Source organism: Quercus robur, chromosome 2 (assembly GCF_932294415.1).
Source record: "Quercus robur chromosome 2, dhQueRobu3.1, whole genome shotgun sequence".
NCBI lineage: Eukaryota > Viridiplantae > Streptophyta > Magnoliopsida > Fagales > Fagaceae > Quercus > Quercus robur.
In genome coordinates this window covers 2,262,605-2,384,500 of record NC_065535.1, presented here as the reverse complement: position 1 = coordinate 2,384,500, position 121,896 = coordinate 2,262,605, and the positions used below count along the sequence as shown (strand labels likewise).

At 36.6% G+C, this 121,896-nt stretch overlaps 9 protein-coding genes across 17 annotated transcripts; 3 read left to right on the top strand and 6 right to left on the bottom strand.

Annotated features, from left to right (window-relative positions):
- The first annotated feature begins 472 nt into the window (after positions 1 to 472).
- On the top strand, positions 473 to 3,782 carry LOC126709196 (BTB/POZ domain-containing protein At5g17580). Its single transcript, XM_050409325.1, has 5 exons — positions 473 to 678; positions 782 to 853; positions 1,063 to 1,215; positions 1,763 to 1,835; positions 1,954 to 3,782. Exons 3-5 carry the CDS (start codon positions 1,181 to 1,183, stop codon positions 3,544 to 3,546), a joined length of 1,701 nt encoding a protein of 566 aa, XP_050265282.1. The 5' UTR covers positions 473 to 678; positions 782 to 853; positions 1,063 to 1,180; the 3' UTR covers positions 3,547 to 3,782.
- Positions 3,783 to 16,601: 12,819 nt separating this feature from the next.
- On the bottom strand, positions 16,602 to 18,464 carry LOC126709187 (uncharacterized). Its single transcript, XM_050409314.1, has 4 exons — positions 18,029 to 18,464; positions 17,774 to 17,944; positions 17,241 to 17,698; positions 16,602 to 17,162 (listed from the first exon to the last, which is right to left on the bottom strand). Exons 1-4 carry the CDS (start codon positions 18,309 to 18,311, stop codon positions 16,647 to 16,649), a joined length of 1,428 nt encoding a protein of 475 aa, XP_050265271.1. The 5' UTR covers positions 18,312 to 18,464; the 3' UTR covers positions 16,602 to 16,646.
- A 2,562-nt stretch (positions 18,465 to 21,026) lies between these two features.
- On the top strand, positions 21,027 to 21,467 carry LOC126716175 (classical arabinogalactan protein 4-like). Its single transcript, XM_050417206.1, has one exon. The coding sequence runs from the start codon at positions 21,027 to 21,029 to the stop codon at positions 21,465 to 21,467; it is 441 nt and encodes a 146-aa protein (XP_050273163.1).
- A 5,127-nt stretch (positions 21,468 to 26,594) lies between these two features.
- On the bottom strand, positions 26,595 to 28,048 carry LOC126709182 (blue copper protein). Its single transcript, XM_050409302.1, has 2 exons — positions 27,834 to 28,048; positions 26,595 to 27,166 (listed from the first exon to the last, which is right to left on the bottom strand). Exons 1-2 carry the CDS (start codon positions 27,997 to 27,999, stop codon positions 26,775 to 26,777), a joined length of 558 nt encoding a protein of 185 aa, XP_050265259.1. The 5' UTR covers positions 28,000 to 28,048; the 3' UTR covers positions 26,595 to 26,774.
- Positions 28,049 to 35,451: 7,403 nt separating this feature from the next.
- LOC126709169 (28 kDa ribonucleoprotein, chloroplastic) lies at positions 35,452 to 39,560 on the bottom strand. Of its 2 annotated transcripts, XR_007649329.1 has the most exons (5): positions 39,062 to 39,560; positions 38,832 to 38,930; positions 37,258 to 37,545; positions 36,867 to 37,102; positions 35,452 to 35,703 (listed from the first exon to the last, which is right to left on the bottom strand). XR_007649329.1 is itself a non-coding variant. In XM_050409285.1 (4 exons), exons 1-4 carry the CDS (start codon positions 39,446 to 39,448, stop codon positions 36,920 to 36,922), a joined length of 957 nt encoding a protein of 318 aa, XP_050265242.1. In that variant the 5' UTR covers positions 39,449 to 39,560; the 3' UTR covers positions 36,698 to 36,919. The 2 variants fall into 2 exon arrangements, 1 of the variants encoding a protein (XP_050265242.1); XM_050409285.1 differs by lacking the exon at positions 35,452 to 35,703 and having other exon boundaries at positions 36,698 to 37,102.
- A 1,047-nt stretch (positions 39,561 to 40,607) lies between these two features.
- Positions 40,608 to 45,029, bottom strand: LOC126709159 (uncharacterized). The gene is made up of 6 exons (XM_050409275.1): positions 44,537 to 45,029; positions 43,730 to 44,002; positions 41,766 to 41,923; positions 41,484 to 41,589; positions 41,227 to 41,352; positions 40,608 to 41,097 (listed from the first exon to the last, which is right to left on the bottom strand). The coding sequence occupies exons 1-6, from the start codon at positions 44,726 to 44,728 to the stop codon at positions 40,960 to 40,962; spliced, it is 993 nt and encodes a 330-aa protein (XP_050265232.1). The 5' UTR covers positions 44,729 to 45,029; the 3' UTR covers positions 40,608 to 40,959.
- Positions 45,030 to 46,712: 1,683 nt separating this feature from the next.
- LOC126709135 (uncharacterized) lies at positions 46,713 to 48,963 on the bottom strand. 2 transcript variants are annotated; one of them, XM_050409245.1, is made up of 5 exons: positions 48,560 to 48,963; positions 48,381 to 48,452; positions 48,199 to 48,284; positions 47,817 to 48,019; positions 46,713 to 46,898 (listed from the first exon to the last, which is right to left on the bottom strand). In XM_050409245.1, exons 1-5 carry the CDS (start codon positions 48,754 to 48,756, stop codon positions 46,806 to 46,808), a joined length of 651 nt encoding a protein of 216 aa, XP_050265202.1. In that variant the 5' UTR covers positions 48,757 to 48,963; the 3' UTR covers positions 46,713 to 46,805. The 2 variants fall into 2 exon arrangements, with proteins under 2 accessions (XP_050265202.1, XP_050265211.1); XM_050409254.1 differs by having other exon boundaries at positions 48,199 to 48,281; positions 48,560 to 48,962.
- Positions 48,964 to 53,370: 4,407 nt separating this feature from the next.
- Positions 53,371 to 64,721, bottom strand: LOC126709150 (uncharacterized). The gene is made up of 5 exons (XM_050409264.1): positions 64,358 to 64,721; positions 64,136 to 64,207; positions 63,945 to 64,033; positions 63,571 to 63,773; positions 53,371 to 53,510 (listed from the first exon to the last, which is right to left on the bottom strand). Exons 1-5 carry the CDS (start codon positions 64,546 to 64,548, stop codon positions 53,421 to 53,423), a joined length of 645 nt encoding a protein of 214 aa, XP_050265221.1. The 5' UTR covers positions 64,549 to 64,721; the 3' UTR covers positions 53,371 to 53,420.
- A 39,417-nt stretch (positions 64,722 to 104,138) lies between these two features.
- Positions 104,139 to 119,248, top strand: LOC126709097 (F-box protein GID2-like). Of its 7 annotated transcripts, none has more exons than XM_050409235.1 (5): positions 105,257 to 105,488; positions 105,602 to 106,091; positions 106,484 to 106,551; positions 107,222 to 107,282; positions 118,877 to 119,248. In XM_050409235.1, exons 1-3 carry the CDS (start codon positions 105,429 to 105,431, stop codon positions 106,492 to 106,494), a joined length of 561 nt encoding a protein of 186 aa, XP_050265192.1. In that variant the 5' UTR covers positions 105,257 to 105,428; the 3' UTR covers positions 106,495 to 106,551; positions 107,222 to 107,282; positions 118,877 to 119,248. The 7 variants fall into 7 exon arrangements, with proteins under 7 accessions (XP_050265145.1, XP_050265163.1, XP_050265154.1 ...); XM_050409219.1 differs by lacking the exon at positions 118,877 to 119,248 and adding an exon at positions 115,760 to 116,092; XM_050409227.1 differs by lacking the exon at positions 107,222 to 107,282.
- The last annotated feature ends 2,648 nt before the right edge of the window (positions 119,249 to 121,896 follow it).

Genomic DNA, 121,896 nt, shown 5'->3' with positions numbered 1-121,896 from the left:
TTTTCTTGTGTAACCTCACTAACAATTGATAAATTCAAATTGAAAAATTACATTAAACTCAAAATAAAAAAGAACCTCATTGCGTGTGATAAGGCTAGTTTATATATATAAATAAATAAATAAAACGACAACAACCATGTTTTCTATTTCTAAATTTTATATTAAAAAATTCCATCAAAAAAACCTTTTATAAAAAAAAATGAATAAAACCCGCATTTTCTAAATGTTCTAAAAAAATCTTTATTAAAAAAAAAATCCAACACCCATGTTTAACTAGAATTCTTAAAAAAAAAAAAAAAAAAAAAAAAAAATCAATGCTCTTTTTTTTATCCAGGACATTAAATAAGATAAGTACTAAAACCAATCCAAATTCAAATTTTTATTTTTATTTTTTCCAAACAGTAAACCAGTAACAAAATCCTATATTTTAGGTCATTTTTAACTTATTTTTCGGATTAATACTTCAAAAGTTTCAACCGTTGGCAAGTTTGCAACCTTACACTCTTCTCGGTAATCCATTAGCACACATCTCCATTCTTGTACTTGTACAAATCACTCAAAAAATTTAAGATTATCATAGATTCATAGTCATTCACATACTCGAATGCATTACCTTTGAAGCTTCATCGTGATCATCGCTATGATTCCTGCTCTCACTCAACCTTCTACTTTTACTTGGTGGGTCTTTTGGGTTCTCAAAGTTTTCAACTTCTGTATGTGGTTTTCTGCTTTCTGATTTAGTTTCTCTTATTGAGATTATCATTGTTTGATTTTGAAACAGAGGTTATAATTCAGAATCATACACATCCTCCATCTCTCTCTATCTCTCAAGTCTCAACAGTACTAATAGTAGGTAATGCATACCTACTATGACACTCATATAACCTTGAAAACATTAAATATTAAATATTTGCAAGACATACAATTGCGTTGTAGTTGCTATAAATTTAGAAGATATTAACTCTGCACGGTGCATGGTTTGATGTCCCATGGCTTTCTGGATATGAATATATATACTAATAAACCAGAACTGCTCAAGTTTAGTGTTTTTTTTTTTTGAAGGGTTGGAGATATAGGTCAATTGTGAAGGAAACACAGCTTATTTCATTGCCAGCAGTGCTTACTAAGAAATCTCACAGGGATCGGCTTTGTTAATTGTAGTATTCAGTGGTATCACAAGATGTTCAACAAACAAAACACAACTGAATCATCTCGGTAAGGATTCCCTCTCCCTTAGAGCATTCCCATTAGCTTCTTTAAAAATATATGTATTTTGCACTACCAAAACACATTTTATTTATTTTAAGTTACCACTTTAAAAACACACCCCACATCCTGTTCTTTATTTTACAACCCATCACGCGAAAATGATATATTTTCTCTCTCTCACACATACATTTTTACTATTATTTTCTTCTTTTTGGAAGAGAGAGAGTGTATAAAATAATTTAAAAAATCAAATACATTATTGTTACAGTATTCTTTATCTTTAGATATTACTGTTGCTACAGTAATATCAAAAGATGAGCTGATGTATGAGTTTTAAGTGATTTGTTTGCATTACCCAATGAGAATGCTCTTATAATCAATATTTCATTCAATAGTATGATGACACAAGTTTCATATTTTTTTTTCACAACTATTGAGGTGATAGATTGTGATCGGTGTATAACAAAAGTGAGCGTTATTGCTCCGTCTTTTTATTTGCTAAACTCGTTTGTAATATTCTCTGTTTTGTCCCCCCGGCCCTTCTTATTCTCAGGTTGTCCAAGTCTACATCTTCAAAAGGTGTCCAGCTTCTTCATGTCCATGGTGTGCCTTGTACTTTGGACATAGTGAGAAAAATATCTCTCTTTTTTTTCCCTTCATTTCTCTACACTTATTTTATTTCATGTTATCTTTTTGTTTTGATCATGATAAAATCCGTAGTGCTCATAATTAATATTTGTGTAGGAACTTCTTGCTGCAAGATCAGGCAAAATAGCTGCATTTATTAAAGAGAACTCCCATGAAGATCTTTGTCATTTCCTCGAAGACATTCCAGCTGACCCAAATACTTTTGAGCTTATTGCCAGATTCTGTCATGGGTTTGAACTGCAGATTTCAACCGAGAATGTTGTACCCCTCACTTGCCTTGCTTACTACTTGGGGATGAATGAAAGTCACAGCAAAAATAATCTCTTAATCAAGACTCTTACCTTCCTTGAGCAAAGAATCCTACCCAGCTGGAATGAAACCATTAAGGCTCTCCTTGCTACAGAAAATATTTTGCAACAAGCAGTGCATTTTGGCATAGTTGATGCCTGTTTAAAGTCTATTATTGAAAAGGCACTTGTTGACCCTTGCCTTCTTGGTGAACCTATCAAGAATTTGACCCATGCTGATAACAATGAGGACACTGATGATGTGAATAGGCCAAATGCAAGGAGAAGGCTATTTGGATTTGAAGGGAAATCAGAGGATTTGACAATGCTGCCTCTCCAGCTATATGAGCCCATCATTGTTGCAGTGAAAAGGCATGGAGTCCCATCAAAGTATGTGGCTGCATCCCTTTGTAAATATGCAAAGAAATGGGTTTTACACAAATCCACAGGATGTGAAGAAATGACAATTCACAGGGAAGTCATTGAAACCATGGAGAGGCTTCTGCCTCATGAGAGAGGACTCATTCCATGCACGCTATTGTTTGACATGCTTCAGTCTGCAATTGTTTTGGAAGCTAGTGCTGATTGTAGAAATTGTTTTGAGACTAGGATTGGAAAACAACTAGATGAGGCAACAGTCAAGGACCTCTTAATACCTTCTCAAGGCTATGCTAAGGAAGTACAATATGATATTGAGTGTGTGAGGAGGATACTGAAAATTTTCTATACAAATTACACTTGTTCAGACGTGTCAGGGCTAATCACAGTGGCGGAACTCATTGAAGAATTCTTAGCTGAGGTTGCAAGTGACATAGATTTGAAGCCAGACACATTTATTTCATTAGCAGAAATGTCAATTGCAGCTTCATTGGGAACTCAACGAGGCGCTGATGGAATATACAAGGCTATTGACATCTACTTGGTCAAGCATAGATACCTAACAGAGGCAGAGAGGGAGGAAGTGTGTCGGGTTTTGGATTGCCAAAAGATGTCCCCTGAAGCTTGTGAACATGCAGCCAAAAATGAAAAGTTGCCGCTAAGGGTTGTGGTACAGGTTTTGTTTATAGGGCAATTGAAGCTACGTGACACGATCACACAGGAGATGCAGGCTTCTTATGACAAGTTGAGAAAGGAAGAGGAGGATCTAGCAAGGCTAGATTGTGGTGAAGAACAAGCAAGGACAGGAATGGAGAAAATGAGCAACAAGGTGATGGAGCTAGAGAAGGAATGCAATATGATAAGGAAAGAGATTGCGAGTGTATGCAACCATAATGTGAAGAAAGAGAAGGGTAGCATGTGGAGAGAAATGAAGAGGAAGTTTGGATGTGTCACTACCATGCATCATCCCAACTGCCAAAAGAAGATGAAGAAGATGAATCCAAATATGGAGTATGACCTTTAGATGGTTGTTCCATTTCTTATTTCCTTTCCAAGTAGTTAGGCTTTCTTTCCCTCCCTCATTTTAGCTTCCATGGTTCCTTGAATAACATGACCACAGTCCTTTGTTTAGTGCCAATAATTTCTGCAGTTTTTGAGTTCCTAGTACTCTTTTAGATTTTTCAGTAAGATCATCAAATTTTATATTCAAAATTTCAAACTAGTGCGACTAATATTTCACTAGTGATGATTATGGGAAAAGCTATGGAAGCTTGGAATGAAAGTTTTAAGAACATGTTTACGAGAACGAATTCTTTGAATTAAGCATGAAGATAAACATACAAACTTTTCCCAATTCAAAAATCATTATAACGTTAAACTTTTTCCCCTTTTTAAATAAGACATTAAAAAGCATTATAATGTCAAATTAGTAATCCGCATTCACACAATATTTACTAGTCGCATACCTTTTTTTTTTTTTTTAATTTTTTATACAAAAATTTCTACTCTAACCTAATCTAAGTGTATATGTGTGTGTGAAGCTTTTTCCTAGAAATTTGAACCCTAACCCTTGGCCCTCACACTCCACAAACACTTATACTTGTGGAGTGACCATTGCATCAAGGGTGTATGGTGATACTAGTCACATACTTGAGTGTAATATAATTTATTTTATAAAAATATAATGTAAAATTTCTTGGGTATGTAATGCATGTGTTATTTAAAATTATTTTCTTTATTTTATAAGTTTTAGGTAATGAAACATATAATATATTTTGCATTCAACAACGTAAATGAAAAAGTTAATTTAATAAAAATATTTAAATTACAGAATTATAATATTATTTTATATAAATTGAGAAAATGTTATTAAAATGACTTTCTTAAAATATACCATAATCCGTTGACTAATTTGAACACATCCAAGAATATAAATATATATATATATATATATATATATATTTATATATATTTTAAATGTACAACCTCATTCCATTGAACACATGCTACAAGTTACATTAAGTTTAAATTATTATACAAGTATAATGTCTATATTATTGAAATTTGAATTTTAAGGTAATCTTGTGAATATTTATCATTTTTTAGGGTCCATATCTCTAATTTCTAATGTGTGTGTGTGTATTGTATTTTTTAGCCCAAAACTAAATAGTTTGACCCAAATATATTAAAATTTTCATACTTTTCAACTCAAAAATTAAGGAAGAAAAAATTGAGTTCAAAACTGAAAAAGCAACTTATAAAAAGAATTAATTTAATGCACAATTAGTCCAAAATGGACCAAATAGGCTGAAATGGACTGAACTAGATCAAATTGGATCAAATAAACTGAGGTAGACTGAAATAGACCGAATACACCAAAATAGACTGATTGGACCAAAGTAGACTAAAATATTGTAGTAACAATAAATTCTACGCTCTAACTTTTACATATTTATATATATATATATATATATATTAATTTCCTAAATATAATTTTATTTAACAATAAATGGTTGCTAGTTATGTATAATTCATTTAAAAATTATATAATTAATAAATAAGTCACAATTGTCTATACATAGATGCTGATACAACTATTGATTACGTTATGGAGGATTTTTTCAAACAATAAGTACTTCAATCAATTATACAATCAACACGATATTGAGCATAATTTCCTATATATTCTTTTCTCTAAAAACAAGTAAATCAACCATTCAATCAAAACAATATTGAACAAATTAGCCATTTCTTCTCTTCTTGAGAAACAAGTGGCCTAATTTTATTTTTATTTTTATGTAAAATTATGTTCAATTTATGATTGGAAAATAACATATTATAATTAATTCGATTGTTGTGAATAACGGATCAAAGCTACCTCCTCAGATTTCTATTGAAGATTGAATTGGGTCAAAGCTACCTCGCCAGCTTTTCTATTGAAGATTGAATTAGTACGCAACACAATAGAAAATTTTCATTCAAATGGGAGTTATAAAATAAGCTTAGGCCTTTTGGTTTATAATATCTAACACTTCTAAAAGGAAAGAATGCCAATTGGTTGTGGCTGACTGGTAAAACAAGCAAAGACCAATTTGTCGTTGACGTGGTTGATATTTGCAATGGTAATGAGTGCTGTATAGCCTAGGCTATAGTGAAACATATCATCTTTTAATTTGTTGTTTACGTTTGTACCTGTTTGGTACAATTTATTTTTCAGCACTTATTTTTCTATCATTAAGAAAATGAGATTATTTGAAAAAGTGCTGCTTAAACCACTTTAGCAAATAGGCTCGTGGTTTTATATAAACAAACCACAAGATAAGCATCTATATGATTGGAGATAATTAAGTATGCTAGCCCATAATGATTGAGCTCAAACGAAAATTATCACCGAGAGTAGTGGTTCAATAGTCACTAGAGATGCTCCTAAAATGGTTTGGTGGGTATTAGATTTTGGGTTCAACTCTTGCAATAAGAAGCGCTTAGTTTTCATTGATGCTTTGGTAAAGTTAGGATAGTTATGACTCACTAAACCTAATGAGTATGATGTTACTATGATCATGCTTAGGTAAGAAAACCACCTTAGCTGCCCCTATAGGGTCTATACCCTTTATTTCCATTACCAAAAAAAAAAAAAAAAGGATTGGTCTCTCTCTCTCTCTCATAGAAGCTTTTTTTTACTTCTCATTAGGCCCATTTTGCGTGAATGTGAGTGGAAAGTTCATGGTTGGAACTTGGAAGATTGGTCTTTTCTTTTTTTGTGTGTGTGTGCGCTTCACGTTGGAAATATTTTTAGCAATGACAGGCGTGTAGATTAGTTGTGATGAATAAAAATCTCAAAAACATGAAGATGGAATGGACCCCAAGTCCAACCCTAACATCGTGACAACCAAGCACAGACAACAAAGATACTTCTCCCACAAGCAAACATTCTTTCTTTCTTTCTACCTTCATAGCCACAGCTTTAAACAGACGCGGAGTACTCTGTCTTTTTTTTTTGGTAAACACCCTCTTTGACCATACACTATTAGAACTTTTTTACTCTCTTTTATAGTGGAATCAAATATTTCTTTCCTCCCGTGATTACTTTTCTACATCCAACAAATTAGCTTCAAATGTCTTTATCATCTCTGCTTCAAATACACCACAATATAGACGTGTGGAATAATATTCAAAGTCAAAGGTCTCATAGGACTAAGAATAGAGAATTGTTGGTTGGAAATTGCATATGATCTTATGTTCATAGGAAGCATCACAAGGCACTTAGGCAAAACAACCGGTCAATTTCACAATCAATGACTCCAAAGATTATATATTTATTAGGGTAAAAGGTGTTACACATGTTTCCTACTCACATATTTTGACAAATAAGAATATTCAGATCTCTTTGAATATTTAACTATTTTTTTTGAGCATGTACAATTTTCCATTCCATGCACACGAGTGTATTGTACAGGCGTGTATATAATAAACACCTCCTTATTCATTAACCTCTCTCACCCCTCTCCCAAAAAAAAAAAAAAACCAAAAGAAATAATAGAAAAACACATTTGTATTCATGCTTGAGTAAGATCTCATTGTATTTCAATTATGGCTCCCCATTGAAAAGCTTTTGCCAGCAGTCTACAATGAGTTGTTTGTATGAACTATGAAGCAAGGAGGGGGGGGGGGGGTAAAAAAAAAGGTACAAAACTACCCACTTCGGTCATCCAAAAATTGGGAACAACAGGGTCCCAATGTCCCATATCTTATTCCAAATGTCATATATGCCTGTTCTGTTCTAACTTCTTCTAATGCTATTCTGTTTTATACTTTTTATTTTCCTTTTTTTTAACTTTGTTTGCCGTGACTTTAAGCTGTCAATATTTATTTGAAACCTTAAAAAAGCATCATGATTCATGACCCAAAAACCCCGTCAAATGCGTTTTGCTTCCATTTTGAAGAAATAATTCAAAATGTCTCCCAATAAACTGTAGTGAAAATTGAAAAGCCAAAAAAAGCCACCTCCCATTGACTAGTCTATAGCTCAAGTATCTTTCAATCCCAAATCTCAATTAAGATTAACAATTTTGTACGGGGGTGATTAACCTCAAGGTCCTCAACAACTGTGGATTTGAAAATCAAGTTTCTTTTTAATGGAGAGTTGGGCTCATAAAATTTGGAATAGAAAAGACTGATTGCAACTAGAAGTTGGTTCAGAGAAATCTCCTTTTAACTCTTTTAACTCAATACATGAGGATTTATAAGACTATTTAAGTATATCATTTAAAAACAAAGTTTGGCTACAAAATTAAGACTACAACTTAATTTTTTTTTATAAAATTAACATTACTATATATTTTGAAAATTTAACTGTTAGATTGCATGTTCTTTACACTTTTAACATACATGTCAAATTTTGTGCCAATAAGATATTATTTGCTATATGATCCATAAACGTATTTTTTATGCATAATTTTAGATTATAAAAATTTGTAATTTAAACAATTGATTGATAACATAGTTATTAACTTTTGATCTTTTAGAAATTTGTAAGCATGGAATATATAAAAAGAAAATGTAATTTAATGGTGAATTTGTTAAAATTCACATCCAATAAGAATATATTGAATGAAGTTATAGTTTTAAACTACAACCAATTTTGTAGTCAAAATTTGTCATTATTTAAACCAATCACATAACTCATTAAACATCATATGATGAAAAATACATATAAATAGTCATTTTTAATCATCATGTAATGGTTGGAGGAAATTTCATCTAAACTGGATTGGAGGTAAACAATTTTCATATGAAAATTGTAAACTCAAAATCATATCCAGTTCAGTTTCAAGATATTTTGGATAATCTTTTAAAAGAAATGCTATGTTTACAACATTTTTACAATAAATCTTAAGTAGTAGGTTGTTATTGGTTGTTATGGATGGACACAAAAGTAATTTTAAGTTATAGATTCAAATTACAAACCAATAACTACTTGCCACATATAATTTGTTGTGAGAATGTTGTGGATGTAACACTTCTCAATTTTTAATTATAAAGTCAAATTGCACCTAAACAATATGCCAACTCACCCACACAAAATTGGAAAGTTTAATTTATGATGTAACTGCGAAAGAGCAAGGGTCTTTTGAATCAATCTAAAATTAACCATTCTTATTTTGCATTATAATCTAATCGCATTCGAATCAAACAACTGCAGCAAATGAATTATTATTATTATTAAGAAATCATTAATTATAATTGAAGTGGGTAAGACTAAAACCCAGGATTAGCTGGATATAATCATATATCATTGCAGTATTCATCTGGGGTGGTTCCTATGTGGATCAAAAATAAATTATGTTGGGAGACTACAATTTGGCTCTTTATAATTATTTTAAAAATAGGTCTCCATAGTGTAATGTCAAATATTATAAAAGATTTGAGTATATCTTTCTCATCACCAATTAATTTTGAGGTGAAATGACATAACTCACGATCCTGACAAATTATTTAATGAATCATTGAATAATTCATTAAAAAATGAATTAAAACAATTTAATATTACCCTTAGCACAAGCTACAAGCTGTTTAATTTCTTTATTATACTTAAGGCTGAGAAGGACGGTGGTTAAATACGACAAGTAAATTGAAGACAAAGGTCAAGGTGTGATCTGTACGTCCCAGAATAAGTTGAAAAAGGTCGTCCATTACTGTTAATTAAAAATTGAAACAAGAAAGTGCACAATAATATAACAAAGCATAAAATTCCGGTTCATAATTTAAAATTTTAGTGGTAGGCATAGAATTCTCAATGCCCCAATAAAAACCCATCGCAATGTATCAGTCACCGTCCAATCTTATGACCTACTAATATATTTTCAAATTTAATTGAATTATTCAATAAACCATTTCTTACTCTTTCCTTAATCATTGTACATCTATCAATGTTGACCATAAAACGTGTTGGCTTGTTATTTTTCTAAGGTTTGAACAAAACAAATAGATAGGAGAAAATTCTTTCTAAGGTTAGGCGAGCATTCAATACATCATTTATGTATGCTTTTAATTATGTATATTTTATTCAGGGATTATAGACTTGGTAAATACTAGTTCATAATTACTTACCAACAAAAGAGTAAATAGTTCATCATTTAATTATCTATGGTCAGATTGATGATACGTGGAGGATTTCTACATGGTACTTACTTGAATCAACTATGACTGATCCCCTAATTAGATTTATCTAATTCCCCTCCATTGTTAGCTCGATGTGTGATACATAGCATTATTGAATTTTTAAATTTCATATGTGATGGTGTCACAGAATCCCCAAACCCATGACTCGTCCATATGTCTCGTCCAACGAAAGAAGCAACAATAGGCGGAGTATTGCAACCATACCAGCGACCCTCGTCCGTATATGGACGGGCTTAATACCTCAAGATCTACTCGTCATTTATGGACGACAAGCCTTCCAAGATGATCTCGTCCGTCTTTCACTAAAAGTGGACGAGATCATCCTGGAGGTCTCGTCCATCCTCATTATGGATGGACTAAAAGTGGACGAGATCATCCTGGAGGTCTCGTCCATCCTCATTATGGATGGACTAAACGTGGACGAGCTACTCATGAAGGTCTCGTCCATCTTCATTATGGATGGACGAGTTCATCGGCCGTCCGACCTAAGTAACTTCCACAGCGGTTACTCCCAATTCTCCGGACTCCTCGACACTGGGAACGGTTACCAAATAGATAACCGTTCCACACATTATATACGGCTTCTTCGATGAAGGAAAAGGGTATTCAGACACTTTCTTACTTTTAAGAGAACACTTCTTCGTTACAGAGAGTTCCAAATAACTAACTTGATCATCGGAGGATTTTTGGCCGGTCGACACCGGTCCCCTCTGATTCTGTGTCTTTGGTATTACAGGAGATAGCCCGAAGATCAACGTTCAAGTCTTATCAACCCACTGATAACCAAGGAATCATCAGTTGGCGCCGTCTGTGGGGACGATTGTTTCACAATTTGTTTCTTCGTGACAAAGGGTTGATGGTTCGGACTAGATCACGGGCTACTAGCCCAGGCCATCAGGGTAGCAGCAACCCGCATCGCGATCGCCAGTCTGCGCCGGTCATGCAGTCATCTGCCCAACAAGCACAATCTATGGCAGACGCTATGGCGGAGTTGACTCGCCAAAACCAAGAATTGCGAATGGAGATTAATATGAGGAGGCAAACACAAGAAGAACGTGAAGGAAGACAAACAGATAGTCACGGTGGAAGAGAGAACACCGAAGTTGGAAGTCAGTTCAGAGGCACCACTTCACGAACGGTACCATACTTGAAGGAAGAAATGGACCAAATGAAGAGAGTTATGGAGGAAATGAAGGAGAATATGAAAAAGGCGAATCCGATAGAAGACTTGGTTCACAGGACAGATTCTCCCTTTACGGCTTCCATCAACGGTCACCCACTACCATCAAAGTTCAAGTTGCCTTCTCTGGATTCATATGATGGAACACGTGACCCGTTTGATCATATAGCCACTTTCAAAACCACCATGCATCTTCAAGGAGTGCCTGATGAAATAATGTGTAGGGCCTTCCCAACCACCCTTAAGGGTTCGGCGCGAGTTTGGTTTAGCAAACTACCTCCGAATTCGGTGAGTTCTTTTGAAGAGTTGAGTAAGTTATTTGTTAACAATTTCATTGGAGGACAAAGGCACAAGCGTTCCTCGTCCAGTTTGTTGACAATAGAGCAGGGAGAGAACGAGAGCCTTCGGTCATTTATCACCCGTTTTAACAGAGAAGCTCTCAGTGTGGACGAAGCAGATGATAAGCTTCTACTGGCAGCCTTCCACAATGGGGTGAATTCAGATCTGTTTATACACAAGCTCTATGAAAAAGAGCCCCAGTCCATGGCCGAACTCGTCCATTCGGCTCAGAATTTTATGAATGCAGAAGATGCAATCATTGCTAAGAAGCGGAAGAGGTCCGAGAGAATGGACGCAAATCCCAGTCGTCAGCATGAGCAAGGTACTCGTCCAAAGAAGGGACGGATGGAGGAAAGGAGAGATCGAGAAAGTAAGAAGCCAGGCCCTCCAGTACGGAACCAGCAGTATACCCCTTTAAACGCCCCACTTGAGCAAGTCCTTATGCAAATCAAGGATGATCCTTCCCTGAAGTGGCCAGAGAAGATGAAGGGTGATCCCAACAAGCGCAACAGGAACAAGTATTGTCGCTTCCATAGGGATCATGGTCATGACACGGACGAGTGTTTTGACTTGAAGCAGCAAATTGAAAATCTCATAAGGCAAGGGAAGTTAAGGGGTTTCCTTGGACGAGACCAGAGGGACGAGAAACAGAAGGGAAAGATGGAAGATTCATCGCGACCACCACTCGGGGAGATAAGAGTCATCATTGGAGGAAGTACAACTGGCCAGTCGTCCAAGTCCAAGAAAGCATACTTGAAGGTAGTACAGAGCGTCCAACTTTCTGGACGATCACCAAGAGCAAGATCCACGGACGAGCGGGCAATCACTTTTACGGACGAGGACGCCGACAGAATTCATCACCCTCATGATGATGCCCTCGTCATCTCTTTACTAATTGCAAACTACACAACCAGAAGAGTGCTTGTGGACAATGGAAGCTCAGCAGACATTTTGTATTATCCAGCCTTTCAGCAGATGAGATTAGGACGAGACCAGCTCCGTCCAGTGAACTCCCCCCTAGTAGGCTTTGGGGGGATGAAGGTGCAACCATTGGGAACCATTTCCCTATCCGTGGTAGTGGGGGCATATCCACAACAGATTACCAAGGATGTGAACTTCCTTGTGGTAGATTGTCCATCCTCTTACAATGCCATCATTGGGAGGCCAACTTTGAATAGTTGGAAAGCTGTTACCTCTACTTACCACTTATCAGTCAAGTTTCCAACAGAACACGGGGTAGGACGGGTACAAGGTGACCAACTGGCAGCAAGAGAGTGTTACTTGGCCATGCTGGCCATGGATGAACAAGTTCAAGCAATGAACATTGAAGAAAAGAGGGTTGTAGCAGAACCTACTGAAGCATTGGAAGATATTTCCTTGGATGAAGATAACCCTGAGAGGTGTACCAGGGTGGGGGCAGATTTAGAAGAGAAGATTAAGACAGACCTCGTCCAGTTTTTGAAGAAAAACATCGACGTGTTTGCGTGGAGTCACGAGGATATGCCGGGTATAGACCCTAGTGTCATTACCCACCGTTTGAATGTATGTCCTTCCTCCAAGCCTGTGCGGCAAAAGAAGAGGGTGTTTGCCCCTGAGAGAGATAATGCAATCAAGGACGAGGTTCAAAAGCTGATGGTAGCAAAGTTCATTCGGGAGGTGTACTACCCGGATTGGTTGGCCAATGTAGTAATGGTCAAAAAAGCGAATGGCAAGTGGAGAATGTGCGTGGACTTCACTGATCTGAACAAGGCTTGCCCAAAGGACAGCTATCCGTTACCGCGCATTGACCAGTTAGTAGACTCAACTGCAGGCCACAAATTGCTTAGCTTCATGGATGCCTTTTCAGGATATAATCAGATAAGAATGGACGAGGCTGATCAAGAGAAGACATCTTTTGTCACCAGTCAAGGCTTATTCTGCTATAAAGTGATGCCGTTTGGTTTAAAGAATGCAGGGGCGACATACCAGAGGTTGGTCAACCACATGTTCCGTCCGCAGATTGGGCGGAATGTGGAAGTCTATGTAGATGACATGCTGGTGAAAAGCCAGGACGAAGGAAGACATCTAGATGACCTGCAGGAGACATTTGAGACGTTGAGGCAGTATCACATGAAGCTGAATCCTAGCAAATGTGCCTTTGGAGTATCGTCAGGGAAATTCCTTGGCTTTATGGTATCCCATAGGGGAATTGAAGCGAATCCAGATAAAATTCAAGCAATACTGGACATGAAGCCACCGCAAAATACCAAGGAAATTCAATCCCTCACTGGACGAGTCGCTGCGCTTAACAGGTTTGTCTCTAAGGCTACTGACAAATGTTTGCCATTTTTTAAGGTTCTCAAAAAAGCATTTGAATGGACCGACGACTGTCAGAGAGCTTTCGAAGATTTGAAGGTATACCTTACCATGGCACCGCTGCTGAGTCCATCAGTGGAAGGAGAGGAACTATATTTGTACCTAGCGGTAACCCCACATGCAGTGAGCTCAGCATTGATAAGAGAGGAAGATAAAGTACAAAGACCTGTGTATTATACAAGCAAGGCATTGAAAGGAGCGGAAGGATGATATCCACAAATGGAGAAGTTGGCCTTCGCACTAATCACAGCTTCAAGGAAGCTGAGGCATTATTTCCAAGCACATGTCATTAATGTTATGACAGATCATCCTCTCAAAAAGGCAATGAATAGACTGGATGCTGCAGGACGATTAATCCAGTGGGCTGTGGAGCTAAGTGAGTTTGATATCAGATATCAACCAAGGCATGCCATAAAAGCTCAAGCCCTAGCAGATTTTATTGCAGAGTTTACCCCAAGTCATAACGAGGCAGAGGACAGCAAGAGATGGATCGTCCACGTGGATGGTTCGTCTACACGGCATGCAGGAGGAATTGGTGTGGTCCTGCAGTCCCCAGAGGGAGACAAGCTGAAACATAAAGTCCGTCTACAATACCAAACGACAAACAATGAAGTCGAATATGAAGCCCTCCTCAAAGGGCTAGAATTGGCGAAGTCCGTGGAAGCCAAGTCCATACGTGTCATGGGAGACTCCCAACTGATCATGGGGCAAGTGAATGGGATGTATGAAGCGAAGGAAGGACGAATGAAGAAATACCTTGGTAGGGTGATGCGCCTTGTGAAAAGGTTTGAAAAAGCTGACTTCGTTCAAATCCCCAGGGAGGAGAACGTGGAAGCTGATACTATAGCAAAAGAGGCCTCAGCAGATGAATCATTAGAGAAGTCAGATGAAGTTCAATATATGCCAAGTATAGATGCCCAGGAAGTACAGCAGGTAGATAACAAAGAAGATTGGATGACTCCCATTATATCATATTTGAAAGATGGACGACTACCAGAAGAAAAGGACGAAGCCAGAAAGGTGAGGGTGAGATCAGCTAGATACGTCCTTATGAATGAAGTGTTATACAAGAGAGGTTTCTCTCAACCATACCTTAGGTGCCTAGCTCCGGACGAAGCAAACTACGTGCTGAGAGAAGTTCACGAAGGGGCCTGTGGCAATCACTCAGGAGCCAGATCACTTGTCCACAAGATCGTCCGTGCAGGATATTACTGGCCGAACATGCAAGCTGATGCAAAAGCATATGTTAAAGTCTGCGACCAATGCCAGCGATTTAGCAATGTCCCCAGGCAACCGTCGGAATACCTCACCCCAATGGTAGCACCGTGGCCCTTCGCACAATGGGGATTGGATATCTTGGGTCCCTTCCCTTTGGGAGTAAGGCAGATGAAGTTTTTAGTTGTGGGCATCGATTACTTCACCAAATGGGTGGAGGCAGAACCGTTGGCAAATATCACACAACAGAATGTTAAGAACTTCGTGTGGAAGAACATTGTTTGCAGATTTGGAGTGCCGAGGGTATTGGTGTCTGACAACGGACGGCAATTTGACAATGCACTCTTCAAGGACTTTTGCTTACACTTTGGAATTCAGAACCATTACTCCTCACCTGCACACCCCCAAGCCAACGGCCAAGCTGAAGTAGCAAACCGATCCTTGTTGAAAATCATCAAAACTCGGCTTGAGGGGGCAAAGGGAATATGGCCAGATGAATTACCAGGAGTTTTATGGGCATACAGGACCACTGTGAGGACCCCTACAGGGGAGACTCCTTTCAAGTTGGCCTATGGAAGCGATGCAGTCATACCTGCAGAAGTGCATATGGCTAATCACAGGGTGATGACGTATCAAGACAAGGATAATGAGGACCAGCTTCGTCTGAACCTCGATCTAATAGACGAGGTAAGGGCAAACGCAGAATACAGGGCAGCAAAGTATAAGAACCTCATGGCTAAGCAGTATGATGCGATGGTGAAGCCTAGGCGTTTCCATATAGGAGATCTCGTCCTGAGAAAGGTCTCTTTGTCAACCAAGAACCCAGCCCATGGGAAGTTGGGCCCAAACTGGGAAGGACCCTATAGAATAATCAACTGTAAAAGGCAAGGATCCTACTACCTGGAGGCCCTGGACGGGAGAAAATTGGAACATCCTTGGAATGTGGAGCACCTGAGGAGGTACTACCAGTAAGAGTGAACCTATGGACGAGACTTGGGTCTTATTTGTCTACTAGCGTACTATTATGAGTGATGCTGTTTGATACTACTATGTTTGGTATTGTTTGTGTGTGAAGTTTGAAACTATGATTTACTTTTTATAGTTGTGTTGTGGTTATGGACGAAGTCATGAAGTATGTATTTATTAAATAAAAAGGCATCAGTGTGCATATGCCTTGTCTGTAAACAATATTTATGTTATGTACAAAATGTTGTGTGAATTCTCCATGATATTATCGTCCAATTCAATCCTCAAGAGGTTTGAAAGATCCAAGACGAACAAAATCTCTGGACGCAGAGATGTAACGTCTAAATTTTCTTGAATAAAAGAAACCACATCCATACTCGTCCAACTCATGGACGAGGTAAAGCCAACTGAAACAATCCAAATTCTGGACGAGACAAAAAGCTGGCAAAATAAGTAGACGGTATGAAAAATTAGTTTGCAAGTCTTAAGACGAATCAAGCTAATTAAAAATACTACCTGCTAAGACGAGTTAGACTACAAGAAAAATATGTATTCTCGACATGGACGAGCTAAGAATAAAATAGCTTAGCAGCATCCGTCCATGCAAAGAAAATGAAATCACTCGTCCATTCAAAGAAAATGAAATCATTTATCCATGCAAAGAAAATAAAACTTCATTCAAAGGGTGGACATCCTACGTCCAAAAACCCTTGATTAGTTTGAAAAGTAGAAATAGTATACTTAAAAAACCCGTCCTAAAACCATGGACGAGTATAATGTATTCTTGTTACATAAAGAAGGTCCAAAAACAAGGGACCAAACACAAAAGTTACAAAAAAAAAGAGAGAAGAAAGAAAAAGCAAAGCTACAAAGTTTAAAATCCCGTCCTAAGAAGGGGGAGCATTCACTGTAGGCTCGTCCTGAGGAGGCTGAGTGCTGGCGTCGTCTTCCACGTTGACATCATCAGAGCCAGTCTGGAGGAGAGAGCTTGTGGCAGCAGCAAGGTTAAGCTTGATTGTGCTGAAGTCAACTTCAGGAAAGTTTTCAACAGCGTCCATTCTGAAATCTTCAAAACCAGCTGCATAATTGCGATCCAAAGTGTCTGTATACTCTTTGGACGACTTGAACTCAGCCACAGCGTCCTCTCTTGCCTTGGAAAGACGAGCATTCAACTCATTGTTCACCTGTTGTAAGTGATCAATGCGCGTCTCCTTCTCCAATGCATCCGTCCTTAGCTCCTCAATCAGCTTGTTATGCTCTTTGACCTCGTCCTTAGCTTTTTCAGCAAACCCAGCCCATTTCTTACAGTCAGCGTTCACCTCCTGAATCCTCGTCTCCAACAAGACTCTCGTCTTGTCCAGCTCCGTTGCCTGTCTAGACGCTGCTATAAACTTCGACATGGCCTGTGAACAGAGAACAACATAAAATGATTAAATGAGAAAAATTTAATAACTAAACAAGGACGAGGGATACTGGCATACCTTGAAAAGGTCATGGACGCCTGAATGCTCAAATTCCTTCAAGCCCATGTTATAGCACATGTTTATATCCTCGTCCTTGACGGCCATCTGGAACCGTTCCCAAGCCAGGTCTTCATTTGCAATAATATTCATAGAAGGCTGGGACGAGCCAGGCATGGTAGATCTGGCCACAGGAGTTCTGGGAGGAGTCTTGGACGGGGTGGACTCAACTGGAGTGGACGAGTCCACATCAACTATTTGGACGGCAGGCTGAGACGAGGGTGGTTTGGACTTGACCACCTTGGACGAGCTTTGTTTAACCCTTTTATCTCTTCGACTGGGGAGCCCATCCAGGTCAATGTTCTTAGGCAAGAACTTTCTTTTGTCCCCAGCCGTTGGACGATCCTGGGCTTGACCCTCAGGACGTTTCCCCTCTCCTGCGATCTCTTTTCCTCGGTTCTCTTTCATTGTTGACATTCCTAGGACGAGATGAACAAATGAGGAATGTATACATAAAAAAGAAAAAAGAAAGGAAGGTTAAGTTAAAAACTTACTTTTTCGCACAGTGACTTCGTGGGCTATAGCTTCGTCTGAAGGCTCGGGACCTAAACCCCACTTGGCCAGACGCCTAAGCGTGACAAGGGAATGGAAGCTCCTGTCTGCGTGTAGACGGGCCCTGTGGACGCGGTCACGGTGAAATTTGCTCAAGGACGGACGTTTGGCAGCTACAAAACAATGAACAAACAAAGGTTAGAAATTGTAAATGTACTAAATAGAAGAATAAAAGTAGACGAGGGGAAGGGACGTACCTTCTGGACGAAGGTTCCCCAGGTCCCCAGTGTAAGGAGGAAAGGGATCCCTGCCAACGTCCACAGGGTTCCCAGCCCAGAAGCCTGAAATAAAAATAAACTCCGTCTTCCACTTCCTATCAGACGAAGCTAGGGACTTGATCAACCTACAATCATTCCCTCTAGCAGTAAATTGGTAAAAACCTTCAGACTGGCTTATGGCAGAAGGTTTATAACAATAAAGGAACTCGTCCACTGTAAGAGGACGGTCCTTACCAAAAACTTCCCTCCACAAAATTTGCATGGAGATAATTAATCTCCATGCGTTGGGATTGAATTGACAAACACCTAGACCTAATTTGACTAGTAACTCCCTAGCAAAGGCATTTAAAGGAAACCTAAGGCCACCTAGGAAGTAAGATTCATAGACGCCTATTCCAAAACGGGGCTCACAACACCATTCTCCACGGACGGGTAGCCTAGGGTTAAGCTCGTCTGGGATTTGATACCAGGACCTAAGGTTACCTAACCTCTGTTCGTCCGTCTTAGAATGGACGCCTACAGCGCAACTGAAGACGGTTTCTACCTCGTCCGTTGGATTGGACGGAGAACCAGCTTGAGAGCCAGAAGCTCTCCTAAGCTGTTCTTGGACGACTTCAATAGGGAGCCCAGGGGCCCCAGAAGAGTAGTTCTCGTCCGTGCTTCCTCCACTCTCATCACTAGCACTGCTAGAGCTAGACCTATCACTAGTATCATCACAATACTCGTCTATAACCTTATCAAGGCTATCTGTGGACGAGGAAGCAACAGACATCCCTAAGAAGAAACTTAAACCTAAAGACGAGAAAAAGAAGAGTACCTGGCTCTAGACGGAAGAAGACTCTAGACGCAGAGAACTCTTAGACGAGGCTCTAGACGATGGATGTCAAGGAAGAAAATTTCTGGAATGAGGAGGGTCAAGGGAGGCATTCCACTATTTATAGGATGCTGACCTGGGTAATCGAAACGACCCAACCAATACAGAAGCAACACGTGGCATCAATCTTGGAAAAATAAATCGACAGAATCAGTCTCTAATAAGAAAAGGACACGTGGTACAATAATTGTTAACCAATTGTGCCCAAGAACGTTCAACCTTTTGGACGACCCACATGGACGAGGGGGCAACTGATGGTGTCACAGAATCCCCAAACCCATGACTCGTCCATATGTCTCGTCCAACGAAAGAAGCAACAATAGGCGGAGTATTGCAACCATACCAGCGACCCTCGTCCGTATATGGACGGGCTTAATACCTCAAGATCTACTCGTCATTTATGGACGACAAGCCTTCCAAGATGATCTCGTCCGTCTTTCACTAAAAGTGGACGAGATCATCCTGGAGGTCTCGTCCATCCTCATTATGGATGGACTAAAAGTGGACGAGATCATCCTGGAGGTCTCGTCCATCCTCATTATGGATGGACTAAACGTGGACGAGCTACTCATGAAGGTCTCGTCCATCTTCATTATGGATGGACGAGTTCATCGGCCGTCCGACCTAAGTAACTTCCACAGCGGTTACTCCCAATTCTCCGGACTCCTCGACACTGGGAACGGTTACCAAATAGATAACCGTTCCACACATTATATACGGCTTCTTCGATGAAGGAAAAGGGTATTCAGACACTTTCTTACTTTTAAGAGAACACTTCTTCGTTACAGAGAGTTCCAAATAACTAACTTGATCATCGGAGGATTTTTGGCCGGTCGACACCGGTCCCCTCTGATTCTGTGTCTTTGGTATTACAGGAGATAGCCCGAAGATCAACGTTCAAGTCTTATCAACCCACTGATAACCAAGGAATCATCAATATGAGTATTGTATTGAAATAAAAATTGAAAGAAAATGAATGATTCAATTAGAGAAAATCTTAACCCAAGTCGACAATTAAATCAAAATGATATTAAGTTTCCTATTTCTCATACTCTTTAAGTATAAAATAACAAATCAACTATTCAATCAAAACTTCGAGAGTCTTGTAACTTAATTAATATTTTATGATGTTTTTGATGGAGATGTTCAATGTTCAAATTCCTTCTCATTTAATTATCAAAATAATAATAATAATAATAATCAAACTATACCAAACAAATTGTCTATCACTTCTGTTTCCAAAAAACATCTAGACTATTTTTGGTTAAATTATGTTCAATTTATTATTGAAAAATAACATACTAATCCTTTTTTTTTTTAAATTTGGTAATTACAATTGGGGTGGAGAAATTTTAATTCTAAATATTATGGACACCAGGAAGTGCTAGCCAATTAAGGTATAAAACTATTGACAACACGTTAATCTTTTAAAGGAAGTGCCAACTGATTAAGTTATAAAACTATTGACAATATATTAATAATCTTTTAAAGATTGAACTACTGCACAACTTATTTCCAAATGGTTAGAAGAAAATTTTATTAGTCCAATAAAAATTGTCTTTTAGTTTACTTGTGTTAATTTAAAAAAGAAAAAAAGAAACTTAAATAGTTCAACTTCAATGAGATTGAGATTATCCCAAAAAGTTTGAGCTAAAATTTCCTTATCTCACGTATAATGAATTTTCATTATTATCAAAACATGTTGATACTTTTAATTTAAAATAGAAATTTATTATATTCTAGAAACAATCTTAAAAACTTTGTGTTGCAAAATATTGAAAAAAACAAAAAGAAAAAGTCCATGATAAGTTCTACGAACCCCACTCACATATCTTATTAGTTATTACCCACAACACTCTTTTGCTTTATAAGAAATAGTACACCCCATTATTTTTAACCGACTTAAATTAATATAAGAATTTTAAGAGACAAACACTTCTCTCTCTCTGAAGGAAGCTTCTCAGTACTCACCTCTCTCTCTCTCTCTCTCTATATATATATAAACCCCTTCACCACCTTCTCTCTCTCACAAACCCCAAACCCTAACTCACTCACTCTCTCTCTCTCTGTTCTCTGTAGAGGCTCCTCTGTTTTCTCACAACAATGGCTTCGTCTACTTCGAAGACTCTCATGATGGTTCTCATGCTTCTCACCTTGCTAGCCACCTCGGCTCTCGCTCAGGGTCCAGGATCCGCACCATCCTCATCACCAACCAAGTCTCCATCTCCGACTTCTTCTCCTCCACCAGCCTCATCTCCTCCACCGTCTCAGGCTCCCGCTCCCACCACCAAGACACCAACTCCCTCTTTGGCTCCAACTCCATCCGCCACCACTCCGCCGTCGCCTTCCTCCTCTCCGACATCCTCGCCTCCGGCTCCTCCCCTACCGGTCGCCCCAGCCTCCTCCAAATCGCCGGCCGGTACTCCCTCCTCGATCAGCCAGCCTCCGGCTTCGGCTCCCGCCGGTAACGGTGCCGGTTTGAACAGAGTCGCCTCCGCCGGATCTGTCGCCTCAGTCGTCTTCGCGGCGGCTCTTTTGCTTTAGATCACAACATCGCCGGAGTTCGTTTAGGGTTTGATTCTATTTAGTACTAGTTTCTATTTTTAAATATTTAGGGTTGATGGGTTTCCTTTTTTATTTATTTGTTTTGGTTTAATTTAATTATCATCATCATTATTATTATTATTAGGTCGGTGACAGTGGTGGATATATGTTCATGAATATCACTCGGGGGTCTATGGTGCTTGATTGGATTGCTTTCTATTATTGTTGTTATTATATTATCATTTTTATTATTATGGATTCTTTTTTTATAATTTTTTTCCTGCTTTATATTTGTTTGTGATTAGTGTGATATATTTTGTTTAAAGTGGATGCCAAGTCTGAGAAGAGTTACATTATATTAACGATCAGCGTAAAATTTAATTACGGGTTGAAAATTCGTAATTAATCCCAAAATTTTGGGACTAAGATACCGAACATTGGCAAATAACCTTAAAATTTTGGGATTTTGAGACTAGGATTTTGTGGAAAATAACCTTAAAATTTTGGGACTATAATTTTGTGGATGTGTATGTTGTATCAGATTTTGTTTTATACATGGGATCTTTGTAAATTATGACTGTGTTATTTAGTGTGTTACAACCTATGAGAGTGATAGTGATTACTGATTTGAGTGACAAACAAAGTGAGACTAGTGATTTTTGGTTAGAGAGAGAGAGAGAGAGAAGGGAAGGTGTGAAGTGGTGGAGGTGTTTTTGTCTTTTTATGATTGGAAGATAGTGTGGGTTCTCAGAGGGGGACAGCTGGAGAAGAAGTGAGAAAGTCATATGAGTGTGCTTTTCCTGTTATAGTTTTTTTCTTAAATTAAGTAATGGGTTGTTTGGTTTGGTTGGAAAAAAGTAGAAGACTTCTTTACCTGAGTCACATGCTCTCACAGCTGTCTTTAGAAGCCCCATGTGCTTTTGCCACAGACACGAGAGAGAGAGAGAGAGAGAGGCAGTAGAATACTAGTCTTTCTTTTAGAAAGAAGAAAAAGTTCAAATAATTCTTTTTATTTCTTTTAGATTATAAATTATAGTATATCTTTTCATAAAATTGTGGTAATTTGGTCTCTATAATTTTTCAAATGAGTTATTAAAAAAAAGACTTTTAGAAAAAGAAAAGTTCAAACAATTCTAATTTTTTTTGGATTATACATTTTATTTTTCTCATTAATCTAAATTTCGGTATTGTTTTAATAAAATAGTGTTAATTTGGTCTCTTATGTTTTCTAAATGTACACTTATCCTTTAAAGCACTGGCTGGCTTTCTCAAAAAGATAAAATAAAGCACTGGCTGGCCTTTTTTCACAATCATAATGATGTAAATGACAGACTTAAAAGAAAACACGTTTGAATTGTTGAAAATATTGTAATAAAATAATTTTTAAATATGTAAATAGTATAATGAGACTAAAAAATCATTAGTATGCGCGATTTTGTGTTTTTAGTTGGATTGTAAACAGTATTATAAGACTCAGCCAAAAATATAAACGCTGAATTGCACAACGTGCAATCCAAACGCACACCTAACAATTTAAGTGGGGGATTAATTACTCATACGACTACTAGCCTTAACATTAGAATTGTTGTTGACTCATTACTAGTCTTAGTCTCTCTTTTCTTTTCAGTAAGTCTGGGTCTTCAATTAAATGGTCAAAAGTCTACCCATGTGAGGGGGAGGACTCATGTTACAAAAACATAATGTATTTTATGATGTATTTTATCGTTAAGAGGAGGGAGAAGGATATTGAAATATATATTAATTACATTTTTTTATTGGTGGAGAAATCTTGGTGAAGAAAGTAGGATACTGTTAACCGTTGTTCACCCTTATTAAAGACCGCTTGATACATGTTCTTCCTCACAAAATGTGCGAGTCCTATAGCTGTGTGGGCTGTAGAAGGCATGATACATAAATCTATTTAATTTATCTAATACATGATGTACCGAAGCTTATGTTTAAAAGGTATAGATATTGTCTACGAAACACTCAATTTTAACAATACGGTCCTGCATCATTAATTCAACCATCTTTCAGCACTCTCGTATATGGTCAAAAAATATAGGAAAATGTTGAATCTATTACTTAAGTCCGTAACCTCTAATAACAATAACTGGTTTAATCGTGTGACTTTCAGAGAATGCTTTGCTACAGTAAAGCCATGCCTTGAAAATACAGATGCATGTTATTGGTTAACCTATTGTGGTTTTCTCAATCTGGTTAAACAACAGCAATCGCCACTAAGTTAAGGTCTCAGCAAAAACAAAAACAAAATGCCACTAAATCTTAAAAGGAATTAGACCATTCTTCCAATTAAGGAGAATAATTGAGTCCATCACGGCTTTAGCACATCTGAATTGCTGAAGCTGGCCCATGGGCCAAGGAATTCACGTTAGCAGCCCACTCTTACATAACGCTGGTTTGCAAGTCCAGCAAGCTTGCTCCTTGAGTACTTGACTATTACATATGGTAGGCAAGAGAGAAACCTTAAAGCTTGATCTTGTCATGAATTATGATACAATCTATTGAATCAAAAAATTGTAAGCAACGATGTAATAGGGGTTTGAATGATAGCTTAGTGTAAGTAACAGCACCCTCTATGATATTCAGTTTCTATGGTTCAAACCTTATCTCTTTCCTTCCCCACTATACTTACCTAGCAAATTTTTTTACAAGCAACGCTGATTAGTCATTCCTAAATGGTGGTACATAATTTGTGGTTATGCTACCATGTGTTCAAGCCTTCAAGGATTCACGCAAGTCTCATTGATACTAGAGATGATAGAAGCGTAAATTGCTTCTTCTAAGTAACAGTTGCGATGCACTAGCCACTTCTTTGCCAAGAAAAGAAATAGCTTCCTTTTTTTTGGGAGGGGGGGTTGAACTTGATTGTGTTAATAGTTCATTCACAAATAAAGCTAAAGAATGATATATAGTACATGATATTGATGAACCGAAAATGACACAAGCGGCAATATTTCCACTGCAAAACACATGGGCTGTAGCCTGTAGCTACCAAAAACTAAAAAAGACAAAGCTGCATTGCTGTCGCAGAACACAGCCATAAACAGCAAGATGTCCTCTACCTGCTACAAATCAATTCCAGCTCTAATAATATAAACCAATGGCCCATATGACCTAATACTATTCTCTGATCTGTCCCTTTATGTGGGTTAGGTCCAAGGTCGATTCCCATCGCTTACATTATTCAATCAAACCAATTCAGCTGAGCCTATTAAGCACAAACTTAATACTTGCTACCATCTATCAGGGTGAGGAAAAAAAATTGCTGCCACTCTTGATGCAGGAGCATCTTCTAAGCTGTTTTAAGATGTTTTTGTTTGAGTTCTAGCTAGCAGCCTTAGCTATTGAGAACAGTTAGTTACAACTATTTTTGTGTCCAAACAGGAGCCTTAAGGCAGTTAGCTTATATGGCAGTTAATTCTTATTTGAATTAGTTAGTCTTGTTAATGAGTTAGTTACTTGTATTAGATGTAACCAGTGTTAGTTTGACACTTGACAAGATACTAATGGTTGTTAGTTGTAGAACATATTGTATAAGTACTCTTGTACTCTCATTTTGTAACTAATTCTTGAGAATTAGTGATTTTAAGCCTTTGTGTGCTTTTCTTTGAAACTTAGTGTTCTTGTAAAGGTGTCTAACCACCTACTAAACGTTCTAAGCAACTCTCATTGCTAAACAAACCCAAAACAGTTCAGTCTACACACATTCCCTGCATCAACTCTCCTGATGAAAGACTATTCATAAAACATATGAGCCTGCACTCCAAACGGTTTCTTTATAATAAAGGATTACCATTATAATTCCATTTAGCAATAATTATGTGCATTTAAATCTGCTTATTTTTATAATATTATTTTGTTTATTGCGTAAAAGTATAGTTGTACCTTGGAAAAAGTGATATCTTTAAAAAGTTATATATTATTTTTTAGGATGAAAATAAGTTCAACTAAATAGACCCATACATAGAGGGATGTTGGTAGCTAGAAGTTATTGAGACTGTTAGTAATTTTGATCTTTGATTTATCCTATTAGTTCCCCATGCTGTTGATTTTATAATGGATCTTCATCTGAGCTTACAAAAGTTCATAAAGAGTTGCTCGTTGAATGTCAAAAGCGAGCTGATTGCGACACTGAAACATATGTTCTATTAAGGTGAGGAAAATGAGTGGAAGTACAGTGTTGGTGGAAAGCCTTCATGTTAGAGTAGAAATTGAGATTAATTAAAGTTGCTCTTTGAAGATGATGTTAAAGCAACCATTGAAAGTCCAAAAGGGAAGGGAGTGGTTGAAAAAGCGATAAAGTGAGATGCAAATTTGTTTTATTCATGTTAGGAGTCTTTCTCATGGATGTAACTTCTCATCAATTAGTTAGGTAAGCTCTTCATATCAGGAGTTAATGCTCTAGTTAGAATTATCATCAAGGAAAATATATAGGCTTTCATTGGTAATTTTTCGTGTTGTTTTCTAAGAAAATTTCTTAATCTGTAAGAAAAATGAAAAGAAGAAATATAACAGCAGAAACTGACACATGGCGTAAACATTATTAATCCACTTTTGCTAGGTAATCAGTCCAAAAAATCAATTAAGTAAATATGATAGGGAGATAATTTTTTTTTCTTTTTTGGGTAAGTAACACACAACTAACCGGTCTTGATTCTTGAACCCACAATTTAACCCTCAACCTAGAATGTATAAGGGGGGGAGATGCAATTGAGCTAGAGCTCATTTGGAAAGCAGATTTGAATTTAGGTTTTTCTTATGAGAAGAATCAGACAATTCAATTGAATTTCGAAACTTTTGATAGAATTATATATGAAGGTGCGGCATTAATACGGAAAACTCCTTAATAATCTGTAGTTTGTCACTTATTTAAATTATTCCTACTCTCTTGACCTGGAAATATAACAAAGCTGCCTTGCATGAGTGTACCAACTTAGCTTCCCATTCATTTCAAGTCTAATTACCTCCTTTGGTAACTAATTTTTTCTAGTGTTCTCATCAATTAATCGTACATTAACAATCAAGTGTATGGATTCGCATCTAAAAGTACCGTGTTGCTTATTGTGAGTGTGCTGTGATTCCAAGAAATTAATATAGACTCAGTAAACATGAATGAACCTCAATGATCCATCACGGTATAACATACCCAAATACTCTACCGTAATCTCTGAATTTTACATAACCTATTCATTCATAAAAAGTAAAGAAAAAATCTCAATACAAACATGACTGACACCAAAAGAAAGAAAGAGCACTGCCTCCAACCTGGCTAGAAGCCTAGACTCAAGAGAGAACCAACAAAGAAAAAGCAAACCAAGTCATAGCCAACACAGCCACAATTGGAGAAAGAATGGTCCCTGAAGATGAATTAGTTGAGGTAGTAGCAGTAGTAGTAGTAGAAGGAGTAGTAGTGGTTGTGGGTGTGGTACTTGTATTAGTACTTGGTGTTCCAGCTGCTGGTGTTGTGGTTGATGCTTTAGCAACTGTTACAGCAACCTTCATGCCACTTCCACAATGGCCAACAATACCACAAATGAAGTAGCGAGTCCCAGCAGTTTTTAGAGGGATGGTGGTGGCTCCACTGCTATCTGAGCTAAGAGAATTGCCCACAGTGCAAGTGCTGTAGTCACTAGAGCTCACTTCATCAACAGTGTGCCCACTCGCATAGTTGAACACTACAAGAACAACAAAATCAACCAAACTTTATATAATCTCAAAATTCGAAGTTGTTTATGGATCTCAACAAACCAGTCAAAATTGAACGGTATCACAGTAAGATTTTGGAAAAATGTAAGTTTAATCTTGGTTCAAAAACTGTTTTTATCTTAAATAAATTTGTCTTTTTGATTTGTTCTTTGCCTGTCTTATATGTCAAAAATACTAACTACAACTTCAATTTTGGGATTATTGCATTTGAGGTATATAAGGCATAATTAATTATTAGTACTTGTACAAAAATATGTTTCTTCTTCCTCTCACATAATAGTCAGTCTTACTAATTAAATTCATAATGGAATTTATCATTTATATGAGGATAGGAAAAAACACATTGTTATATTCTTAAAATATCTAATAAATTTTTATAAGACACTTTGATTTCTTTAATATGTGTCATCTATTTCCATAATTGAATACTATACTATCACATAAAAATTTGGAAAGGCAACTATTGAACTTTATAGGGCAATATTTCACGTGAAATATTGTGCCTAACCCAATTAAAAGTGTCACATGAAACAGTTCCTTTTGAAGCAGTCAGACAAGGAAATTCCCATTAAAAAAAAAAAAAAAAGTTAGACAAGGAAATTTTGTGTGTTATGGGGCTGAAAAATAAAAACTTACCAAGGCTATCGCCAGCAGCAAAGGTCTTGCCACTAGTCCAGGTGGTATAATCATAATTAGTGACCCAACCATTGGTGTCTCCAACAGTGTAAACAGTGGCCAAGCTTGGCACGACCATACACAAGGCTAAGAGTGCACACACAATTCCAGCATTGTAGCTAACCATTTTTGTGGAAGAGAAGAAGATAATGAGGCTTTTTGGATAGTAGTTGAGGAATGGGGTTCCTTATATAGTGCTATTAAGGGGTCGGAGTCAGTAAAGTTTGGCCTGCTTTTCATGAGTAAATTTCATGATAGGTAATTCTGTTCTATGGGGTTACTTGAATCATACCTTATACCTAATGCTTAAGTTAGAGGGCCCTCCTCTTCTTTTCTTTTTTTTTTTTTTTTTTTTTTTTTTTTCCTTCTAGAAATAAGGGTGTCAAATAAAGTTATTCTTATTCCATTGTTTTTATGTTTTTGTCATAAACGGCTCCATATTATGATTGTTGTATAATAAAAGTGAGGTTAATAGTAAATTCATATAAATATAACGTTGTTCTAATAATAACTTATCGCCTAAACAAATTGTAAAAAAATAGTTATATTGATAACATTCAAGTGGTTTTTTTTTTTTTTTTTTGGAGAAACAATTATTCAATGTGGTTAACTCTTCATTGCAATGTCAAATTCATATTTCACAATTAAAAAATATATATTTTTTGTTAGTTTAATACTATAATTTTTTTCTTAAAAATATATTTACACATCCTGACTTAAATTTTACACACCCTTATTACAGGTATTTTTAACTCTAAGAATAAAAAGTAAGTGTTTGTGAATTGTAAGTGTCAATATTTTTTATAAATTTATATTATGTGTGTGAGTGTGTTTAATATTGATTGTGTGCATTACTTTTTGTTATAATATTATTTGTGTGAATTATGATGTGTGTGGATGTTTGTGTGTACATTATAATATAAATATATATAATTTAATAATTAGGAAATAGATATGGTTTGTTACATGTGTGTATATTGTTATCATATTAATATTATAATAACTTTTTGTTATAAAGTTAGTAAAATTCAAGAAAAAAAAAACGTAAAGTTAGTGATTATCCAAGCATTTGATTGGTTAAGTAGACACTAGTGTATAATTTTATATATGAACGAGTGTGGTTGTATGCGTCAATAATTAATACAAAGCCAATGAGTTTAGTTTAGTCATTTAGTTTAAAATATTTTTATAAAAACAATAACAAATAGATAATAAAAACTGTATAAAAATAAAAATGTTAGACAAACTTAACAAAATAAAATAATTATAGGCTCATAGCTACCCACATTGGCAATAAATATTTATAATGAACTATCATATAACAATTCAAAATTTGAATACTTGTGGAAAGAAATTGTAAAACTTCATGTATTATTATTATTATTTTTTTTTTTTTTTTGTTGTTGTCGGTAACTCAATATATTCAAGTTCTTTTTTTATTAAAATTTTTTAATGATCACCCTAAACAAAATTCTTGGAGCCGCCATTGTTAACTCTTCATTGCAATGTCAAATTCATATTTCACAAATAAATAATATCAATTATCAAGGCTACAAGTTTCCTCTGGCCCAAAAAATTGGTTGTCTTTTTTACTTTTTCCATAACCAAAACATACATTATCCTTTTATGAGCAACCCTTTGGTTCATGAAAGGAGAAATTAAGCAATTGCTTATTTCTTTCTTGGCATTCTTGCCCATTAATATGTATAACTAAAATTTGTTGCATTCGATGTTGCTGTTATGGTCGTAAAACTGTAGAGAGTTGATGATAGACGCCTCACAATTGGTTGGAAGAGTCAAGAGATTCTTAAACATCATAATGAAATCGACATTATTAAGCTCATGAAATAGATAAGATTATAATATGTGCTTGGAATCTACTCAATGTAGTGAATAAGTTAATGAAAATGTGAGCTGTGAAAGCATAAGGACATCGACTTCTTTGATAAAATAAAGCCTTCCATGACCAGCCAGGGTTGTTAGGTGGAGACATTGTATACATGTAAATGGGAACTATAATTCTTTTTTTGGCAAAAAAAAGGGAAGATCTTAATTGAATGATATCTCTCTCTGTTTTTATAATTAGGGCAGTCAAGCTCACCTCTTTGGAAGGTGTCTAAGAAGCTACTAGATCAAGAGGCCTTTGACAATTGTGATGATAAAATCTCTGACTTCAACTAAACAGCATGGAAAATAGTTTATTTTAAGCTATCAACAGCCATAGGGGGACTGCCTCTAGTGTTGTTTACCAAGTTGCCAAAGAAGATAGATTTACTTTTAAATACAAGATAAAAAAGATATTAAGAAATTAATTCATCATATTATTTATATGGCATCAGACACATTTGTCAATTCATTATTGCTTTATTTTGTAAATTTTTTATAGTAAAATTAGCCGCTATAAATTTTGATTCACCATATTAGAGATGATATTAAGTTATAGTAGGTCTACATGTCAGAGGCATTACATCAATTTCCATTATGCACCTAGTTTTCTCATTAGTATAAAGTGGTCTAGAAAATATAATAGTCATCAATGACATCATGAGGTGAACTGTGAAAGATCTCATGGATCTCAAAGCAAATATAAGTTGAACTACTTGGGTTAAAATTGAGAACAATTAGAAATTAAATTTGGTGGAATGCCAAAAGCAGCCGATAAAAGTTGGCGAGGCACTTAAATTAAACAACAATAGTTATAGTGGGTCTAGAAACAATTACGATGGGTCACTGCCAAAGAGTTTTACCTCACTTCCCTAATAATGATATTTCATCTCTAATCCTTTCAATGGGATTTGGCGGATGTCGGCAACAAGTAGTAGAAGGCATAAAATTCATATATCTGAACTGTGATAATTTTTCTTCCATGTTGTAACTTCAAAAGAGAGAAAAATATTGGGCTCTAGTTTGTTAAGTTTGTCGGATGTGAGACTTTGAGATCAAATATCACCAGCATATAAAATGAAACCCCTGATGGAAAAAGGTAATCATCTTAAAGTGAAATATAATAAGTTTAAATCCTATCGTATGTTAAAAAAAGAAAAGAAAAAAGTGTTTGATTTATATATTTTTTAATTTTTCCTTTTTGTGACTAATTTTGAAAAAGGTCTCTACACTTTCGGCTCAGACCAAATAAATAATAAGTGGCAGCCCTAAAGGGACTTTTGAGGAAATAGATAAATCCTCAAAGGGCCACTTCTTGATGGACAATGCTGGAGAGCAATTCTTTCAATATCAGGGTCAGGGCCAGGGGGTTAAGCATTTTTTTTTTTTTTTAAATAAATATAAAAATTGGAGTGTTGAGGATCCTTGACACGAATGTAAAATAAATCGGGTTAGAATTTTGTTCGGTTTTTTTTCCATATCCTTCAATTTTCTAAATTATATATATATATATATTATGGGTCAAGTGGCACAAATAAATTGTAGGTCCATGTACTTGTAAAATACTAATATTAATCTTAGGTTAGTCTATGATTAACCTAGGTTAATTGAGTATTTTTAGTATATTGATCTTACATTAGGTTCATTGTAATATAAGTGCTTAAAATAATATGTAGCCACCAGGGCTTTATCACTATGGACACTAGACATAGGCCGTTAAATTGAACCACGTAAACCTTTGTGTATACTCTTTCTTTTGTGCTTCCACTCATCATTAAATTATCATACACAATCATGCAACAACTTTCCAACTAAAAATATTAAAAAGAGATCAAACATATTCAAGGCATTCACAATTCGCAACATGTGTGTGCTCTTTCTTTCATACTTCCGCTCATCATCAAATTATCACACACAATCATACAACAATTTTCCCACTAAAAAAACTAAAAATATTAAAAAGAGATCAAAGATATTCAAGGGCATTCAAAATTCGCAACATATTAGAATCAATCAGCCCATAAAAAGCACGTACAACATATGGCATAAATTGGTAACATGAGAATTGAGATTTGATTAATCCCTTTAATTTGAAGCCAAAAGGAAAACAAAGGCAATGAAATTGGTTAGTGCTAAATTTTATTATTTATTAGTGGAATATATAGATTGAAAGGTGGGATGTCCCAATTCTGATATAGCCCCTACACCTAACCAGTGATGAAAAGTCGTAAAGTACATCATGTTCTGAAAGTGATAAAGGTAAAACCATTGCATAATTACTCAACCCAACCCGAACTAATAAGTGGGTCTCCACCACATTCCAAAGCCAAAAACCAACGAAAGCAAAGCATACAAAAACATCTCCTAAGTCCCAATTGAAAAGGTGGATATGTTATGGGTTCGACAACTTTAGAATTTGGTTGGACCCTTTGGGGTCCGTCATATTCTGACCAGCTACTCTGTTGGGTTAGTCCATTTTACCCGCACCAACCACTTCCCTTCATAGGATTCCCCCAAGGAAAGGGGGGAAAAATATAAAATACACAAAAATACACAAATAAAATAAAGATGGCAACGGGATGGGATGAGACAGGAATAGGTCAAAGGTTTGATGATGGGTGTCCCATCTTCGTCCCGTTCTCTCGAGCTAGGAATGGGATAAGTTAAAATAAAAATATTTTACGATCTTTAATGAGGCAGTTCTAACAGCATTGAGAGAAATGAGAGGAACATGATAGTCCCGGTTGTGACATTTTCTTGCCATCCCTTAAATGATGCAGCATACCTTCTTCTTCATGTGAGTTATCTTCGATCATGTCGTATTCCTGCAATGAAGTTTAAGGCAACGTTGTTTTGTAGTTTCGTGTTGAACAAAATTGAAAGCTAACAGCGTAATTCAATTTTTTAATTTAGCCAAAATATAATTACTAGACTACTTAGACATTGGCCATCAAGCTTGTTAATATCTCACAGATCTCAGCTGGTTCTGACGTGGTCGAGACAATCATACAGTTCACGCGTAGACCACACATACGTATTATTGTTCTGTCAGTGGGTCAATGTCTGTTTGTAGATTAAAAAACAAATAAAGTGAGCAAAAGCTTACGCACCTAACACGTCAATAAAGGGTTATGTGGCAACTTGAATTGTATCCACTGCAACTATTAATAATCTTTCAATGGAAAAAGGGACTTGGGGGTTGTTGAAGATATAAAGTATACAACAAAATAATGATGATAATAACATAAAATGATAGAGAGAGAGTGTGAAACAAAGAGAACTAGCATGATTTAACATGATAGCCAATGTTTGACCATAGAAAAGTCTTTTAAGTAACTGTATCTTTCTTATTTGAATTGTGTGTTACAATAAACACAATGCATAATATATTACAAAACCATAGTCTACACATGTAGGAATATATAGAAAATCATTATTTACCTATTCTATGATAGTGTCTTTAATATATTCTAGCAGAGATAATAGGGCTTTACGGAGAGGATGTATTATCAAGTTGGATTTTTTCAAATCAAATAGGACTTGCATTCATATTTGGATTTGGTGATCTGCATAAATCTCTCTTTGTTTTTCAGGGACTTAAACCGTTTGTAACTTATAAAAGAGACCAATAAAGAGGTAAAGGATAAAAAATAAAAGAAATTGGAGATTGACAAGAGACCAAAACTTCCAAATGGGTTTTTCCTCATATGCAAGTCACCCTTTTACTTATCCACATCATAGATGAAAACTATAGGTATGGCTTAGTAGCATTGCAAAACGCGTATTCCTAATTACGCAACAGCCTGACAGAACAAGTAAACTAACTAAACACGTGAGTAGCATGAACCTGTACTTACTACGAATAATTTGATCAGAAAAGGCGTACAAAAGAATATGGTATGCATGAATATGATGTCTTCAAAGCTATATGCCAATATCTAATCCTTAGGTAGAATTTCAACATCAAGAGGATCTTCTCTTCTAGTTTTCTTTTCTTTTATTACTTTTTAATTATTTTGTATTCCAAGAATAATGTTTCCTACTCTCATATTAAAGTTAATCCCTCTAATTAAATTCACGGTAGAATACTCCATTTATGTAATAGAAGGAAGCTTTGCTCTAGAAGTAATGAAATTTTTTCCAAAGACATAGGTCAAAAGATTTAGCGTACAATGTCATAATAGTGAAACTGATAAAATAGAATAAATTCAACAATCAATTAAACTAAGAAGCCAACCCAAACAAAGCATTCTCCCAGTCCCAGCTATCTAGAATCAGCTATGGAAATCTCATTTTGTCATTCTATTCTCAGGTTTTAGCAGTACAGCACAAAGTTGCCTATAAACTATTGCTGCACCTCTTAGTTTTAAAAGGCAGTGGGACAATATCATGTATTATTCAATGTGCTACCTATGTTTCTTGAATAGACATACAACTTTTGTCATGAAAGATGAAATTAAATAGAGAAAAAAATGCTTAAGCAATTAGGAACATCCAGAAAAATCAAACAACTATAACACTCGAATGAAGGGATAGGGTTCATAGATCTGACAAGTTCATTATGCAGTTATACAATAACAACTTATACTTAAAAAAAATAATTAATAATTTTTTATCCACCAAGATTTTTTAATGTCACTAAGTGATAAAACTCAAACTCTTTATACTTAAAAGATTGATAATGGTATGAATATTCTCTCTTTTTACAGCAACTACTCTAAAACACTTCTAGCTATGCTCTCATGGAACACAGGCATCTACATATTGCCCCCTGTGTGCAAATGATTTGTGGCCAACATATCTTCAAAACAGAAGTTGATACGAGTTCGTTTGCAAATGGGTAATTAACATCCAGTGTATATGACATTATCAATAGCAAAGGCTGGATTTAGAAACTAGAATTTTATTTGTTTAACTCCACCCTTGTATTTGAAGGACTAATTTTCACATAGCTGATCTCAAACTCCAAAAAGAAGAGGAAAAGGACATTTGCTGTGGACGTGTTAAAATTCAATAGCATAAAAGTAAAAAGAGGGTTAAAAAAGACTAATGCAGCCAATGCCAAATAGTTGAGAACAATGATTCTTTGGTAGTTGAGCAATTCAAACATCACATTAGAAGTAGCTTATGTTATCTCAAAGCTGAGGAAAAAAAAGGGGAAAGGAAACAAGAGCTTAATTTGTAAATATAATTTGGCGTAGGAAAGATCAGATTTTTTTTTCCTCCCAACCACCGCATTACCATAGCCACAACAAACATCATGATGGATTCTGACATAATATTTTCAAGGCTTAGAAAAAAAATTTTAGAAGAGGAGATTTGATAAATGATAAATTTTTGGCCAGGTGTTTGACTACAGAAGAGAAGCTATTGGAAAATTTTAGGTTTTCCAATGTATAAAATATGGAGTGGACATCTGAGTTTTAAATTGCTTCTGCTTTGAGTAACATTTTGCCATCAGAGGATAGTTTCTATCAGCTGCATCAGAAGGATCTATAGATTAAAAGGTCTCTCTCCCTCTCTCTCTCTCTCTCTCTCTCTCTCTCTCTCTCTCTCTCTCTCTCTCTCTCTCTCTGTGATCAGATTCAAAGAAGTTTCACTGTGACTGTGGTCAACTTTGTTATCAAACAAATTTCATAAGCAACATTGAGGACACACAAATTCAGCAGGAAAAACAAAAACAAAAAACAAATAATTGAGGACACAGAATCAACTATCAAGATAGAGAAATGTACACATGAAACCAGCAATGATCTACAACAAATAAGCATAGGTAAGCCAACATCAAAGAACATGGAAGAAGTATCAACATAAAATAAAATACAGATCTAAAATGTGTATAAGAACATCCAGGAAATGAATGGCCCTAATACACTGGTTTCTGCATCGCCATATGAGAAATGCACTGATTTAAGCATGAAATCCAAGCATTTGTGCACACACATCCCTGCAAGCAAGGGAGAGGGAGAGAGATAGTATATACTCTAAAAATCAAACAGAAATATCTGTTTGAAAAAGTTCAGCTGCCAAATTTCCCCCCTCCCACACGCACAATTTTCTTTAGGTTTGGGCATAACACTTAACAGTTGAATGAATCTATCGGATTTCAAAAACTTTTGTTCACCTTGCCTCTCTTACCCACCATGAGCAATACAGATCATATACCCTGAACATGAATTATTTTATAGGAAGGAAAAAGGGAGAGACAAGCAGAAGAGCCAAATATTGCCAGGCAAAACCATCTGAATGTCACACCAGTATGTTCAACAGGCTAAACTATCAACAAATGTTCATGTCATTATTACACAGAGGGGAGATGAGTGAAAATGGTATTCCAGTCCAAAGGAAACTTGAACGGGGTCTTTAAATTTACGACCATAGCATGCTACCTAGCATCTTTTAGTTAAGGAATGTTGACCTCTTCAATATGGATCTTGTAGAATTCAAAATTATGAATATATATTTATGATAAGTAATTTAATATATAAAAAGAAAGGCACAAAGTGGGCACAAACAACATACATTGGACATATACAAGAATTACAACAACAAAGCCCTGGACCCAAAACTATGGTTTTGCAATAAATCCTCAATAAACTAATTGTGTTCACATGTATTCCTTTCTACCATTCCATCATATCCAAAATCAAACTCTCTATTACCTTCTTAATCACCATATCCTTTTTTGCTACTTTTACTAATGTTATTTAGGTCTTCCTCTACATCTTTTTGTTTCCTCGACTTGAATCAAATCACTCTTCCTTACTAATGCAATAACTGTAGAATAATTTTTAAAAGCTATAAGTAGAACAGTTGTGGAAAAGATGAGAGAGGATCCTTCTAAAATGGCCTGCTGAAGCATGAAAATCAATATTCAAAAACAGAGGAGAGCTTCAATTCAACTTGAAGGCACCACAAGCACAACAAAGGACACAAATGAATTTGAATCAAGGTATTAAGGTGATGAGCTCTTGTTAAATAGTGGATAGGATCCAAGATAGAGCTTGACTAGAATACAAATCCAAGTAATAGTCCCCAAGTTTTTGATGGCATCCACATCAGTATCTATATTTGTTTCTTATCTGCAGCATTGAATTTAAGAAGTTTTACCTACTGAATCACAAAAATGAAGAAAATGAAGCGAATTCACTGTCTCCGAAAATTCACTTTCCATTCTCATCAGCAGTATCTGCTTGCTCCACACTAGAGTTCAACTCAGTTGATGTATCTCCAGACTCTGCACTCTCTTCTGTAGTTGATGTATCTCCAGACTCTGCATTCTCTTCTGCTCGTAGTTTAACAAATTGTCGACTACGTGCTATTCGAATTGGTCTTCCCATAAATATCTGCAGTACAGAAACTTCTCAAATGAAATACAATCATATTCACTAGGAATAGTCTTAGAAAATTCAAGCAGAGAATGCAATCAAGCATTATAAACACATCCACAGTCATCGTCACAAATCATAATGATTCAGCACAGTTATCAAGACCAAATTACCTTCCCTTGGAAAGAAGAAAGAGCTTCGTCAGCATCTTTCTTGTATTTGAAGGCCACAAATCCATACCCAGAGGACTTTCTAGGATTCTCATGAAATATAACTTGTGCAGAAACAAGACTACTGTTCTCTGAACCAAAGAATTCTCTGAGATCTTTAGACCTTGCTTCAAATGGCAAATTTGCTACAAACAAATTGAATGTTAATGGCTTTGGTTGCACAGGGGGAGGGGAAGGTTTCTTCTTTCGTGCCCTGGCATAATTGACCTTTAAAGTGCGGCCCTCGAACTCCTAGAAAGCAAAATAGAAAATAAAACCAGCAACTCCACAAGATGGCAAGTTAAAGACACAAATCTTGTCCCTTATGTGCTGCAGATATAATGGAAGAAAAAAAAAATATCTTTGCCAAATAGTGGAAAAACCAGCAGAAATGAACCTAACAACAAAACAAACACACACAGTGATACTAACTAATGTAACAGATCGAGTAGTGGATTAATTTTCTAAAATATTCTTTAATTACTTTTCTCTAATTTGGTCAAGAGAAATAAAAAGACTGAGGTTTGCTTCAAGGGAACCCTAGAGCTCCAAGTTAGACTAGCTAACATTTTGTAATTTGGGAAACAATGACTCTATATTCATTGTCTCCATCTAAATTTATCCATGAGCTTTCAATTAGATATAGATAAACTTCAAATTTCTAGAATTTATCAACAAATAACTCAATTTATCATAATATAGACTAATATAAATCATCCTACAGACTCCAAACTAATTTCTTTGAATCCATACAACAATTGCAGATCATTATTTACTCAATACTGATCAAAATAAGCTAGACACATGACAAATTGGCACATTGACAAATAGCCACAAATGACTGAATGTGCCAATTTGTCATATACACTTAACTTGAGGAAACCTCTGAGTTTTCTAAGGTAGCCAACAATGACAACCACCAAGCTAGTCTTAAGATTTTGGGGTCGGTTATCAACTTTTCAACAGACTATTCATGGTTGACCATATGTATTCTTTTCTCACATTCTATTCTATTTGAAGTCATACTCTCTGTTACTTCCTTAATTGAAATGTCATTTTTTACTACTATTAATGTTATTTTTGGTCTTTCTCTACCCTTTTTATCCCCTATCTTTCTTTTGATAAGTCTATCTTACTGGTGCATTGCTCTCCTCTAAACATGACAAAACAATGTCAAGTGACTCTCATACCTTTTTATCAAATAGGGGTCACCTCTATTTTTAAAGGAATTTCCGCAAATCCTATATTTCTTTGTATTTCCACTTATTCATGTTAACATTCTTAATTCAATACTAATCAAATAAGCTAAACACATAAAACACAGCCACAAATGAGACAAATAGTCATATACACTTATTAAGGAAGTCTGCTAATTTTTTTTCAGGTAGCCAAATGATGTAAAATATGAAACTCAAGATACCAATTTCTTTCTTTTCCCGATATTCTTTTCATCTCAGCAACACAACACTATTGCAAAATTACAGGCATACAAAAAATTAATTATTAAAAAAAAAAAAAAAAAAAACCAAAATGCTTACATACGAGTCGAGATTATTGAGAGCCGTGAGGGCCTCCTCAGGCGAACCCATTGTGACAAAGGCCAAACCTCTGTTTCTGACCTTGTTATGCATAGAGAGCTTAACCGCCACACCCAAAAAAAAAAAAAAAAAAAACCACAAACCCATATCAGAAAAACCAACAAAAAACAAAACCCACAAAATAAAATTGCTCAAAACAAATTAAAAAAAGAAAAGAAAAGAATAAAAACCTCAACGTCTAGGACCGTCCCATGTTTCTCAAAGAGAGTACGAACATCTTCGGCGGTACAAGACCAAGGGACGTTCTGGGCAATCAGTCTGTCTCGTGAAAACTCCTCAGTTTCTGGTTCCAATACTTGGGCTTCGGTTGAAACATTGGGTGAAGAAGAAGATGAAGGAGCTTGAGCTTGTTCTTGGGTGGTGGAAGAAGAGAAGCGCAAAACGAAGTTGCTATTACTAAGTCGTCTTTTGGTTTTAATGGAAACGGAGTGAGAGAGATTGTGTTTGTAGTTGTAGGTACTAAGATTGGACAAAGGCGTGCGTGTGAGTTGTTGTTGTTCAGTGGGGAAGTTGTGAGTTAGAGATGGAGAGTGTAGAAAGCGTAGAAGAACTGCCATTAACGTTTGTTTGTACAAAGTTGAGAGTGTTGCTTTGAGATTTTGAGAAGAGAGTGTCTCTCTTTCGGAATTTGGATAAGAGTGGGGAACTACTCGGAGCTGAGTTTATCTGTTTATGAGACTGGCAAATTTGCACGTTTAATTGGGCCGGAACGTAGTCGTTTAGCTCATTGATTTTTTTTTTTTTTTTTTTTTTTAATATTAAAATTTGGAATCGTTTTCATTTTAGTCTGTACTTTTCAAAATTTTTATTTTGACTTTCCATGTTTGATTCTGTTTTCATATTGACCATTAACGTTTCAAAATTTTATTGTGGTCTTTCATGTTTGATTCGGTTTTCTGTTTGATCTTAAAAATTTCAAAATTTTCATTTCTATAAGTGCAAAATGAAAAATTGAATCAAACATAAATAACTAAAATGAAAAACACAGGTAAAATAAATGTAAAATAAAAAGGTGTGGGTACTTTTTCAAGAATTATCTCTAAGATCTATATAGCATCTCCTCTCACAAAATATAGATTTGTGGCAAGTTTATTCAATTAGAATTAGCTCAATTGTCTACCCCTTTTTCGTTTTGGTGCAAACAAGGTGAAAGTCAAGTTTTCCCTAACTTCTATAATATCTCTTATAATGGTTGTATAGAGCATCCTTCTTAGAGAGTGTAACCACAAAATCTATAAGGCCCACATTATGTGACAAGGGCGCACCATGCAACTGTTGCAGAAGTTACCCCATCCCCATGTTGCATGGTATGGTACATTGATTAAAATTCTAGGCAATCTTTGTCCATAAAACGTAACCACAATTCTTTAAGTGTATGCAACTCCTGTAACTTAGTGCATGTGAGTCACTTTCCCAAACCATAAAAATAAAAGAGTGTGCCCATTTGCAAGTGATAAAACTACCCCTTCTCACTAAAACTTAAGTTTAAAAGTTTAAATTATTAGGAAATGATGAATTTAATCATTTAACCATCATGTATGAGTCCAAAATCTCATTTAATAAGTGAGAACTTAGCATGTGAGATTTTTAAATTTAAAATAAAAGGTAGAATACATATTTGAACTCAAGACAAGGAGGGGGGGATCACATATGAATATGAAAATGTGCAGCACATGGAGCATGCAACAAGAATACAGATTACATGACACCGCAAGATCATTTTCCAACACTAAGAATTCATGGGAAGAAAGATACATCATGTCCTAAAATTCTCCATTAGGAGCTAATAGGAAGCAAACAATTTCCCTGTAGTATTATCTTGAAAATATATTGACAAGATTTCCAATCTTTCTCAGCAACATATTACTCAAAGTACTCTTTTAAATTTCGTTAGATTGGTGTTGTCTAGAGTCTAGACAATCCGACTAAGAAGAAAGCCCTTCCTTTCCTTGAAATCTTAGCGGCAGAGAATAACAAGAAAAATTAGTTCCAAATGGTAAAAATTGTAAATACCATCCTGTTTACAAAGGGGGAAAGAAGAAAACATCAACCTACTCATGAAAGTTTGTTAGAATTTATGCATTTTAGAGTCAGGGGAGTTATTTCGCAAGGGAGAAAGGGGATGTCTTGCTAAATCCACATCATTAAAATCAAGCTTCTTCTCAACTGGGCTGCTTATCTTGGGGCTTGATTTTCGCTTGTTTGACTGCAAGGAAGTCATATAGAACATTAAAGCAGAGACCAGAAACATTACCAGAAGTGATTCAAAACACCACACAAGCTTTTTCTTTTTTAAGTAAAAAAAAATTGTGCAAGTTATTCTTCTCTTTCTCACCTTCGCAGAAGCAGTGCCAGTGTGTTTCCCACTAGAACCATGATGGCTTCTTTCTTTCTGATATTTCCTAAGCAACCTCTTATTCTCCTCATCCAATACATTGTTTTCTTCGAATAGCAATTTGACCTACATTTTATCATTAATAATTTAGACGAATACTTGGAGAACATACAATCCAATGCATGCAAATGAGAGAGAGAGAGAAGCGGGGGGTGGGGGCTCATCTGGCAAATGGGTTTTACTACTCTTCTTCTCACCTCCTCTTCTGCTCTAGCAAGGTTGATCCTTAAATGTTCCTTATCATTCTCTAGTGTCTTCGCTTCAGCAGCCAGTGATAGAATCTTCTGAGTTGATGGCCTCAAGCTACCACAATATCACAAAAAATGTTTTTAAGTAACAAAGTGGCAACTCAAATATGGGCAACAAATTATGATGGAAAAATTACCTAAAGGCATATTGTAATTGTACAAACACAAAGTCACCACTAAATAAATCAGCCAAGGAGGAATTATGTCAAAGTAAAAGAAAAAAATACTCACCAATTCCACATTTTAAGCAATCTTTGACATGATTCATGACTGCTATTGGCCTCCAAGAATGCATGTGCAGATGAAACATCATCTTTACTGATCAATGTTGTTAACACTGACTCAAGTAAACTGTTCTCTATAATTGTGTCCTCAGCAGAAGAATCAACCTTCAGGTTAACAGAAAATTTAGGTTTGTCAGCCCTAATTCTATTTAAGATAGAATCAAGCTCTCTAAATTGCTCTCCTATTACAAACTCATTATCAAAACAGAAGATGAGAAATATCAAAAGACAAAGACAATTTAATAGCAAATTGTTTCGACTAAAGTCAAGTTCTTTTATCATAAAAATATAACACCGATATTAGTCTCCTTTGCACAGTACATTAAGAAACTTGTCATTGTAAACTGTAACTATGAATTGTTCCGCTGTTGTGCATGTGCAGACACTGTTACTGGGTTTGGCAAAACCAAAACTCAGTTGTCAAAGAACTGTTCAGACATTATTACACCATAAGGGATTATGTGGATTTGAAAAAGAACTGTTATTATCATTTAGCTTTATAAACACCATGAATGGAGCATGATTGCTGGATTAGTAAATTTCATATGTTAAGATATTTTGAAACTGCAATTCCCGCATACCACAAATAACTCATCAAATTCACCTTCCAAGCATTTTTAGATGAAAATTACATTGAAAACCTTAATATTCATGAAAAACAATGTAAAATTCACCTTAGAATAAGTTTAAGTAAAAACAATGTATTCAGGGAACCTTCTTATAGTCAACAGGATACATGCAGCAGCACTCAACCTTAAACAAAATTGCATGGATAATTAAATATGCTAGGACACAAAATAATACACCACTCTTTTTCATCCAAATTTCCTCCAACCAGCTTCACACAAAAATGCTTCCCTACTTTTATCAAATAAAAAATATTGATTCAATTTGAGAACAGATTTGCGCCCTGCTATCTACATCTTATCTGTTCTGCACATCTTTTCATTACTGAAAGCACATCATACCAAAAAGACTACTACTAATTCATGACTACCGCATCATATTATGGGTATGACCAGCTGCTAAATAATTTTCACTTGAAAGACATGATGGCTTCATCGAAAACCACTATATTCTATTGAGTTTGAACAGGATTTATTGTTAATTTATATTTTTACTGTGTTTGTCAACACATTCATTTCCAAATATTTCTGTTCTTTGAAGTGCCTGAAAGGGATTGCCCGAGATAATCAGTGAAAAATGTGAGAGAGAGAGAGTGTGAGTAGAACAATCTTTTTTTTTTTTTAATAAAAAAAAATTGAAATCATTATCTAATTTTGGAGATTCAGATAACAAAAGTTGATACTTCAATGTAAAGAATACAACGGAACGAAAAATGGGTTCAGTTTAATTCGGTTTAAACTTTAAACTGTGGAAAGAACACCAAGCTTCTCAAGATTGAAACTCTCGCATGCAGAAACATCAGAACAACAAACAATTTTATTTATTTACTTGAGAAATAAAGGACCTTCCTATCGATTAAGGTCTCAAGGAAAAGACAACACATACACACCCACACCCACCATACACACAAAACCATTGCATATAAAGCAACCTATTTTGAATGCAAATATCATATAAAATCATAGAAATGCACACAGAAACTATAGTATCTAAATGTTCAACTTGACAGAATTTAAGTCACCCAAAATATCCTTACTGCAGATATCACAAAATTGACAAGCATCACACCGAATTCTCTACTGGCTCAATTCATTGAATAAAAGAAAAATAATTCCACTTTATAAACCAATCTTCCCTGATTCACACTATAAAAAAATTAAAATACCCACAAATCCACTAAATACAAAATTAATCAATTACCCAAGTACCTTTCTCTTTCAATTTATCATATTTAACACCCAAAAAAAGCATATAAACAGATCAAGTAAAAATAAAAATAATTACCGTGCGCATCTCACATTCACACTTGTAGAACTGCAATTCCTCCGACAACTTTCTGACCTCCTTCTCCAACTCATGGACTCGAATCTCAGCCTCCTTGGCACGCTCATCGGCCTCGTTCCCAAAATCCATCAAGGCTTCCCGGTCACGATCATAAAGCGAGCACTCCCTCTCCCACTTATTACACTGACTCAAAAGATTCGCACACTCCAAAGCCAATTTATGATTCTCCTCCACAAATTTCTTCAACGCTTGCGCATTCATGCTCGCCTCAGCCTATAACATTTCCCCCAACAAAAAAAAAAATCTTTAATTCACCAAATAAAACACACATGCAAATAAATATAACCACACATAGCAACATACATAAATACATATATGAATTATTATTCAGCCAATTACATTTTCAAATCAAATAAAAGACACACACATCAAATATATATATTAGATGACAAGGAACCACTTCAAGGCAGGGTCACTTCGTGTACCCACCCTTGTCGAGTAAACCCCAGATACACAACCCCGCCTCATACATAACTGTGTAACCGGTAATTAACATTGAGCTAACCCATGTGGGCATATATATATGTATGAATTAAAATTCAACCAGTTACATTTTCAAGAACACTACGAAAATCTAAAAATCAACAAACAGAACACACATACAGAAACATAAACATACATACATACATATGAATTAAAATTCAGCCAATCACATTTCCAAAAGCATTAAGAAAAAAAAAATCTTTAAATCAAGAAATAAAAAATATACATAGACAAATAAAACAGGTAAAATTGAAAGGTACGAACCCTAATGCGGTCGATGAGTTCGTCTTTCTCTCGAAGCTTATACTGTAAGGAAAGGCACCGGTTGCGAAGTCGGCGCTGTGCTTCTTGGGAGACACTAAGCTTCAATTCCAGAGTCTTAGTCGATAAAGGGAGCCCTAGTGAGTGATCAATGGAATCTTTGATGTAATCATCGATTTCTTGAGGAAGATCCATCTTTTCTTAGGAAAATTTTTTTTTTTTTTTTCTCGGGACCGATCAAAACCCTAGAATTTCACAATTGGGAATTGAAATTTTAGGGTTTTGGGAGCCAAAAACGAGAGCGTTTTGAAAGCCTAGAGAGAGAGAGAAGAGTTTGGGTTTGGTGTGAAGTCTGAAAGATCGAAACGACGGAGTTTTAGATTGTCTGAAAGTTTTCTTTGTTTTTCTCACTCTTTGGGGTGGGGTGTTTGTTAGTTTGTTTGTGAATTGTGAAATCTCAGTTGGGTTTTCAAATGTGAGGGGCAGGGGCTGGCTGGGTAGCCGTTAGGGCGAGATTTCAAATGAAACCAAAATTTAGCTGGGCCCCACGTGGTTGAGTAAGAACGGGACTTGGATGCCGCTCCAGTTTAAAAAGTGAAACGTAAAACATATTACGTGGCCCGTAATAAACCATTGGAGATTAGGAAAAAAAAAATTTGATAAAAGGTATTGCTAATGATCTGATTGGATAGCGACGGAGTACATGAGAATATTGAGAATAGAGTAGAGATTTTTTTTTTTTTTTTGGGAGAGGAAGACTATAATAGAATTGGGTTGGGACGGGACGGATCCAGGACTTGGAATTAGGAGGGTTAACTTGTTTCTATCATTTGGTTTTGTTGCTTTTTAGCTACTAAGTGTGTGTGTGTGTGTGTGTTTTTTTTTTTTTTTTGACTTTGATGGGTAAAATTAGTTGATTGGGCTTAATTTTTTTTTTTTTTTTTAGTTTTGTTATTGGTAATTTTTGTCGTTGGACTAATTTTTTTGAGCTTGTATATTTTGTTTTAGATTTTAGATGTATACATTTTTTTTATGGCCATTAAAAAGAGGAAAAATGTTATAATTACAATTTTTTTTACAAATTACTGTTATAATGAGTGATTATTGGTAAGTAAAAAGTGATGTAAATGGCGAGCCCAGATATGAACTAATAATAATTTGTACCTCAACAATTTGTATAAATGTTGTAGAAAAGTTTGTGCTTATAACATTACTCTTAAAAGAATCAACGATATTGTTTAGGGGGACAAAGTGTAATTTTATAGAACAAAATTACTAAAAGTAGTACCTATATTTATACTAGTAATTTGTAAAAAATAATATGGGAGGGGGGGGGGGGGGGTGGGGGGCATTACCCGCAAAGCCCAAGTGTGCCTCCATCCCTGAATTGGATGGCCAAATTGACTTGATAATAAATGTAAGCAAAATAATATTTATATATTAAAATATAATAAATAAGATTTATAATTAATTTTTTGTGTTATTTTAAAAATTTTATGCATTAGTCTATAAATCTATATGGAAAAATTTGTAAAATTTCTAACAGCACTACTTGAAAATGTGAGGATAAGTTCATCTTATTATAAGAGAATTCTCCTAGCATTGTGTGTGTATGATTAATAAATTTATTAACTAAAGAAGTGTTTATAACAATGGTCACATAGTGAACCTAAGCCAATGATGAGATGGAGGGTGATCATGGGTTGGTCAATCTCATGTTGGTTGATCTGATCACATCAGTTTGAAATTCTTCCAATCATTTTTTACCACAGACATGTGGGTCGTAGATCAATTTGGTAAAAGATTAAATCGACAATTGGATCAATTGATCTCGCAAGTCCCTCGTCAATGCTAGCAATTTGAGTGGTGTTACAATAGGTGAGTTGATGGAGATCTCAGTAGCTAGTGAATATGGTGAAAACCTAGGTATGCCTGCTAGGTTTTATAAAATAATTACAATTATTCATCCAATACATAGGGAAATATGATACTCCATTACCAAATGTTCACATTTATGTGTGTTCTATAAGTAGCAGGAAGTGTTTATTATGCCTCAGATTTTATGCATATTTATCTTTCACATCTTAATTATTCACAATTTTGATGCCTTAATTTCCAGAGTCGTATAATAGTTTAGTTTTCGAATTTCTAGTTTTTCAAATTGAATCGAAGTTACAAATAGAGAAAGAATAAATAATATTGTCTCATTTAATTTGAGTTTGTGTTCAACAAATTACAAGTCAAGGCCAACATGGCCTGTATTTCACCAAGTCTAACTTTGGCTATTTTGTTCTTTAGATGTCTTCTTGGCTTGATCAATGAGAGGGTCAATTAATGATTCCACATCCTTCTCCACTTCTTCAACCTGCAAATTGTATTTGATTAATTAACTTCCCATAAACAAATTGTAAAACAAACACCTTTTAGTTCTACTGATAAATGAAGGGAAATATAGACTTATAACTGTTAGGAAAAATTGACACTGTTACTTTTAGATTCAAATCATAAAATGGGAATATGGGTCTAGTTCAAATTACATCGTTCAATAACATTGTATTAAATTATTTCTTTGTCAATTTTTTGTTTAGATCACATAATCTCTTCATACTTATCATGAATACCAAATTTCCTATAATCTAATATTATTATTTTTATCTAATCTACATGCATTTAGTTTATTTTTATATAATCTATTTGATGATGTGATATTAACCAAAAGTTATACAATGTATAACCTAAATTAACATTGTTAAGAGACGTTTTGGTTCTACGAAACTGCGTGGCAACAACAAATGAAATTACCAGGCTTTTTCTACCAAAAAAAAGAAAAAAGGAAATTACCAGGCTTTGTCATGTGCACCGCACTAGAAAACAAAATTAGAAAAATAAACAAATAAACAAGTGGCAGGCTATATAATATTCTTCTTATTGATAACCATGTGACTAATAGTTAACCTAACCACAAGACTTAGTCAAATTACAGGATTGCAAATTGCAATAATGAATGAATTCTCCATAAACTACAATAATAAGAAGCTAGCATCTATGAGACCAGAAGCAAGCAAACTGGATCACGTGGACCCAGTTAATGCTGATCCTAACCCAATCTGTTTCAATTCAAATACTATAGCGGTCAATTTTTTGCGTAGCCTAGGAGAAGTGATTAATGAAACTTAGAGATAATGAAACAAAAATATAATAAAAGATTATGCAATTGATAGTTTGATACTATTGGTGCCTTATTCACTATGACTTTAAAAAAAGAAAGGGTATTAGGTATGACCTTGTCAATGACATCTTCTACTAGCTGGGCATCCTTGGCTGTTTTTTCTGCTACTTTTTCAATAATTTTTACAGCGACTCTAAGTTTTCCTCCTTCTGGAAGGTGCTCTGAAATTTCTTCTGCTACTTTATCTACTTCCTCCGCCACCTTTTCTACGACCTCCGCCACCTCTTCTGCAGTCTCCACCACAGTATCAACTTCCTCTGTATGTCAAATCCAAGCACCAAATTAAACCCCCCATTAACAATGATGATGTAAACCTTAGTCCCAAAAAATTTTGGGGTCAATTATGGATCCTCAACAGACTACTACAAGATGCATAAGTGATGCAGATATGCATTATAATTGACCAAATGGAGAAGAACAGGTTAAATTTCCTTACGTTTTAGCTTGAGTAGTGGCCCAAATTTGATCCCAAAGAGGGGTAGAATTGCTGACACTATCAGTCCAACAATCCAATGTTTCCTGCTAAGATATTGGCATAAACTTTTATTGTCTTACAAGGGAGAGGAAAAAAAAAAGACAGAATATTACAAATCAAAAAGATTATATGATTTTTCTTACCATGGACCAGGAGAAGCTGGATTAGATGGAATTGAAGGTACTGGTGGTATACTGCTATGGACAGTCACATCCCTGCACCAATACATTCATATAAAATTACTTAAGCTGAAAAACACTTGTATGAAAATAACCCTGAAATTGTTAGGCAAAACCAAAGAATAAAAAGTAAAAACTAGTACATCTTTCTTTTGTTGACAACTAGCTCTCTCGGCCCAGTTTTGAGAAACTGTAACCTCTGATCAGTACCAAGAAAAGACCTTTTCTCGTTGCGTTTTGAGATAAGCAGAAGCCGATAAGGATTTGCAATTAATTGGTCTCTGCGAGAGGCACCAATAAGAGTGCTGGTGCAAGAAAGAATTGATTTTGATGCAGACATATGGAACCTACTTTGTATAACTCTTTACAACAAGTGCTTGCTGCTGTGATAATCAATCTAATCTTACAAGTTTGTGTTAATAACTGAAAGGGTTTCAATCAAGAAGAAGACTTGAAAGAGGTTTGAACTTTGAACTTTGAAATACAGATTGGCAAGAACGTGCCTGTTAAATTAAGAATTGGAAAAATTAATTAATGTGACTTGGAGGAATGGTTAAGGCAAATATATACTAGTTTCCCAAACACGCTTTTATCATGGATTTGTGACGGAGTCAATATTATAACTTTTCCAAGGTCAAGTACTGTATAATCCTCGTTTTTTTTTTTTTGCTGAAAATACTGTAATTGTTTGCTTCACGTTACTTGTTGCTTTTAAATTATACATAGATTTAACACCGTTTAGAAATTTCTTGTTTTCCTCGGAGGTTGTATATTCTAATGGACATAGTCCATTTTGGTTCTAGATAGTAATAGACCATGCCCACCTATCCACCAATCTTCGCACAAGTTAATCAACTTGCACAATGTTAAAATTTAGCGTGTTTGACCAAGACTATTTGATGGAATCTTCTGGGTATAATTTTCTTACTTTTCACATGTGCATGAAGAAATATTCATGTGAAGAAAGAAATGGCCAATTCTAGATTCCATCGATCTCGTACTTGGGCAATGTACTGTAGTACAAGTATTTGCCCACGTTTAAGTCACATTGGGCATGCACAATACAGTAGTGAGATTATGACTGGGCTTTGTAATTATAGATTAACCTTTGTTAATGTTGGGCTAGTGACATACTTAAAATCTCTGCTAGTCCTAGGATTTTGTCTACATTTAGTAATGTCATCCTAAATCAATATTGAGCTTTGCTAAAATAAGTTTGGTATGAACCACATGCATTTATTATACATTTCTGTTCGGATATTCTCCTATAAAGATTTCCCAGCAAATATAAAATAAAAATCCTTTTTGGGCAGTCTCTTCAATCTATAGAAAGCTCAAAATTTGGTAGTGGAAATTGAAAATGGAGGAACTATTATTTTGCGCTTGCAATATGGATAACAGTGCTAAATTTCTAACTAATTCAAACTGATGGACTTGCTTCATATTTTTATCTTAAGAACTTTTTTTTTTTTGGAGACACTAGCTCTGCAAAACAAGGTGGAAAAATTGGATTAATTAAATAATCGCTTTTGAAACTTATTTGCCTTAATTATAATCTTATAATAATGCTATAAACATAATAAACTTCACAACTTGTTAAAATGACAAGTTGTAATTAGTGAAACATCATTTTCATTAAGACAACTACTAATCAGTAATCACTTTTATTATATATCAATTGCAATCTACTATTTTAAATATTATAATTTTTTTTAGATAAAATATAGAAAAAAAAAATTTATTGTGTCGCAGTACTTAATGACAATATTATACTTATATTAGACGCAATGATAGCCAAAATTAGGTATTGCACCTTTCTTTTCCTTGTCTCTTTCTGCCTTTTTGGTGTATATGGTCAATTATTTATGAGCTTTCTTACTCAATGGGCCAATGGCTTCCGAGGAAATACATGGTTACATTGCTAGAGGAGTCTTCCATCCTCTCACAGAGAGTATGGGTCCTTATCCTATGAAGCCAGAAAGCTGATTAAACTTGAGCATTCACGCTAAGTTTAATACGCTTCTACACAAATTTGGTCTTAAAAAATAAAAACACACTTTCAACGATTTTTATATTTTATCAACTAGACCACATGGGCCTACTAGATTTGGCTCTTTATTTCTTCAATTCTTCTATAACCACACTATTGAAATTGTCAACTTAAATGGTAGATAATCACTTTCACATAAACCTATAATTTTTTTTTTCCACTATTTACAGTCAACCACATTATAATTATGATGAAAGTTGTAACACAAAAGTTGTTTCCCTAAGCAAAGGGTTTGGCTCGTTATTGAACCTAAGAAGAAGGGAATCAAGGGATTGGCTCGTTGAGGGTTGCATGCCATGAGAAAGATATCTTCACAACCTTTTTTCTTAATTTACTAAGGTAATAAGTTGTGATTCAAGCAATATCATTTCTATATGAACCCTACCATTAACGACATCTTTATTATACTCTAATCACAAAAAGTCATACTAAAAAGAAAAAAAAAAGGTTGTGAAAAGTGTTAGTGTCCTTAAACTTACTGAAAATGCAAATATAGTGAGTCACGGATATTCAAGAGATTCCTGGTAACTTACCTAATAGTCATGCTCTTGAATGCGATTTCTGGTAAAAATTATAATTTTCATTGCTTCAAACTACCACTTCTGTGAAAATTAAGTGAACTTTATTTCACATTCAAGCCTTTTTTGTACCTGGTGCTGTTGAGATTTAAGAGTTCAGACAAATAAATGATGTTCTTTGCTACTTGTTATAAGGACAAAATTTAGCTTCAAAATTGGTTGAAGTCTAAGGCTACAACCTTATTTAATATCTTTTTATTGGAAGTATTTGATATATCCAACATTGGATTACATTTTCTTCTTATATTCTCCATGTTAGCAAAATTTCTAGAAAATTAAAGATCAATAGCTATATTATCAATAAATTATTTAAATTGCAAGTTTTTGTAGTTTAAAATTATACATAAAATATAAGTTTATAGATCATATAATAGATAATATTCGATTGACATAAAATTTGACATGTATATTAAGAGTGTAAAAAACATATAATTCAACGGTTAGATTTTCAAAATATGAAGTAATATTTATTTTATTAAGTAAGGTTATAGTCTAAACATACAACCAATTTTGTAACTAAACTTTATCCTTATTGTAAATTGTTTCACTAAAAACAAATCTAGCATAAAATATTTAGTTGTAGTATCCATGACTATGAGCATCCCATTCTCAATAACTACTATAGTAGAATTGACGGGATAATGAAAGTAAGAGATGAAAAAAAATGTATAGTAAAATATAATAAATAAGATTTTTATTTAATTTTTTTAGTTATTTTTAAAAGTTCATACATTAGTTTGTAAATCTATAAAGTAACATTTGTAAAATTTCTAACATCACTTGGAAAGGTGAGGATAAGCTCGTCTTGATATTCTATCGAAATTTAGAATTATGGGTCATTCTTTGTAACACACTTTTTAATGGTCTGTGACAATGTGTCATACCTACCTACTGGAGAATTCTCCTAGCATTATGTGTGTGATTAATAAATTTATAAACTAAAAAAGTGTTTACAACAATGGTCACATAGTGCACTCAAATTGCCAATGATGAAATAGAGGGTGGTCAAGCTCATGTTGATCACTTGATTGAGCTGATTACATCAGTTTGAAAATTTTCCAACTATTATCGATCGTGGGCATGTGGGTTGTTGATCAATTCTATAAGAGAGTTGAATCAATTGAACTCGCGAGCCTGTCGTCAATGTTGGCAATTTGGTTGATGTTACAATAGGTAAGTTGATGAAGATCTCAATAGCTAGAGAATATGGTGAAAATCTAGATATCCCTACTAGATCTTATTGAGACCACAAGAAATCTAATGAAGCTCATGTAAAAAATTAAGTCGTATAGGGGAAGCGAGGGACGATGACACGTGAAATAGAAACAAGGCACTTTCGATGGATCGAGTTTATTGAATTCCGATACTGATTGAGTTTCATTGATGCTAAAAATCGTGTGATTAGGATTTGAATTAATTTGGTCATGTGGTGTCATATTATAGATTGGATGTACTAAATAATTTCTCTCATGTTTCAGCTAGTAAAAAGAAAATAAAGTCATTGGTTTGATGAGATTAGATTCAAACAACTCATGTCTCATTGATTGGATTTTTTTTAATAGCTTATATTACAAGCACTGTTTCAAAAGCTGGACTGGACCGGTCTGTTCAATTGGGAACCGGGCACTAGTCTGGTCTAGTAAAATGCCTTAAAATCGATCAAAAATCGAGTTAAACTAAGAACCAGGGTTCAAACAGGTTCTTTAACCATATCGGTTTTTAAAATCATAATTAAAAGTTATATACAACATGATTACAAACTCCCAAAAAAATTTCTCATCCAACAAATAGAAAACTTTACATTAATTTCATGCGTCACATAAATATTTTCGAAAATATTATAGTTTTTTGATAATTTGATATTTATAAAGGAGAGAAAGGATTTAAACCCTAGATATAATGGACATACCAAGAAGTGTCAACTAATTAAGCTACAAGACTTTTTGCTAAAAAATATTATAATTAAATATCTTTTTTGACCAAAGATATTATAGTTAAATAAAATTACTTCATTTCATGCACTAAGATTATAAAAAAAAAGTTACAATTATTCATCCAATACATAGGAAAATATGATAATCCATTAATGTTCACATTTATGTGCTTTCTATAAGTCATTGAAACTTGAAAGTGTTTATTATGCCTCAGATTTTATGCCTATTTATCTTTCACATCTTAATCATTCACAATTTTGATGCCTCAAATTTCAAGGGTCGCATAATAGTTTGCTTTTCTAATTTCTAGTTTTTCAAATTGAATTGAAGTTACAAATAGAAAAAAGAACTAATAATATTGTCTCATTTAATTTTGGTCTCTGTTCAACAAATTACAAGTCAAGGCCCAAATGGCCTGCCCTAGAATTGTATTTCACCAAGTCTAATTTAGGTTATTTTCTTCTTTAGATGTCTTCTTGGCTTGATCAATGACAGTAATGAATGATTCCGCATCCTTCTCCATTGCTCGAAACTGCAAATTGTATTTGATTAATTAACTTTCCATAAACAAATTGTAAAACAAACAACTTAGGCTTTATTTGGGAGTTTGTAAGGGAATAGAATAGAATGATCATAAGGGAATGGAAATAAATATAATGGAATAGAACGTATTTAAGTAAGGGAAAGGAATGGAATGGAATGAAATTAAGTAACCTTGATTGGATGTTTTAAAATTAAGGAATGGAAAAGAATTAAAATGAATGAAATGTAAGTAATCTTGTTTATTAGCAACATAGAGGGAATAGAATGGAATCATTTTATGACCATATTACTATTAGACCCCTATTTTAAAATAAAGGGTTGAATATATAGGGGTATTTTGGGAGTTTTAGTTAAAAAATCATTAAATCTAATTTCATTCCCTCCAATTCCTCCTAATTTCGGGGAGAATGAAAATTTGAGGTTTTAAAAGAATAGAGAGGAATGAGTATTCCCTCCTATTCATTCTATTCCCTCCTACTTAAACTCCCAAACAAGGGAATGAACTTTCTATTTCCTCCATTAAAACTTCCAAACAAGGGAAGGAAAAAAAATATTCTAAAAGTATTCTTTTCATTCATTTCCTTTCCATTGCCCCCCCCTCCCCAAACTCCTTTTGTGGAGTTTTGGGGGGGGGGGGGGGGGGGCAATGGCCGGGGTTCAAGTTTCCAGAAGGGGTTTTGCATACATACACTTAGATTAAGCTAGAGTAGAATTTCTATCTTGTATAAAATAAATAAATTAAAAAAAAAAAAAAAACTTTGTATTAAGTTATTTCTTTGTCAATTTTATTGTTTAGATCACATAATCTCTTCATATTTATCATGTTAGGGAGATAAATACCTTGGAGAGTCTCCTTGAGTGATTAATATAACATATAGAGACACTTTAACCCAAAAAGCCTAAACTTAATGGGTATATGCTCAATTATATTATATTAACTACTCATTTTTCTCATCATTATTCAATGTGGGACTTCACTCACACATGTACACCCAACAATCTCCCCATCACGTGTGAGTCTCTACCTCTTTGTAAGTTTCAAGACCTCTCTATGGGCCGTTGACAATTCATACTCACTCTCCTTTGCCTTATGGGCTTTTTCCTTCACTAGTGCATCATCCATGGGCTTCCATGTGTCGACCTCGTACGTCTTGTATCCTACATGGGAACCTTGCACCTTACCATTGTCTAACACTATTGGCAATAATACTCCTTTGTTGGACCTTTTCCAAGATCGTTTGTGTGGACTTTATGGGACTCCAACTTCAAAAGGGACCCGTCATTGCTCCATTTGCAAAATGGCTCAAAGTATACACACCTCGTTCCCGCTCCAACTGGAAAAGGAATCTCAATAATCTTACCACTTTTGCCCCACACTACCATGGGCTCTGATATCACTTGCTGGGTGTGGGGGCCTTTTGCGTGTTTGGGTCATAGCCCTTCTACCGTACTAAGGCCTGTGAGTCTGGAGTAAAGGAGTTGGGACTAGCCTAGTTTAGGTTGCACTGCAGGCCAGCTTATGCACGAGTTGGGCTCACCTAATGTTGAGACAAGCTGTTGAGGGCATCGCAGACTAAATGCAAGGCGTAGTCATGGCTGGATAGTTATTACAACATAAATATAATAGCAGAAATATACTATGACAGAATGTTATAGTAAAACACGTTAAATGGAGTCACAATAGGCAACTAACACTGTAAGTAAAATAAATAGAGTTACAGCAGAACAACTGATACAGCAAATAGGAAAAGAAGATAAATACTATAGTAGGATATGTAATACTAAAACAAAACTAGTAACATTAGTATTGCTAACATAAACCAAAAGGGGACTATCATAAGACACCCAGTGATGCGATAAGGATAGCCTTATTTTCCCCTAATCTTGGGCTTGATTGCTTAGCAGGAACGGGTCCAAAAATGGAACCAATCCCCAACGCAGGTTTCTGTTATAGAAATTACTTGTGCTGGAAAAAGGGCCTAAATGGTTTTAAGTTCTAGATTACGGGTTACAGAGAGGGGCATAGACACCGAATTTTGTACCCCTTACGACTCGAGCTTCCGTTCCCCAATGATGCTGAATTCTAAGACCCTAAATTGGTTTAGGGCCCAATTAGAATGTTAAATTGACTTGAGAAATGTTAAAATGAAAAATATAATTTTTAATAAACAAATAAATCTATTTTTGGAAAAATAAGGCCAAAAGAAACTCTCACTATGCTCACGCAAAAATTGACCTGTGTACGCAGGCCTGATCTTTCGCACGCATAGCGAATTCCAGAAACCTAAACAAGGCAAGTTTCCTACATTTATGTTGAGGTTTAGAACAAATCCTACATCGTCTAAGAGTCATTCCAAACCCCTATTTTCACACTATAAGTAGCCATACATAGTATATTTTTAAAATACACAGAAATCCTATGGGGAAACACTAAAATTCACTAAAAATAGTGAATCAAAGAGGGAGTTTTTCACAAAACATTCTCAAGTCAATTTTCGTTTGATTAAGGCCTTTTCTGGCCTTGATCTTTGAGTTTAAGATTACTAATCACTCTTTTATTGAATTGTGAATAGATTTGACTAAGGAGAAGGGTCAAAAATCAATGTTGAAGAGTTTTTCTTTGAAATTTTATTTTCCTCTTTTTTTTTTTTTGTATGCTTTAATCTTTCTGATTGCTTTGTTTTCTTGTTATAATATGTTTATGTAGTCTAGGTTTACGCTTTTGTATGTTTAAAAAGAATGTTAGGATGTTAGATTTAACGTTTTAAAGCTTTATTGTGTTTCTAGGGTTTTTGGGCAGAAAACCACGTGTGCATAATCTTGCCTGTGCACGTAGGGTTGTTCACGCGTGTGCATGAACTTGCCTAGATACCCTAATTTTTATTTATTCGTTTTTACTTCTACTTTCACACGTATGCTTTTGTATAGTCTCTTTTCTATACTTTTATGCTTTCAAAGCTTCTGTTTCACATGTTTAATTATTAGTTTGCCTTCACATGTTAGAATTAGGGTTTGTTTTGTGTTTTTCTTGTTTAATGCCATGAACATGTACTCATATGCTCATGCATAATGCCATAGGTACTAAGTTGCTCAAGGTAAGTAAGGTAAGTCATGCATTAGTATGAACATGCATTTCTGTGCTGTTTGATGCTTGATTTCATGCTTAAGAGGTGGGAATACATGTTATGACCTAGGTGTGATTGCCATGCCCTTTTGCTACCTTGTCTTTGTTCCTGCCTTGTTTTGGATATGATGATAGTAACATGCTAGGGTTATGCCATGCCATGCTAGATGAGTGTTAAGTTGGTTGACATGTATGATAGATGAATGCTAAGATGATGTGAGATGCCATGTTAGATGAATGTTAGGGTTTGTGATGAGATATGTATGATTAGATGAATGGTTAAGGATGTTTAATGCCATGTTGTGTGTTTAGATGTATGTTAGTGTGTGTGTGAGTTAGATAACAATATTGAATATTGAGTATGCCTTTAATAGGGTTAAGACATAAGACACAATGATGGGAAGCCAACCTTAAGGTTGGGCGGTTTTGGGTGCCTAACACCTTTCGAAGACCGTACCTTAACTCCAAATTCATATCTCTAATAGTAAGATCAAAAGGTCATTTCTCAAGAAGACATTATATATATGGTTCTTAGGCCATTGCAAAAACTAGGTGGTGACTCCCCCCTTTGCGTCCATAAGTAGGAATGTCAGGGGGGAGAAAAGTCGATCTATTAATGCATGCCTCTATTTCTGCCATAACTCTCTCCGCCTTACCACTTGATTTTCTTATTCTCTTTTTTTGTTAAGTTTCTTTTCTCTCTTCTTTCTGTGTGTTTTTTCTTTCTCCCTCCTCCGTCCCCCTATTCATGGTTATCTCTATCCCTTTTATACTTGCTTAAATTCATGAGAATTCTTCCTTTTGTCCCTAAGGTTGTACCAACCTTTTTTGGTCTCTTATGGGCATCTCTTCACGACTGCCCACTAACCTGTTGGTTGCCCGGCCATTATCTCTACTCAGAGTGTGCTTGCAACACCACTCTCCATTTCTAAACAAAAGTTCTTTTTATTGTTTCCCTCCCACACACACTACTTGTCTTCCCTAAATGAATAAGGGTTGAGGGCTCTCCATTCCTACCCCTATGACATGCATTAAGTGGTCTCAGCTTGTATATATCTCTTTTGGGAGAAATGCCATCCTAGCAAGATCTTTTCCCGAAAGGAGCCTCTGCAGGAACCCAGAAGAGACATCTTTTATCCCCACCTCCAAACTACACCCCCTGAATCCCTTGACCGAGGACCCACCTCCCATGGGCTTACTGGCTGTCATAATTGTCACATTGGCCCATTGGGCTTGCTATCTCTTTCCTTGGGCTTCCTCAGCCCATTTACTTTGTCTTTACCTCTTATTCCTCCCATGGGCTTGCTGGCTATTGTAGACACCGCATTTTGTATCTCTTATTACTCGAGCCCCCGTTCCCCAATAATGCTGAATTCTAAGACAACTAATGTTAGTTTAGGGCCCAATCAGAAGTTAAATTGACTTGAGAAGTGTTAAAATGAAAAATATAACTTTTAATAAGCGAATAAATCAATTTTTGAAAAATAAAGCCAAAAGAAACCCTCGCTTACGCATGCATAGTGATTTCCCGAAGGTTATAGGAGGCAAGTTTTTTGCATTTATGTTGAGATTTGAAACGAATCCCACATTGTCTGGGGATTGTTCCATACCCTTTTTTTCACACTATAAAAAGCCTTACATGGTATATTTTCAAAATACACAGAAATCTCACAGGAAAACACTAAAATGCACTAAAAATAGTTAATCAAAAAGGGAGTTTTTCACAAAACACCCTCAAGTCAATTTTTCTTTTGATTATGACCTTTTCTAGCCTTGATCTTTGAGTTTAATATTACTAATCACTTTCTTATTAGTTTGTGAATATATGACTGAGGGGAACGGTCAAAAATCAAACTTAAAGAGCTTTTCTTTAAGGTATTAGTCTAAACTTATCTTTCTCTTTTCTTTTCTTTTTATGATTTAAATCTTTTTGTTTGCTTTGCTTTTTTTTTTTTGTAACATGCTTTAATATGTTTATCTAGATTATGTTTGCATTTTTGTATGATTAAAATACATGTTAGGATGTTAGATTTAGTATTTTAGGATTGGTTGTGTTTTTAGGGCTTTTTGGGCAAGACCTTGTGTATGCATAATCTTGCCTGCACACACAGACTTGTTCTTGCGTGCACAAGCCACTGCCCAGAAACCCTAATTTTTATGTTTTGTTTGTTTTGCTTCTGCTTTCACATGTTTGATTCGTTTAGCTTCTTTTCCATACTTTTATGCTTCCAAAGTCTCTACTTTACATGTTTATTTGCTTGTTTGCTATCATATGTTTGAATTAGAGTTTCTCTTGTGTTTTATTGTTTTGATGCTATGATCATTCATTCGCATGCTCATGCATAATGTCATAGGTGTTGAGTTGTTGCAAGGAAAGTAAAGGTAAGTCATACATTGGGAATGTTCATGCATTATGATATGATCTTGCTTAGGTTTCATGCTTATGTTGGTGAGCTTAATGCCTTGGATGATGACATGCTTTGCTTAGCTTTGTTTCTTCTTTTGATCTTTAATGCTTACATGTTTCTACCTTGGTTTGATATTATGTGTTGTTGCCTTGAGTATGATATGATGCCATGCTAGATGAATGCTAGAATGATGTGATGAGATGTATGTAAGGGTATGCCATATGATGAAGCATGTTTAGATATATGACATTAGGGTTTATGTTGATGCTTTGCTACTATGATTAGATGAATGCTAGGGTCTTGATGAAATGATATGCATAATTAGATGTATGGTAGACTTTGTTTGTGAGCATAATAGATGAATGGTTAGGGATATTTGATGCCATGTTGATTGCTAAATGTATGCTAGTGTGTGTGTGAGTTAAATACAAGTATTGAGTGTGCCTTTAATAGGGTTAAGACATAAGACACAATGATGTGAAGCCAACCTTAGGGTTGGGCAATTTTGGGTGCCTAACACATTCCCAAGACCGCATCTTAACTCCGAACTCATATCTCTAGTAGTAAAATCAAAAAGTCCTATCTTGAAAGGACGCTATATATATGGTTCCTAGATCATTGCAAAAACTAGGTGACAACTCCTTCTTAAATGACCCTTTGTGTCCACAACTGTCACTCCTACCATGTTGGCCCATTGGGCTTGCTATCTCTTTCCTTGGGCTATCTCGGCTCATTTACTCTGTCTTTATCTCTTATTCCTCCCATAGGCCTGCTGGCTATCATTCCTGCCTTGTTGGCCCATTGGGCTTGCTCATCTCTCTTTGGGCTTCTCCAGCCCCTTTACTTTGTCGTTACCTATTATTCCTCCCATGGACTAGCTGTCATTTCTGCCACATTGACCCATTTGGTTTACTAACTAGCTTTTTCCTTCCACTTCCCCTATTGTTGAACTTCTTCTGCTATTGGGCCTTTATCAAAAATGGCCATCAACACTGGGTCCCAAATAATATTACCACCAATATTAGTAATCCAAAATAACAATCACATACAAGAACACAAATATTTACGTGAAAAACCCTTTCTCTTTAAAGAGAAAAACCACGGGACAAACTCCAAATCAATTTACATCAAATCAATTACAATAATTCTCAAGTTTATGCCTAACTTGAGATTCACCAAATACAATAATAAATCTTCTAGTGTATATCTCACAACTAAAGAAAAACTTCTTGTTTTCTTTACTCTCACACACTCACACTAATTATTTCTTTCAAAGACGACAACACTTTGCTCTCTCTTCTCTATTTTTTTCTCCATGCAAGCTCTCTCTCTCTTCCCTCTCTTTCTCTCTATGTAGCTATCCTCTTTACGTTCTTCTCTTCTACAGCACACCTTGTTGCTGCTAGCTAGTGTAGAAAACTCAGTTTTTGAGTAATTGGAATTACCCATCTTCACAATACCAAAGTCTCCGCTTTGTACGTAGTGAACAACCCTTTCTTAGGAATAACATGGTAGGAGGCTATCGAATTAACAATGCATTCAATATCACTATTAGTAACATACTCACACTTTTTCTCTTCAACAGAAAGCACCACAACATCCTCAACAATCATAGCAACTGTAATATTTTTCTCACTATCATTCTTTTCATATTTGCTTTCAATTTATTCTTCATTTCAATGCCAACAATTTTTTCTTATGTGGCATTTTTTCCCACAATAGAAGCATTCTCTAGTTTCCTTAAATTAAAGATTTATCTCTTGATTATGACCTATTATTGATCTTAGACTGATCATTAGGTCTTTTGCTTCTACCTCTACTTTTGAGTGGAGTTTGTGGTGTGTTTTTGTGTTAGAACTCTATTCTCTCTCCCTTATGTATGTGTGTGTGAATTTCTAAAAAAAAAATGAGAGTAATAGTTAACAGTTAGCTATTTTTGGTCATTTTTTAGGTTTCAATGGTATTTTTTATTTTATTTTAAAGTTTAGGAGTATTTTTGTCATTTTTTAGGTTTAGGGGTATTTTGGTCATTTTATGGTTTGAGTGTATTTGGCAATTTTAGAGGATTTTAGGATTTTTTTTTTTTTTTTTTTTTTGTCATTTTCAAGTTTTAGAGGCAATTTGGTAATTTTGATTCTTGGGTAATTGGATGGGTTGGGATTTACTTATAATAATTAGGTTTGGGTTAGAAGTAATTGGTTAAATGGATAATAATGAATAAATAAGTTTTATGACCCTAACCCAATTATGCTCACCCAAACCCAAACCCACCCATTTGACACCCTAACTTTAACCTAACTATGAGACTTAGTCAAATTACAAGATTGTAAATTGCAATAATGAATACTATGAGATCAAAAGCAAGCAAATTGGATCTGGACCCAGTTAATGCTGAACCTAACCTTATCTGTTTCAAACACTTTAGTGGTTTACCACAACGTACCCTTGGTGCGGTGATCACTCCGTAAGTATAAATGCTTATGGGAAGTAGGGGAAAGGGTCGGGGTTCAAGTCCCCAGGAGAGAGTTTTACACATATATACACTTAGATTAGGCTAGAGTAAAAATTCTATCTTGTTTAAAAAAAAAAAAAAAAAAAAAAAACAACAACAACAACAACAACACTTTAGCGGTTTCAAACACTTTAGTGGTCCATTTTTTGCATAACTTAGGAGAAGTGATTAATGAAACCTAGAGATAATGAAATAGAATATAATAAAAGCCTAACTATGCAATTGATACTATTGATGACTTAGAGCATCAGAATCTGGAGTTGTAAAACTCCAGATATGCTAAATTTTAGCATCCAACCACTAAAAAAATGCATTATTAGGACTCTTTTTGTAAACCTAAAAAAATTCTTATTTTATTCTTTCTTTCCTTTGACTCAACACTCTTTCTTTCTTTTCTCTCATTTGGAATTTTTTTCCCAATAACCTTAAATATCAAATAATTTCGTTAATTGTCACGTTTCAAAATAATGTGGGAAACTAGCATCTCGAGTGTCTAAAACTCGAGTTCCAAAATAAAACTCGAGTTTCTAAGTTTTGATTTGTAAGTGGTGGCATCTGAGGTGGAAAAATATCCACATGGAACTCAAGTTTCACCATTTTATTTTTTCGTACGCGTTCTTCTTCCTCACGTTCTTCTTCCTTGCATTTTATTTCTTCCTTCTTCTTCTTCGTTCTTCGACGCTGCAGATCTGAAGACCAGATCGTCCAATCGCTCACCCAGCGTTCAATTGTCGAATCAACCAAATCGGCTCACCCAGCATTCAATCGTCCAATCGACCATATTGTCACTTCATTCTTCCTTTGTTCTTCGGAGCTTAAGATTGTGCCTCTTCAGATTTGTTCTTCCTCTATTCTTCTTCAGATTTGATGTTCTTCCAAGTACAAAAATCAAGTCTTAGAGACTCGGTTTTGCTTTTTGGAACTCAAGTCTCTAAGACTCGAGATCTATGTGGCATCATACTGCCAACTCACCAAATGGGAATCGAGTCTTTAACCCTCAAGTTTTAGATTGAAACTAAGTCTATAAAATTTGAGATGCTAGTTTGCTACATTCTTTCAAACGCATCTTAACTTATGATATTTTTTCTCCTCACTATGCTAGTCTGCACATTCCCTCCTCTCATTTGTGTCATCACTCTTTCTCTCATTCTCTCCCAAATCCTCGGGTTTCTTTTCACCGAGACTCCATGACTGATGCTAGCTTCTCCTTTAGTTTATTGATGGGAATTGTAGTGGTGGCTGAATTTTTTTGGTGTGGGTCATGAATCTGGTGTGTGGGTGGCGGCTAGGTTGCTGGCAGATCGGGGTGGTGGTAGCAGCGTGGTTCTAGTGTTTATATGTGTGTAAAAACGTGAAATTTCACAAAAATGGAAAATGGATGTGGTTTAGTTTTGTTTGTTTGTGTGAAATGGGAAAGTTGGATCTGAAAGAAGCGTGATCTTGATGAAATTGTAGGGAAAAATGGAACAGTGAAAAATTAGATTTGGGGTCCAGTTGGTTGCTAATTAAGCGGGAATGGGATTTGGGTGATGAAGGTAGATATTAGATAAGGAAAGATGGTTTCTTTCAAGGGAAAATTCGATCAAAGATCTCTCTCTCTCTCTCTCTGTGCTAAGTCTTTGTTTCTTAGTCTTTGTCTATGGCTTTCTTTTCTCTGATGTGCTTGTGCGTGGGAAGATGGGTAAACGTGGAGGCTATTCTAAAACGATGAGTGGCTTGCCACAATATGTGGCTCACAGTGGAGGCTTTCTCTCTCTCATGGTGGTTTTGGGTTTCATTTAGTTTTAGGTTATATTATTAATTTTATTACGTAGATATATTATTTTAATGTGTTCTATGGTAAAATAAAAATTTAAATATTTAGTGTATTATAAAGTGATATAATATAATTAATTAATTAATTTTTATGACGGTAAAATAAGATTTTTTTTTTTTTTTTGAAGAAGGCAGAAACTATTGGTGACTTATGCACTAAGGCTTAAAAAGGGTATTTATTAGGTATGACCTTGTCAATGGCATCTTCTACCAGCTGGGCATCCTTGGCTGTTGTTTCTGCTACATTTTCAATAAATGTTGCAACAACTTTAAGTTTTCCTCCTGCTGGAAGGTGCTCTGCAATTTCTTCAGCTACCATCTCCATTTCCTCCGCCACCTTTTCTACGACCTCCGCCACATCTTCTGCCGTGTCCACCACAGTATCAACTTCCTCTGTATATGTCAAATCCAAGCACCAAATTAAACACCCATTAACAATGACGATGTAAACTCTAGTCCCAAAAAATTTGGGGTTGGCTAGAACAGATTGCTATAAGATGCATAAGTGATGCAGATGTGCATTATAATTGACAAAATGGAGAAGAACAAGTTAAGTTTCCTTACGTTTTAGCTTGAGTAATGGCCCAAATTTGATCCCAAAGAAGGGTAGAATTGCTGATGCTATCAGTCCAACAATCCAAACTTTCCTGCTCCTGATATTGGCATAAACTTTTATTGTCTCATAAGATAGAGGAAAAAAAGAGAAGAAAGAATATTACAAATCAAAAAGATTATACACCTATGATTTTTCTTACTGTGGACCAGGAGAAGCTGGATTAGATGGAATTGGAGGTACTGGCTGGACACTGCAATGGACAGCCACATCCCTGCACCAATACATCCATATAAAATTACTTAAGCTGAAAAATACTTTTATGAAAATCACCCGGAAAATTTTCTCAAGAAAAAAAAAAAAAAAAAAAAATCACCCAGAAATTGTTTGGCAAAATCAAAGAATAAAAAGTAAAAACTAGTACATCTTTCTTTTGCTGACAACTAGCTCTCTCAGGCTCAGCCTAATTTTGAGAAAGTATAACCTCTGATCAGTACCAAGAAAAGACCTTTTTTCGTTGCGTTTTGAGATAAGCAGAAGACGACAAGGATTTGGGATTAAAGATTGGAACCTGTGAGAGGTACCAATAAGTGCTAGCTGCTTTGATGCAGACATAAAGAACCTGCTTTGTATAACTCTTCACAACAAGTGCTAGCTGCTTTGATAATCAATCTAATCTACAAGTTTGTGTTAATAACTGACAGGTTTTCAATCAAGACGAACACTTGAAAGAGGTAAGAGGTTTGATCTTTGAACTATGAAATACATATTGGCAAGAACGTGCCTGTTAAAATAAGAATTGGAAAAACTAATTAATCTGACTTGGAGGGATGGTTGAGACTAATTAATGTGATGAGGGATGGTTGAGGCTAATTAATGTGACTTGGAAGAATGATTGAGGCTGGTAGTAAACGATCCAAGCCGAGTATTAAATGTTCAAGTTTGTTCATTTAATTTAATTTTGAACATGAGCTGAGCTCGAGCTTAATATTAAATAAGATTTTATGTTCAAGCCTGATTCATTTTCTACTCGAGCAAGCTCGAGCTTGTTCACAACATGGACGGATTTAGATTTGGACATTATGGGGCAATGGCACCCCCTAATTTTTTTATAAAAAATATTAGTATATATATAGCTACTAATTTTAGTAATTTTGGTCTATAAAATTATACTTTCCCTCCTTAACAATATAATTAATTCTTTTAAAAGTAATGTTGTTGTAGGGGCGGTTTTTGGGGCCCAGGCCCAGCAAGTAAGTGATTCTGGCCCAAAAGACCCTAGAAAATGAATTTGTAGAGAACGGGTTACAGAACTAGGGCTGGACGAAGTGAACGTTAATTAGTTGTATGCCATGCAACAGTCTGAACGTAAGAATATTTCATTTATGTCTACCGGTCCGAGGAGACGTATGAGTGCACCTCTTGCTCTGATTCAAGACTACAGAATTCTTTAATCTCTCTCTCTCTCTTTTTTCCCTCTAAATTTTCCAATCCATTCTTCATGGGGATTTCCTTCTCTTATATAGCCTCCTTAAATTGATAAGAGTCTTACACTTGTTAACCATCTGGACCTTCACTTGAGTGCCTGTCCCATCGGACATCCACCTTATCTTTCTGTGAGTTGCATTGGCCAAGATAACACTGTTCGCCTGTCTTCTCCACATTAATGCGGCTGGAAAAGTAGCTTTCTTGCATTTAATGCGGCAGTTGTAGTTTCTTCCTAGACGTCTTACATTTTCCTCTTTTTTCCTGTTGTGTGAGGCTCATCCTACTACCCACGTTTGTTTGGGATGGTTCTTCACTGTAGATGGGGCGCACATTGGGCCCGTATTTGTGTGTCCGAGGAGACATTCCTCCTCGGACGTCTTTTTAAATAAGCTGGGCTCAACAGGATTGGGCTGGAAGTCTTTTGGTCCCCCTTTCCCCTTTTGGTCATGGTTGGGCTTTGTGCGGGGCTCAAGGCCCATTGTTGACTTTGGGAATTTTACCCCTACAGTTGTAATTACAAACTTTTTTACAATATTTTTACAAACTATTGAGGTAGTAAATTTTTATTGATTTGTATTTAGACCCACTACTTACATAACTTTTTTACTTACCAAAAACCACACATCACATCAGCAATTTGTAAAAAAAAATTATACCTCTAATATTTTCCTCTTTTTAAAAGCCATAAAAAATTTATAGGAATAAAATCTTTAAAAATATATATATACAAAAAAAAAAAAAAAAAAAAAAAAAAACCTCAACAACAAAAATTACCAATAGTAAAGCTAAAAACAATTAAGTTCAATCAACCAATTTTACCCAAAACAAATAACCCAATCCTTTAAAAAAAATTTAATAAAATAATTGTGGCCTTAGCCAGCATCAACAATGCACACATCAAAATCACAAAAAAATAATAAATAATAAATCATTTAATGGTTAAGCAACAGAGCTGGAGGCCGAAGCTGCCACACATTACCAATAGCAAAGCCGTCTCCCCTAACTTTAAGTCCCGACTTCGTCTCTAATTTACGAGCTACTTAATTATCTTATTATTTTCCTATATAGTATGAAACCATGACTAAAATTTAGCTTCTTTGACCAAGACTATTTAATGGAATCTTCTGGGTATAATTATCTTCCGTTTCACACATGCGCATGGAGAATTATTCATGAGAAGAAAGAAAAAGCCAATTCCAGATTCCATCGTCCTCATACTTGGGCATTGTACTGTAGAACAACTTGTACTGTACAAGTATTTGCCCACGTTTAAGTCAACGTTGGGCATGCACAATCCAGCAGTGAGATTATGACTGGGCTTTGTAATTATAGATTAACCTTTGTTAATGTTGGGCTAGTGGCATACTTAAAATCGCTGCTAGTCCTAAGATTTTGTCAACATTTAGTAATGTCATCCTAAATCAATAATAGATGCATGTGGTATGAACCACATGCATCTATTATACATTTCTGTTCGGATATTCTCCAATAGAAATTTCCCGGCAAATAAATAATAAAAATCCTTTTTGGGCCGTTGCTTTAATCTAGTGGCGAAGTCGGGAATTTAGGTCAGAGGGTAAGATTAGAAGACAAGATTGAAAGTAAAAAATTAATCTAAAAATTATTAATCAATATTAATAACAAAATGAATAAACAGCTATATGCTAATGTAATTGTCATACATAATCTAACATAAAATATAAACTTTAATTTATTTTTTCACACCTAGCTTAATTTACACCAATTATCCTCGACGATTTTTCATATTTTGAAACCACTGCATGATTTCTTTACACTCAATAGTCTTAAATATATATATATATATATATATATATATACACACACATTTATCAATATATGTGACTAAGCAATCATACATTCATTGATCTCTCATTCGATTTCGTAATCAACTTTTAATTATGTTCATTGCTGAAAAAACTCTTTCAACAGTAGCTGTTGCAACTGGTAAATTCAATGCCAATGTCACTAATGAGTAAACCAATGAATATAAAACATCATTTTTCATTTCTATCATCTTTTTAGCAAGCTATCCAATTCCTTTAAGAGTTGAAAACTCTTCAGTGGACCGCATGTCATGAATGTATGTCTCAAGTTGGGGGTAAGAAAAGCTAACGTGACCTGTGAGAATTGAAAAAAGGTATGACAAAAGTAGGATTTAATCTCAACCATTAAATACAAAAAATGAATAAAAGTAAAAAAAAAAAAAAAAGTTGAGAGGGAATTGGGGTGAATTGCACAATGCAATCGCATTTAGCAATTGCACTGAATCCCAATCCGATAAAAGTATGACAAGCTAGTACAATAAATAGAAAAATTACTTGTCCTTGATGTCAAGGGGGCAAAAAAGACATTTTTGTTCAATATAGTAGTATTATTACAAAGGTTTTCGAGAGTTTCACACCGGCCGGTAGGCGGGGGGGGGGGGGGGTGGGGTGGGGTGGGGGGACTTGTGCTATAGAAAACTCAAAATTTGGCAATGGAAATGGAGGAACTATTATTTTACACTAAGTAATGTGGGGGGGGGGGGGGGGGACTTGTGCTATAGAAAACTCAAAATTTGGCAATGGAAATGGAGGAACTATTATTTTACACTAAGTAATGCACAGACACAAAAAAATTTACAACATTTTTACAAGTTATTGATGTGGCAAATTGTTACTGGTTCTCAATTGGACTCATTACAAACATCAATTTTTTACATCTCAATAACCACTTGCCACATCAATAATTTGTAAAATAGTTTGTTTCCTCTTGTGCTTGCAACATTGATAACAATTCTAAATTTCTAACTAATTCAAACTAATGGACTTGCTTCATATGTTTGTTTAAAAAAACCCTTTTTTTTTTTAAAGACACTAGCTCTGCAAAACATGGTGGAAATATTGGACTAATGTAATAAGCACTCTTGAAACTTATTTGACTTAATTATAATCTTATAATAATGCTATAAACACAATAAATTTCACAACTTATTGAAATGACAGGTCGTAATTAGTTAAACATCATTTTCATTAAGACTACTACTAGTCAATAATCACTTTTATTATATATAAATTGCAATCTACCATCCTCTTAGTGAGAGTGTGGGTCCCTATGAAGCCAAAAAATTATTTAAACTCCAGCATTCACGCAAGTTTAATACACTTTTACACAAATTTGGTCTTAAAAACACACTTCTACTATTTTAATACTTTTATATTTTAGCAATGGTCCTACTACACCAGGCTCTTTATTTCTTCAATTCTTCTATGATCACATTATTGGTCACAATTTACTGAAATTGTCAACTTGAACAGTGGACAACTTTTGCATACATTCACTATTTTTTTTTTTTTCCACTACTTACAGTTAACCATATCATAGTTATGATGAAAATTGTAACAAAAAAATTGTCCTGATGCATAAAAATTGGCTTGTTGTAGTTAAGTTGAACCTTAGACAAAGGGATTGGCTCGTTGTGGGTTGCATGCCATGCCCGAGAGAGATTTCATTACAAACTTTTTTCTTAATTTACTAAGGTAATAAATTGTAATTTGATTAATATCATTTTTACATGGATCTACCATTAACAACATCTTTATTATACTCTAATCATTAACTACATCTTTATTATACTTGTGGGGCCCAACAGTCTATGAGCCCGACTCGCTCGCTTATGGGGAGTCCACAGGTCACCAAACTAAAGGAGGCCAGGGCCCAAGCCCAAAAATAGTGAGCCCGGTGTGGTTCAAAGGTACGTCCGAGGACCGCTCAGTCCTCGGAAAGCCCAGAACCCCATTGACAAGAATGGGATACAGGCAGACTTGAAAGATCAGAAAATATCTCATGGAAATAGTCTTTAAATATCCTACCCTGACATGACACTGCCCCTAACAGAGCCGGGATCTTAGGCTTTATGGATCATCTACAGCAATTTTTGGACTAGACTGATGGGACAGATATCTGCCCAGGAGAGATCGACCCTACACGTGGACGAAGGACAACGAACGTAGGCTAGTATAAAAGAGAATGTTATGTGACCAAAAAAAGGGGGAGGCCCCCAGGGAGCTCCTGAAAATGAACTTGATGAAAGAGAATGTCTGAAGAATATACGCCGGACATCACCTAAAAAACCCGCCGACGGGCAATCGGGGACAACACCACCGCTCCTCGGACAGTATCCGAGGAGCCAGTCCCTCCTCAATACAAGATCGAAGGGCCTGAATATCCAGCCCAAAGCTTTATCTCATGTTGGTTCATCTAAGGTCCGGCCCAAGATGCCATTCTGTGATCCAACGCTGGCTTTTTAACCCCACTCTCTACAAATATTATTGTGAGGGACTTTCCGTGTGCGAGCCCAACATCGTCGCTGGGCTGTTACAGATTTTGTGTCCCTACAATTGGCGCCGTCTGTGGGAATCGCTTGTGCGTTAGCACGGGTGGTGCATGAGTCAGCTCTCCAATAACCGGAGATTCACGAGTTTTTCCCATCTCCGGCGACGTACAGTTACTGCTCCGCCATAAGCCTCTGCTGGGGGCTACGCCTTACACTGCCAACGGAGCGGACAGCTCTAGGGGCTTGCGGCCTCGAACCTACTCCTCCCTCCCTGGCCTAGGGGCTGACCTTCGAAAGATAAATCAATATAGAGAACAGACGACAAAGAAGACATCTTAAAAGTAATGGACAGAACCAAGGCCTTGCATGGTCCTCGGACCCAAGCCTATGGGGAAACCAAGTACAAAGAAGACATCTTAAAAGTAATGGACAGAACCAAGGCCTTGCATGGTCCTCGGACCCAAGCCTATGGGGAAACCAAGTACAAAGAAGACATCTTAAAAGTAATGGACAGAACCAAGGCCTTGCATGGTCCTCGGACCCAAGCCTATGGGGAAACCAAGTACAAAGATGACATCTCAAAAGTAATGGACAGAACCAAGGCCTTGCATGGTCCTCGGACCCAAGCCTATGGGGAAACCAAGTACAAAGAAGACATCTTAAAAGTAATGGACAGAACCAAGGCCTTGCATGGTCCTCGGACCCAAGCCTATGGGGAAACCAAGTACAAAGATGAAATCTCAAAAGTAATGGACAGAACCAAGGCCTTGCATGGTCCTCGGACCCAAGCCTATGGGGAAACCAAGTACAAAGAAGACATCTTAAAAGTAATGGACAGAACCAAGGCCTTGCATGGTTCTCGGACCCAAGCCTATGGGGAAACCAAGTACAAAGATGACATCTCAAAAGTAATGGACAGAACCAAGGCCTTGCATGGTCCTCGGACCCAAGCCTATGGGGAAACCAAGTACAAAGAAGACATCTTAAAAGTAATGGACAGAACCAAGGCCTTGCATGGTCCTCGGACCCAAGCCTATGGGGAAACCAAGTACAAAGAAGACATCTTAAAAGTAATGGACAGAACCAAGGCCTTGCATGGTCCTCGGACCCAAGCCTATGGGGAAACCAAGTACAAAGATGACATCTCAAAAGCAATGGACAGAACCAAGGCCTTGCATGGTCCTCGGACCCAAGCCTATGGGGAAACCAAGTACAAAGATGACATCTCAAAAGCAATGGATAGAACCAAGGCCTTGCATGGTCCTCAGACCCAAGCCTATGGGGAAACCAAGTACAATGAAGACATCACTGGAACCCCCTATATCCCAGTCGATTGCTCAGATGGATTGCTTAGAAATCATCAGCCTTGGACGATATTCACGCGCTTATCACAGAATATCCAACTGATATCTCGGTTAGTTTTCTTAAGTTTCATTTATTATGAATTATCGATGTAATGCCTGGTATTGTCGATAAATTGGAGTTAGTTGAATTATGCTTCAAGCCATTCGGCTCTAAATACTCTTGAAGAAACGCACACATAGGGCACACCCATTCAAGAAACAGTGTTGTCAAAGAAACAGTGCTCAAAACAAGTAAAGAAATTTCCATTCTTATTATGAAGAAGAGATAGTACAGCGTACAATGAAAAGCTGGAATCGGCCTACGTCGAAGCCTACTATATAAGCAAGAAAAAGAAAAATACAAGAAAGCTGGAGAAAGCCGAGGAGGTATATCGGAGGAGAGGTTGGCTACAGCTCCGAGACCTTATTCTTCCCCCGCACCCTTGCCTGCCCATAACTCAGGCAGCCAAAGAGACCCAACTTGAACCTGACACCGTTGAAGAAAAGGTGTAGGGAGTTGGAGGTGGTGGGGCTTTCTCTAAATATACGCCTACCGCAAAGCAGAGGCGCTGATGGGGAAAACCCTTCTTCTGCCGCACCAAAACTCTGGCAAGGACAGAACCTGCTTCAGATTTTGACTGAAAGAGGAGAAGATTCCTTTCCCTCTCGGTGGAGATGGAGTACTCCCCTGAACTTGTGCTTCCTGTGCCCATACCTTACTGTTATAAGCCTCATGAAGACACGGTGCTTCTGCGGCGGAGGAAGTTCTCTCTTCCCAACCCTCGTTTTCAACATGTTATGCTAAGAAAGGAGGACTCCGGATATGGAAGGCGTGATGTAAGAGAAAACCAAAAGGAGGGGTGTATATATATAAAGCAACCTTTTCTCCCTCCTATTTATTTGAAAAGACAAGATGATGGCAGTCAACTCATGCGGCGTCCCAAGGAGCACTACAGACAAAGTGGTCTTGGCTCAACTTCCAACGTCAACTGCAGCCAAAAGATTCAAAGAGCCTCGTAAAGGCGCGCCTCGATCCTTGGGGCGTCAGAGAAGTACTGCATGGCCAGAGGTTGCAGAAATATCTCTTAATCTGCGGGTCCATTGAATTCGCGGCCCAGGCCCGCTTTGCGTGAAGGCCCACGGACACCCTGTTTGGCACCTCGGGAAATACTCAATGAAAGGGAAAATCCGAACTCGAAGTCTTGGACAGAATCTAAGGCTTGCATGGTCCTCGGACTCAAGCTAAAAGGGGAAACCAAGTACTAATGCAGACATTGGTCTTGGACAGAACCTAAGGCTTGCATGGTCCTCGGACTCAAGCTAAAAGGGGAAACCAAGTACTAATGCAGACATTGGTCTTGGACAGAACCTAAGGCTTGCATGGTCCTCGGACTCAAGCTAAAAGGAAAAACCAAGTACTAAGGCAGACATTGGTCTTGGACAGAACCTAAGGCTTGCATGGTCCTCGGACTCAAGCTAAAAGGAAAAACCAGGTACTAAGGCAGACATTGGTCTTGGACAGAACCTAAGGCTTGCATGGTTCTCGGACTCAAGCTTAAAGGGAAAACCTAGTACCGATAAAGACCCAAGTCTCGGACTCAAGTCTAAAGGGAAAAAGTCAAGTACATAGGATAAAACGCATAAGTCTAGAACAAAACCCAGGTTTTACAAAGTCCTCGGACTCAGGCTCATTGGGAGATCAACTGCCTAAATGAAGAAGTTTCTCGGCTTCAATACTGGAAAGGGTTAAGTCTCGCGTATCATGAAAACAGCAGGACAACCTAATGATCGTCAACCAAAAGAGGCCATTCATCCGGTGGGTAACACGTCCTCGGATAGCTACTTCTTACATCTTATCGGAGCATTTAATACACATCACGGCCAATTTTAAGATAAGTCTCATTCCTTACTGGTCGGATTGCCATGTTGAGTAATATTTTTGTTAGAGTTCTCGTGACATCTTTTTAGGAACGATTACTTTGGCCTTAGTTATTATTGGTTCAAATGCTATACTACTGTGCCGAACAGCGCTTTCACATTTGTTAGAATATATAGACAAGACATACGAAATAGAGTAACAATCACTTTTATTAATATGAAAAACTGTTACAACATACAAGGAAGGGCTTAAACAAGCCTATACAAAAAAAATTGAGCTGCTAAAACAGTAACAACATCCGTAACACAAGTAAGCAAACCATCAGGTGTCTTCTGAATTCGCCTTCAAAGTCTTTCTGAACTCTATGCCTCAGTACTGCTCGTATCAGGAGAAGATCCTTATACAAAAATAATGAAGGAGAAGGAAGAAGAATTGGAAGACATGGAAGCACTTCAGCAAGCTCTTGTCACTGAAGAATGCAAGGGAAAAAGAAGATGGAGGACATGAGCGGGAAGGAGGAGAAGAAGAGGGAAGCAATGAAAGGAAAATAAAAGGAGCAAAAGAGGGAGAAGGGGAGCCATATTAGGTATGCTCATGAGAGAGCGGATGGAGATGACAAGGGAGGTTTTCGACTCAGTCACACCAGAAATGGGGTGTGACGAGTCCCTGCTTCGGATTTTGGCTAGAAGAATGGGGAGGCAAATCTTAAGCCTCCGCCACCCTTGCCCCGACCGAGCCATCTCGAGTTTTGTTGGGACATGGCGTTTCTGGGAAAGGAAGGGTTTGTTCATGGTGGAATATTATGAGATAAGTATTATTGAATAGGGAGTAACCGGATGGAGGAAGTGGATTCTAGGAAGAACGTGAGGGATTCGGATATGAAAGGGTCACCCTCTGTCTTCTCTCTTTATATAAGGGACGAAGAAGAGGGTATGAGACACATTCAAATCCTCAAGGAAATCCAGAGTATGACGCGCCGTTTCGTTCTCCCACTCCATCAGTAACCGTTGCATCTGGAAGGTCTCGTAAATGGTAGGAGATTAAAGGCACGTTGCAGATAACCACGCGGCATAACGGCCACGTACATAAATCCAGGAAAAACGGCTCGTAGACCGGCGCATCCCTCGTGGAGGTGAAGAGTCATCGACGTGGATCAAGGGCCGAATTAAATGAGCCGCAGTCAAGGCTCGGTATTGCCAAAACCCACCTTTCCAACCAAGACGTTGGACAGCAGGGTTTTGAGGGGCTATTGTGGGGCCCAACAGTCTATGAGCCCGACTCGCTCGCTTATGGGGAGTCCACAGGTCACCAAACTAAAGGAGGCCAGGGCCCAAGCCCAAAAATAGTGAGCCCGGTGTGGTTCAAAGGTACGTCCGAGGACCGCTCAGTCCTCGGAAAGCCCAGAACCCCATTGACAAGAATGGGATACAGGCAGACTTGAAAGATCAGAAAATATCTCATGGAAATAGTCTTTAAATATCCTACCCTGACATGACACTGCCCCTAACAGAGCCGGGATCTTAGGCTTTATGGATCATCTACAGCAATTTTTGGACTAGACTGATGGGACAGATATCTGCCCAGGAGAGATCGACCCTACACGTGGACGAAGGACAACGAACGTAGGCTAGTATAAAAGAGAATGTTATGTGACCAAAAAAAGGGGGAGGCCCCCAGGGAGCTCCTGAAAATGAACTTGATGAAAGAGAATGTCTGAAGAATATACGCCGGACATCACCTAAAAAACCCGCCGACGGGCAATCGGGGACAACACCACCGCTCCTCGGACAGTATCCGAGGAGCCAGTCCCTCCTCAATACAAGATCGAAGGGCCTGAATATCCAGCCCAAAGCTTTATCTCATGTTGGTTCATCTAAGGTCCGGCCCAAGATGCCATTCTGTGATCCAACGCTGGCTTTTTAACCCCACTCTCTACAAATATTATTGTGAGGGACTTTCCGTGTGCGAGCCCAACATCGTCGCTGGGCTGTTACAGATTTTGTGTCCCTACAATACTCTAATAACAAAAGGTCATATCCACCTTTGTGATATATATGGATTCTCAAAAGAAAAAAAAAAAAAAAAAAAAAAAAAAAAAAAAAAAAAAAAAAAAAAAAAAAAACCTTTGTGATATATATATATATATATTTTTAAAGAAAAAGGTGTGAAAAGTGTTAATGTCCTTAAACTTATAGAAAATGCAAATATGGCGAGTCATGGACATGCAAGAGATCCCTGGTAAGTTACCTAAAATAGTCATCCTCTTGAATGCGTTTTCTTGTAAAAATTATAATTTTCATTGCTTCAAACTACCACTTCTGTGAAAATTAAGTGAACTTTATTTGACATACAAGCCTTTTTTTGTACCTGGTGCTGTTGAGATTTTAGAGTTCAGACTAATAAATGATGTTCTTTGCTAATTAGTAATTGCCATAAATTGCTTCCCTAGAAACACGCCTCGCATAAAATATGTAGCCTTATCCATGAGTCCATGACTATGAGCATCCCATTCTCAATAACTACTGTATTAGATTCAGCAAAAAAAAAAAAAAAAAAAAGACTACTGTATCAGACACCTCCTAATTAAGTCACACTGGCAAGTGGCAACCTTATCTACAATTACAAATGTCAAACTTGGTTTATTTCTTTAAATTTATAGTAGTTTAGAAATTAAGAGTTAGATTAGTTAGGTTATTGCTTTCTTTTGTTTCACAAGGATCCATGTGTGCCTGCTACTCCAAGGCTATATTTGGCTATTACAGCTTAATTCTTACAACTCTTAAAATAAAAATATGAATTGTCCATACGTAAGGATAACATGAATCCCACATAAATTTTACGTAGATTCATATATTTTTAGATGGCTGAGAGCCTGAGATTTGTGTAATTACAAGGTTTCATTCTATAAGCGATGGGTCCTTATTACAAAATATGTTACTTGCAGCAGATAATGATGCTTTTTTTGTTTGTTTTTGTTTTGATAAACAGATAATGATGCTGCTTGATCCTTAAACATGGAGTTAATTTCATTAATCATACCACAAAGTCTTAGGTAACCTCCTTTTTTTTTTTTCTTAAAAAATGATAGACTTGGAGATAATATCAATAATCCACTCTACAATCTTGTTAATATCTAAGGTAATTTTTTTTTCCCACCCAGTTCATTGCTATATAAATTTTGTCTAGTTTTATTTATCAGGGAAAAAAAAGTCTTGAATAGTTTCACATTTGAATAAAAACCCTTTGTCCTATATTGTGTTTTCTTCTTCTTTATGCTTTATCAAACACACTGTACTATACGTCTTTCCCTCCCTCCTATAAAGTAATAAAAGTTTAAAATGGGAAAAGTAAAAAATCATAGCATAGAGTGAAATATACGAATTTTCATTCTTATAAACAAGCCCTTTTATTATCCCTCTAGTAAAGAAAACAAGACAAAATTTTTATAGAAAAGAACTTGGGGAAAAAATCAACTTAGATATTAACAAGATTGGAGGGCGGATTTACGTGAATATTGGCCCTCTAACTTAAGCACTTTGTGTTTCTTTTTGTTGTTTACAATTATACAACCAATTCCATGCAGCAAAAAGGACAACCAATTCCAACTTAAATAGCTAGATACTCTCCAAATAAGTAGACAAACATTTGCACTCTTAACAATTGTGAAAGAGACAATAAAATAAATAAATAAATAAAAAGAACAAGAAAAAAGAAAATAGTGGTGAAAGAGATCTCTTTCACCACTAGACATTGGGTTTTTATCATAGCGTTGAATTTTAAATTGGCTTAGCAAGTCTTATAAGCAACAAAACACCTTGAATAAATGGCAAGGAACCAAAGAAAAGTAGGGTTATAATCAATATTACATTTGTGGGTTTTAATTAGTTCAATTAGTAAAAAAATTATAGTTCAATAAGAGATTAGGGATTCAATCTCAGCCTACATCCAAAACCAATTGGTGTCTTAGTTTGATATTAAAGAGCAATCATCAAAGCAGATGTCATTAGTTAATTAAAAAAAAAAAAACTCAATAAATGCCATTCTCTCTTTACAACCTTTTCTTATTATAGTCTGATAATCCTTTTGTCCATGGAAGAAACACCAGCATGCATCATTGGAATCATAGAAGCACCATATGAAAGTTGTATGTTTACATTGAATGTTAAATTATATACGGAGGCCTAAAGTGTGCACAAAGGTCAGAAAGCATGTCTCACATGTAATTTTCTTCGAATTTGCTAGTCACCTTCACACGCATTCAGTCATGAAGCATCAGCATAGAAATTAAAAATAATAATAATAATAATAATAAAAAATTAAAAAAAAAAAGGAACCGAGTAATGTCATATATATCGTTGCACTTTTATCTGCCACCGTGGTACATGCTTATCCAAATAACATCGTCACAATCACAAAGGACCAAGGGTTAACGATTTGACTTGAAAAAAGAAGAAGAAGAAGTCGCAAATGTATATTCGTGGAAATACTGTCTATAGAACAGTCTTTTATTGGCCATCAGAAAAGTATATTGGATAGGTAATCAGAGAAGAAGTCAGGATTTTTTTTTTTTTTTTTTTAAGTGAAATATACTAAAACTAATAGCAAGATTGGATTGAATTTGATGAAAAAAGTAATTTGAACACACATTCAATTGAAAATATATCAAAGTTAGAAGGTGTAATTTATAATTTATTTTATTTTTTTCAATCTTATGAAAGCTGGGACCATTCGTATCACTGGATCCACACAAAATCAAACGAATTGATAGTCTTAAAATAAACTAAACCATGGTTACTAAATTTTATTAAGTTCTCTTTTTTCTTTTTCTTTTTTGAGATAGTATTCACTTTTAATTACGAAGATTAAATAAATAAATTTGGAGTAATATAATCCTTTCATCTAAATTGATGATGTGATAAATGTTAAGATAAGTTACATTACTAATTTATATTATATGGTGAAATTGTTCAAAATACTTAAAAAAATATAAAGATTAATCTAGAACCTTTAAAAATCTAAGTATCAAAATTCAATCAACTCCATATTTCAGATGATCAAAGTTACAATTTAGTTTATTTTTGAAATCCAGATCTATAAGCCCACTATTCAATATTGGGCCAAATGGTTGTGGAGGTACAGTGTTTACTATCTAGATGCCCACTATTTAAGATTGGGCCAATAGGATGTGGGAGTACATTGTTTACTCTCTACATGCCCACTATTCAAGATTGGGCCACTTGGTTGTGGGCGTACATTGTTTACTCTCATAAGCCCACTATTCAAAAATATTGGGCCACTTGGTTGTGGGAGTGCATTGTTTACTTTTATTTGACTGCATGGCCCAAAAATATAAGTTGCATATCAAGAACAAAAAAGATTAAAAATTGCTAATCACACAACTTTTTCATGACTTCCTAAGTAATATGTTGCGATTATCATCACTTTCATATGTGTCCATTAACACCATTTTTTTTAGATAAGTAAATAATGAGAAAGAGGGAAGGTGAGATAAGGTTCAAATTACATACATGAGGTATCACAAAAGATATCATTATCATTAGATAATCCCTTAAATCCCAATACCATCTTTATTATTCACAAATCACATCAATCCAAGTCAATAATTATAGAAAAAATTGTGAAAATTTTTTTGAAACAATAAACTTATATAGAATAAATAAATAAAAGCCAGCCTAGAGTTCATAGGAAAGTGATCCCTACCTGTAAGTAAATAACCTCTTCTTAAAAAATTTACATACAAATTTTTAATTTTTTTTTAGAAGGAAATTACATGAAATTTAAAGTACTATGTTTGCTAGCAATTTCCTAAGATGATTTTTTTTTTTTTTTTTTTTTTTGAACTTTCCATTAAGATGAAACTAGAAGAATAAAATTAGGTCACACAACCACCCCCATTGGCCCACAATTGTGTTTTATCTATAAGAGTAACTTCTGCACAACAGCTATGAGGTCCAAAGAAGGGAAGAGTTATAATCAACGTTACATTTTTGGGTGTCAATTAGTTTAATTGGTAAAAAAATTTATAGTTAAATAAGAGATTTTGGAGTTCAATCTCGGCTTACATCCAAAATCAATTTGTATCTTAGTCTAATGATAAAGATCAATCATCAAGAGCGGACGCCATTAGTTAAAACTCAAAATAAATGTCACATTCTCTCTTTACAACCTTCTCCTATAATAGTTTGATGATCCTTTTGTCCATGGAAGAAACATTGACATCAAGGACGGAGCTACATATGGACTAGGGGGCAATGCCCCCCACCCCCTAATTTTTTTTTTTAAAAAAATATTAGTATATTAATAGGTACTAGTTTTAGTAATTTTGTTCAATAAAATTACACTTTGCCCAATTAACAAATAATTATTTCTATAATCTAATCTTTTATTTTATTATATATTTTTTATATTAATAATTTTATAGTAATAAAAAATTAATGCCATCAATTCTTTTAAGAGTAATATTATAGGTACAAACTTTTTTACAACATTTTTAAAAACTATTGAGTTAGCAAATTTTTATTGATTCGCACACCTGCATCTCTTTTTTACTTACCAATAACCTTTCACCACATTAGTAATTTATAAAAATTTTGTAATTTTAGCATTTTCCACCTTTTAAAGACCATAAAAAACTAATAGATTTAACCTAAAACAAAATATACAAGCCCAAAAAAATTTGCCCAACAACAAAAATTACCAATAATGAAGCTAAAAAAATTAAGTCCAATCAACTTATTTTACCCAAAACAAACAACTTGACCCCTTAAAAAGTTTTAAACAAAAATCCTTAATGATAAAGCAATAGAGTCAAAAGATAGAGCCGCCGCACACAATGAATAACAGAGCTGCTCCTCCTCCTAACTTCAAGTCTTGGCACCATATGAAAGTTGTATGATGTTAGATTATATATGGTGGCCTAAAGTGTGCACAAAGATCAGAAAACATATCTTTTTTTTTTTTTTTTTTTTTTTTGGGTAGAAAGGATGAAAATAAACAAACTAAACAGGGGAAACAGATACAGGACACAGCCTGTTTACAAACTGCCCACGATAGTCAGCTTCAACAAAAGGAACAATTCTCACAGGAGGACAAGAGAATACAGCAAAATCATTTTCCATGGACGCTCCTACCTTCGCCAATTGATCTGCACACATGTTTGCTTCTCTATAAGCATGTCTAAAGCTAACTTGGGGGATCTGACTAGCTAACTGTCTGCAATCTTCCATCAATGAGGAATTCACAATATTAGACTTGGACTGATTGGAGAAAGCATCCACCAAGGCTTTGGCATCCATCTCCACAATCAAAGCTTGGACCTGAGCTTGTACACAAAGGATAAGCCCATCACGAAGGGACCACAACTCAGCTAGACAACTGTTCACTGGACCAAGTTTCCTGGCATAACCAAGCACCCAGTTACCATTCTCATCTCTAACCACCCCTCCACCACCGGCCAAACCGAGAGAGTCAACTGATGAACCATCCGTATTGAGCTTCTTCCAGCCAGAATTAGGCTTCTCCCATCTAATGCTTTTCAACTCCACTCTTTTTGCTGCTGTATGACTGCTTGCACAATAAATATATTCCATGACTCGGCCTAAAATCTCCTTTGAAACATTCAGGTTCTGCACTTCTCTCTTAAACACATGCTGATTTCTATTTTTCCAGATCATCCATATTGCGAACAAAAACACCTGGAACCACGGCATCTGACCTTGCCTATGATTCAGCTTAGCATTGCAGTTAGAAACCAGCCACTCCTTAAGGTTCTCCGCAAAAAACACCGGGTCTGAGGGCTGAACACCAAGCTAGTACCAGATGGCTCTAACTGAGGGGCAATCCCTCAATGCATGTATAATGCTTTCAGGACTATTAAGACAAATTGGACAGGAATTCTCGATATTCATACCTCTTGCCGTGAGACACTCCCTTACACCGATGATGTGATGCATACATTGCCAAACAAAAAATTGAATTCTTGGCAGTGTTTTGAGCTTCCAAATCCACCTTCCCCTAAAAGGCACCTCCAAATTAGGCAAGGTTAGAGAGTAAGCTGTCTTTAAGTCAAATTCACCCTTAGGCGATAACTTCCAGGCTAATTTATCTTCTGTTCTTGCTGTTAAGGGAATTGGGGTGGCTTGAATGACCTTTTTAATATCATTTGGCAACTCCATCTGCATTCTATCCCAATCCCATCCACCAGGATGGCCCACTTCCTTAACCTTCAACCCAGCTGATTCAAGAGTCAAAGGACCTTGAATGCTTGCCTTAAAGGCCCAATCCCTAGCCAATCATCATGCCAAAAGTCCAGATTACTATCAGCCCCAGGTAACCATTTAATACCTTTCTTGAAAACATCTTCACCCTTTTCCAAACTCTTCCAAACTCTAGAGCTAGACAACTTGTTAACATTCCTAGAGTTCACCCGTTGATGATTACAATACTTCATTCTAAGCACTCTTGCCCAAGGAGCTTTTTCTTCGGTATGGAACCGCCAATTAAGCTTTGCAAGCAAGGCTGTATTCCTGCCCCTGGCTGTTTGGAGGCCCAACCCCCCATCTTCCTTAATCAGAAAACATATCTCACATGTAGTTTTCTTCGAATTTTTTTATCACCTTCACGCTCATTTAGTCATGAAGCATCAGCATAGAAAATTAAAAGGAAAAAAAGAAACCGAGTAAGGTCATATACTATATATATCTTTGCACTTTTGGCTGCCAACGTGGTTCATGCTTACCTAAATATTAAATAACATCGTCACAATTTAGAGCATTAGCATTGGGAAATGCTAATGCCATATCTAAGGAAAATTTGACATTTCAAGCCTCAAAACCATTTGCATCAGGAAATTGTAAACCCAGGTATTGCAAATTTTTTCGCAATACTGCTAGCAGTATTGTAAAAAAAATAATATTATTTTATCTCCATCTCTCTCGTCTCTGTCTCTCATCTCTCATCTCTGTCTCTCATCTCTATCTCTCCATCGCTGTCTCTCCATCGCTGAAGCTTCACCAGACTGCAACCCACAGCACAGCTAACCCAGCATCACACAACACGGCGAAACCCAAAAAACCCATATCACTAGCCTACACTAGTTGTGTAAAAAAAAAACCTCAAAAACCAAAACCCACCACACAGTCACACAGACTTTCCCGCAACCCCTGTTTTTCTTCAATCTTCACAGAAACAAAAATGGTTCCAAACCCAGCATCACTCATCCGCAAATCTCCACTCTTTTACTGTTTCATGGGGTTTTCTCACAGACCCATTTCGCATTCCACCCGAATTCCAGCAAACCCAGTTCAGATTTTTGAACCTGTTCTTCATGCCGCTTTTACTCTGACCCGTTATTTTCTGGCCATGAAGCTGAGTTTAAGAATTTGGACCGTTCTGAAATGCGATTTGGGCAACTGGGTTTTGATCATTTTCGAGTTTCTGTGGTTTCGGATGGTGGGTCAAGTGGATATGGAGGTTCGGTGGGAGAGGTGAAGGTAGTGGTGGTGTTGGCAGCAGTGACGGTGGTAGTAATGCTGAGTTGCAGATGGAATGCTCCGGCGGAAGTTTTAGAGAGCTACAAATGAGAGAGAAAGGAGAGAGATGGGAGAGAAAATATATAATTTTAAGATATATTATTTTATTATGTATATATATTATTTTAATGAGTAAAAGAGGAAAATAGAAGTTTGGAATGTGAAGGTATTATAAAATAGAATGGTATAATGATAAAGTAATTTTTTAGAATCGTAAAATAGAGTAGCATTGGAATTTTCCAATGCTAATGCTAACGACTTGACTTGAAAAACAGAAGAAGAAGAAGAAGAAGTCGCAAATGTATATTCGTGGAAACACTCTATAGAGTCTATAGAACAATCTTTTATCTGAAAATAAAGTATATTGGATTGGTAATATAAATTAATTAATGATCGGATTCAGAGAAGAATTCAGGATAAGTCCACTCTTTTCCTAGGACCTAACGCTATAGAGTATAGACTAAGTCAAACAGAAACAAAGCTTAGCTCTTGGCATTGTTATCAAATATCAAATGCTATCAAATTCAGCCTTTTAAATCGTTGAACTCATACGTTTAAGTCTAGCTACCAAAATAACATTGTCTTGAGAAGTGAAATGTGCTAAAACTAACACCAAGATTGGATAGAATTAGATGAAAAGGCTAATTTGAAGTTTAAACAAGTATTCAATTGAAAATATAGTATCAAGTTTAGAAGGTGCAATTTATAATTTAATCTCTTTTTTTCTTTCCCGTCTTATAAAAGTGAATGCTGAGATATTTTGTTTCAGTAGATCCACTCAAAATCAAATGATTTGATGGTCTTAAACTAAACTATATTTTTATTCCTTAAAATATGGCTTAGTTCCACCATGGTTACTATTTTTTTTTTTTTTTTTGAGGAATTATTTTCAACTTTTAATTAGGAAGATTAAAATTCAAAAAATTTTAAATTGGATTAATATAATCCTTTCATCTAAATTGATGATTTGATAAATGTTAAGATGAGTTACGTTACTAATTTATATGGTGAAAATTGTTCAAAATAAAAATAAATAAATAAAAATTAAAGATTAATCTAGAACCTTTGAAAATCTAAGGATCAAAATGCAACCAACTCCATATTTCAAATGATCAAAACTACAATTTAGTTTTGTAAGGACCACAAAATCTGATAGCCCAAGCCCACTTAGAACAGTGGATTTGTACAGTTCAACTTTGGCCCAAATCAATAAATTTGTAAGAGGTGGAATCAAACAACAAGTGTGGGCCTTGCCCGAGGATGAAAATAAGGAAGAGAGTCTTAATATAACTGAATATGTGTTCAAGCTTGTCTGAGGAAGCCAATGAAACACAGTAAAAGACATTGTTCACTCTCTTCTCTCTATGTTATGGTTTAAACTCTTCTTTTCTTGATATTTTCTTGACCTCCCATCTCTACCTACCCAATTTTTCCTTATGATACTTGTCCCTTTAAACATCTAAAGAAAGTGGTGGAAGGAGTTTGCTTAGCTATGAATTACACTATTCAGGTCACTTTCTTATCAATGCAGCTGATAAAGTTGTTGTCCACCATTTAATGTGGATGCAATAAGCTACTTTAAACTGGAAACTTTCACTACGTTCGTTGATTCTCTCTTTAGTCCACCCTTTCCATCTGAAGCACCTTAGAGTCCTTTGTCTCACCCCCTCCTCTCCGCGGGCAAATTTCCTCTTGGGGCACGTGATGCCCCCATATCAGTACTACAACTTATCAACCCCGTCCTCGGGCACCCACAAGTTTATTTAGCCATCCAGATCTATAAGCCCACTATTCAAGATTGGGCCAATCGGTTGTGGGCATTCAGTGTGTACTCTTAGAAGCCCACTATTCAAGATTGGGCTAATTGGTTGTGCTCGTACATTGTTTACTCTTTATAAGCCCATTATTCAAGATTGGGCCACTTTGTTTGTGGGCGTATATTGTTTGGTTTTGTTTGACTGCGTGACCCAAAAATATAAGTTGCATATATATATAAAGAACAAAAAAAAGATTAAAAATTGCTAAGCACAGAACTTTTCATAACTTACTACGTGTAAGTTGTGATTAAAATCACTTTTGTATGTGCCAATCATTAATATAATTCTTTTTAGATAAGTAGATAATGAGAAAGAGGGAATGTGAAATAAGTTTCGAATCACAAATATTAGATATCATAAAAGATATCATTACTACTAGAAAATTCCTTAAGTCCTAACACCATTTTTATTGTTCATAAATCACAACAATCCAAGCCAATAATTATAGAAAAGTTGTGAATTTTTTTGAATCGATGAACTTATATAAAATAAAATAAAAGCCAGCCTAGAGTTCATAAAAAAGTGACCTTTCCCTCCCCACCAATAAGTAAATAACCTTTTCTTAACAAAATTTACATACAAATTTTTAATTTTTTTAGAAGGAAATTACATGAAATTTAAAGTACTATGTTTGCTAGCAGTTTCCTAAGATGATTTTTTTAAAAAAAAAAACTTTCCATTAAGATGAAACTAGAAGAGTAAAATTTGGTCACACCACCACCCCCATTGGCCCACAATTGTGTTTTTATCTATAAGAGTGACTTCTGCACGGCACCTATGAGGTCTTTCTCTGGATTATTACTTCTCCTAAAGTATGACTGATTTGTTTCTTCTCCAAAAAAACAAAAGTGTACGTGATTGCCTTTGGCAAGTCTTATTATTCATGAAGTGAACACACCGACTCAGGATAGAATGTAGTCATCATGATTAGGACTTGGAACAAGAATTGTGAAACTAAGAGTCTGTTTGGATGCCATTTATTGTTGAAAATTAAAAACACTATAGCAAATTTTTAAATGTATGAATAGTATTGTGAGACCCAGTTTTAAATTTTTTTTTTAATAAAGTACTTGCGAGTCCTGTGAATATTGCACAGATCCACTAGAAAAGTATAATCTCACGCCTGAAAACGTGAAATGCTTTTCTAAAAATAAAAAAAAAAAGTGAAACGCAGATGCAAGTGCTTTTCAGCGCTATCCAAACATACACTAAGCCTCCGTTTGAATTGCGCTGAAATTTCATTTCAGCGCGTTTATGTCTCTAAGAGTGGGTCTTGTGTACTATTTACAGGACCCATAAGTTGTCTAATTTAACAAATTTTTCTTCAAAATTGGGTCTTACGGTACTACTCACACATTTAAAAATTATTACTACTACAGTGTTTTTCAATTTTCAGTTTTCAGTTTTTAGCAATAAGCGGTATCTAAACACATCCTAAAAGCACTACCATCAGGTGTGCCAAATGTCAAATATTTGGCATTTGGCATACCAAATACCAAAAAAGCTCCCTCATCAGGTATTTCAAAGTCTAAAAACTAGTATTATGCCCGTGCAGTACACGGCTTAATAAAAATTATTTTGATAACATAATTAAATTTAATAACAAATCAAATGAAGAAAATAATTAATTCAAAATTTAAGATTAAAAAATAAATTGTACTTGTACACTTAAAAGAAATTTAATTTTTATTTCTTATTTTGATATTTAAATCATTTGTTTTAGTGTTGATTTCATTCAAATGGTTATAAGTTATATCAACCCTAAATCAGCATATGTATCTGTGGGGCCCAATAGTTTAGGGGCCCGGCTCGCTCGCTTATGGGGAGTCCACAGGCCCCAAACTAAAAGAGGTCAGGGCCCAAGTCCAAAAATAGGAAGCCCAAAGTGACCCGAAGGTACAGCCGAGGACAGCTTAGTCCTCGGCAGACCCAAAGTCTCCCGGGTTAGAGTGGAATACAAGCTAACTTGAGAGATCAGAAAATATCTTGGGGCAGTTGTCCTTAATACCCTTCACTGATATGACACTGCACCCAACAGAGCCGGATTTTTAGGCTTTATTGATCATCTCCAACAATTTCGGGATTAGATTGATGGGACAGATATCTGTCCTGGAAAGATCGACCCTACACGTGGACGAGGGACAACAAACGTAGGCTAGTATAAAAGGAAAGGTAAACTAATAAGGGAGGGGGGGCCCATCTCACTTCCTGAGAAAAACTTCAGGAGGGAGAATGCCCGGAGAATATATGCGCATCACCCCGAAAAACCCACCGTCGGGTAACCGGAGAAAACATTAGCGCTCCTCGGACATGATCCGAGGAGCCAAATCTCTCGAGATACAAAGGTGTAAGGCCTGAATATCCAAACTAAAGTCTTTTCTTGTCTTGGTTCATCTAAAAGCCCGGCCTGAACTAGCGCCCTGTGACCCAACGATGGCCTTTCAAGCCCACTCTCTACAAATGTTATTGTAAGGGATTTTCTGTAGGCGAGCCCAACATTGTTGTTGGGCCGCTAGAGATTCGTGTCCCTACAGTATCCATATGTAACATTCTAAATTAATAATAAATAAAAATATAATACTCTAACTTAATATAACATTCTAACTTACTAATAAATAAATATAACACCCTAACTTAAAGTAATGTTTGTAATTGAATTGTGTTTTAGCCTTTAAGAACACACACACACACACACACACACACACACACATATATATATATATATATATATTTTTTTTTTTATCATTAAAAAAAAAAAACACAGATATTAATATTACACATGAAAAAAATAATGAATTCAATAATTGAAACAGTTGAAAACAAAATTAAACCAAAACCTCAATTCATTAATGAAAAAATATCCAAATTTTTGAACTTAAAAAAAAAAAAAAAAAAAAAGAAAAAAAGAAAAAAAAGAAGGAGATAAGTAAAGATAGACTTACGTAGAAATTCTCTCGTATCCAATTTCATGCTTGACAACAAATTTTGCTTTTAATTAAAGAATATAGATTACATGGAACAAAACACCAAACAAAAGTCATAACAAATTAAATCCATTATAAAATATTGATGTCAACAACAAATAATCATGTAATAAGAAATTAAAAAATATAAATATATTGCTTGCTATATTGACTTCTAAAAAAAACACTAAGGGCATGCTTGGTAGACTGTAATAGACGCTGTAATGTAATAGTTATTCTTAGTTTGGTTATGTTTTTATTACAAGTAATAATCATTCCTTATGAATAGGTATTCTTCAAAATGAGGAATAAATATTCATCTTTAAAAGGTTGTATTAACTATTCTTTGGTAAATGCAATAATTTCAAAATTTAATATATTTCCAAATAAAAAAATTTTCCAAATACATCTAACAATTATAAAAATAAAAAATCATAAAAAATAACACATATCTCTCTTAAATTTAAAAATAACAATTTTTAAGGAGATATAATTGTATGAGTAAGAAATTTCCTAAAATAAATGTTAAGTTTTATTCTAATACTATAACTTACAACCAAACTCATGAATAGGTTTAGTTATTACATTACAACACATTTTATTCATAGTAATAAGGATTACACTTCCTGTCGTAATCTCCATTCAATATACCAAACGTACCCTAAAAGGTGTGATCAAACATAGAATTTTAACTTATCTATAAAACTTGTAGATAAAAATCATATTATATATAATAAAAAGATAAAAAATACACAAAATCTATCCAATTTGATGAAAGAATATAGCAAATAATTGTAAAGTACATAGTAAAAATAATGAAACACAAAAAAATTGTGTATATATATAGGGGGAATTTTAGGTGATGAAGAAAATGATATAAACAAAAAGAAGTAGTTTAGGTGAAACTCAAATACTTTTTTTTAGATGACATAAGATGCAAATTTATCCACAAAAAAAAAAAAAAATGTAGGAAAAAAAAAATGCAAATTCTATCTTTTTTTTTCCTTTTACGTTTTTTAAAGAAACGTAGGAAAAAAAAATGCAATTAGGCTTTGTTAATAACATTTTAGATAGACACAACTGTTATAATTGTAAATCAAATACTACTTTCTTTCATTACTTTATTTGTCATATTTATCCAAAAAATATGTATATATCTATTCTTAAAATCTAAAATGTAAGGACACAAAATCTTTAACGGCCCAGCGACGATGTTGGGCTCGCACACGGAAAGTCCCTCACAATAATATTTGTAGAGAGTGGGGTTAAAAGGCCAGCGTTGGATCACAGGATGACATTTTGGGCCGGACTTTAGATGAACCAACATGAGATAAAGCTTTGGGCCGGATATTCAGGCCCTTCGATCTTGTATTGAGGAGGATCTGGCTCCTCAGATAGTGTCCGAGGAGCGGTGGTGTTGTCCCCGATTACCCGTCGGCGGGTTTTTTAGGTGATGTCCGGCGTATATTCTTCAGACATTCTCTTTCATCAAGATCTTTTTCAGGAGCTCCCTGGGCCTCCTCCCTTTGGTCACATAACATTCTCTTTTATACTAGCCTACGTTCGTTGTCCTTCGTCCACGTGTAGGGTCGATCTCTCCTGGACAGATATCTGTCCCATCAGTCTAGTCCAAAAATTGCTGTAGATGATCCATAAAGCCTAAGATCCCGGCTCTGTTAGGGGCAGTGTCATGTCAGGGAAGGGTATTAAAGACCACTTCCCCAGGATATTTTCTGATCTTTCTAGCGTACTCGTGTTTCGCTCTTATCCCTGAGATTTTGGGCCTGCCGAGGACGAAACCGTCCTCGGCTATGTCTTCGGGCTATTTCTATGTTTCCTAGTTTCGAGCTTGGACCCTGGCCTCCTTCAGTTTAAGACCGGTGGGCTTCCTATAAGCGTGTGGGCCGGACCCATAAATTACTGGGCCCCACATTAGCCCCTCAAAATCCTGCTGTCCAACATCATGGTAGGACAGGTGGATTTTGATGATGTCAAGCCCTTATTGCCGTTCACTTTCTTCGGATCTTGATCAACTCTGGCGACTCTTCCCCTCCATAAGGAACGCGCCGGTCTACGAGGCGTTTTTCCTGGATTTTCGCACGTTGCCGTTATGCTGCGTGGTTATCTGCAGCGTGTCTTTAATGCCTTCCCATTTACGAGGCTTCCCAGATGCGACGGTTACTGATGGTGTGGGAGGACGAAGCGGCGCGTTATCCTCTGGATTCCCCTGGGGATATAAGCGCGTTGCATACTCCCTTCTTCGTTCCCTATATAAAGAGAGAAGAATGAGGGTGACACTCTCATATCTAAATCCCTCACGTTCTTCTCAGAATCCACTTTCTCCATCCGGTTACTCCCTATTCCATAATACTTCTCTCATTAGTAATCCACCATGAACAAATCCTTCTTTTCCCAGAAACACCATGTCCTGATAAAACTTGAGATGGCTCGGTCGGGGCAAGGATGGCGGAGGCTTAAGATTTGCCTCCCCATTCTTTTAGCCAAAATCCGAAACAGGGACTGGTCACACCCCATTTCTGGTGTGACTGAGTCGAAAACCTCCCTTGTCATCTCCATCCGCTCTCTCATGAGCATACCTAATATGGCTCCCCTTCTCCCTCTTTTGCTCCTTTTACTTTCTTTTCATTGCTTCCCTCTTCTTCTCCTCCTTCCCGCTCATGTCTTCCATCTTCTTTTTCCCTTGCATTCTTCAGTGACAAGAGCTTGCTGAAGTGCTTCCATGTCTTCTAATTCTTCTTCCTTCTCCTTCATTATTTTTGTATAAGGATCTTCTCCTGATATGAACAGTTCTGAGGCATAGATTTCAGAGAGACTTTGAAGGCGAGTTCAGAAGACACTTGATGGTTTACTTATTTGTGTTACGGATGCTGTTACTGTTTTAGCAGCTCAATTTTTTTGTATAGGCTTGTTTAAGCCCTTCCTTGTATGTTGTAACAATTTTTCATATTAATAAAAGTGATTGTTACTCTATTTCGTATGTCTTGTCTATATACTTTAACAAATGTGAAAGCGCTGTTCGGCATAGTAGTATAGCATTTGAATCAATAATAATTAAGGCCAAGGTAATCGTTCCCAAAAAGATGTCACGATAACTCTAACAAAAATATTATTCAACATGGCAATCCGACCAGTAAGGAATGAGACTTATCTTAAAATTGGTCGTGATGTGTATTAAATGCTTCGATAAGATGTAAGAAGTAGCTATCCGAGGACGTGTTACCCACCGGATGAATGGCCTCTTTTGGTTGACGATCATTAGGTTGTTCTGCTATTTTCATGATACGCGAGACTTAACCCTTTCCAGTATTGAAGCCGAGAAATTTCTTCATTCGGGCAGTTGATCTCCCAATGAGCCTGAGTCCGAGGACTTTGTAAAACCTGGGTTTTGTCCAAGACTTATGCGTTTTATCCTATGTACTTGACTTTTTCCCTTTAGGCTTGAGTCCGAGACTTGGGTCTTTATCGGTACTAGGTTTTCCCCTTTCAGCTTGAGTCCGAGGACCATGCAAGCCTTAGGTTCTGTCCGAGACCGATGTCTGCATTAGTACTTGGTTTTCCCTTTTAGCTTGAGTCCGAGGACCATGCAAGCCTTAGGTTCTGTTCCAAGACCAATGTCTGCATTAGTACTTGGTTTTCCCTTTTAGCTTGAGTCCGAGGACCATGCAAGCCTTAGGTTCTGTCCAAGACCGATGTCTGCATTAGTACTTGGTTTCCCCTTTTAGCTTGAGTCCGAGGACCATGCAAGCCTTAGGTTCTGTCCAAGACCGATGTCTGCCTTAGTACTTGGTTTTCCCTTTTAGCTTGAGTCCGAGGACCATGCAAGCATTAGGTTCTGTCCAAGACCGATGTCTGCATTAGTACTTGGTTTCCCCTTTTAGCTTGAGTCCGAGGACCATGCAAGCCTTAGGTTCTGTCCAAGACCGATGTCTGCCTTAGTACTTGGTTTTCCCTTTTAGCTTGAGTCCGAGGACCATGCAAGCCTTAGGTTCTGTCCAAGACTTTGAGTTCGGATTTTCCCTTTCATTGAGCATTTCCCGAGGTGCCAAACAGGGTGTCCGTGGGCCTTCACGCAAAGCGGGCCTGGGTCGCGAATCCAATGAGCCCGCGTATCAAGAGATATTTCTGCAACCTCTGGCCATGCAGTACTTTTCTGACGCCCCAAAGATCGAGGCGCGCCTTTACGAGGCTCCCTCAGTCTTTTGGCTGCAGTTGACATTGGAAGTTGAGCCAAGACCACTTTGTCTGTAGCGCTCCTTGGGACGCCGCGTGAGTTGACTGCCACTATCTTGTCTTTTCAAATAAATAGGAGGGAGAAAGGGTTGCTTTATATATACACCCAGTCTTTTAGTTTTCTCCCACATCACGCTTCCATATCCGGAGTTCTCCCTTTTTGGCATAACATGTTGAAAGTGAGGGTTGGGAAGAAGGAAGTGTCTTCGCCGCAGAAGCGCCGTGTCTTCATGAAGCTTATAACAGTAAGGTATGGGCGCAGGAAGCACAAGTTCAGGAGAGTATTCCATCTCCACCGAGGGAGAACGGCGTCTCTCCCTCTTTTAGCCAAAATCCGAAGCAGGCTCTGTTCATGCCAGCACTTTGGTATGGCAGAAGAAGGGTTTTCCTCCATCAGCGCCTCTGCTTTGCGGCAGGTGTATATTTAGAGAAAGCCCCATCACCTCCAACTCCCTGCACCTTTTCTTCAACGGTGTCAGGTTCAAGTTGGGTCTTTTTGGCGGCCTGAGTTATGGGCATGTAAGGGTGCGGGGGAAGAATAAGGTCTCGGAGCTGTAGCCAACCTTTCCTCCGACATACCTCCTCGGCTTTCTCCAGCTTTCTTGTATTTTTCTTTTTTTTTTTTTTTTTTTTTTTTTTTTTTTTTTGTAGTAAGCTCTGACGTAGGCCGACTCCAGCTTTTCGTTTGTACACTGTACTATTTCTTCATCGTAATAAAAATGGAAATTGATTTACATGTTTTAAGCGTTGATCTAGTGGGCCACTTTGTGAACGAATGTGCTCTATGTATGTGTTGCTTTGAGAATATTTGTGATAAAGCTACTTTGAAGCATAATCTAATCGAATCTCATCTGTCAGCACTATCAAGCATCATACCGATAATTTGTAATAAATCAAACTTAAGAAAACTCACCGGGATATCAGTTGGACATTCTGTGATAAGCGTGTGAATGTCGTCCAAGGCTGATGGTTTAATAATAATCCATCCGAGCAGTCGACTGGGAGTTAGGGAGCTCCAATGGCGCTTTTGTGTAGTTGGTTTCCCCCTATGATTCTTTTTAAGTAGTTGGTTTCCCCAGAGGCTTGGGTCCGAGGACCATGCAAGGCCTTGGTTCTGTCCAAAACTTGTATGATTCTTTGTAAGTAGTTGGTTTCCCCAGAGGCTTGGGTCCGAGGACCATGCAAGGCCTTGGTTCTGTCCAAAACTTGTAAGATATCTTTTTTGCACTTGGTTTCCCCACAGGCTTGGGTCCGAGGACCATGCAAGACCTTGGTTCTGTCCATTACTTGTAAGATATCTTTTTTGTACTTGGTTTCCCCACAGGCTTGGGTCCGAGGACCATGCAAGGCCTTGGTTCTGTCCATTACTTGTAAGATATCTTTTTTGTACTTGGTTTCCCCACAGGCTTAGGTCCGAGGACCATGCAAGACCTTGGTTCTGTCCATTACTTGTAAGATATCTTTTTTGTACTTGGTTTCCCCACAGGCTTAGGTCCGAGGACCATGCAAGACCTTGGTTCTGTCCATTACTTGTAAGATATCTTTTTTGTACTTGGTTTCCCCACAGGCTTGGGTCCGAGGACCATGCAAGGCCTTGGTTCTGTCCATTACTTGTAAGATATCTTTTTTGTACTTGGTTTCCCCACAGGCTTAGGTCCGAGGACCATGCAAGGCCTTGGTTCTGTCCATTACTTGTAAGATATCTTTTTTGTACTTGGTTTCCCCACAGGCTTGGGTCCGAGGACCATGCAAGGCCTTGGTTCTGTCCATTACTTGTAAGATATCTTTTTTGTACTTGGTTTCCCCACAGGCTTGGGTCCGAGGACCATGCAAGGCCTTGGTTCTGTCCATTACTTGTAAGATCTCTTTTTTGTACTTGGTTTCCCCACAGGCTTGGGTCCGAGGACCATGCAAGGCCTTGGTTCTGTCCATTACTTGTAAGATATCTTTTTTGTACTTGGTTTCCCCACAGGCTTGGGTCCGAGGACCATGCAAGGCCTTGGTTCTGTCCATTACTTATAAGATATCTTTTTTGTACTTGGTTTCCCCACAGGCTTAGGTCCGAGGACCATGCAAGACCTTGGTTCTGTCCATTACTTGTAAGATCTCTTTTTTGTACTTGGTTTCCCCACAGGCTTGGGTCCGAGGACCATGCAAGACCTTGGTTCTGTCCATTACTTGTAAGATCTCTTTTTTGTACTTGGTTTCCCCACAGGCTTGGGTCCGAGGACCATGCAAGGCCTTGGTTCTGTCCATTACTTGTAAGATATCTTTTTTGTACTTGGTTTCCCCACAGGCTTAGGTCCGAGGACCATGCAAGACCTTGGTTCTGTCCATTACTTGTAAGATATCTTTTTTGTACTTGGTTTCCCCACAGACTTGGGTCCGAGGACCATGCAAGGCCTTGGTTCTGTCCATTACTTATAAGATATCTTTTTTGTACTTGGTTTCCCCACAGGCTTGGGTCCGAGGACCATGCAAGGCCTTGGTTCTGTCCATTACTTGTAAGATCTCTTTTTTGTACTTGGTTTCCCCACAGGCTTGGGTCCGAGGACCATGCAAGGCCTTGGTTCTGTCCATTACTTGTAAGATATCTTTTTTGTACTTGGTTTCCCCACAGGCTTGGGTCCGAGGACCATGCAAGGCCTTGGTTCTGTCCATTACTTGTAAGATATCTTTTTTGTACTTGGTTTCCCCACAGGCTTGGGTCCGAGGACCATGCAAGACCTTGGTTCTGTCCATTACTTGTAAGATCTCTTTTTTGTACTTGGTTTCCCCACAGGCTTGGGTCCGAGGACCATGCAAGGCCTTGGTTCTGTCCATTACTTGTAAGATATCTTTTTTGTACTTGGTTTCCCCACAGGCTTGGGTCCGAGGACCATGCAAGGCCTTGGTTCTGTCCATTACTTGTAAGATATCTTTTTTGTACTTGGTTTCCCCACAGGCTTGGGTCCGAGGACCATGCAATGCCTTGGTTCTGTCCATTACTTGTAAGAGATCAGCCCCTAGACCATGGCGGGGGGGATTTGGCCTGAAGCCAGGAGCCCCTAGAGCTGTCCTCGCTGTTGACACTGCAGGGCGTAGCCCTTAGCAGAAATTCGGGTCGGAGCAACGACGGCATGTCGCCGGAGACGGAGGGAATCCCACAAACCTCAGCTGGCTAGAGAGTTGACTCAAACACCTCCTACGCCAACGCGCAAGCCTTCCCACAGACGGCGCCAATTGTAAGGACACAAAATCTTTAACGGCCCAGCGACGATGTTGGGCTCGCACACGGAAAGTCCCTCACAATAATATTTGTAGAGAGTGGGGTTAAAAGGCCAGCGTTGGATCACAGGATGACATTTTGGGCCGGACTTTAGATGAACCAACATGAGATAAAGCTTTGGGCCGGATATTCAGGCCCTTCGATCTTGTATTGAGGAGGATCTGGCTCCTCGGATAGTGTCCGAGGAGCGGTGGTGTTGTCCCCGATTACCCGTCGGCGGGTTTTTTAGGTGATGTCCGGCGTATATTCTTCAGACATTCTCTTTCATCAAGATCTTTTTCAGGAGCTCCCTGGGCCTCCTCCCTTTGGTCACATAACATTCTCTTTTATACTAGCCTACGTTCGTTGTCCTTCGTCCACGTGTAGGGTCGATCTCTCCTGGACAGATATCTGTCCCATCAGTCTAGTCCAAAAATTGTTGTAGATGATCCATAAAGCCTAAGATCCCGGCTCTGTTAGGGACAGTGTTATGTCAGGGAAGGGTATTAAAGACCACTTCCCCAGGATATTTTCTGATCTTTCTAGCGTACTCGTGTTTCGCTCCTATCCCTGAGATTTTGGGCCTGCCGAGGACGAAACCGTCCTCGGCTATGTCTTCGGGCTATTTCTATGTTTCCTAGTTTCGAGCTTGGACCCTGGCCTCCTTCAGTTTAAGACCGGTGGGCTTCCTATAAGCGTGTGGGCCGGACCCATAAATTACTGGGCCCCACATAAAAATTTATTAAAATTTCTGCAATATAACATTTTAGATAGACACAACTGTTATAGTTGTAAATCAAACACTACTTTCTTTCATTATTTGATTTGTCATATTTATAAAAAAAAATAAGGTAAATGTATAAATAATTATATATTTTAATAGATTCAATAAAGATAAAAGAGAAAATTATCAAGTGTAAATAATTATCTCACTAAAATATAGGGTAAGATTTCTTCCTAAAACTAAATTAAATTGATAATTCCAAATTGAATTTTAAATTGATAATTATTTAAAAAAAAAAAAACTTACTAAACAATTGATAAATCTAAAATTAATATAATCTTGATAATATTATAAATTAAAACTAAAGTTGATAATTCAAGAATACACGTTTAGAACATCTTGATAATTAGATGTAACCTAAAAATCAAATAAGAAAATTGTTAAAATTAATCTTTTAATTCTAACCATATTTAATCATTAATTCTAAGACCCTAACACTAAGCATATAAATTAGATCAAATCTAAGAAAATTAGTTTAAACAAAAGGCATCCAATACACAAAACCTAATCAATTCAATAAAAACAAAATGCAAAAACAAAGAAGGAGGTTTTAGAAACCTGACAATGTTTTCCAATGTTTTGAATTCATTAATTAAAATCACATGAAGAGAAAAAACCAATAATAACACTAAAGAAAATAAACAAAATGAAAATAATAATAATAAAAGAATAAAGAATGCATACCTACATTGTCATGAGATTTAGACATTCACATATTGAAATAAGCTTCACTCCAAAAAAGACATATAGGGTTATATATATTGGTAGAGTTCCATTTGAAATATAATTCATTAAAATCTTATTGAAATTAAAGATATCTAATCAATGTTTTTGTTTTTATCCCATAAAAATTGGAATTAAAAAAAGGTCATATGAATAGTGTAGGGACACGATTTGTTTAACGGCCCAAGGGTAACGTTGGGCTCGTGTGCAATGGACCCCAACAATATGATTTGTAGAAAGTGGGCTTGAATGGCATGACATTGGGCACAGATGGAGGATTTGATCTTGGCGTCCATGGAAATTCTTATACGGGTGGGCATTGCTTGACTAGCTAAGCCTTCCATTGGAGCGGGTTGTAGGACTCTTATCCTCGGACGCTGTCCAAGGATCCCTGTGTCCTTCCCTCTCTCCGCTTTTTTCAGGGAGAGATCCCCCTTTCCTTTCTGGGGAGTTCTTCCTTTTATATCCACGTTTTTTCTCTTCCTTGAAGTTCACGTGTAAGCCTCACCCTTTTTTCGGGGTGTAGACCTGTCCTGTCAACCCATACTCCAGTATGGTTTGGTGTCGCTGGGAAAGTTATAGGGTATGGTCTCAGAGCGTGGACTTGTCAGATACAGTGCTTGGTATTATGATGTTGGTAGCTTTTTCCCTTACCCTGCTCCTGAACTCAGTTTCTCCCTTTCCTCAGGTATTTCATAAGGTGCCGAGCAGGAGGTTGTCCTCGGCAATGGCTATTCCTCGGCGTGGGCCGTAGCCCTTGGGCTCCCATGCAGAACAGGCCTGGGCCGCGAATTCACTAGCCCCACAATAGCCCCTCAAAATCTTGCTGCCCAACTTTTAGTTGGGGATGAGGATTTTGATAATGCTGGGCCCAAATCACGACTCACTCAGATCATGTATTTTTGATATTTGGGCTTTTCCCCTTTGCATAGGAGATTGCATCGGATTAAGAGGCATTTCTGTAGTCTTTGGTCACTCGGTACCCTTTGACGTTCCAGTGTTCGAGGTGCGCCTTCACGAGAATCCTTTAATCTCATGGTTGCAGGTGGCGTTGGAAATTGAGCCGGAGCCATTTTGTCTGTAGCGTTCCTTAGGACACTGCGTGAATTAAATGCCACCCCCTTATCTTTTTAAATAAATAGGAGAGGAAGTTGCTTTATCTACACACAAATCCTTCAGTTTCCTCCCAAACCATAATCCCTAAGCCATAATTACAACTCCCATATCCGGTGCTATCTTCCCTTAGTATAACATGTTTGAGGCGCGGGTTGGGGTGAAGGAACTCCCTCCGCCACAGCGGCGCCGGGTCCTTACGAGATTCAAGGTAGTGTGGTCTGGGCATGGGGGGCACAGATTCAAGAAAACACTTCGCCTTGACGAAGGGAGAAATGGTGTTTCTCCTTCTTTTAGTCAAAATCCGAAGCAGGTTCTGTTCACGCCAGATTTTTGGTGTGTCAGAAGAAAGATTCTCCGCCATCAGCGCCGTCTGCCTTGTCGCAGGCAAATTTTGGTGTAGGCTCCTCAACTTCCGGCTCCCTGCACCTTTTCTTCAACGGTGTGGGCCTCAAGTTGGGTTCCCTGCACCTTTTCTTCGGCTGCACTAGCCTGAAGCTGGGCTCTCTCTGCACCTTTTCTTCGATGGTGCAAGCCCCATGCTGGGTTCTTTTGCTGCCTAAGTTATGGGCATATAAAAGTATTGAGGAAGAACAAAGTCTTGAAGCAGTAGCCAACCTCTCCTCTGTGCTACCTCCTCGGCTTTATCTTATTCTCTTGTATTTTTCTTTTTGATTATGTAGTTAGCTTTAGAAGCCAACCTCTCTTCTGTACTGCCTCCTCGGCTTTATCTTATTCTCTTGTATCTTTCTTTTCGATTATGTAGTTAGCTCTAATATAAGCTGATTCCAGCTTTCCATTGTACGCTGTACTATTTCTTTGTTTTAATAAAAAGGGAAATTTATTTACTTGTTTTGGATACTTTTCTTTTTTGCAACACTATTTTGTGAATGGGTGTGTTCCGGGTGTGTTTTTCCTCAGTGATACTTAGAGCAGGAAACCTTGAAACACAATCCAACTTATTCTAATTTATCGACAATACTAGGCATAATAACGATAATTCATAGTAAGTTAAACTTAGGAAACTAACCGAGATAACAGCTGAATATTCTGTAATAAGTGCGAGAATACTGTCCAAGAACGATAAACTCTAAATAATTTATCCGAGGGGGTGACCGAGCAGTAAGGGACTCCGATTGTGTTTTCGGCAACATATTGCTCTATATCGCAACAATCCCTTCGGTGCTGAAGATCCGAGAGTAGACTTGAGAATCCATGCAGTTTAGGAATTAACCCAATTGTTACTGGAGAGTTTTCCTCGGATAGATTCTAAGGTCCATGTAATGTAGTTTTTCCTTTAAGTATTTGGCTTCCCCAGAGGCTTGAGTCCGAGGACCATGCAAAACTTGTATTTTTCTTTGTAAGTAGTTGGTTTCCCCAAAGGCTTGAGTCCGAGGACCATGCAAGGCCTTGGTTCTGTCCAAAACTTGTATTTTTCTGTAAGTAGTTGGTTTCCCCAGAGGCTTGAGTCCGAGGACCATGTAAGGCCTTGGTTCTGTCCAAAACTTGTATTTTCTTGTAAGTAGTTGGTTTCCCCAGAGGCTTGAGTCCGAGGACCATGCAAGGCCTTGGTTCTGTCCAAAACTTGTATTTTCTTGTAAGTAGTTGGTTTCCCCAGAGGCTTGAGTCCGAGGACCATGCAAGGCCTTGGTTCTGTCCAAAACTTGTATTTTTCTGTAAGTAGTTATGTAATGTAGTTTTTCCTTTAAGTATTTGGCTTCCCCAGAGGCTTGAGTCCGAGGACCATGCAAGGCCTTGGTTCTGTCCAAAACTTGTATTTTTCTTTGTAAGTAGTTGGTTTCCCCAGAGGCTTGAGTCTGAGGACCATGCAAGGCCTTGATTCTGTCCAAAACTTGTATTTTTCTGTAAGTAGTTGGTTTCCCCAGAGGCTTGAGTCCGAGGATCATACAAGGCCTTGGTTCTGTCCAAAACTTGTATTTTCTTGTAAGTAGTTGGTTTCCCCAGAGGCTTGAGTCCGAGGACCATGCAAGGCCTTGGTTCTGTCCAAAACTTTTATTTTTCTGTAAGTAGTTGGTTTCCCCAGAGGCTTGAGTCCGAGGACCATGCAAGGCCTTGGTTCTGTCCAAAACTTGTATTTTCTTGTAAGTAGTTGGTTTTCCCAGAGGCTTGAGTCCGAAGACCATACAAGGTCTTGGTTCTGTCCAAAACTTGTATTTTTCTGTAAGTAGTTGGTTTCTCCAGAGGCTTGAGTCCGAGGACCATGCAAGGCCTTGGTTCTGTCCAAAACTTGTATTTTTCTTTGTAAGTAGTTGGTTTCCCCAGAGGCTTGAGTCCGAGGACCATGCAAGGCCTTGATTCTGTCCAAAACTTGTATTTTTCTGTAAGTAGTTGGTTTCCCCAGAGGCTTGAGTCCGAGGATCATACAAGGCCTTGGTTCTGTCCAAAACTTGTATTTTCTTGTAAGTAGTTGGTTTCCCCAGAGGCTTGAGTTCGAGGACCATGCAAGGCCTTGGTTCTGTCCAAAACTTGTATTTTTCTGTAAGTAGTTGGTTTCCCCAGAGGCTTGAGTCCGAGGACCATGCAAGACCTTGGTTCTGTCCAAAACTTGTATTTTCTTGTAAGTAGTTGGTTTTCCCAGAGGCTTGAGTCCGAAGACCATACAAGGTCTTGGTTCTGTCCAAAACTTGTATTTTTCTGTAAGTAGTTGGTTTCTCCAGAGGCTTGAGTCCGAGGACCATGCAAGGCCTTGGTTCTGTCCAAAACTTGTATTTTCTTGTAAGTAGTTGGTTTCCCCAGAGGCTTGAGTCCGAAGACCATACAAGGACTTGGTTCTGTCCAAAACTTGTATTTTTCTGTAAGTAGTTGGTTTCCCCAGAGGCTTGAGTCCGAGGACCATGCAAGGCCTTGGTTCTGTCCAAAACTTGTATTTTCTTGTAAGTAGTTGGTTTCCCCAGAGGCTTGAGTCCGAGGACCATACAAGGCCTTGGTTCTGTCCAAAACTTGTATTTTTCTGTAAGTAGTTGGTTTCCCTAGAGGCTTGAGTCCGAGGACCATGCAAGGCCTTGGTTCTGTCCAAAACTTGTATTTTCTTGTAAGTAGTTGGTTTTCCCAGAGGCTTGAGTCCGAAGATCATACAAGGCCTTAGTTCTGTCCAAAACTTGTATTTTCTTGTAAGTAGTTGGTTTCCCCAGAGGCTTGAGTCCGAAGACCATACAAGGCCTTGGTTCTGTCCAAAACTTGTATTTTCTTGTAAGTAGTTGGTTTCCCCAGAGGCTTGAGTCCGAAGACCATACAAGGCCTTGGTTCTGTCCAAAACTTGTATTTTCTTGTAAGTAGTTGGTTTCCCCAGAGGCTTGAGTCCGAGGACCATGCAAGGCCTTGGTTCTGTCCAAAACTTATATTTTTCTGTAAGTAGTTGGTTTCCCCAGAGGCTTGAGTCCGAGGACCATGCAAGGTCTTGGTTCTGTCCAAAACTTGTATTTTTCTGTAAGTAGTTGGTTTCCCCAGAGGCTTGAGTCCGAGGACCATGCAAGGCCTTGGTTCTGTCCAAAACTTGTATTTTCTTGTAAGTAGTTGGTTTCCCCAGAGGCTTGAGTCCGAAGACCATACAAGGCCTTGGTTCTGTCTAAAACTTGTATTTTCTTGTAAGTAGTTATTTCCCGAAGGTTAGCTCCTCGAACAAGGCGGGGGGAAGCCAGCTTGATGTTTGAAGCCCCCAGACTTGCCCATGCCATTGGCACCGCGAGGCGTAGCCCCTAGTGGAAACTTATGTTGGAATAACAACAATGTGTCGCCGGTCATAAAGGCATCCTCATAGACCCGTGCTCGACAAAAGCTTAACTCCACCGTCGCCTGAGCCAACGCGCAAGCCATTCCCACAGACGGTGCCAATTGTAGGGATACGATTTGTTTAACGGCCCAAGGGTAACGTTGGGCTCGTGTGCAATGGACCCCAACAATATGATTTGTAGAGAGTGGGCTTGAATGGCATGACATTGGGCACAAGTGGAGGATTTGATCTTGGCGTCCATGGAAATTCTTATACGGGTGGGCCTTGCTTGACTAGCTAAGCCCTCCATTGGAGCGGGTTGTAGGACTCTTATCCTCGGACGCTGTCCAAGGATCCTTGTGTCCTTCCCTCTCTCCACTTTTTTCAGGGAGAGATCCCCCTTTCCTTTCTGGGGAGTTCTTCCTTTTATATCCACGTTTTTTCTCTTCCTTGAAGTTCACGTGTAAGCCTCACCCTTTTTTCGGGGTGTAGACCTGTCCTGTCAACCCATACTCCAGTATGGTTTGGTGTCGCTGGGAAAGTTACAGGATATGGTCTCAGAGCGTGGACTTGTCAGATACAGTGCTTGGTATTATGATGTTGGTAGCTTTTTCCCTTACCCTGCTCCTGAACTCAGTTTCTCCCTTTCCTCAGGTATTTCATAAGGTGCCGAGCAGGAGGTTGTCCTCGGCAATGGCTATTCCTCGGCGTGGGCCGTAGCCCTTGGGCTCCCATGCAGAACGGGCCTGGGCCGCGAATTCACTAGCCCCACAAATAGAATGAATGAAAAAAAAGAAAAAAAGAAAGAGAGTTGATTCAACATAACGTAACACTGTCAATTTTTTGTTTTCCTCTCTTTTTTTGGTTTAAATTATATCATTAGGTACTTCTTTTAGATAGATACAATTGTTATAGTTGTAAATGAAATACTACTTTCTTTCATTAATTAATTAATTAATTAATTATTATTATTATTATTATTTTTTTTTTTTTTGAGGAACAACCCCAAACATGGAAGAAAATTTTATTAAAGAGGCATGTCTTTAACAACAAGGCTGAAAATGTTTGGCAGAACAACCTCCGACCAAACTCTTAAAGGAAAAGAGGACCTAGCATCCCTAGTTAGAACATGGGCAACATGGTTGCCTTGCCGCCTTATATGGATGATTGAGTAGGATTGAAAATAACCCCTTATAGACATAAAGTCTTTTACAAGATGACCAGCCAGCGCATTTGACTCCGCCCCTGACTGCAAGCTCTTCACAATGAGTTCAACATCGCCTTCAAAGCACACTTGACGAAAGCCAAGATCCTGAGCAAAGAGAGCAGCTCTTCGGGTTGCTAGCATCTCAAGGATCTTCACTAAAGCTGGCATCATTACCCTTTTAGACAGGGCAGCCAAGACTCAGCCATCACTGTTGCGAAGGACCACCCCAATACTAGCTTCTTGGTCAGCCCCGAACACTGCCTTGTCAAAATTGGCTTTCACTATGTCCACTGGGGGTGGCTACCACCACCCCGGTCCAGACCTTTCCTTTGGTTTCTATTGCTGTTTTCCATGCTGGAATTCAACCAACAGGACCGAAGCTGATTGAGCCAGCTTTGAGGTTGGCAAGGCTGGTTCATTTGTTCTCATTTTGTTTCTTTGAATCCACGTTAGCCAGGCCGTCATAGCAAACTCTTATAGATTTTTCCTTTCGGCCTTGATAATACTAACCAGGTCGCACAAAAAACCAATGCTCTGGGATTTTGACCACACATCTGCAAAGGATGGTAACCATACCACACGGACCTGCTCACAGTCCCATATAGCATGGAGTGTGTTTTCCTCCCTACAACCACATAGCTCGCACACAGGATTGTCCAGCATTTTCCTTTTTTTTTTTTTTTTTTTTTTTTTTTTTTTTTTTTTTTTTTTTTCAGGTTTACCTTGGTTGGGAGGGCATCCGAACAAGCACGCTAGAGGAACACCTTAACCTTGCTCGGGACTTTCAAGCCCCAAATGCACTTCCAAATTTTTTTTACTTTATCAAAACTAGAGCACGATGGCAAGGCAGTCAGCTCTGCCTCACATAGCAGGTGATAGCCCGTTTTTACAGAATAGGAACCTGACCCGCATCTTGTCTATGTAATGCAGTGCTCTTGGTCTGTGACACACAGAGGGATGCCCTTGATCCTGTGTGCTTCAAATGGTAGGAAGAGAGCATCAACAACCTACTCTTCCCATCCATTACCCCCTGGAGTCAACAAGTTTGCAACAACCCAATTTGAGGCCTCCTCCTTCTTCGGAGATATAATGCAAGCCGAGTCCCCCCTAGGCATCCATCTATCATCGTAAATGTTTATTTTCATACCGTTCCTAACTCTCCAAAGCAAACTCGATTGGACAAGAGTTCCAGCCTTCACAATACTACGCTAAGCATACGATCTCGAAGATACCTGTGCATCAAAAACTGAACCACTTGAGAAATATTTCTCACTAAAGACCCGATAGAAGAGAGATGAGTGATCCACCAATAATCTCCACACTTGCTTGGTGAGCATAGCCTCATTAAATTTTTCCAAATCCTTAAAACCTATACCTCCCAACACCTTTTGGTTTGCATAGTGTTTTCCAATTTTTCTAGTGGATCTTATGTTGGTCCCCCGTTGGCCCCACCAAAATTTCCTAATCATCATCTCAATATCATTCAATAGTCCGGAAGGAAGTTTGAAACAACTCATCGCAACTCATCGCAAAAGTAGGTATAGCTTGATTTGGTATATAATATATCTATTTTTAAAATCTACAAATTTATTAAAATTTCTGTAATTTGGTGAAGTCATGTGGCGCAAACACGGTGTCTAAACCTAACTTTTATCATATATAATATAATATAATATGATTTTGGCATGGGTGAATGTTCACAAATCATAAAATTTTTATCATTTTTTATTATTATTCTCTCTCCTCTCTGACTTTAATTTCTCTCTTCCCCGTTACTTTTCTTTATCACAACCTCTCCTCTCACTCTCTTCCTCTCTAACCCAGCTGCCTCTCATCCCTTCATCACTCACTCTCATTTTCACTCTCACTTTCACTCTAGCCTCTCTTCCTCTCTCTAGAATACGCTGCTAAACCACCAAACCACCGGCCTCTCCTCCACCTTGCCGCCACCTCATTGGGCTGTAGATCACACAAACAAAACCTAGAAATCACCAGCCTCTCCTACACATGCGTTGCCACACGATCAGCCTTATCCTCACCCTCCGTCGTCACCAACAACGGTGGGATTGATTGGTTTTCTGGGTTTTATTTTTCTGGATTTCTGGTTTTATTTTTCTGGGTTTCATTTTTCTGGGTCTTCTGCGTTTTAGGCTGCGTTTGAATCGGCTTCAAACCAATTTCAGAAATCAATTTCCGGAAAATGCATGCGTTTGGCTGTCACGGAAAATGTTATTTTCCGGAAAATGATTTCCTGTTGACCGAAATTTTCAGTTTGACCACGGAAATGAATTTCTGCCTTCATTTTCACTTCAAAGGATTTCCGGAAAAAGAGAGAGAGAGAGAGAAAGAGAGCGCGCGCGCGCGAGAGGAGAAGACCAGTCCGAGCTCCAGTCCGCGCCGATCTCCAGTCCACGCGCGCGAGAGGATAAGAGCAGTCCGACGACGGCGATCGACGCTTCGTGAGATCGCGCCATCGATCGCGATCTCGCGAAGCGTCGATCGCGATCTCGCCTTTGCGAGATCGCGTCGGATCGAGATCGCGATCGACGGCGCGATCTCGCGAAGCGTCGTTCGCGAGATCGCGGCGCCGTCGATCGCGATCTCGCCTTCGCGAGATCGCGATCTCGCGAACGCGATCGGGTTTTCTGGATGTGTTTTCTGGGTTGTGGCTTGTGTCTGGATTTGTGTTTTCCTTTCTTCTTTTCCAAATACTATAAAATATTTTCCACAAAATTTTTTGAAATGCAACCAAACACACATAAATATTTTCCTTTTCCAGAAATTAGCATTTCCGGAAAATATGTATTTTTCAGAAAACGTTTTACGGCAACCAAACACAGCCTTATTTTGTGGGTTGATTGGGTGGGATTGATTGTGATGGTGGTTGGGTTGTGGTAGTCCAGTGGTGGTGGTTGGGTTGTGTTGTTTTAGCCACTCACAATGGTAGGTCTTGGGTAATTTTTCAAATTTTCGAGGGCATTTCTGTACTTTAAATTTAAGTGAGCTAGTATCTGGCCTGTCATTCTTATGCAGGTGTCAAGTTTTAATTGGCCATGAAACAACATGCTGACTTGGAGTCTAGAAACAACTGCTACCAAAGGCTGTGTCCTAGTCGTGCCAAAGGTTGTCTCCTAGTATAATTCGGAAACTCACATGTTTATTTAGCTATGGGCTAATTTTGAGACCAAGGAGCCCTAATCCCTATTTCTTTTACCTTCTTTTTCTTTCTTTCTCAGTGCTCTCAATTTGAATCAGTCCAGTGGATGAATTCGTGTGGTCGTGGGCTAGTTGAGAGTGAAGAACAGGACGAGAACAAGAAGATGAAGTTGATTGTAGTCGAGGAACAAGAACAAGAAGAGGGAAGTGAAAGTAGAACTGGGTTTGTGGATTTGGACCCAGATACGCTTCTCAACGTGTTGAAGCGCGTGGATGCGGATGCGGTTACGTTAGGACGAGCGGCGTGTGTGAACAAGCTGTGGCGCAAGGTGGCTGGGGACGACCAACTCTGGGAGCCCATCGTTACAAGGCACTTTCTTCGCTCGGGCGGGTATGGGCGCTTCGATGTGTTCAGAAAAGAGGTCCCCAAGTTTGGTGGCTTCTGTCGATTCCACAGTTTGCGTCTCTGGCCTCTATCAAAGCCCCCACCATCGGATTTTTTTTCGATCAATCCAACGGTCCTCAAAATCCAGCCCTTTTCAGACATTGCTTCAACGAGCTCAAAGATGGGTAAGGGGACCATCGGTAATATAACATGGTATCAGGGCAGGAGTTCCTGAGTTAACTCCTGAGTTCGAGCACTGTATTACTTATTATTATCCCATAAATGTTTTTAATTTTGCCTTTTCAGCATTGGATTTCCCTTTCTTTTTTTTTTTTTTTTTTTTTTTTTGGGTTTGCGGGTTTTGTTTGGGTTATTGATTGTTATTGCCATTTTTGTTTCAGTTAATGAAATGGTTTGTGGCTCTCCTTGGGAGAATGCTGCAGATGCTATCCTCTGCCATATTATTACTATTATTCTAATTCTCTGGGCCAGCCCAGCTCAATATCAACTATTTGGAATATAGGAATGTTGATTGCTAATTTATTTGTTTGCTTTGCTTTTTTATTTTGGTGTACAGTCACAAGGTAATCAAGAGAGGATGCATAACGAATAATGAATGAGAGTCTGAGGTATCAGATCGGAAGGGTAGGTACCACCTATTGTTATATTCTTTAATCAATGTTTCATTAATATTCCTTGTTTATATATTGCCTCATAAATATAAGTCAGGATATCTATGTAGTGTGTTCAATATATATGTTGGAAAAAAAATTGCTTGCTGATGCTTCCCTTTCTACCGGTGTGTGCTGACCTATTGATAAAAACATGGTGTGTGTTTAGCTTCTCATCTTTCAACTGAGATGACTGTATTATATTGTTTTTGCTTAAACCATATCTGTATGTGTACTAGAAAACAATGGTAGCATATGCTTGCATGTGATCTTGCTTTTGTGTGTGTTTGTGTGGTGTGTGCACTTAGAGCCCGTTTGGATAGGCTGTTTACAAATCCTTAATGCGCGTATTAGACAAAATGTGATTTGCCAAATCGTTTGGCTCCACAAAATCAGCATGTTTGCGTTTTCAAAATCCAGAATTTTCACTTTTGCAAAACACTGTGAAGCTTTGCTTTTTCAGAAACGCAGATGCGCTAACCGCTATTTTTTTTCTTCAGAAAATCAAAATAGTGCCAATAGGATAAGAAATAGTGCCAATGCGATAGGAAATACCAGCTTTATCCCTTCCCCCATGTATATCTCCTCCTTTATTTTCTCAGTTAGTCTATACTCCATGTATATCTGCTACTCTGTTCTTTCAGTCTCCACGGGCTCTCAATTCTCTGTTCCTACTTCTGCTTCGTTCTTCATCTTGCTTGCCAGGTAACAATTCTCCGTTCCTCTTCTGCTGAATTTATGTTATAGATTTGGGCTTTTTACTAGTGGGTTACATGATTTTTTGAATTTGAAATCAAAATTTTAGAACTTATTTTGGTTGAGAGATTTGTTGCTGCTGCTGTTTTTGTTTCTTCATGGGTTGTAGATTTATTTGGGTTTTTGGCTGCTTTTGAGACCTGCCCATTTTGGGTTTTGATTATAATTATTCCTTTATATTTGTAGACACATAGATATCATTGGAATCAGACTCCCGTGTTTTGTTTTTGGTGGGTTGGGAATAAATGGATGAAGGAGTTTTCTTTATTATGTTTCTCATTCAAGAATCATGATTGTGTTTATGGGCTTTTGATAAAAATTCAATTTTTAACATTCTTTAGTGATAAAAAGCTTAATGGGTATTGTAAATGCACTTCCGGTATAATGTTTGTCTATCCTCTCTATGCGAGGTGGCTCTTTGAGTTTGACAGATTTTGGAATCTATTTATGTGTGCTGCTGGGGAGTTGAGGGTTAGATATGTCTATCTCTATGTGCTTGTAGTGGGCATAGTTCTGATAACAAAGGGGAAAAGAGCAAAAATACTATTTATTGAAACTAACAATTTGCTGTTATGGAGAAAATTTGGAATGATAAAGAATTTTACTTGTGGTCTTTACCAAGAAGTCTGCTATCATGTTTGTCAGCTTTTATATGACCAGATATTGGATACATCTTTTACATGAACCATATATTTCAATACACGTATATGAACCATATATTTTAGCTGAGTTTGTAGAGTTGCACACTTGCACTTGCCCTTGGAAATGGGTGTTTTTCCAATATTTCGACTTTCATGGCTTTTAGACAGAGGGATTTTATTGTTAAATTTAAAAATTTGCAAGACCAAAATCAAACCTTTTAAAAATTGAGGGACCAAAAATGCAATTTACCCTCAACACTAAATAGTGGTAGTATAATTATAGTTCTTGAAGCAAACAAAGGCAACAAATATAAACCTACAGTTGATATTGCTCAAATTTGAGCTTCACCAAACTTTACAAAGTGCAGTGTTAGAACCTTGATGACAATGCACTGGTCTATTTCTTTTTAGCTTCATTTTACTCTAATACACAAAAAATGCATAATCATCTTGCTCATTTAAGCATCAATGAAAAACCAAAAAAAAAAAAAATGATACACATACATACACCTCTGGGAACAAAAGCAAAAGCACTACAAACAGCCATAACGTTGTTTGTAGTGTATGTAGGCTTTTACATTGCTTTTATTATGCTTAAGCATTGCTGAAGATGGCATATTTGAAATGCTGGAGCTATTTGAAAGTATTGAGTTTGTTTTTGTAGATACTACCGAGTTTTCACTTGTTACTTACAAAAGCTTCTGTTCCGACTACTATAATTGTTTTTCTGTTGTGTACATGAGCTGCCATATCTCAATTTGACATCTTGATGTTGAAATTGGATTCCAGATCAGAGTGGTTGTGTCCTATAGGAAGTTTAGCTTTTATTTGAGAGTTTAGACTAATTTAAGCCTTAATTTGATTCTCTCTTTTTTACATTATTTTGTCCATAATGTTTTGTGCATTAATCTCAAGCTGAAGATCTGGTTTTATGTACTAGACTTAATGCCAAGTATCTTGGGGGCAGTGGCTGTATGTGGTATAATCTTTGTGTGAGTGAAAATGCAGGTACTTTGGAGACTATTAGGATGTGTATCTCAGTTAATCAAGTTGTTGTTGTAGTAAATTCTTCTTGAAGTGAACTTGCCATGTTTTTTAATGATGTGGTTTTCCTAATCCCTCATAATAGCTTGGAAGAGTAAGCTCCCTTCTGCTTGGTTGGGCTCATAATGGCTCCTTGATTGGGTTGGCCTGGGCCCAATATCTAGCACAATTTATAACGCTTGATTTTGTGCTGGAAACTAACGAAAGAGAGTATCCCATTATTGTGGGGTTTTCGCTTTTTTTGGCATTCAATTTCTTTCTAAGTATGTTACAACCCAATAAGTTTGATGGTGTTTGTGATATGCACTATCCTATGCTTGAAAATGTGCTTCATAATTGTTTGTTTACGAGACATCTTACTATTAATGAAATGAGTCATAATTTTCATAGTTTTCAATTCACAAAGAGCTTTCCAAACTTTAGAATTAATTGCAGATTGGATTATCAATGTTTTGAAATTCTATCAATACACTCTGTTTCTCATAAGGTAAGCTAAGTTTTTGCTCATACTATTTTGGATTCCAGTTTTTGCTCATACTGTTTTGGAATCCAAGAGTCCTGTTGCCTCACCTTGTTATTTTCACCATATTGGATTGTGTACAAGTATTAGAGGGAGAAAGAGAGAGGAAACATACCAATAATCGCTGTCCAAATTTTTAATAGTTTGGTTACTAGGTTCTAGGAACCCAAGTGGAAATCAGACCCCCAGGGTACCAACAAGGCGTCTTTCCATTTCTTTGTGCCATATGAGTATCATTTGAGCTGGTTAGTGGAAGGTTGTATAGAGGGAGATTTTATTGTGGATTGGTAAATTACACACGCATCCAATAACCTTGAACCTATGATCTCACTCTTTATCCCCTTTTTTATTGGAGGAGGGAGTGCATTCGAGTTAGAGCTTTTTTCTAATACAACTAACTGGAATTAAAAATTATTACAAATTTCTAGATGTGGCCTTTAAGCTTTCCATCATAATTGATGCGATTCATTGCATTTTGCATAATAGTTGAACTCCATTAGTTTTGTTTTCAGCATTTTGTGAGCCTTCTCTGTTTTGAATTTAGCATTTCGTGAACCTGCTCCGTTTTGTTTTTCTCACTTGCACATTATCTTACTAAGATTTAGATAATATATGGCCAGGTGCTCTACAGATGTAGCTTTGTGCAGCCTTCCTAAGCTTTATATTCACTGGTAATAGCTTTGTAGCCAAACAAGTTAATAAGCTTTGGATCCATATGTCATAAATTAAACTTGATGATAATTAGCTCTGCTTATTTTTTTTTAGTAATTATTTTAATATAATTATTTTCCTAATCATTTTAATATCATCCTCTTGAAGGTTTTTTTTTTTCCTTTTTCAATTTTAAATTATATAAATTTCTCTCCACGAATTCCAACAACAACATCATTATTGTTATTAAATTATTTTCAATAATAATTTAAAAAAACACTAATTAAAGGAAAAATGACAAAATAGCCTTAACAAAATAGTTAAGTTCTTTTTTGGAATTTACACTCAAAACAGCCATTTTTAAAACAGTTTATCCAAACGCTTAATGTAACTTTAAAAATTAAAAATGCATATTTTCACATTTTTACCAAGTGCTTATCTGTGGTTTTTAAAATGATGTTTTCAAAACACACGTTTTAGAAACACTCGTTTTTAAAACGCACCTTTGTGAACAGCCTATTCAAATGGGCCCTTATTCCTTTTGGCCTTAATTGCATTTATCAATTTTGCTTGCCAGGGGCCTTGCAGCTCAGTGCCATTGCTTGGTCCCCTTTATGAGGAGAACTAGGGTTCAAATCCCCCTCCCCCACTTGTTACATTGAATCATCAACCCAAAAAAAAAAAAAAAAAAAAAAAAAAAAAAAAAATCCATTTTGCTTGTCCTTATACCTTATCTATTTGTGTATTAGGAAAACTAGGTAGCATATACTTGTATGTGATCTTGCTTGGGGTGTCATGCCATTGCAATATGTGGCATATATTTAGTCCTCTTAATTGGATGAAGTTTCATTGGTGTTTGTTATTCTTTTCGCTGTGATCATTATGATTCCTTCCTTATAACATTTTTGAAATATGGCAATGAGACTCAGACACTTACTAAAAAGAAAGAAATCTTGCAATGAGAGGTTCCTGTATTGAAGGTTATGCTTTTGGAGCTCTTATATTTCTGATAATCTATTTGATGCTCCTTACAAAAAGAAAAGAATCTTTTCCTTTGTGTTACTACATCACTCTTTTATGGGGCTGCAATGTTCATTTCTGTGTTATATTTAAGCAAAATTCTTATCAAATGTTCCTTTTTGTCAAATTGAGCTTGATATCACAATGGCATTAGCGAATCTTGCATGGATCTTTCTTGTCAAGATTTGATAGCAGTATAAGTGTTTTATATTACATTTGCCAGTTTATAAAAAAACTAGAATAGAATGGATTGAGCAGATCATAAAAGAATTTAGTGGAATTGAAAGGAATATGGTTTATTTTCTCTAGTGTGCTTGGGAGTTTACAAAAAAAGGAATAGAAAGGAGAGAAATATATACATTTACTATTATATCATTCTTTTATTTGTCTTCTCTCAAAATAGGGATAAAGTCAATACCGTACCACCATTTCATTAAAGGAATGAGTGTTCTACTCACTTTTGGAAAGAATGCTTAGGAGGGATGGAATGAGCTCTCTCCTAACTGTTCATTTGCACGAAATTCCATAAATAAGCGAATATATGGAATATTCCATGATAATTACTTTCAATCCATTGTATTAGATTCCTTTCCTGCTCCCAAACAAGCTGCTAATGGTATTCTGGTTTTCATTAATGATGAAATGCTTCTCTAAATGTGCGTTGTTATCTTAATATCTCATTGTCTCTACTCTCTAGTGGATTCTAGGACAGCAATGAGTGTTTTTTGGTCAGTGGGTTTACATCCTGATGCATCCGTTGCAGCAGTGCTTTGTATGTTGTTTACATAGGTGACACTTGAGCAGGCACCACACCTCCTGTTTGGGGTTAGGATCTGATTACAAGCAGTGTTGTGATAAAAAGTGATCTGGTATGGGGGAGGATGTAACTTTTGGTTTCTGTTTTGTTGTGACTTGTGATAGAATTAAATTTTTTGTGCTTTTATTGAGATGTTATGTAGATTCTGTGTGCTTCAATCTGCTTTAGGTGAATGTCTTCATAATTCTAAGCTCTCTAATTGATGATTTTATTTGTCTTTGATCCACTCTCTCTCTCTCATCTGGTTTATTATGCTACAATTCTTTTTTGATGCTCTTCACAATGGATGAAATCTATCTCTGTGCTAAATGCTTTCTGCTTAAGCACCACCTTGATTGTCACTGAGCCAGAATACAATTTTTACTGGCATCACAGTGAATCCTGTCATCTGTCAATTTCTCCAATTCAGGTTCTGGGTAAATGTACCTAATCCTCAATACTCACATATACACATGAGCAGGAGCATGCAGGCACATCATTCATACACACATCTATGTAGATGCTTCTAAGCTCTGACAGTCCCATTTGATTTTGACTTACCAAAGACCAAAAAAAAAAGGTCCTGACTATAATGGGAAGAAGGGGAGTAGGTAGTCTCTCCTTGCAAACTGACCTTCGTGTTAGTTATAGGATGCGAATTGATGCAAGATCTTGCTTCATGTTTGTGCTGAAAGGATCATGTCAGGTTGGTATTCACTATTCATCATATCTCCAGGGGCTATGATAGTATGATGTCTCATCATGTAAATCATGTCTTACCTTAGACCTCACCTTTTTTCAAATATGTTTAGTTTGTAGCTTTCTTTCCTTTGGTATTTTGATAATAGTTTATAATCATGGACAATATGTGTCTGTTCTCAGCTTGTTGTCTTACCTGTGCCCCTCCCTGTCTTGGCATGGAGTTGCGCACCATCTGCTGTTTGCACCTTTTTCCTCCTTGTTGCTTGTTGGTATTCCAGAACAGATTTATTGTCTATGTGGATGTTATGATTTATCTTTTAATTAGTGAAATGGTTTGTGTATTTCCCTGTCATCCAAGTGGTATATGCCTCAACGATTAGCTTGTTTGCATTTTTGACTTTGTAAAACTTGGTCTTTCTCTTACATGATGCTCACTTCTTGAACATTCATTTGTCCGAGTATAACTGGATGTAAAACATGGGTTTTACTTTTTGCATTAAATACAATTCTCTTCACATGCTACTGAAATGAGGTATTTTTGCTATGTGTTTCCCCTTAGTATTGCTACTTTTTAGTTTCCTATGTCTAGTATCAATCACACTGTTAACCCGTGTGAATAATAGAACACTTTCAATTAGGCACCAGGAATACATAGCCTACATCTTTAAGTTAAAACCACCACCAAAGGTAGCCCACAGCTTTAAATAAAATCACCACTAAAGGTGAGGTTTGACATTCTAAAGATTGAGGACGAGGCTCCTGATTTCCCCAGTTCCTCAAGTTTAGGTGACTCCCTGCTATGAGGAAACCCAACACCTAGTTGATGCTCTCGCTAGAAGAGGAACCAAGCAAACTGCTGATTTTTTGTTTACTACCATAACAACAGAATTTGCTATAATATATATATATATATATATTATGTTTCTTTTTGTTGCTTTGAATATAATCCGTACTTGCGGTTGAAGGTAATATATACATAAGATACATAGGATACATAGGATAAAGGGATCAGCGTTCCAAATGGTGTGGAAAGAAAACGGCAGCCATGTGATAAGTGACAACGATGCCCAGCATTCATTACCCTCTAATTATAACATCCTCCCACATCACATCAATGTTATTGTTGCGCCGTATACTTACGGCGCATTGGGAACTGTAACGGCTGAACCACAACCAGAACCAGAATATTTAACGGACGTTTCTGTTCCGTTACTATTTTACTACTCACACCATCTACTACCTTCTTTGTCTGCATCGTGGCAGGCAACTTTGTATTTCCTCGTGTAAACCCGGAGAAAGTATAATATGTTTCCGTAATACCAACTCAGCCTCAGATTTGGTGTTTCATACCCAATAAATGATTGACATTTGTCCAAAAAAGCAACCTCAGGTTACTCCAACCCAAATAAAAAGACAATCTTACCCTTGAAAAATTTTCAAACCCCTCCAACTATTATTCTCTACCTCTCCTCCTTCCTCTTTCAAATTTAATTCCCAAAATGAAACCCAGATATTTTTTGAACCCCTGCCACTTACTCGCTCACTCTCTCGTTCATCCCTTTCAATTCTAATTCCAGAAATCAAACATTACTCTCTTTCATACCCAAACTCCCTTCCATCCACAATTGCCTCTTCCATTTTCTCGTTGCCACAGTGCTCTTCCCCCACCTATGGCGTGAGTTCTCACAGTCACTACCAAGCATCACCAGTCCAACGAGACTGGCCTTTATATCCTCTGAAAATCACCTTTACTCTTTTTCTAGCATCACCGGTGGTTTGGAGAACCCAGGCCATTTTCTCACTCGCCGATTCCGAAGCCCAACCACCCAAAAGGGTAATTTTTCCTTTCTATCTGTTTCGTTTCAGTACATTTTCACATCTTCTTTTCCATTTTCTTCTTATTTTTTTACAACTACAGATGGGTTTTTCACTTATCACAATTTTATTTAAAAAAAAAAAAAACAAAAGGAAAGGAGCATTTTAGTGTGGAAAGAAGATAGATAGGAATACTAGAACCTGAAACATGTTGTATATTTGATATCTTGAACAAGATATTTATATTTTTGATATATATCCCCAGCTTTAATGAAACATGGAGTTGAAAAAACTCATTAGGATATTGAAACTGATCTGTATCTCTTTGAATTTGGCATTGTTGCTGGTGATGCTCACTACACAGCTAGTGCGATTTTTTTTCATTAATGTTTTCATTGGTGGATAGGATTTTCCTTTTAGTGAATTTATGCATTTCATTTAGTAAAAGTTTGGACTTTAATTATTCCCAAATTTAGTGGATGAATAATTGTTCTCTTTCTTTGAATTTGTTTTTGATACCATCGGATTTATTGGAAATTTGTAGTAGCTACACTTGTTCTCTATATTAGATATGAATGAGTTGCCCTGTTCTCCCCTAGTGAAGCTTGTGTTTTAATTTCATTTGGCGATGTGGAGTCAGTGTCGTAGGTCCCAATAGTTTGGCAAGTATGTTCTTTTGTTCTTCCCTAATAAGCTTTATTCATGACAAAATGAAAAACTTATTTGAAACGGCCAAGTTGTAAGCTTCTGTTGTACATTAGTTAGCCATATAGGTTGATTAAGTGTATTAAGTACTGTATGGATTATTAGTTATCATGCACCCAAATGAGAATTTTTAGTTTTGAAAGCAGATGACTTACCTTGTAGTTGTCATCCTGGATGATATATATTATTATGTTATCTCATGTTCATGCTAACAATACCTTTTTGTGTCATAATGTTTTTAGCACTAAACGCTTTATTTTTTTTTTTGGGTAAACTGCATTTGTTATACTAAACTATATTCAAAGTAAACCCTTTCTCCCCAAAAAAAATTCAGGGTTGCACAGATTGAAATTTCTAACACTGAAATTTACATGAGATTGAGTGTTCTCAAGATGTATATGACTTCTCATTCCTTTAAAAAAAAAAAAAAAAAGAATTCTCAAGATTCAAGTGGGTTTCTAAGTGTTTTTGACTGTCTGAAATTTTTTGCTAATGTTAGTTGCAACTAATTCTGTCTTTTTTTTTTTCCCAGCTATGATGCAGACAGATGGTTTTGAATATTTAAAGGAAAATTGTCCTACTATCTTGATTGAAATCTTGGAGTATGTGGCTAGAGTTGGTGAACTCTTTGTCATTCAACACGATGTGGAAGTGAAGCTTAAAAATATATTTTTTATAACCAAACACCTGAAAATTTTTTCTAGATTATTTTTATGAATGCAACTAAACACTTGAAAATAGTTTATCTTCTAGAAAATGTTTTCCAGTGAATCAAACACAACATTTGTACAAATTTTTGTGGATCTAAACTTGTTGTACTAGTTTTCTTAATGAGCAGTGCCACATGCACCAAATTTTTTCACAATTCACTCCCCTCTTACAAGCTTTCTTAATAATTTTTTTATTTTTTTATCATTAATTTGTAAACCGTGTAAACTCTAGTTAAAGATCCATTTGGGTACATCTTTGAATTACAGAGACTCAGACCAATCTTTGTCCTTCTTCTACTTCTTTCTTCTTCCTTTCCCGGTAAACTCCTCTTTCATTCTTTCAAGGTCACGGTCAAATCACCTCCCTCCACAAGCATCTTCTTCTTCTTTTTCCTCTCATGGTCAAATCATTTATCCATCACAAGCACCAATCTTCACCACAAGAATCATAAGAATCAAAACCCACAAGCACGGACTCCGTTGACCCACAAGCATCGATCTCTGCCACTAGCGCCGATCCACAAGCATCAAAACCCATTCCTGTCGACCCATAAGCACGATTCTCCGCCACCAACATTGATTCACAAGCATATAGACCCATTTTCGTCGACCCACAAACTCTGATCTAGCGCCACTATCACCGATCCACAAGCGACCAACACTAGCACCGATTTGTCTCTCTGTAGGTTTGTCCGCATGGTTGTGTTTGTGTGTAGGTGTGTTTGTGTAGCTTTGTGTTGATTTGTCTGTGTGGATGTGTTTGTGTGTATCTAAGGAAAAAGACGATATGGAGAGGAGAAGTTAGTTTGTTTTGCACGAAGAAGAGAGAAAAAAAAAGAGCAAAATGTGAAATTAATAAAATAATGGTATACACAAACTATAGTAACCGTGCATATAGTAACTGTAGCAAATGTGTAAATATACGTAGTTTTAGAAGGATTGATGTGGAAGATTTTTGGGATAAAATGTGTAAAATTTGTTGCTTTTTGTATTTTGCAAAGTTTTATGTTCACTGATGTGAATGCTTAGATAGGTATTTTTGTTGACAACATGGTTTGAATAGTGCACATCAACACATTATTTGCTAAGTTAGTTTGCAAACATCCAAATTCTGCAAAAATTAATCTCAAGGGGAGTCAAGTGGTTCCCAAGGTTCAATGAGGTTTTGGATTCAAAACTACTTTGATCCAAATGCTTCATTTCCAAAGCTATCTCGGTTCATTTTTATCCCCTTGAGTTGATAAGATAAGAGTGCATATAATTTTTTAAGAAAAAATTTGAGTTAGAGGCATAAATTGCTTATGAACTCATTATGAGTGTCGATTGGCACTTTAATTCTCCTAGGATTTTAGATTTCCTTCCTTTTCTTGATTTTTGATAAGTTTTGGGGTGATTACAAGTTCATATAATGCTAAGAGATAATTTTAAATTTTAATTAACCATCTTATTTTTTAAGATAATCAATCAATTATTGAAAAACCTAATTATTTATTAGGATCATCCACTGCAATTATGTACATTTTTGTATTAAGCTTGGACCAATGAGATTTTAACACGTAATTATTATAATTAATTCTTTAAAGAGTCCTTCATTATTAATCATCCATAATCGAATGCAGTTAGCTCTAGGTTTCAAGAACATGTGTTATTCGTATAATCGCATGTGATTAACTCTAGGTTTCAAGAACATTTGTTATTCGTTTAAACTTGAGGTGGCTTGATTTTAAGATTTGGTGGTCACATTTTCACGTTCAATGTGTCATTTTGATAGTCAAGATTTATAATTTTCTTATGCTCTTGTTTATCTAATAATCAAAATGGCAATTTTGCCCTTATGTTGTGAAATTAAGTTTGGTTTTAGGTAAATGATGGTTGCAAAATAAGGTGTCTATAGGATCTTACATCAATCATTTTGTAAATCAAAAACGAAACACAGTTAAATAAACATGAATCACACTCACTACAACTGTTTCCATATGTTCCAACAATCACCATGACCATAACAACTTTTGTATGAGTAAACGAGAATTATGTTGTTATCAAACACCTGTATTTAGCCTCAAACAAAAAACTTGGGTTCTTGAGAGAGAGAGAGAGAGAGAGAGAGAGAGGGGGGGGGGGGGGGGTTAAACAAATATGTGAAATCAGCATCGTGGAAATTGAAAGTGAGTCCGCCTTTTCCTAGCTTCATTTGATTCTGCATCACTGCATGTCACCAAATAAGTCTTGCCACAGTTTGTTACTGGAATAAAGGAAAAAAAAAAAAAAAAAGCACAACTAATAACCAACCCTTGGGGTGTTTTTGAATTCATATTGAAATTGTTTTATAGAGAAGTCGGTGTTTGTCTAACTCCGTAATTTTTTAAGTGCATTTACCATATCAGCAATGTGTGCATGATTGGGTTGGTTCAGATGTAAGGTATTTTTTAAAATTCAATTAATATAACTTTCTTGGCCCAAATTCAAAACCAACCCCATTTTATTTGTTAGGTTCTATATATATATATATATATATATGGATTTATTGGCAAACACATAAGCATAAACTTGTTTAGATATAATCATAGTGTCTATAGGTATGATTAAACAATACTCAAGGGTCTGTTTGGTTGTGTTGTTTAAACAACAATTTTCGTTGTTTAAACAACACAACACATAGCTTCACAACAATTTTTCACCCACACGTATTTCTACAACACTTAAACAACATTACTAGAACAACCTTACCAAACGGGTTCCAAGATGCTACCAAGGCAGTATACAAGAACATGAAGTTGCAGATTCAAGGAATCAGAATTTAACAATTTCGATTGATCGAAACTAAAGTTAAACCGATTGAAAGCCGATTTTCAAAATTTGTTTTTCAATGCATTAAGCCCAGTAAGTGATTAAGATTTCAGTCCAACTACACTTAGTATTCAAATGAAACCTTAATGCAGGTGTTCTAAGATTTGGAAGCTGCTCTTTTGAGATCTAAGAGGTTCTGTACCTTCTCTTTCAAGCCTCTACTGAAGATCACACACATATTCATTGAATCGGTGGAATCAAGTTCCTAACCTTCAGCTATCAAGTATACTAGAGATCTAAATTTTCAATGAGATTTTGAAGTGCATAGATTGAAGGTTCACATTGTAGCTGTTCACTGTAAAGGAAGATTGTGGGATTCAAATCTCAGTTTGATAACTGAAGTTAGATTTACTTCAAATTGTTATTCTTAATTGTAAATCTCCAGCTTATAGTGAAATTGTTACCTCGGGATTAATTAGGTCAAGTCCCCCCAAATTTTTGCTTTGGAATAAGTTGTTTTATAAGGTTTCCTAGGTCATCATATTGTGTCCTACTTAATTTTCTGCACTTGCATGATATGTGTGTTTGTTTGTTTAACCTAAGACTCTCATAATAGATCTAATTAAAAACTTGGCCTTAAAATTGGTTAAACACTAATAATCTATGAGGTCTAAACCATATACTATTCTTATTAGGGTTCGGGTTGGGTTGGATAGTCAAGTTGGAGTCATCTTGATTTGCCTAATAAAAATATTCAATTTTCATTCAACTATTTGAGCACATTATTTAATAAATAATTATCAAACTAACAACTTAAAATTAAATAAAAAAAATCCACACACACAGTATCAATTATGTGGGTTTGGTTTATATAAATATTTAAAAAAAAAAAATCAACATGCATTAATTTTTTTTTTTTTCATATTATACTATTATAAGGATCAAGGTGGAGGTTTAGATGCTGAGTACTGTTCAGATGTTAGAGATATATGATTGGCGATGGAAATAAACAAGGGTTTTGTTATGAAGGGAGATGATGAATGTGGCAGGTATTGTGTGAGAGGTCTTAGGAGGGGAATTAGGTCATACGAGAGAGACAGAGAGAGAGAGAGAGAGAGAATGCATCACAATTCACTAAGTGAAATTAAATTATTATATGCCAATTCTCTCCGTAGGATTCCATCTTAATTAACAGATTTTGCATTTCATGGACAAACTTTTCAATTACACATACTAATGTGTAGCTTTATGTATATATACGGGTATAATTAAAAATAATTTCAATTATATGATTCAAATTATATATATTTTTAAGAAGTTCAAATTATACCTGGTATTAGTTTACACTTTTTTTTTTTAAACTATACATTTTTAAAATATGTAATGGTTTCTCATTATTTATATATATATATATATATGATTTAAAATTTAATTATATTTAGATTCTTCGATTTTTGCACCCTATAATTCATTTATTTCAAAAATTAAATGGACACGTGACACATATTTGGACTCCAATTGAAATCCAATTTAGAATCTAATTGGATTTCAACTTGTCGATTTTTACACTCAATAATTTACTTAACACAAAAATTAAAAATTCAATAAAACATGTGATGCAAAATTGAGAATCTAATTAGATTTTATCTAAACTTTGGCTATTAATATATGTATAGATTATTATTATTAGCTAAGTTGGTACTTGGTAGCCATTTCATTGCAATCAATGAATGATAAAGTGCCATGTAAATGGGCCCTAAGTAGAAATCATGTTGAGTGCAAAATTCTTTTAGAAGCCAATATTGACGATGTAGCATTGCCAACTCTTAATATTAATATCCCAATTTTTTAAAATCCTCAAACAAAGTTTTGAAAACTTCATTAGTGTGATTTTCAGTTGCATCCAAAAGTATGGGTTTATCATATTGGTGAGTTGGTTAACGTGATAAAATCAACATATTAATTCCAATTACCTAAAATCTGGAAATCCGAAGTCCTCTTCTTTTTTTATTCTTCTTCTTCGAAAAGTTTAGAATATCACATTGTAACTTTCAACTTTTTTGGTTCATATTAATTCCTTCTTGAGTTAAATATTAATTTATGGTAATAAAGTGCAATTGTTTTGCCTACCATGATTTTTTTTTTTTTTTTTAATAAACCATGTTAATTGAAATTTTTTTTGGTTCATGCTTTGGCCCCCCTAGGTTCAAATCCTGGTTCCATCCCTGAAGGGAAGGTGAGGTAAGGTTCGAATCACAAACATGAGTTATCACAAAAGATATCATTACGATTATACAATTCCTTAAATAATGATACCATCTTCATTATTCACAAATCACATCAATCCAAGTCAATAATTATAGAAAAAGTTGTGAATTTTTTTTGAAACAACGAACTTATATAGAATAAATAAATAAAAAAAGCTAGCCTAGAGTTCATAAGAAAGTGACTTTTCCCTCCCCCACCAATAAGTAAATAACCTCTTCTTAAAAAATTTACATACAAATTTTTAATTTTTTTTAGAAGGAAATTACATGAAATTTAAAGTACTATGTTTGCCAGCACTTCCCTAAGATGTTTTTTTTTTTTTTTTTTTTTGAACTTTCCATTAAGGTAAAACTAGAAGAATAAAATTAGGTCACACCACCACCCCCATTGGCCCACATTTGTGTTTTATCTATAAGAGTAACTTTTGCACGGCAGCTATGAGGTCCAAAGAAGGGAAGAGTTATAATCAACGTTACATTTGTGGGTTTCAATTAGTTTAATTGGTTTTATAGTTAAATAAGAGATTTTGGGGTTCAATCTCGGTCTACATCCAAAACCAATTGGTGTCTTAGTCTAATGATAAAGAACAACCATCAAGAGCAAGCACCATTAGTTAAAACTCAAAATAAATGTCACATTCTCTCTTTACAACCTTCTCCAATAATAGTCCAATGATCCTTTTGTCCATGGAAGAAACACTAACATCAAGGACGGAGCTACATATGCCCCCCCCCCCCCCCCCCCAATATTTTTTTAAAAAATATTAGTATTGTGGGGCCCAATAGTTTGTGGGTTCGGCCCGCTCGCTTATGGGGAGTCCACAGACCCCAAACTGAAGGAGGCCAGGGCCCAAGCCCAAAAATATTAAGCCCAAAGGGGCCCGAAGATATGGCCGAGGACAGCT

Coding starts and splice junctions, on each gene's coding strand:
- LOC126709196 (XM_050409325.1), top strand. CDS start 1,181: ATGTTCAACAAACAAAACACAACTGAATCATCTCG. Junction 1,216..1,762: donor AACACAACTGAATCATCTCG/GTAAGGATTCCC, acceptor TCTTATTCTCAG/GTTGTCCAAGTCTACATCTT. Junction 1,836..1,953: donor TGCCTTGTACTTTGGACATA/GTGAGAAAAATA, acceptor ATATTTGTGTAG/GAACTTCTTGCTGCAAGATC.
- LOC126709187 (XM_050409314.1), bottom strand. CDS start 18,311: ATGCAAATTTTGTGGAGGGAAGTTTTTGGTAAGGACCGTCCTCTTACA. Junction 17,945..18,028: donor GGGGAACCTTCGTCCAGAAG/GTACGTCCCTTC, acceptor ATTGTTTTGTAG/CTGCCAAACGTCCGTCCTTG. Junction 17,699..17,773: donor CGAAGTCACTGTGCGAAAAA/GTAAGTTTTTAA, acceptor ATCTCGTCCTAG/GAATGTCAACAATGAAAGAG.
- LOC126716175 (XM_050417206.1), top strand. CDS start 21,027: ATGGCTTCGTCTACTTCGAAGACTCTCATGATGGTTCTCATGCTTCTC.
- LOC126709182 (XM_050409302.1), bottom strand. CDS start 27,999: ATGGTTAGCTACAATGCTGGAATTGTGTGTGCACTCTTAGCCTTGTGT. Junction 27,167..27,833: donor TGCTGCTGGCGATAGCCTTG/GTAAGTTTTTAT, acceptor TTGTTCTTGTAG/TGTTCAACTATGCGAGTGGG.
- LOC126709169 (XM_050409285.1), bottom strand. CDS start 39,448: ATGGCAGTTCTTCTACGCTTTCTACACTCTCCATCTCTAACTCACAAC. Junction 37,546..38,831: donor TCAATAATCTCGACTCGTAT/GTAAGCATTTTG, acceptor TTTGCTTTCTAG/GAGTTCGAGGGCCGCACTTT. Junction 37,103..37,257: donor TTTCTTCTTTCCAAGGGAAG/GTAATTTGGTCT, acceptor TCTGTACTGCAG/ATATTTATGGGAAGACCAAT.
- LOC126709159 (XM_050409275.1), bottom strand. CDS start 44,728: ATGGATCTTCCTCAAGAAATCGATGATTACATCAAAGATTCCATTGAT. Junction 44,003..44,536: donor AACTCATCGACCGCATTAGG/GTTCGTACCTTT, acceptor GAAATGTTATAG/GCTGAGGCGAGCATGAATGC. Junction 41,924..43,729: donor GTGAATGTGAGATGCGCACG/GTAATTATTTTT, acceptor GTTAACCTGAAG/GTTGATTCTTCTGCTGAGGA.
- LOC126709135 (XM_050409245.1), bottom strand. CDS start 48,756: ATGTCTGCATCAAAATCAATTCTTTCTTGCACCAGCACTCTTATTGGT. Junction 48,453..48,559: donor GTTGTCAACAAAAGAAAGAT/GTACTAGTTTTT, acceptor GTATTGGTGCAG/GGATGTGACTGTCCATAGCA. Junction 48,285..48,380: donor CCAGCTTCTCCTGGTCCATG/GTAAGAAAAATC, acceptor CCAATATCTTAG/CAGGAAACATTGGATTGTTG.
- LOC126709150 (XM_050409264.1), bottom strand. CDS start 64,548: ATGTCTGCATCAAAGCAGCTAGCACTTATTGGTACCTCTCACAGGTTC. Junction 64,208..64,357: donor GTTGTCAGCAAAAGAAAGAT/GTACTAGTTTTT, acceptor GTATTGGTGCAG/GGATGTGGCTGTCCATTGCA. Junction 64,034..64,135: donor CCAGCTTCTCCTGGTCCACA/GTAAGAAAAATC, acceptor TGCCAATATCAG/GAGCAGGAAAGTTTGGATTG.
- LOC126709097 (XM_050409188.1), top strand. CDS start 105,429: ATGCTGACTTGGAGTCTAGAAACAACTGCTACCAAAGGCTGTGTCCTA. Junction 105,489..105,601: donor GTGTCCTAGTCGTGCCAAAG/GTTGTCTCCTAG, acceptor TTTCTTTCTCAG/TGCTCTCAATTTGAATCAGT.